Here is a 121,896-nt window from a genome sequence, read left to right as displayed (position 1 = left end):
ATAAACCACCAAAACAGATCCAAACAGCGGAAAAATAATCTCCAAAAAATAGTCCAAGATGCTTCAACCAATAACACCACAAGACAGATCCAAATAGCAGAATAATAATCTCAATCAAATAGATAGATATCCATAAACATAAAGCTCAATCAGCCCAACCGAGAACCAGGAAGCCATTGGAATGAATCTAAGAATATTCTTCCTTTAATATCGAATGCAAACCACTCTTAGAGTGTAAAAGAGCAGCAAAAATCGAGTCCCACAAGCACCAACAGAAACAGAGCATAGAATCAAGTATTATGCTTCAGAAATCAGTCAAAAAGGGAAAGAGAACATCAAACCTGAACAAGATGTCATCAATCCATCATAAAAACAGTCCTTAACCACGCTAAAAATGGGGTGAAAGCACCCCTTGAACCGAGTCGAGAGCCCAAAAGAAGTCGATTCTGCCGCACCTTCTTATTTCGTGGGGATGAAGGAAGCTATGGAGAACCAGGTGAAGAAGCTTAAGCTTGTATCCGATGTCGAACAGCTTTGATACCATGTAAATCAAGTAGCAGAAAATAGAGAAGGAAGAAGAGGAGAAAAGGAGGAGAAGAGATGAGAGTTTGAGAGCCAAGAGCAGCTCACTCGATTAATGAGAGAGGGTTGCAATATCTTTACTAATAGGGTTAGAGATTTACAAGGGTAAAAAGAGGGGAAAAAAAAGCATAAAGCAAAAAGCATAAAGTAAATAGGAGAGAGAATATCTCTCGGTATTAGCGCCAGAATGCTAACGCTAATCCCGAGAGGGATATTCCTCTCTCTTAACATATATATATATATATATATATATATATATATATATATAGGGAAGCACTTTTCTGTACGGGAGTGTGGCCTACGCCAGCACTCCCATGTGTCTATCTCTCTCTTCCTTAAAACAAGGGGGCAAAAGTGTCTTTTCACATGGGGAGGAGAGAGATAGACTCATGGGAGTGCTGGCGTAGGCCACACTCCCGGACAGAGAACTTTTTCCCATATATATATTATAAACTTTAAATGTCACTCATATTTTGTTATATAATATATTATATACGAAGATATTAAGTGATAATATATTTTATTATAGTGTTATTTTATATAAAATTGATAATTTTCTCCCTAACCCAGCCCAACTCAATCCAGTCCATGTATCTCTCCCTTCCCCCACTCCATGATCAGGGCCAATCAGGGTCAGTCCATCCCAACCCTAAGGCCAGGTTAGGGTTAGATTTTCCAGGCCTTGAGTTAGAGTCGGAGTGGGCTTGGGCCCAACTAATGGGACTCAGGGTTGGAAAAAAGTTTTTTCCTATCTTTTTTTTATTTTTCTATGAATAGATAAGAAATTAATAAAAAGAAAGCAATAACTCATAAGCCATAAAAGCTATCCCAGGTGGGAGACCTTTACATAAGAGCCTGAAAAAACAAAAATAAAAATAAAAATAAAAAAAAATAAAAAAACCGGCAAAACCCAAGGAGAGGGGCAAAAGACATCCAACGAAGGGAGATACAACAAAACAACATAGGAGTGGAGAAACAAAGAACAAATACGATACACTAAAACTAAGGGGAGAAATAAGAAGAAGATCCCAGGAAAGGGTAAGATGCCTATTTTTTGCTAGAGTATGAGCATAATGCACGATTGTGTAGGTTTTATTCCTAATCTCAAAAGTAATGGTGTCCTAAATCTACTCAATAGAATGCGAAGAAGATGTCCATCTTCTTTTTTTTTGTTTTTTTCACCGGATATGATGAATTACTACACTATGAATCAATTCACTAAAAATGTCACATGATGATTTGCCGTTAAAAGATTTCAAGATCCACCTCTATACTCTATCTAAAGGAATGATAACTTTAGGAGTAGACCAATATTTCTAAGAATACTTTTCTAGACAGAGTTAGAGAAGGAACAAGAAGAAAACAAATGGTCTACACTTTCAATGGAGTTCCAACACAGGCAATAGTGGGGGATAGCTAGATTTCTTAGGAGATGAAACTTCTGAGTAGAAAAAGAATTAGTCATAGCTCTCCAAACAGTAAAACAATGTCTTGGGATGAAAGAGCTAAATCAAACCATCCTTTACAAGGGAACAGTAGTCAATAGGAGCTCTAGATCTCATCAAACTTCAAAAAGAAAAATAAGAGATATTTTTTAGAAGAATTTACAATCCATTGGACCAAATCTCCCCTACCTCTAGTTCTTAAATGAATACTTGGAAGCCTACTCCAAATACCAATGAGAGCATGAAAATGTCCTAGGAAAATAGAAAATATTCCATCTTTAAAAAGCTTCTTTCCCTAGCATCCTCGATGGAAAATGTTCCATCTTTAGTTGTCAAAACCAAAACCAATATGGCCTATCGGATCATGTTTTGGACTGGGGTAGTGGGACCCCGAAAGCGAACTGAATCACACCAAAAATCGAAATAACCTGACACCAAACTGAAACTGGCTGAAAATCCGGATTAAAACCGAAAATAACTGATATCAACTTATTTAAATAGCTTCGTGTTGTTCCCAATAAGACTTTTGTTCATTGAATTCCTTTGCAAAAATTTACGGATCTTTTCTTTTTTTGATAAAACTAATTCTCTTTTACAATACTTTAATGGGAAAAAGTTCTCTGTCCGGGAGTGTGGCCTATGCCAGCACTCCCATGAGTCTATCTCTCTCCTCCCCATGTGAAAAGACATCTCTGCCCCCTTATTTGAGGAGGAGAGAGATAGACACATGGAAGTGTTGGCGTAGGCCACACTGCCGGACAGAGAACTACTTCCCTACTTTAATGTTAAGTGTTTAGTTGATGATTCACTTTAACAACTATACCTTTAGTAATAAATATTAATAGAGTCCAAGGTGGAAAATCAGAAAATTATGACTACAAAGGAAGTCTTTAGGAAATTTATTGTTGTCATCTTTATTTAAGTAAGTTTCTACTCAACAAATGGATAACCAAGTCGGAACTTCAGACTTGTATTGTGTTAATGTTTGTGACACATAGCTTACTAAGTGTATATTTTTATGACTGGTTACCATAATAAAAATTACCAAGTCTTATATAAAACAGTTTAAATTTGTTATACATGAAATACAAAATAAACCTAAGTTTTCCCCTAATTATATACACAAATGTATGGTAACCTGAACTCAAATCGGATTGAAACCAAAATCAATCCGATAACACACCTATAAGGGAAACAAATAAGAAACCAAAACCAAACCGAAACTGATGTGCCTTATTGGATCATGTTTTGGGTTCACTCATTTTCACACTCTAATCCCATGCTTAATTGCATTTTTTATATATTATGAACCCTTACCCTTCTTTATTAGTTCGATCTTCTCTTCGTAATGTAGATGTAGGGTCAATATGTAAGGATGGATGCATGTGAGAATGGAAAATTAGATGGTTTGAAACACGTTCTGGACTAAGGGGGTGTCCTAGTCCATTGGGTCCAATGTTGATACACAAGCCCAGCCCGTTAAATAATAGGGTTATTAGGCCAAATCCTTTAAAGGAAAAGGGCATCCAAACTTTAATTTACGTTTCCTCCATATGTGTGAAAGGAAAACAGGAACACAGGAGATAGATGTGTTTCCTCACCTGGCACTTATCTTGGTCTCCCTTCTGATATCGGTCGATCTAAATCAAAAACTGTCTCTTACATTATTGATAAGATTAGAGATAAAGTGCAAGATTGGAAACAAAGACTCCTTTCTTATGCGGGAAGAGAGATCCTTCTCAAATCGGTGGTTTCTGCTATTCCTAACCACTTGATGTCTTGTTTCATCTTGCCTAAAGGCATCACAAACGAGATTAACTGCATCTAAATACAGTTTTGGTGGGTCAAGTCAAAGATGAGAAAAAAAATTTGTTGGGTCAGTTGGGACTTCATGAGGGTGGATTAGGCTTTAGAGATCTTCGCCATTTTAGCTTGGCCCTTCTATCCAAGCAAACTTGGAGATTATTGATTAATCCCTTTTCATTGTGGGCCAAATGCATGAAAGCCCGTTACTTTCCCAACTCCTCCTGTTTGCATGCTCAACTTCCAAATAATACATCCTTAGTGTGGACGAGTGTCCTAGCAGGGAGGGATGTTCATGAGACTAGGCTTGTTGCTTGCTTTGATGTTGGATATCCATGATTTAGTGGTGGAATCAGATTGTGTAGATTTAATTAAATATGCCAGACATCTTTCTAATCCACCATGGGAAATTTTACCATTTATGCAAGACATTTGGAGCTTTCTTTCACACTTTCATTCTGTTATTATTACACATGTTGTGTGACCTTCAAACTCTTCAGCACATCTCTTAGTTGCTTTTAGAACTTCATTTTATGATTCATTGCCTTGTAAATGGGTGGATATTCCCCCCTACTTTCTTTGGGATGTACTTGAACTTTGATCGTGGATATATTTCAAATGCATAACTTTTCATTTGACCCAAAAAAAAAAAAAAAAAGTGGGAGGACATTATATATGGTCATAATATTTGTCACATGTTAAAATAGGTGAGTCCCAAATTTTGTGGAGAAGTATGTACAAGGACCCTTCTTACAAATTGAATTCAGACCCAAATGAGTTTCATAAATAGAAAAATAAAATTTTAAAGATTGGTTGAAAAAATATTTGTTTTTGAGAAATGGATGATCAAACTGTAGGCAAAATATCGCTGTCTGATTGCATCTGCAAGCAAGATGTCACTGTCTGATTGCATACCCTTGGATTCAACATTAGAGCCAATGAGAGTATGCACATGGATCAACATTGATGGTATTTTTTATTTCAACATCGGTGGGACAATAATTTCACGCACTCCTGTGTTCAGAACCAAGAGCCACACGATTACAGAGTGTTCTCTTTCCTATAATTTTAATATGAATTTAAATTTACCAAAAGACTAATCCAAATCATACCTCAGTTCTCCAGTTACCAAAACATCAACCTTCCGTATCGCATCAATTGATGGATTGTATAGGAAGCACAATTTGGGATGTACAAATTTTTATTTACTTGTTTTTTTTATTTTTTATTTTTTATGAAGTATTGAATGGACTTTCACCCAGGTTCTCTCTTCACTTATGGGTTCTTATTCTTGGATAAAACTCTTGAAATAATGAAAAGGGCATTTCGAATTTTAATCATTAAAAGTGGGAGTACTGATACAAAAACTTTCCTTCTCATGATAAAATGTAAATTCATGAAGAGAAGACTCCAAGAGAACAACAGGACTCGTTATTTCCTCCAATTGGCTGCCCCATCCAATTCCTCACATGGGGGCAGAAATGACCACCCTACCCCCTGTTCGAAAACACTGCTCAAGGTGGGGTCCACTCCCCCCTATTAGAGGAATTGGAGGTGATAATTATTTGAAGACCAACACCCGAATTTTTATCCGCTGCTGTGCGCATCGTACGGTGCAGCAGCGGCCATGTGTGCATAGCGGGCCCCACTGTGCACACATGGCTATTGCTGCACCGCACGATGCGCACAGCACGGATAAAGGTCCCCAACACCCTGGAAGCAAGGGTGAGAATCGTTATCCCCTCCAATTCGCTACCCCCTCCAATTCCTCACATGGGGCAAAAATGACCACCCTACCCCCTGCCCGAAAACACTGCCCAAGATGGGATCCACTCCACCCTATTAGAGGAATTGGAGGTGATAATTATTCCAAGAGACTCAGGAAAAAGGACTCATGAGCCAGAGAGAGCTAGATTCGAGGGCATTCACAGATTTTCTACCTCGGAGAATTTTTTTTATATATTTTTAGAATCAATTTTGGCTAAAGATTACAGACCATGTCCCCTCTCACAAGGAGTTGGAAAAGTCATAAACCCCCACCTTTATTTAAAACCTTGAAACTCCCACCCTCTCATATACACGGCTTACACAGCCGTGTATAAAAACTGTCCCCTTCAATTCTATATATAAAATAATGAAAGGGAAAAAAGAATGCTAACCGGTCACATGGTTCCAGTCGCATGGTTCTTGTGCCCAGATACATGAGCGCATGAAAAGACCACTCAATCCCTTGTGAAATCGAAACCCCATTCAAACCAATGCTTCTTTGTGTACTCTTATTGACCCCTACGCTGATTCAAGGGCTACACGATCGATTAGCGTTCTCTTATAATAATTAGATCTAGGCAAAACATACATCGACTACCATGGATTTAGTTCACATTATGTGTGATGGTATCAGTTGGGGGTGCAAGTTTGGCCCTGTCGGCCCAAAATCACCCTAGCCTGCCCAGAGTCGACCAGGGCCTGGGTTGACATACCTTGGCTCGGAGGTTAGGTCAGAGTTAGAAATTTCTAGCTCTGAGTCAAGGTTAGGCTAGCTATGTTTAAAGTTATACTAATTAATATATATTTTATTATAGTGTTATTTTATGTAAAATTGATAATTTTCTCCACACTCAACCCATGCATTTCTCCTTTCCCCTACCCATGATTAGGACCAATTAGGATCAGCCCAGCCCGACCCTGAAGGCAGGTCAGGATTTGATTTTCCAAACCCTAAAGTTAGGGGTTTTAAAATGCCCAGCCCAACCCGACCTTGTTGCAGTCCTAGCATCAATCATCAATCTCGATATTAATATTTATTGTCTAGAAGGCTGTAACAATCCGATTCTAGATCAAAACAACAATATTAACCTAGAAAAAATCATATCTACATTGTATCACCGATATGTATCGGTTAGGTATTGATATCAAATTATCAATAAATATGATTCCTAAAACCATGCCGAACCACCCATGCGAAATAACACAGCTAAGAAAATTATTAATTATAAGAAAAGAAAAATAAAATAAAAAGAAATAATACAGCTAAAATTCCATCTGCGCCTTCTCACCTTTCCGCAGTTTTTTCATCTATCTTCACGTTCGCCAACGAGTAAACAACAAGAAGAAGATGAAAGAACAGGTCCACCTTCTTCCCAACCTCTTTCTTCCTTCCTCTTCTAATAATAATAAAAAGACGTTAAAAACCCCTCCCTCCTTTCTCTCCCGTAACCTTAAAAAAAAAAAAAAAAAAAAAAAGAAAAGAAAAGCAAAGCTTATAATCTCTCTCTCTCTCTCTTTCTCAGTTTGGGAGCTCTGGTTGCCGGTGCCTGAGTATCCTAGGATCGAAGGCGGTGATGGCCAACTTCAGGTCGACTTACCGAACTTACGGTGGAGACCGGAAGGTGGAGGTCGTACACGGAAAGACGTTCAGCGCCAACCAGATCTACATCACTAGAACACGCTCACCGGATCCACCACCTCCTCCGCCTCGTAACAGCAGAGCCAAGAAGAGCTCTTCTTCGTCTTCGTCAATCAAATCGTGGAGCTTTAACGATCCCGAGATGAAGAGGAGAAAACGAGTCGCCAGGTACAAAATTTACGCCGTCGAAGGGAAAGTTAAAGAGTCCTTCAGAAAAGGCATTCGTTGGATCAAGAACAAGTGCTCCCAGATCGTTCATGGTTTCTAGAGAGAGAGAGAGAGAGAAACATCAAGAGGAGAAGGGAAGTAGAAGTTAGAAGAGGGATAGAAGGAGAAACCACTTATAATTCGAAGACGACGATGACGATGCTAAGGAGAACCTGATTTCTGATTATTATAAAATATTTTCTTTTTTCTTTTTTCTTTTTTTTTTAATTTCTTCTCCTTAATTTGAATTTGGAATGACGAGATTACCCTCATGTCTCAGATAAATGAAAAGTGTTATCCTACTGTGTGCTAGTGCTACGCTCTAGTCTCAATTCTCATTCTTCCCATCACGAGTGAATTTGTGATTCACATGAGATAGAAACAAATTTAATAAGGATTTGGGAGAATGTTCTCTGTGCCGCAGGTTGGGTCAGGCACATGGGCCTGTCACTCAGGGACAGGGTGGTCATTGAATGTACCTTCATGTACCGCAGGCCTGTCATTTTAAGATCATTTTTTTTTTTTTTTTAAGATTTCAGAGAATATTATATACGAAGGGTTTGAAATGGAGATTTTTAAGATGAATTGGTTAGGGTCATGAGTAAAAAAAAGGGCAAATTTCATGGACACTCCCTCTAAATATTTGAAATATCATGGACTTATCAAACTTGGTCAAAATATCATCAACACCCTCTATTTTATGAATTTATTTCAATTTAATCCACTCCGTTAGGTTTATGCTGCTATTAACTCTTTTATAATGATAAAAATACCCTTATCACAGGATGAATTTTTCATAATACCCTTAAGGGTAAAACCCCAAATTACCCCCTCTCTTCATCGTCTTCGTTGGTCTGAAGGCAGAAGAAACAAGAACAAGGAAGGGGACTGATTTGCAACACCCAGTTCACGGCTTTCACGGCTTCTCCGCTACTCTAACCACCGACCAGGCAGCTGATTTATGAAAAGATTGATTAATCTTCCTCCTGCAATGTCACCCTCTCCCACTTCCAACGACTATTTATGTTCACTTCTGTCTCCGACGATGCAAGATTTCATAACGTCGTTAATATCACCAGTGCCGACAATGCAGGATTTAACAACGCCGGCAAGTTCTCACGTTTGTTTGAATAATTGGTTTTGAGGTGACAGAGAAGCTCTATTTTTTTTTTTTGGAGTTACTTTTGTTTGTTCAGATGGAGAAGAAGCTTCTACGGAAACCAATTCCAACCTTTTCAGAATGCTTTGAGGTCCAAAACTTCTGTTCTGACTTCAACCACTGAAGAAGAAGTTGGTAGGACTCCGGCATTTATAGTATTTGGGATTTTTATTTTATTTTTCCCCCACTTTTTTTTCCAGTTTTGATGAACTGGCCATACTGCATTTTGGGAGACTGAGTTTATGAAAAGATTTGGAATTTGGTGAAATCAGTTTTGGGATTTGGAATTCTCTGGTGGCAGTGATTTTGCTTGATATTTTTTTGATCTGGGTTTTGATCAAGAAGGGTTTTGTCAAATTGCTTTGGAATATTTGGCTGCCATGTTTGAAGTAGGGTAGGATTTTCTGTAAAGTCTTGGTTGATGTTCTTGTAGATTGGGGTTCTACTGCTGATACAAAGTGTGGAAGAATAATTTCTGAATGAAGTTCTAATTTTGTGTGTTTTTTTGGGGGTTCCGGATACATGGACGGTTTTACTCGAAAACGGAAAATTTGGAGATATAGTGGTGAATGAGTGTTAGATTTGGAAAGTTTTGTTAGGGGTTGCAGAGAAATTTGACGAAGATGGCATACCCTTCTTCAAATTCTCCTCCTTCCATTGCCACTCCTCCGTCAGATGCTTCTTCTACTGCAAGTCCACCACCATCGGAGTTGACCACTAATCCACTCTCCTTCTGTCCCTGCTACTCCGGCTTCGATGTCAAGCCCATCTCCTGAATCCTCTCCACCGCCACCATCTCCTACTATTACCCCTCCGCCAGCTATGGCGGCTTCGCCACCGACACCATCGACTAGTTCTCCTCCTCCTCCTCCAGCACCGGTGGCCTCGGCACCTCCACCGCAAGCCATTTCACCTTCACCGCCTCCGCCTGCTGTTGTCTCTCCACCTCCCCCGCCTTCGGCAGACCCACCAAACAATTCTCCTCCCCCACCCAGTCTTGCTCCTCCTCCTCCAAGTTCATCACCAGCTCCACCCCCTGGACAACAAATAGCACCACCACCGCCTCCTGCCACTCATCCTCCAAGTAATTTGTCAGCTGGTGTAAGTCCACCAGTTATGGTGTCACCCTCATACAATGGTAAATCTCCAACCGATTCTTTTTCCGGTTAAAGATCCATTTTCTTTTTCTTCTGGTTCAATTGTTTAGTCCGATTCTCAGTATTGCCATATGATTTCCTTTTGAAATCGGGTAAGAAACTGGTGTCTTTTCAAATTCAAATTGTTCTATGGAATAGAATACAGTAGTAGAATCCTGTCTCTCTGCAACTTCTTAGTTTTAATTTTGAGAGAATATTGCTCAGAAATCTACCGGCCACAAAACTAGCTACTTAAATTCACTGATATAGAGAGTAATATGAGACTTGATGATGACCGACCCCAAATCGGAAATACTTTCCATTCTTGTTAAAGCAAGACAGAATGAGGAAGAAGATGGAAGGAGAGGTTATTATTTTGACACGATGGAGAGGACAAGAACGACGAATACAATGGAGAGGAGAAGCAACAGAGAGGAATTGGCGAAGCTCTAGGGAGAAATACCCGTCGCTACATCACCGGAGAAGAAATCACCGGACTTGATTTTTGACCGAGCTAGAGCTGGAGCTGGCAGAGCTGATGGTCGCCCACGGTGGTTGAGTTCTCCTACGGGAAGAACATGGAAGATCATGAAATCTTAGAAATTTCAGGAAAAATTATTAAGAGGGTAAAATCGACATTTTAACTTTGGATGGTACCCTGCTAACGTCAAGGGGAAAGATACCATTTTGACCAAATTTGATAAATCCGCGACATGTCAAATACTTAGGGGGGGGGGGGGGGTGTCCGTAAAATTTGCCCTAAAAAAATATATATATATTAACACTAACTAGCAACTCTAGCTCCTTTCCCTTCCTTACTAGGTCATCATGCGATTATTTTGGAAGAAAGTTTTGTGTCTTTTCACTAGAGGGGAGAATTCACATTCAATCTGATTTTGGTTGAATCAGATTGCTTTAATCTGATTAACCAACTATTCTCCAAGTCTAATCTAGAGATCGAGACTGATAACATTTGTCAAGTTATTATTCATTTGCATAAATTTTTTAACTCTTGTAGTTTTTCTAATATTCCAAGGTCCTCCAACTTTATGACGGATTCCTTGGCTAGGTTGGCCCTTTTGGTTGAGTCTCCGACGGTTTGGCCTCTCACCTTTTCATGGCTTCTACAACTTTGTAAGGCAGATGCTACTACTTGTAATGACTCTTCTCAATAAATAAATATTAACTAAGTTTTCCTTCATCATACAATAAAAGGTTCAGCCATCATCCTAGCGTCCACAAACCCTTATAGGATTAAAGCAATAAAGCATGTCTCTAAAATACCCTCTTGATATCCTCTTATGCTGAAGGAAAATTCGGTCCAAGAAATATTGTCTAGGTATAGATAGAGATACCACTATTTGAAAACCAATATAAATTGAGTTTTTTTTTTTTTTTCCCCTCAATTGGATAAATATCAAATTCAGTGACTTTTCTCTTAAAAACTAGGTAAGAATTATTTTTGTCTTTAGGATACTTGTAACCAAGGTTCTAAAACTCGGGTTTTGACTAGGTTTCGACTAGCCAAAAACCAAGTTCATCTCGGTTTCGATCATATCTCGATCGAAACCTGGAACTTTCTCCACGCTAACTCGAACCTTGGTTTCAAGGACCAAAAGTTGTTTTTTTTTTTTTTTGTCCTAATTCTTGTTGTGCTGCCTATTTTTGACATTTTAAATCCAATCCATGTATTAGTTTCACATAGAGAACACTAAAAATAATACTTGTGGTTTTGATCCAAGTTTGATACTGTATATTGTTCTTAGACATGGTATCGAATCAGATTTGACCGGAACATAAACACTTCAGTATAAATCAGATTTAAGCAATCTCGGATTTGTTAGAAAGCTTTCTTTGACAGCTTTTCAACAAGTCCAAGATTACTTAAATTTGGTTTATATTGAAGGAGTAATGTACTGGTCAAACTTAATTTGGTGTGCACAAATGCTGTCAAAATCGCTCTGAATGAAAATATTTTTTTGAACATCAAAACAAATGAATATTTTACCTCACTTTTGGGTTTTAGTAGTGTTTACCATATTAAGATTTATGGAATTTTTAGATTTGAGAAAAACCCTAACATTAGAAAGTTGAAAATTGCACCTACCACCAAAAATCTAGTTTTTGTTCTTGAACTGGAGGGTTGATTTTTTTTTATTTTGGAATTTGATTTTTAACTATTTTTATTGGATTCAAATAAGGGATATTTGCTTATTTATGAATAATATCTGAAGTAAATGAAATACAAATACAAAAACATTTACTTAAGATTTTTTAAAAAAAATTCACATCATTGATCATATTTTCCATGCCTATAAGATTTAAAAAAAAAACAATTCCCATCTTCAGCCGTCCTTCTTTTCCTTCTTTTCCTTCTTTTCCTATCTTATTCTTTGTTTCTCCATTTTTTTTCTTCTCCACTCTCACATGATAAATAAACTATTTCTTCTATAAGGAAGTATGGTTTTGTTAATCCATTTTAACATCATTCAACATTTTCAATTTATACTTGAACAAATATAATATATTATTAACCCAAGACATATTTTTGGACTTGGTAAAATGATAGATTACAGAGTTTAAAAACAAAAAGATTATGTGTCCCCCGTACTTGCTCAATATGAACCGAACTCAAACCTACTAACTCATTTCACTAAGGATCCTTCTACTTACTACATAAGAGAATGTTCTGAAAACCTAGGCAAACTTCATCCTTAGTGCCTCCTAATCATTCTCTTCTACTTGGGATTCTGTAGTTCTTTATTAATAGTCAAGCCTATTTTAGAGGATATTCTTGTTTTGCAATCATTGTTTGTCTTATGTAATTTTCTGTTTGCTCGGGAGTTTCAACAACATAGCTGACTCCTTAACTAAGAGGGCCGGTCTGGTGCATGCACGACAATTTGACATAATTCCAATCGATGAATCCAAGAGCATTGTTTGATATCCATGATCAAGTTTTTCATGTTAATCTAAATAAATTTGCATTTGCAAAAAAAAAATAATAATAAAGAAAACTCCGATGTAGGTTTCATGCAAATTAATAAAATTATGGATTAACAACCCTTCTAGAATTTATTAAGAATGCAAGTAGAAATAATATATAGTTTCAGTTGTCATACCCATTGCAAACACTAGTATAGTAGTAGATAGTAGTAGGAGCCTAGACAAGGTTGGTCTCCTGGATGGAACTACACTTAATATGAATAATTATCACCTCCAACTCGCGAGCACCTCCAATTCCTCTAATAGGGGGGAATGGACCCCACCTTGGGCAGTGTTTTCAGGCAGGGGGTAGGGTGATCATTTTTGTCCCCATGTGAGGAATTGGAGGGGGCAGAGAATTGGAGGGGATAACGATTCCACTTAATATGCCCCTATTTCGAACTAAAATGTATAAGACCGAGGTAGATTTCAGAGGCTAAACTCTTATTTGGTGAGAATAAATTGAGATAAACTTATTCACGATCCAGAAAATATAATAAACATAGAAAAGAAATAATCACAACCCTAAAACAAGGATTTATGTGGTTTCCCAAGGTGCCTACATATACAGGAGAGATGAGAACAGTTTTCACTAACAATGGATAAAAGATTACACGCCCTCTCCCTCATGTCTCTTTGTGTTTGCAAAGAATTCCTAGTAACCTTTCGAAGACAAATCATATATGCCCTCTCCCTCATGTCTCTTTGTGTTTGCAAAGAATTCCTAGTAACCTTTCGAAGACAAATCACAACCTAGTTCACAGAATACAAGACATCAACCCTCAATATACAAATACTTGAGTTTAACCATTGATCCATTTTTAATTCAGACCTAGATTTCTTCAATTATTGAAAGACATTTTCAACATCATACAATAGGGAGTGAGTTAATGACAAACCCTAACCCAATATGAAGATTATAGATGGCTTTGGGAATTTTTTCTATGTTTGTTTGATATAAGCACATTGCTTACACAATTGGGTTTGTAAATATTTTAAAAAAGGATAGATCACTCTTTGGTGTGGTTGATAGATTAGCTAAAACAACTAGGATCACGAGGCAGATAGGTCATTTTTATGCATGAAAAGCTATTGAACATAAAAAAAATTTCTTGAATATTCTTAGTTATGTTCTTTCTTTTTTTTTAATAGAAATGTTTCCTAACAAATATAGTAAATTATAGGGGTGCAAGTTTCACCCTGTTAGCCCGAACCGCCCTCAGCTCGAACAAGGCTTGGGCTGAGATACCTGGCCCTGAGGGCGGGTCAGGGCTGGAAATTTTTTGCCCTGAATCAAGGTCGAGTCGGGCTAGGATTGACGCCTTGGGCTGAGCTCGGCCCGGCCCAGTTCGACCTTGTTTTAAATTGTACTATAAAATATGAGAAAAAGATCTCTACTTGGTGTTGTTTCCTACACCCTCTCACAGGGCACCGTGAGATGATGCCTCTGCCCCCTGGGTATCTATGCCCCCTGGGTAGATACCCAAGCGTGCTCACTCATTGACCCAAACGTTTGTGTAGAGACCATGTGACCAAGTAGAGATCTCTTGCCCATAAAATATATATTGATATACTATATATATTATAAACTTTAAATGTTACACATATTTTGTTATAAAATATATTACATATGAAGATAACAAGTGTTAACATATTTTATTATAGTGTTATTTTATGTAACATTGATCATTTTTTCCCCACTCAACCCAACTCAGTCCAGTCCATGCATCTCTCTCTTCCCCCACTCCATGATTAGGGCCAATCAGGGTCGGGCCGAGCTGAACCTCAGGGCAGGTCAAGGTTGGGCCGGACTTGGGCCCTGCTAAGTAGACTCATGGTTGGGCTAGGGTTTTAAAAAGCCCGGCCCAACCCGACCTTGTTGCAGCCCTAGTAAATTATATACTAAGTTTGATACATCAACATAAGCTCAATCAGTAGGTCAGGTTGAGCTAGACCTGGACCATGCTAAGGGGACTCAGGGTTGGGCTGGGGTTTTAAAAAGCCCAGCCTACAGCGCTAGTAAATTATATACTAAGTTTGATATAGCAACATAAGCTCAAATGCTCAATCATCTTTGAGGATGATGCGAGCTATAGGATTAGAACTAGAACCACCTTCATTTCTCAACATTTTGAAGGGGGGAAAAAAAAAAAAAAACTCATAAAAATGGGCTCATGTTCTCTGTGCCGCAACGCAGGCTGCGCCCAAACACATGGGCCTGTCACTCAGGGGGTTAGGGTGGTTATTGCGCCCACCCCCATGTGTCTGGGCGCAGCCAGCACAGAGAACATTCTCCCAATGTTATAGGTAAACACGAATCCAAGAGCTAAGAAGACCTCAGCCTCGTTATGGACGAATCTGCAGTAGAAACCATTATTCTTCTCGTCTAGAAATCCCCCTCTATAAAATACTTGAAGATCATAAAAGTAGAACATATAATACAACAAAATTTATTTCCCAAAAGTTACACCAATCCTCCACCTAACTCACCTCTGAATTAAGAACTTTTTGTTTTTTTCTTGATTTCCCATATCTTATTAGTCTTAGCTACCAAGTCTACCTAAACCCATTTATTATTCAATACGAGAACATCAGATCATGAAGAGAAAAGAATAAGAAGGATAGGAAACACAAACACAGAAGAAGCACAAACCAACACACCATGCACGTAGGTGCAAATAAAATTAATGTGAAAGAGGGAATTAATTGAACCATAAGGTTTTAACGGAGACCCCTTTCAACCATCTCGTTGTAGCATTTCATCGAATGCAAGCGCTGCAGCTTCATCTGCTGATAGAAATGTGCGATAAACTCTTCAGCCTTGGCGTCGATCATATCATCCCCATTCTTAAGAATCTCTTCTTCCACCTCGTCATCGCAGTTTAAACCTGCTTTTCGACCAAGCTCTTGGAGATTCTGAGCCGAAGCATAACGGCTACCGCTGTCGACGGAGCTGTACACTGAAGAAGAGGAAGGAGAGGAGGAAGGCGAGTAGGGTCTCTGCGGCGAAATGGGCGAATAATGCATTTCTTGGAAATTCTGTACAGATAGGGAATTAGGGAGCTTAGCCCATTCCGGTGCCAACGCCGGAGTCGATGTCGGTTCCAGTGCAGCTTGGGGCTGGTTGTCGTGTGGGTGTAAAGGGCGCATCGAACCCACGACCCTCCTCCATAGACCCTTCGAAGCAACCTCTTCCTGAGCAGATTTTGAGGATTTGCCGGATCGGCGCCGGAGCATAAACAATGCAACCCTGAGCATGTGAAGTGCGCCGCGCTTCTTGGTTACATTGCTCTGTAATGCTGGTTTTTTCTCTTCACTTTTGGAGATTTCCTGAGTTGCTTCTTCCTTTATGATAAGGACCCCTTCATTTGTTTTTGTTTCATCGCTCTGAGCCTGAGGTGGTGGTGGTGGGTTTTGTTCTTTCCTTTCCTCGGAGATGGCGGCCTGAACTTCTTCTTCTTCTTCTTTTACGAGAAGGAACCCATCATTTGATTTTGTTTCATCGCTCTGAGCTTGAGGTGGTGGTGGTGGTGGGTTTTGTTTTTTGCTTTCCTCGGAGATAGCCTGAACTTCTTCTTCTTCCTGTATGAGAAGGATCACTTCATTTGTTTCGTTGGTCTGAGCCTGAGATGGTGGTGGTGGTGGTGGTAGGCTTTCTTTTTCACTTTTCTCGGAGATCACCTGAATTGCTGTGTCCTTTCCTTTCATTACTCCTGTCCCTCTCTCTATATCTCTCTGTGGTGGTTCCCTCCCCTGCGTTAAACGCAGGGCGAGCAAATAAAGCCTTGAAGAGAGAGAGAGCAGATGCCATGACTATATAGAGGAGTGTAAGAAAATTACGGAAAATGCCATCCAGCATCATCTGCACAGCTCAAACGACATTTTCAGAATATTCTCCATTTTCCCTATTTGGTGTTATGGTATGTTTAAATGACTTAACTATCCTCGGTGGAAATCCAAATGGGAGAGAAGGAAGAAGGGCATAATGGGAAAAGGTTGGGGTCTAGCTTCCGTTGGAGGATGGCAGTAAGGTAATAAAAATCGAGGAAAGAAGAAGTTATATCAGTTTGAGTTTGGAGGGAACAAAACGTGGGGACCGATGTCTTTGGGCAGAGAAATCGGGAGAGTGAGAAACTGTGGTTGTCGACAGCTGCTGACGCGCAAGTCGCGCAAAACTGAAGTTCCTGGAAGAAACAAGTAAAGAACGGATCCAAGAACGGGTCGCCTTCGTTCTTCCACGTTTCACTTTACCACCCCCTACCTTCTAACAATGAAAGCGCGCGAGAGAAAGAGAGAGGAGTGAGTAGAGAAAGAGAAGAAACGGAAGAAGGTTGTTTTCATTCTCAGGGTATCAATCGGGTTGTTTTTGGTGATTCCTGAATCCTAATGGTAGAGGTGAAACTGGGTCGGGTTGGGTTATGATTTTTTTAGACCCTAACCTAACCTAAGGTCGGGCTGATATATTGCATCCCAGGCCCACTCTTATCGGGCTCAACCAAGTCAAACCCGATTACGATGGACCCTGATTAGGCAAAGCCGTGTTTGCCTTGTTTTAAGGTTGAGCCAGGCCAGGCTAGACTGGGCTCAACCTGAGGCGTCAGCTCAAGCCCAACCTTACCTCGGGCTCGCCAGACCAAACTTGCACCCTTTGTGATGGTTTCTAATCGGTTGTTAGTCGCAATGGGCTTTTGTTTATTAAATGGTTCCATTCCAGTCGATTCCATATTTGTGTTTTAGTTTTAGGAATTGTTGAGAAACCCGTCCTAGAATCATCCGATTTAGTAATTGAATGGGTTGGTTTCTTGTTTTGGTTTCAATTTTGATCCCAAATTGACACCTTTACTTCATTCATTACCAGTTCTTCTATCTTTGTATGTGCTTAGGATGGAGACTTACATAAAGGAACTGTGTAATCTTTGGGGTAGTTTTGATACCAAGGAGGAAGTTGAAGCCAGACAATATCTATACCTTTTGATTATCCTTTGTCCAATTCCAAAAAAGTTATTTAAAAGTTAATGGGTAAAAAAAAGTGCTAAAAATTATTTACAATTGACATAATTGTGTTTGTTTTTGTTGCACACTTTTAGATTACACATAAAATGATAAATTTTACCCTCATTGAAAGGAAAAAAAAAAAGGAAAGGTTTTGTGCTTCAATTGTGCATGATGCACGATCATGCACAGAACCATTAGATGGTAGTGAAGGTCTATGTCCAACCACCCCCCCTTTTCCCTCAATTCCATATGATGGCTGTGCATAATCGTGCACCATGCACAACTATACACACAACCTTTATGCCATCCTTGTGAGGCACTTGGTAGCATGAGGTGTGTGTGTAAGCCCACTACTACCAAGAGGCTCTAGCCTCTTGGTTCACACCTCTCCTCCCCTCCTCCACCCAATGTCAAAGGTCCAAAACACCAAATTATTTAAAGGGGAGCTGTTCTCTGTGCTGTGCCCAAGAAACATGGGATGGGCACAATGACCAGTCTGCCCTCTTGCACAGGCTACCCAATTGCCCATATGCCTGGGCGCAGCCTGCACTGCGCACACAGAACATTCTCCCTTACTTAAAAATGCCAAGAGCATATCTGGAAACAAAGCGCCGCAGCTTGATTCCAGCGCGTAAAACCGTGTCCTTCCAGCTATTCTCTCTCTGTCTGGGGTCTCTCGCTTGCACCGCGTATCCAACTCCAGTACTCCACAGTCCACACTCCACCTGTATGTGTTTGAGTAGATATATAATATGGAATTAACAGCCCCTATCAACAACAACGCCTCGTCCTCCGCAGCAGCATCAAATCAAATTTAGGAAAATTCCAAATTCCAATCTCCTCTGCAACAAATCTTTCATTACCAATTACTATCTTCATTTTTTTCTTCCATTCCTCTACATAACACGACATTTAACAACAACAACTACTAGTAGTAGTAGTAGTAGTTACTGTTGTTGGCACTTGGCACTGCAACTAGTAGCAACAGTTTTGGGTTTCTGAAAGTGAGAAGAGATGGGTAAGAAGAAAATGCCTTTAAGCCGTAGAGTATGGAACCTGCTGCGGTTAGCCCTCCTGTGGGCAAGGAAGGGTGGCGTCTTCAAACGTAGGTTGATGATGGACCTCCGCCACAACCCAACCCAACCCATAGACTTGAATCCATCCATTACAGGGAGCGCGAATTCTCCTTGGACGACACCCCAGTCTTCCACTTCAAGATGAACCGCCCGACCTCCATGAGATTCCTCATCCCCTGTCTCCACACCCCTTCTGTCGATTTTGACTACGACTTCGAAGCCGATCTCCTCTATAACACCAACCCAGATGGTAACAGTCTTGGTAGAAAGAGTTTCTTGACCAGTGGCAACGATAGAGAAGAAGAAAAACATTTCGACGACGGCCGGAGGAGCTCTGCTATAGGCTCATGCCGAGAAGAAGACGAAGAAGGAGGAGGAGGGATTGATCTGAAGGCGGAAGAGTTCATTGCCAAGTTCTACGAGCAAATGAAGCTGCAACGCCAGATTTCCTATATTCAATACCACGACATGCTTAATAGAGGAACAAGTTGAGGTGTGATCGAGATTGCTCGTACACAAAAAGTCAATACAGTACACAAAAAAATGTTTGTTCATTTTTTTAAGGATTTATTCCCTTTTCATCGATTCATTCAATTCATTGTTTTTGTAAAAGAAAGGAGCAGTACAAGCTTTAGGGAGTTATTATAAATACATACTGGAGTTGAGGCTTCCTACTGGGATTTGAGAGTAGAACATTCTATATTCTCTTTAGTGTTTACACTAGTACAATTTCTAGAATAAATACTGCCCACAGAATCACAGTTCACACCATATTCACTCTGTAACTCCAGATGGTATTCAAATTCTAATTTCTCGAGCAGAGTTCGGAAAATGATGAACATCCATCTTGGCTTTAACAGTTTAATGGCTCAAGGGCCACATTCCCCGCCACAGCCTCACTGTTTGGAGAACCCTCAAACATTGCCTGCCTACCCAAACCTTCCTCATCCACCGCTCCATCCCACCCTCCCCGTCTTGTAACCTTTGCTGGATTGGCCAAGAAGACACCACTCACCTCTTCTTTGACTACCCCTTCACCTCCTCCATCTGGAACAAGGCCTTGTCTTCTATCTGGCCTCGGACTAGAAGAGCTAGGAGTTTTGACCGTGAATGGCTTTGGTTGCTCAAGAATTTCCCAGAGAACTCTATTTGTGACACTATTGGGAAGCTTGTTTTTAGCGCTGCAGTTCACCATATCTGGTTGGAGAGAAATATTAGGACATGGACTTCCAAATCTAGATCATTCGATACGATTTGGAAAGCCATCTCCTCCGATGTTTCTTCCAAGCTTAGCTATATCCAGCAGCAACATTGCAAGGACAACTTCAGAAACTGACACATTTTGATTTTTTGGGCCCTTGATATTGCCCTTCTGCGGCCTCCCTCCTGTGCGTAGGCTGGCTGGCCGCCTCCCCCCCCCCCTCCCCCCTCCCCCTCCCCCTCCCTTTTTTCTGCTCTCTACTTCTTTTCTTTTCTTTTCTTGTACATTGGTTCCCCCTTCCTTTCCCCCTCTTGGGGTTCGGTAATACATTCATTTACCAAAAAAAAGATTGATGATCAGCTTGAAGTTGGGTGGATTCCAGAGCTTGCTTTCATAATTCTGGCAGAGGGAATAATTCAAAGTGCATTGTGGTCTTAGGGATTTGAGATAGTCAACTTATCTGAGCAGCGGAAACAATGGTAGATTGGCGAAGATCACACTTGCTCAAAGTTCAGCAATTGAGTTCACAGCCTCACAGGTCAGATGAAGACTTTCGTGGGTTAATTGCTGCAAATACTTGAAGGATTATGACGAAAGCAGAGGACAACATTTGATAGATGGGAGTTCAGTTTCATCACGAGACCCTTGATGAGGAGGGTTAGATAACTTAGATTAGTAATCTCTGGCTATTACCTTTATCAGGAAGAGGAAGATGAGATAGATGGGAGTTAAGCATGTCTGAGAACCAAATAAATTCTGCATTTAGGGGCTTGTGGTTGCAGTGGCATTCTCATTGGTGCTTTTAGTTTCTTGCGATGAAGTTGATCATTATGTAGTTTTGGTCTCTAACTCTAGGAATGGTTTCATGTTCCTCTTCTCTTTTCCTGTTTCCTCCTGGATATAAATCATTGATGGCCTAATAAGTTTTGCTTCTGCATAAAGGTTCTCATATGCAGACAAACCAGATACTCATCCTCAGCATGGATGTGCTTTTGGAATTTTGGGGCTAAAAAACACATTTAACAAACACTCCCCGTACTTCCAAAGAATAGTCAACTTCAAGGGGGGAAATATCAATAAAATATAAGAAAGAAAAAAAGGAGTAAACATACGTAATATATTGTTTGTCAATACAACTCAAAACCCTTCCAACAAGTATTTTTCAACCAAGCCCAAAATTGTTTTTCTCAGACAAGTTCTCTGTCCAAAAAATGGGGATATAAAAAAAAAAAGCACTTCAATCCACGCCAACCCAAAAAATAGAATCACAATAAGGTGGGTTAAAATGACCAGGTGGAGAAGAAAATACGTAACACGCAATGTTCGGCATTTAAACTCCGTAAGTATATAGTTTCCACCTCTTATGATCAAGTTGTATAAGCCTTATTCTGCATATGCTTGACTTAAGGGCTTCTATATGTTATTTCTACACGGAGATAATAAAGCAAGTGTAGATTATTATATTCAAGAGAATTTTCTAGAATTCAATGATAACTGATACCTCTACAAAAGAATGAACCAGCCGTTGTGAGATGCTTAAGTGCCATATTAACTTCCATTTTGATGCTTGTTAAATATATGCTTCCAACTGTCCTGTTGCTGCCAGTACAAGACCTAAAACGAAACCATAATCAATAGGCAAAAACTGATACATTCAGACGTAACACTAGTGCTTGGAACTTAAATCATAGAGAATCCCTGAAATTCATTATAGATTACTAGAATAGAAGACATATACAAAAACTTATGAAAAAGAAATAAACCTCCCAACAAAGAAGATGGATGCAACATGGTAATAGGTTAGAGTAGTTAAGAACTCTGGTAGTGCATAAACACACATATTAAGTGCTTAAATAATTAGAAGTTCCAGATCCTGCAATAATGATACCTAGAAATAGAGCAGAAGGCCACCCAGGCCATGATTTGAATTCTGGATGAAACTGCGCTCCCACATAGAATGGATGACTTGAAAATTCTAGAATCTGCACAAAAATATAACACAAACTTTACATTTCCATGATACCATGGAGTTAACAGAATAAAGTTTCTCCAATTTACCAGATAAGAATACCAACCTCCATTCTTTTTCCACTTTCATCTTTTCCTACAAATTTTAGGCCAGCTCCTTCTAGTTTGTCAACTCAGGGTTTACCTACATCAGAAAGTTCTTTTAATGGCAATGTAAATGAACATCCTAATGTACATCCACATGTCTTTCAAATGTCATTCCACTCAGTCAAACTTAAAGACTAACCTCATATATATGCCAATGACGCTCGTCCACATACTCTGAATTATGGTATCTGAAGATACGCATCAAACAAGAAGGGGAAAGAGAAAAGGAACTCATTTAGGCATAGAATGCAAATTGGAGGATGCTAACGGTTCATGAATTGATGCTTATGCTAACAATTTGCAAGAACCAAAAGTCTATCAACATAATGATACATGTGGCATATGTGAATCGACCTTGGACCATCGATTAGACAAGTTTCATATGAAAGATTTCCAGGATACAGGTTGAGACAATTCAACCCTTGCTATCAGTATAGATGCTATTCTGGACATTCACCATGTGTTTGTTTTAATGGATACTGACTTCAGAGTGCAAGCAGAAAATTCCAGAGAACAGGGAACCACATGAACAATTTGTGAGATTGTACAGTGACCGTGTATCCCACATGCATTGATATGGAAACACTGAACTGAACTAGTATATTTGACTTGAATTAGATGGTACTGGCATTCAAGTTTGCAGTGAGTAGAGTGGTTGCAAGCGTTTATAAACTGAAAAATATAGTGATCAAGTCTGTCTCATACCGCTCAGAAGAAATACAGTCGGGAGTCTGAAAGAATGTTCTTCGAGATCCTAGTCTCATTGTATTTCCCATATGTGTCCCGGAGCCCTGCATGGGATGTTGAAGTCACAAAAAGATACCGATTAGATCAAATTAATTTGTTCACATAAAAAGTCACCCCATAATTGCTAAGTCAACGTAAAAGATGCATGATTTTTATTCATTTCATACCTCTGTCATGAAAATTACAACAGGATCGGGTGTGTTGACATCAAACTCTGCTGTTTGCATTGTTCAAATCCAAAACCTGACCAGGTACAAAACCCAAGGAAGAAGGGAAAAAAGGAAAGAATTACAGACAATGAGAAGGTGTCGCAAATAATGCTAAAACTTGAACAAGGGAAAAGAATACGGTCAGATCTAGCAAGCTCAATGACAGAAATCTGCATTCCCAAGCAAATCCCAAGATAGGGGACATGATTCTCTCTGGCATATTTTGCAGCCAATATCATTCCTTGCACACCTCGATCTCCAAGTCCACCAGGAACCAAGACACATGCTGCATTCTGCAAATTTGCATCCTTTCAATAATAGTTTTATTTAGGATAAACCAGTTTTCTAAAAATATATCACCTAAGGCAATTCGACCAGAAATAAAACATATTAGTATATGGTCCACAACAAATATTTATATTCAGCGGATGGACGATCATGTAAACATATTATACCTCAAAAATTACTTCAATATGGTAAGCATTTCAATGCATAATTCAGCTCATCAAACACTGAAGTCTCAGTTTAAAGTTTTCTACAGACAGTTAAGTTCTACTTCTCTCTCCAAGCAAGTCCGGGCTAAAGGATTATCACTGAAGATCCAATTCCTCACTTGGTCAACATCACTATATCACATCCTTACAATTTTGATCACCTTAAACAAAAAAGGCATACTCACCTCCCAATCCACTACCCTTTCGCTTGTGAATCACCTTTGTGATCCACCGCCTTATTCCTTGTGAGGTAAGGTATAGGACGCTATGGAGTTTGGAAACTTGCAGGCAGTCGAAAGAATCCATAGAAAATTGAGCAATTGAGCAAGGCAGTTGCGGGAAAATTTACAAGCTGCTTTGTGCTGGATAGAAAGGGAAAAAAGGGCACTTTTTCTCATCACAAGACCAAACCAGCAAATGGAGTCGCAAAGAAAAATCAAAGCGCTGCTGTATTTTTGGAGCTCCTGTACTGTATAGCCGCTTTCCGGAATAAACTCATTTAACTTATTAAGGGGACAAAAAAAGTAAATCCCCCAATCGCACACCCCCTGCTCCCAAAAATAAATTAGATGAAGCAAATCCATTGGACCAGCCCATCAAAGTGCACAGCCATAACATTACACTGGATTCCAAGCAAATAAATCCTTTTCTGGATTCTAGGTGAATCCTCATGAAACAACACGCAATTGCCTTGGGTTTGAAACTCTTCTTCAAAAATTCCTTTTGAATACAACCCTGATTTCATTTTTCTCTGTGAGACTAAAATTGTATCCCCGGACATCCAAATTCTCCCCCAACTTCTTACGAAGCTCCATACCATTGGATTTATCAGTGGTTCTGGCCAGGGGTTTTAGAGGAGGCCTCTGGCTTTTGAGCCGATCCCACTCCCAGAGAAAACAAACGATTCTTGGAGATAGGTTTATAGCTTCTTTCATTACTGAACCTATAACTGGTCAAAAGTGGTGCTTAATCTAAGGGAGACCGTGTAGAGTTCAGAGGGGTGAATCGGTTGGATCTCAATAGGAGGAGTAGATGTCGGAGGTGGTTCCGTTGTCTCATTTTCCATAAAATAGAAATTAGAATCTTCGTCCGATTGGGAATCGTCGGACTCAGAGACAAGTTCATACAGAAGTTCAGTTGGTCTGAAACTTCAGAAAAGAAAAGAACCTCGTAATCACATTCGTCAAGATAACGAATCATTTTTCGAGCATTCTTAGTTTTATTAGCAGTTATGCCCCACCAAAAGCATCTCTTCGACTTGCCTTTTGGAAAAATCTGAAGGTTTTTATTCATTTCCTGTCTGTTCCCTTTACCATTATAGGGAACTTTAACGAACTACTATCAAATGTTTATAAATTTGGCGGATCCCCGGTCACACCATCAATTCCCGCAGCTGAATGCCTCTCTTCCCTTATTATTGATTTCTCATTGGAAGAAATTCAGCCCCTGGGTAATTGGTTCACTTGGCACAACAAAAGGAAACCTCCAAATTGTGTCAAAGAACACCTTGACCGATGCTTGGCTATCCCTTTGGTCATAGGTCTCTCTTCAGACTCTCCCTTCTTTTGCACCAAACCATAACCCCTTCCTCCTTGACTCATCACTGCCTCACAATTCCTATCGTAAACTCTTCCAGACCACCCCGATTTCCTACCATTCATCTCAGCTAAATGGCATAGAATTAATGCCGAAAATCTCACAATCAAACTCAGTGACATCTCACTTTTATTGAAAAAAATGGAACAAAGATGTCTTTGGTAGAATTGATATACTCAAGAATCAACTCTTGGATCACTTCCATCTTCTTGAATCCTGTAAACATTCTGACCACACCCTCAACCTCTTGGCTGAAACAGAAAACTCCATTAAAATGATCTTGGATGCAGAAGAGACATTTTGGATGCAAAAATCTCGGCATATGTACATTAATGAGGGCGACAGGAACACCCGTTTCTATCACTCCATTACCAAGCAAAATGCTAGAACCCACCGGATCAATGCCATCAAAGATAATGAAGGAAACCTCATATCTGAACCACCAAGAACAGCACAGCTTTTTGAAAATCATTTCCATGAAGTTTTTTCCACTTCTCAACCTCTTGACCCCTCCTTTGTTGAGCGTCTTTTTGATCCAATTGTCTCTCTCGAATCTAATTCCTCCTTTCTGCTTTTCCTTTTGAGGAAGAAATCAAGAATGCTATTTTCAGCATTGGAGCCTTCAAAGCTCCAGGTTTGGATGGGATCTCAGCCAGTTTTTATCACCAATTCTGGGATATCATTAAACCTGATATCACTGATTTTTTCACCCAATTCTTCACCTCTACCATTCTCCCCTTTGGTGTGAACCATACCCTCATTACATTGATTCCCAAAAAAACAATCCTCTTGCCGTGTGGAGGCTTTTAGGCGCATTAGCCCGTGTGACGTTTCTTATAAAATTTTAACAAAATACTGGCTAATAGGCTTAAACCTCTCCTACCGGACATCATTTCACCTTTTCAATCTGCCTTCATTAAAGGCCGTCAGATCGTTCCGTCCTCCCTTGCCTTGCAACCGTCGTATTCCCTTGAAAAACACAAGCACTTGGGAGGCTACTGACGATCCACGGAGCCCGGCTTCATCAACACTAGACGGATCCAGACTAGTTAGTGATAGAGACTATGAACAGAGCATTTAGTGTATGTAGAAACAGCCAAACTGAGCCAAGACCAAGCTTCAAATCGGTTCAGACAAGCATACCGTGTCCAATACCAAGTAGGCAGCTGGTTCAAGCCCAATCTCCCTTGTTCACGCCCATGAAGGCTGACTCAACATTCCTATTTTTGAGGACCTCAACCGAGTGCTATAAGATCAATAATTTCCTATTTAATCTAGAATATTGGGAGATTTGGGGAGTGCTTTATCTTTCCCTTCCTAAATTTTAGGATTTGGAGAGTTATCCAAGGAGTCGCAGTTTTGGGAGGAATATTCAACGTGATCTCTTCCATTCTTTATTTCCCTTGATATATTATAGGAAGTTGTGGGATTGAGAGAGAGAGAGAGAGAGAGAGAGAGAGAAAGAGAGAGAGGGAGACAGTTTTGAGCTCATTGGGACGAATTATGTATTTTATTTCCTTTTTTATAGGATTTCATGTGCCTTGGACCCCATCCACGAATTGGGTACCTTGGCTAGTTATTTATTTCCTTTTTTCCCTTCATTTTGTGCTTTAATTTGCAATTAATCTTAGTCGTAGGATTTTATAGGCTTAGAGATTAGAATTAGATTTTATTTTGATTTCTTACAAATGTACCCGCGGTACATTTGAATACAACAATTACAAGACTACCCCTCGGGCTATTTCAATCAGTTGTAGCTCTTTGTGCAATAGAATGAGAATAGATAACACTCCATAAAACACACTTGAACAGTTTTCCCTAGATAATTGCCTCTTCTTTCCTTCTCAAGGACAGACTGAAACCATGGAAAATAGATAAATTATCTTGAAAGAATTCATAGATGACTTACATATTGGCTCTGGAAAGTAAAGTAAAATGAAAATCACATGGCATGCATATAAACACCTGATAAATTTTTCCCCTGGTTATGTTGTTGTCTCTTGTCAGGGTCACATCCAAGAAGTGTTCATAATTTCCAAGATCTAAATCAACCTTTTCATATAGCATAGCACATATAAATAGAGACATAATAATAAAATAAAAATGGTATGGTTATAGTAAATTTAATACATTTTCGAAGCTGAAATCTGTGAATCTAGACTCAAACAACACAATGGAATAAACAAAAGTGAGACAGTGATAGCATTTACTAAATGGAACGATGGTCATTTTCAAGAGAAACACTACATTTTCGGCTGAATCTGGGAAAAAAAAGGTCTAATTGAATGCCTGCTCTAGGCATATTGTAGCTCAAGCACACGCAACAAAGACCTAACCATCCAAGAAGATGTTGACCTCAGAATAAATGACAACTAGATCCCTGCCCCCATCCATGAACTCTGATGGAAGATCTTGGCAATCTGGGAATGCTGGAGGGGTGATGATGCATTAAGTATGGAAATATTCTGTTAGTGTACTACTCTAGACCTATAGGCACTGCAGGTCTATCATAATGGAACTCTTATCTGTCATACAACTACAAGAACTGCAACCATTACCACCAATGGAGTGGTCTTCCTTGATCATTCAAGGAGATTCAGGGCTGTTCACAGCATAGAGCCCCATGAAAATACATGCATCTGATCAGAAATGCTACAGCCATATATCAATCTAGAAACACGTCATTCTGGTGGAGGACTTCGTCTGATAAAGTTTTGGCAGATAAACTTTCTTAGGGGCATTGAGACAACTATATACCTTAATGTACCAATGATATGTTTTTCTTCTTACAACAAATATTCTGTAACACAATGGAATTGTATGTTTCATATGTCATACTATAGCTTTGTGGGTTTTTATACTTTCTAAATTTCCCTCCTTCGACAAATTCCAAGGGGAAAAACGTACAAATATAATAATCTAATTGGTTTGAAACTTAAATTATGGCCAATTGACCATCAATCTGACACTCATGATCGTTATACATCTTGAAGAGCTGATTGAGAACTAAACTATTTAACAGACAACCCGAAACTCTGACTTGGTTCTTGCTTCAAGTCTTCAACAGAAACACGGATAGTGAAAGTGCTAAAGAGAGTAACAACTGCTGTCAGATTGAGCAGCCAAGTGCTAAGCCTGGGTGTGGCAGATGATCCTACAGGCAATACACTAATGGATAAGGTGTTGGCATATGGCACCATAACCACTTGCTTATCTTATTATTTGTATTTATTTCTGAAATTTGTTGATGCAGATTCATCACCAAATAGGGCTTGTTTCATTGGGAATAAGTCTAGGGTTGGGTTACATACATGTTGGGCCTTTGATCCCATGGGTTTCTAATGTAATAGACCACTTTGATGGGCCTAAAATATGGGTATATAGGTTGCATACGGGATTAGCCCAATACTTAGTTTATTTTTATGTTTTTTAATTGAACCGGTTCAAATTGGTTGCATCCAATTGGTTCAATTTAAGTGATCATGTGACTTGGTTAAGTGGTCATGTGATGTAAGTTGGGCTGGATTAGGACTCTATAAGTCCAGCTATGTTTTGAGTCTATTTCCTTTAGTATTCTAGTTTCCTAGTTAGTTTAAGTTACCTAATATGTTAGGAATAGGGTTAGGCCATTCTTTTTTAGTGTCTAAGTCTATTTTTGAATCTTCTATATAAGTTTGTAAGGGAGGCCAGCATTACATACGAATTTAATTAATGAAAAAGTTTTTGTTTGCTGCCATAGCTGCTGCTCTGCTCTGTTGAGTGAACCTTGTGAGTAATATCAAGGCTACCTTGTGGGTAATATCAAGGTGAAGGGATTGGTGGACTCCGATCGACTCCTTGCATCTTGTAGATCGGGAGGTCCTTCTTCTTATTCAATCAAGCTTCTTCAAGCTGCTGCTGCTGTTGCCTTTGAAGGAGATCAAACCAGTAAGTAATTTTAGTTTCGTGCATGCATCCTTCCCCTCCATCCATCTCTAAAAATCTGTCCAGCCTTATCCCTCCACTCGATCTCAGTTGCAGCCCAATCTGTCCATCAAAACCCTAAATCCAATTCTGCCCTAAATTGCAGAATTGCAAAACTCATCCAAACCCTAACTTCTTTATACCAAAATAACCCCCTCGACCTGCCCATTAATACCCTATAAACCCCTTTCCCAAAATCCACCCCTAAACCCTAGATCCTGAAAACACTCCATTTTTACAAGGCCTCTAACCTGAAACCCTAGATTTCCAACTTCATCCAAATCAATCCAAACCTACACCAATAGACTCATAAAAACCTGCACATCATTACCAAATAAAACCCTAACTCTAACCCTAATTCTGCCCTAATTAGCCTAAGCTGTCCCAATTGGCCAGCCTTGTTTGGTGATCCTATTACCCTGGTTCCTAGTGGGACTACTCTTACCTAGGACTACATTATTTGTTTAAGGAATATGTAACGCGTTAAGCCACCAGCAAAAGATCCAAGTCTTTGCATGCTAGCTGTTAGCATAGTGATGCACCTGGTCTGAGTAAATCTAGTTGATAGAAGTATACCCTATGCCATTTGTAGGTAACCCAGAGGGAGAACATGATGTACAAGTGGCAAGATCTTTGGGCTTTACTGTTGAAGGCTTCTCCAGAAAGAATGGAGATATGTTGGATTACCAATTCTAAATATTAGGCTTGCAGGAATCATAATCCACTATTTATTACAGTGCACAATGAAATACTTTTAAGGAATATAAATTCTGAGTGAAGATCTTACTATGTGTATTCTGCTCTACTTGGATTATCATTCCCAATTGGTTTTGTGCCTTTGGGCCACACGAGTGTATGGGTTGCCTTAAATTAGTTGAAGATAATAAAAAAATGCAGATAAAAAAAGACACAGGATTTCTACCAACCCCTCTTCCTCAACCACCTCAACCCAAAAAGTAAAAAACATTCAGAAGATGACAAACGAGAAGGAAAGCAAACATTTAAAAAAAAATATTAAAAGCTAGATTGCATTGTTATGGTTAAACAAATTACTCAAACTTCTCGCCAAACATTTCTTACTTAATTTATAATAATAATATTATGCAGAAGAGGAAAGCAAACCTCTCCACCATCGTCGAGTACAAAAACCTCCCCATGTTCAAACGGGACATAGTGCCCGCATCCATATTCAAGTAAGGATCTGCACTTACAGCAGAAACACCAACAACTAAATAAATAAATGAATAATTTCAACTAAATTGAAATTCTACAAACCCAAAAGAACAAAGATCATAAAGAGTGAGTAAAACTCCAGAAATGTAAAGTCGAGCTAAAATCTATTTAAAAAAAAAAAAAACGAAAATGACACTGAAACAATTTGAAACCAGAATGAACACACGCAATAACACAAAAGCAAAAGGGGAAGACACCGGGAGGGGACGGGGACGAACCAATCTTGATGGAGGTGACACGCAGACCACACGCTTTGAGGACGACACCTATACTGCTTGCGGTGACTCCTTTGCCGAGCCCACTGACCACACCTCCGGTCACCAGAACGTATTTCACTCTCTTTCTCTCTCTCTCTCTCTCTCAATTCTCAAACTGAAGCGCTCTCTCTGTCTCCTGATTCTCCTCTCAGTATCTTACTCCCTGCGTTTCTTCCCGGGATTCCCTGGTAATCCCTATTCGCTTAACTTACACGACAAGCCATACACCAACTGCTTGCACTAATGTCCGAGCGGGAAACAGTGAAGCCGCAATCCGCCTCGATAAAGGAAGTCGCTTTCGTAAATATGCCCAATGACCAATGTATATTCCGCAATTTGCACGTATGAGGTTGCACAGTGGTGGATAAGTGGATTGGTGATTCGTTGACCATGATATTCGACTGGTCAAAGATTTTTTTTTTTTTCCTTAGTGAAAGTTGCATTCTTTATCCAGGAGCATGGCCCTGCTCCAGTGTAGAGCCAATGAGAGTGTACGTGCAAGCATCAATAAAAGCAAAATTTCTATCCTTCATGAGGTGGGTATGGTAATTTTGCCCATGCTGTGTCTAGGGAGCCATATTTTTCAGTATAGTTGACCAATGTTGCTGAAAGTTAGATTTTCAGCAAAATCTTTCACATGGAAATGTTAGATTTATTGAATTACTTAACTCCAAAGCTTAATCCATTAACTGGAGAGCGGTAACTTCTATATATTGAGATGTTCAATTTTGTTCTTCTTAACAAGTCTTCTATGTCTTAAAGGGAGGAAAATTTTAAAATAAAAATAAGTCTATATTATTAGGAAATGAATCTCATATTTGTCAATACATTGTTTTATCACTCTTTTTCGTTTGGACTGAAAATTGTCATGATGGTAGGGAATCTTTTGATCTATTTATTAACATAATTACAACTCCTTTCAATCTGTCATGTGTTACATATTGTGTGCAAACCAAGGTTACATAGTCTACATAGACAGGAAAACCTCAAACCCTATAAGTTTACAGTGGACCTTGTTATTAAATATTTTGTGGAACCAGTTTTCTTTTTCCATAGCAATTACCTATAATTAAACAATATGTGATGAAAAATGCCATAAAAATGGGAAAAGGCTCTCTGCACCCTTTCGGGTTGGATACACTAACATCTCTATGTCTATCTCTTTCTTCTTCACATGAAATGATCTTGTTGCCCTCTAATTTACAATAGCATTTTCTCGCACCTTATTGGTGCACGCCTCTATGTTGTTTGCTCAGAGGGTAGCATTCTTTGTGGGAGAGTGCAGGAGCCACGCGTGCGAGGCAACCAATGAGAATGCGCATGCTGGCATCTTGGGGGCGAAATTTTCACCTTTCATAGGAGCGGGCCGGTTGTTTTGCCCCCACTTTGTATGGGTGTGGCCTACGCCCCTCCCTCCCCCCCCCCCCCCACACACACACAAAGAACATTTTCTCAAATATATATATATATATATATATATATATATATATAATAAAAAGATGATAGAATGTTGCTTGGGCCTCTAGAGCCTGCACATGCACGCTGGCCAATGGGAGCGTATGCACAAGCATCAACCTAGGCATGATTTCTGTCTTTCCATGAGGGCAATGCGGTATTGTGTCTAAGTTTAGGAGTCACACTGGCCACATGACTAGGTAGCATTCTTTTTCCCATAATAAAAATCCCCCCTCCCAAACCCCTTTAATATTAGTCATAAGAGATTGGTGATGCTTGTGCCCTTTTCTCAAAAACTATAGTACTGCTTGTTTATTCCTTCTTTTCTCTTTCTTTTGAAGGCAAAAATCACTAGGAGATTGGTGATGTCTGTGCCCTTTTCTCAACAACTTCTAGAGTATTTCAATAAAGTCATTACAAAAAAACAAACACACACACACACAAGTAGTAGAGGCTAGGAGGAGATTGACCTCCTGCACTTACAAGAAAGTTCACCTTTGCATGACAAATGGAGATTGGTAAAGTAAACTTTTGAAGATCCCCTTTGCATGTATTTGTAATGAATTAAACTTTCTGCTTTTCAATGTGAAATATATGTTAGTCCATAGGCATTTTGCTCACAAGCATTGAATTTATAGGAAAGAGAATGTTACCTGGGTACGTGTGCTGCCCTTGCGCCAAGGGCGAGCGGAATGACCTTAGTTCCCCTGAGAAATTATGTGTTATATGGGGTGTGAAGGTCATTTCACATTCCCCTTGGCGAGCGAAATGACCTCAGTGCTCCAGAGAAACTTTGTCTTTATATGGGGTGTGATGGTCATTTTACGTTCCCTTATGTCTAAACGCAGGGCAGCACACCGCACGTGCCCAGTTAGTGTTCTTTCTCTGTGAATTTATTCATATAAATGGATAAAGACCTCTTTCTTTCCATATTTCGTTTTGCCACTCTTGTCCTTTTCTATTTTTTTTTTTCTATTTCTCTATAGTTCTTTTTTTCTTTATTGGTGTTTAATAACACTATTGATCCTAAGGCTCGAAATGGTAGAATTCTATTTTGAATAGATTTTAATATTCCCTATTATGGACTAATATTTAATATCCCAAAATCATGCTAACTATTATTGGTCTAATAAAAGGGGTCATTGAGTTGTATTAGGAGTCCTATGCGGACTGACTTTGGTGTGGGCATTTAGATTCCTACTGGGACTATGATGAGAGAGGCCCCATAAGAATTAATATATAAAGAGAGCTGTTGAGGAATGCATTCTAGAAAGAGAGGGAGATATTCAGTGTTAGGGATGTAAACGGATCGGATTTGCTGTGCACACGGATCGGATAGAAAAGATGTTAATGGATATTTGAAAATTCGAAATAATTCAATTTGCATCCCTATTTGTTTAGATGTATCTCTATCGCCATGGGAAGAAGGTCCAACTTACAAAAGTCAGGGTTATAAAGGGATAGTTGATAAATTGAATTGGATTCAGATCTGTATCCGGTTAAGGATTATCCAGACCCGATCACATCGATCCGTTTAGATCTCTAACTAGATTTTGGGATTTAGAAGGTCAGTTCTAGACTGTTCACAGTGGGTATGGTCATTGAGCTCCTCTCCAGGGAACCCAACACGCCTAGGGAGCATCCAACCGTTGGACTGTGCCGCACACATCCCTAGGTGTGTGCCAAGATGTGTGCGGCACAACTCAATCCTTGGATGCCCCTGGGCGTGCCCTGGGCCCTGAGCTCCCTGGAGAGGAACCGGATCTCTCAAATTGACATCCTCTGCAGATATCAGGGGCAGATTCCGTCTAAAGACAACAGCGTATAGACAAAACTACCCTCAGATACTCTATCTCGCCACTGCATTGGTTGGTTGTGGAAATAGATTCACCGCGGGTTGACTTTCTTTTTGACCTCTCTCATTCTCTTATCGGTGCATGAGTTTGTAATTTGAAATCTGTTCCTCATTCAAGACTTCGAGTCGTTCTCTCGTTCCTCGCCAAAGAGACGTTATAGCCTTTTATGCAATTCAAAATTAATTGGTTAATATTATTTTAACTTTTTGTGGCGAGTGCTGTCTCTCTTACTGTCTACATTTATTGCTCGAACTACTCACCTCTCTATCTCTGTCTCTTCTAAATCTCTGCAACTCTTCCTTCTTCTTCCCCTCCCCCCTCCCCCTTGGAACCATTTTGCTGTTTCTCCTACCTGTACTTCTTTCTTTCCTAAGTTCTAGCCTTATGATTGATTTTAATGATGACTTCACGGCAATACAAGGGGCTTTCTTCATTGATCGGGTGAGACGTTGGAGATCTTTCGGACCATTCATTTGAATTCTTTTTCTTTTTTAATGCCCTGTAAGTTTTCGCTCTCGAAATTAGGGCTTACGATAATGTTCTTCTGTCAGGTGGAGTGAGATGATTCAGGAATAATTTCCCCCCTCATTTTTAGGGATTTCTTCAATGCATAGGCTAGCATTTTGTAATAACAGATCGTTTTGGTTGACTTGGGCTCTCTTAGTTGTTGAGTGACGCTTTTAGAGAAATGCTATATACAAGCTGAGGCTTTCTGTGCATGACCAAATGGGGTTTGATAGACAAAGTTCAAAGAATGGAGGAGGTTATGTTGGTGGCTTCCTCCAACTGTTCGACTGGAATGGCAAGTCGCGTAAGAAACTGTTCTCCAACAAATCTGATTTTCCAGGTACCTTTTGTCTCCACTCTCCACTGTTAAGGTTACAAAGATCCCCTCCCCAAAGAAAAAGGTTAAAATTGTACATAGTTCTTTTTATTTTGGTTTTATTTCTTCATAGCCCCCTTTTTTAGTTGGTTGTTGATTTCCTTCCTTCTGCGTTTTCATGTAGAGGGATCTAAACAAGGGAAGAAAAGGGACGGCAATTTTCCAATGACAAGACTCCGACTGGTGCATATTTGGTTACTGTTATGGATTCTCATTGTATTCATTTGATATGATATGTTGATTACTTATTTGTCTATTTTCCCTTTCTATTATCATATTCCCAGATGGAGGAGGATGAGAATGGAGGGGCTAGTATAAAAGGGAGCAGTGATTACAGCTGTGCTTCATCAGTGACTGATGATGATGGATACGGTACCAGGGTAACCAAGGCTCCCGGGGTGGTAGCCAGGCTTATGGGGTTAGATTCTTTGCCAACTTCCAACACTGCTGAGTCCTATTCTACCCCGTTTTTCGATTCCCGCTCCCTTCGAGATGCAAATTACCACAGTAGAATCTCTGAGCTTCACAATGAACAGCAAATTTTGCATTCTAGCAACCATCTCCCTGAATGTGAGGGCTTCTCTAGAAATCTTGCAGAATGTAGGCCTCATAAGATGCAGAGCCGGCCAATTGAGAGGTTCCAGACTGAAATGTTGCCTCCTAAATCAGCTAAATCTATCCCAATCACCCATCATAAGCTTTTGTCTCCAATCAAGAGCCCTGGATTCTTCCCATCCAAGAATGCAGCTCACATAATGGAGGCAGCTGCAAAGATAATTGAACCAGGACCTCAAACTACAACCAAGGGTAAAATGCCATCAATTGGTTCTACTTCAATTCCCTTGAAAGTTAGGGATTTTAAGGAGAAGATTGAAGCTGCACAGAGACCACCCAGGCTTCCCGAAGCATCTCGAAAGCTAGTTGACTCAAGTTCTGCTAAGTATATTAAGGGACAGTCATTAACCAAAAGCTGGAATGGTTCAGAAGGTACACCTCAGTTAAGGGCGTCTTCAGATTCAGAAGACAGTAGTTCAGTTGGTTCGAAAAATAAGGCTAAATCCATTTCACTTGCAATCCAAGCAAAGGTCAATGTTCAGAGGAGAGAGGGCTTGGACTTGAATAGTAGTGGGAATCTGGTCAGCCAGAAGTCTGATGTTAAGGCAAACCAGCCATTCAAGAACCAGCCAAATGCCCAAAAGAATACACAGAAAAAAGCTTCCATTCAGGGTCCTTCGAGTGTGCTCAGGCAGAATAACCAAAAACAGAATTGTCTAACGAAAAAAGACAAGTTATCCTCGAAGCCTTCAGTTTCTCGCCAACAAGGAAGAAAACCTCTGTCTGGGGATTCATCCATTGGCCGTAATAAAACTTTAAACAAAGCTGCAGGGAACTCCAAAGTTGGATCCAGAAGGACTAGCTTAGAGGCTACAAATGTTGAAAAGATCCCATCATCTTCAACCAATAATGTCCCTCGAAAGAAACGATCAATTGATAGAGATTTTCACTCTGAGAAAAATGGGATAGTTGCTACTGCTTCTGCTGATAAAGATGATAAGCCTATCTTGTCCAATGTTGATCGACTTGGGCAGTCAACATGGGCAGATGATAACAAAAGAAATGGAATGGATGTTGTTTCTTTTACATTCACTTCTCCTATGATAAAAGGTGTTCCTGCATCACAGTCTTCTAGTACGGTGGAGAGAAGTAGTGTATTTTCTGTGGATTCTCGTGGTGATAAAACTCCTGCTGATGTGAAAAATGCAAAACTATCTTCTTTAGGACTAAACATGATAGGAGGTGATGCTTTGAGTGTTCTTTTGGAACAAAAGCTGAGAGAACTCACATATGGAATTGGCTCTTCTTACCATAGCTCGGTCAAAACAGGGACTGCTGCTAGTTCTGCATCAATTCTGGAAGATTTGGTGTCTGCTCTCAATGCAGTAAGCACATCTCCAGGGGGATGTAACAATGGTTCCCAAATTGGGCTGTGCACCGATAAATTTAGCAGCAGTCGTGATACCACCTGCTTTTCAACTGACATTCAGGTGCTCAAAATGAACCATAAGTTGCTGGTATGGCTTATTACACTTTAGATCCTGGTCATTGTTTCCTTTTTGTATTTCCCTTTTTAAACTTGGTTTCCCTGTTCTGAGGTGGTTATTTTAATCAAGTAATGGCTAACTAATCTTATAAGTGTTGTTTACACCTGTAAAACTATCTAACAATTTGATTTGAAAACTTTATAATTCTGTCTGCATTTACATAAATGCAGCCAATTTAGAATAGAACAGGAAATTACTTTAGACACTAGTAATTCCACAAGGTGCTGAAGAAAACATCTATGAAGCTAGATTCTGTTGGCCAAATGCAATTCTCTAGACAATGTGGCCTAGTTGTGGCAATTGCTTTTTCTTGGAGTATTCATGCAGGTGATGAACTCATATTTTTATGTGTAATTTTCCTAACATGTATTTTTTTTTCTTGGTATAGCACTTAGAACCTTCAAAAGTGATTGTTGGGCTGAAACAACAAGAACAATTGCAAGACACACAATCGTGTATGACACACAAAACTGTATACTGCCAGCCGCCCACTGAATTGTGTACGACACACAAAAACATATATGCAGAAACTAGAAGCACAGTAAATAAAATAAGCACATACACAGGAGATTTACGTGGTTTGCAATACTGCCTACGTCCACGGTGTGAGAACCAATCTTCACTAAGGTCAAGAGAAGAAAAACATATTACAATCCTTGCAGTTTGATTTGCAAATACAAGCCCCTTTCTACACCCTTCTCTCTTCTCTTATTCTCTCTACCTTGGCTTCTCACTATTACCCCCTTTGGTAGACACCTCTCTCTTTTTATAGGATTCCTCTTCCACCCTCGGAAGACTCCACTCTCTTGGAGACTCCACCTGCTTAAAGACTTCACCTCTTGGAGGACTCCATCCTCTTCCACTCTCTCAGAAGACTACCTCCTTAAAGACTCCACTCCTTCTATTCTCTTGGAGACTCCACCTCTTGGAAGACTCCAACTCTTGGAGGACTCTACTCCCTTGGGAGACCCCACCTTCTTCCACTCCCTTAGAAGACTACTCTTTTCTACTTTCTTGGAAGCCTCTTCCAATTCCCATTAGAAGACCCATTGACCCAAACCCGTCCAACCTGTCTAGATAAAAGACACAAACCTAACAGTGATCTGATTGCTACAAGGTGAACTGATGTGCATCACAATCTGAAAGGATCTGAACCTGTATGTAATGGGACCAATAGGGTAGGTGGTTATGGGGGAAGCTTGAGGATTTAAGATCTTAGAGTTAGGGATCCTAGGTTTTGGTTTTCAGGTAGGATGATGAATGTTGGGCTCAAGGGCAGAGGCAAATAGAGAGAGAGAGAGTAACAGATCAGGTGATGTATCTCGGCTGTCCAGCAAGAAATACAGCCGCATGTGTAGAGTTAGGGATCCTAGGTTTTGGTTTTCAGGTAGGATGATGAATGTTGGGCTCAAGGGCAGAGGCAAATAGAGAGAGAGAGAGTAACAGATCAGGTGATGTATCTCGGCTGTCCAGCAAGAAACACAGCCTCATGTGTAGGGATTCCCCTACACCAGCATAAATTGTGGGATAGTTTTATTAGACTTTTATTTAGTCTTTTATTTGAGTTGTAATCCTAATTGGAATCCTAGTTACGCTCTAGTTTCTATTTTGTTGAGAATCCTAATTAGACTCTAGTTTCATTTTGTTGGGAATCCTAGTTACGTCTAGTTTCTATTTTTGTTTGGAATCCTAGTTAGAGTCTGGCTTCTATTTTGTTATTTGTCTCAGCTATTAAGCTATTTAAACAATGTAATCAGCTCTTGTGAGCCAACGATTGAACGAAGAGAAAAGTTATTGCTTTTGCAATTGTCATTCCAGAGATTGGAAAGTTGAGAGGCGTAGGGTGAGATTCCCATCCCATTATCATACTTGATCCCCTCTGATGTAACCCTTGTCTAGGTTGCACAGATTCAGAACGGGAGAGAATGATAACTACAATAGTGAAATCTTGATTCTGGGTAGATTCACACTGTTGCAGTAATGGTCATAATTTCCGTTATATAACTCAGTTTAAGGTGATTCCAACTATATATGAAAGCTAACAGATAGGGATAAAATTTCTGTTATTTGAGTTTTCTGAAATTATGAATAAAAAAAAGGGTGATATGGGGTCATGAAGTGGAGGTCATTGCACAGATTTGAATTTGAGAAACTTATAGAATGAGTTCCCAAACTTGGTGTGCAATATAGAAATGAAAAAGGGATGTTATGAGCTCGGATTTGGATTGGAAAGGATGAGATGGATGTAACAAAAATATCATAAAATAAGAGAAAAAGGTAGGGATGATAGTAACTCTAAGAAAGTACTCTTCTAGGTCCTTTGGTGGAGAAAGACTTATCAACTCTTCAAGGTTGATGGGGGCAACACTTCGAGGTCACTGGGGAATCTTCAATTCTTTAAGATTGAAGTTGAAACTCAGTTTGGTTTCAAGGAGAGGAACTCAACTTGGTTCACAAGAGTGTTTGCAACAACAATGGAGAATTTCATTCAAGAATAGGATGCCTTACAAGCAACACAGATAGGCCTTTTATAGGCAAATAAAAAAAAACCTAAAAGCTCCTACGATATCTCAGCCGTTGATTTTCAAGGATTGAAATACATGCTTAATTCCCAAGAAAATGAAAATTATAGAAAACAAATAACTAAAAGTAGATTCCAAGACATAGGGATTGTTCCAATGTGCCTTGATACAATCTTCAAGGTTGAAGTAGGTGTTCCAATAGAAAAGACTTTAGAAGATGTTTGTTGCTTTGTAGTCTTTAAGGAAGACTCTTGGGAGAAATAGTTAAAAGAGCTTGGACAAAGAGAATCTTTGAGAGAAGGGCTGTCACATCATCTTCCACTATGGGAGTTGAAACAATCACCAAGGAAGATGCCACGTCATCTTCCACTATGAAGCTTTCCACATATCAAATCCTAACATCTCCTACGATATCTCAGCTGTCGATTCCAATTGAGCTTCAATGATTGAGATTAAACCTTTACATTGCATAATAAAGACTAAGAAGTATTAGTCATAGGCTTGCTTTGCATTATGGGCCAAGCCTAAGTGCTAGGCCTTGGGCTGGACTTGAGCTTGAAAACGGGCCGATCTTCTAACAATTATTTGGTGGTCCAGGTGGTCTTGGTGCGGGCCTGCATCATTCTCCCCTTCTTCAAAAGAATTCGTCCCTGAATTCTTGTGCCACCAAAGGAGTATTCGAGCTCCACCGGGGTCAAATGGAAGCTGAGGGATCACCTCATGCATGAGACGACCTGCATAAATGGGATTAGAGACATGGAATGAAATTATTATGTTAAGAATGATGACACTCCATTTCAACCCTTGATCTGTTGGTGTGGACTGGTGCAAATTGACAAAGCAGGTGCCCGCTTTGGAGTCTAATAGTTTGGACTAACATTTGAAGAGATGACAATGAAGCATCTCCAAGAACCGATCAACATACATACCAAAGGTATTATTCCAATAGTTTGTGTCGTCGATGCTCCAACAAAGTTGATAATTAGATTGTCATTCCATGTCTCTTCAAAGATGAATCTAGCCAAAGATGGTGGAAGATGGACAAGCCTTGTAAGTTTAAGTGATGATGATGATGGTGGAATGATGTCATCTAAGTGGAGAATTGGCTCCTCTTCAAGTGGGTCTTGAAGAATATCATCACTTACCTCATATTGTGTTGGTTTTTCTAATGATAACTCACGGTTTTCATTTTTTTCATGAGAGAATTCCGATTTGGTTAGCATGATACAAGAATCATGAGGTGCTTCCAAATCAAATTCTGGTTTGAGCAGGTTGAAGTCATCATGTGCATTGAGTTCATCCTCCATGTTTTCATCAAACACCGATAGTACACTTGAGACATAATTATTCAGCTTTAGTGTTGCCGGTGTATCAGAAAATGGACAGATTTTCGAGTACACTTTCGAAGAAAAATTTGATTTGTTATCTTCTTCATCTTGATACTCATCAACTATTGGCCTTGAGCTCCAATCAACTTGTTCATCGGCATTAGCATAACTTGTTCATTGGGGGCTATCATCCATCAATTCGTCACTCTTTGAAGACACATAAGAGGCCTCCTTTGAAGGAGGGTTGTTGTTTAACAATTCACAAATAATATCATTCTCATCTATGACATTTTTCAAAGTCTTCAAAATTGAAGATGAAACATCCTCAAGCAAGGGGGTTCTAAGGAGTTCCTTTGAAGGTGCCAAAATAAGTTTTTTGCCCTTATAAATAAATGAGTATGTATTATTTTTACCATCATGGATTGCCTCTCTTTCTTGCTGCCAAGGGTAGCCAAGAATCAAATAACATGCCTCCGTTGGAAGCACATTACACCACACTTCTTCGAAGTATAGAGAAGCAATAGAGAAAGAAACCAAACACATTTTAGAGATGATTACCTTGACACCTTTTTTTACCAATGTGATTTTGTATGGTGTAGGTTTTTTCATCTCTCATTGCAACTTTCGTGTTACTTCTTCCGAAAGAAAATTTCTATTGCAGCTGGAGTTGATAATGAGCCGATAAATCTTATTCAGAAATAGTGCACACCGAATAAAACATATTGTGTAACCAACGATCTTCTCTTCTCCAAAGCTTTGATACCAAATGGTGCAATCAAGTGATACAGGCCCGCACTAAGACTACCTGGACCACCAAATAATTATTAGAAGATCGGCTCGTATTCAAATTCAAGTCCAGCCCAAGGCCTAGCATTTAGGCTTGGTCCATAATGTAAAGCAAGCCCATGACTAATATTTCTTAGTCTTTATTATGCAATGATTATGTTTAATCTCAGCCATTGAAGCTCAATTGGAATCGACGACTGGGATATCGTAGTAGATGTTAGGGTTTGATATGTGGAAAGCTTCATAGTGGAAGATGATGTGGCATTCTCCTTGGTGATTGTTTCAACTCCCATAGTGGAAGATGATGTGGCAGCCCTTCTCTCCAAGATTCTCTTTGTCCAAGCTCCTTTAACTACTTCTTCCAAGAGTCTTCCTTGAAGACTACAAAGCAACAAACATCTTCTAAGGTCTTTTCTATTGGGACACCCACTTCAACCTTGAAGCTTGTATCAAGGCACATTGGAACACCCCCTATATCTTGGAATCTACTTTTAGTTATTTTGTTTTTTATAATTTTCATTTTCTTGGGAGTTAAGCATGTAATCTCAACCCTTAAAAATCAATGGCTGACATATCATAGGGAGCTTTTAGGGTTTTCTTTATTTGCCTATAAAAGGCCTATCTATGTTGATTGTAAGGCATACTATTCTTGAATGAAATTCTCCATTGTTGCTTTAAGCACTCTTGTGAACCAAGTTGAGTTTCAACTTCAATCTTGAAGAATTGAAGATTCCCTAGTAACCTCAAATTCTTGCCCCTATCAACCTTGAAGAGTTGATAAGTCTTTCTCCACCAAAGGACCTAGAAGAGTACTTTCTTAGAGTTACTATCATCCCTACCTCTCATTTTATGAATTTTTTTTACATCCATCTCATCCTTTCCAATCTAAATCCTAGCTCATAACATCCCCCTTTCATTTCTATATTGCACACCAAGTTTGGGAACTCATTCTATAAGTTTCCCAGATTCGGATCTGTGCAGTGACCTACCACCCCATATCACCCTCTTTTATTCATAATTTCAGAAACTCAAATAACAAAAGTTTTAGCCATATCTGTTAGCTTTCATATACAATTGGAATCACCTTAAACCGAATTATATTAGGAAGCTATGACCATTTTACTGCAACAGTGAATATCTACCCAGAATTGAGATTTCGCTCTTGCAGTTATCATTCTCTCTCGATCCGAGTTTGTGCAACCTAGACAAGGGTTACATCATTTCTAGTTTCATTTTGTTGGGAATCCTAGTTAGAGTCTAGTTTCTATTTTTGTTTGGAATCCTAGTTGAAGTCTAGCTTCTATTTTGTTATTTGTCTCAGCTATTAGGCTATTTAAACAATGTATTCAGCCCTTGTGAGCCAACGACTGAATGAAGAGAAAAGTTATTGCTTTTACAATTGTCATTCCAGAGATTGGTAAGTAGAGAGGCCTAGGGTGAGACTCCCATCCCAGCATCATACTCGATCCCCTCCATCTTCTATTCTTCTAATTCTGCTGCTGGTTCTTCAAGGTTATTAGCTCTGCAAATACAAGGGGTTTTCTACATCAGATCTGGTGATTATTTTCATTCTGTCAAGAAGGACACTCGATTATTAGTAAGATTATAGATCACAGATCTGATTGATATCAGCATTCATTCATTGAAGGCATCGAGTGACTTGATCACCAAGTCTTTACTGTTGCAACTTCAGATTTCCATATCAAGCCATCAGATTTCAATAAATTTTGGAGTACAAGTCCCCTGCCAATAACTTCTCCACTCGATCCAAATCTGGAAGTAATCTGCTGGCTGATTTGGTATTTGTCCACTAAACTTCTAATTCTGACTTTAGTTTCTACTTTGGTGAAGTGTTGACTAAAGACCTTATTGTTGGGGCTGTTTATCCTTTACTATGGTCTGTGGGTGATATCTGGGGTTAGGATTACTTGTAATCTAGCCTTACATTATCAGGTTTATCAATTATGATGAAGGCCATTGCCTGAGGATGTAGCATTGTTTTATTGGAGGGCTTGAGATAAACAAAAATCTGAACTCAATCAAAAAGTGCAAGGGTAGAACCCTTGGTGCAATGGTAAGGTTGCTCCATTGTGACCAAGTGGTCACGGGTTCGAGTCTGGAAACAGCCTTTCCGCGAAAGCAGGGGTAAGGTTGCATACATTATGACCCTCTCCAGACCCCGCAGTGGCGGGAGCCTTGTGCACTGGGTATGCCCTTTTTTTTAATCAAAAAGGTGCAAGGGTAGCTGGGCTTCAATTGGAGCGCTTTGCAACCCTCAGCTAATGTTCCATAGAAAATCTGTGTTTCATTTTTTTAGGAGTTGAAACACACGTAGTTCATATTTTCTTGGATCACAGTTCCTCACATGATGGCTGCTCCCAATAGCCATCACAATGAATTTGGCCCACCGTAATTTTATAGGCTTTAGCGACTGTTGTGCAAAATTCCCAATCCCCTCTCTCTCTTTCTTTCTTTCTCTCTCTCTCTCTCTCTCTCTCTCTCACACACACACACACACACACACACACACATTGTTGTTGAATGCTTGGAGGAGTGATGTCTCACTTTACAACCATATAGTCTCTCTCGATTTCGATATATATATATATGAATTGGGTTGTAACCAAATTAAACAATACATAACAAACAAAACTTAAACCCAAAACAAGTCCTAACAACACAAATGGCATATGCCAGAAATTAAATATGAAACAAACAAAGAGAGTGTCATGGAGGATATTACCAGTTGCTTGATGTGATCTAAGTGCAAGGGAGAGATAGAGAGCAAGAGATAAGCAAGCACACACAACGATTTAAAGTGGTTTGAACCAATTGTACTACTTCCACTACTTTGATCACGGACCAAGGATTTCTCCACTATCCGATTCTTTTCCTAGGCAAGAACCAAACCCTTACACAACTTAATCACTGTCCTCCGATTAGGCACCCGGACCATCCTTGGTCAAGGATTTCCACCCAGGCCACACATGATGTAGATTCTGGCCAGAGGAAGAAGCAAAAGACCCATCGAATTTTTGGGCCAGAACTGGACCAGCTCGATCCAGTCCAGCAGGACCAACTCGAGCCAGCCAATCAGGGACCAAAGATGTCCCACGATTTTGATAAGATCCCCCTTTGACCAGTCTACTAGGATTGGTGCACTTCAGTAGTTGTTATATTTAGTAGTTCTTCTAATTTGTTCTTTGCATGTGGCTGAATTTATAAAGTCTAGTAGTTCTAATTTAGTTACCTTCTATTTTAGTTAGGATTTAGTAGTTTCTATTCTCCTAAGTTTCTATTTAGAAGTTTCTATTTTCTATTGTAAGCTTGCATAAGTTATTAATAGGCATCTCAATGTAATGAAGGTATACAATTTTGAGAATAGAATTTTCTGGCCCAAGCTTGCCATCAAATTATGGGAGATCCTCCTTGTTCAACAGCTGAGACAGCTGTGGGTGAGAGATCCAAGCTGAGAGAGCCATTCCCTTACCCCCTTCTCTTCTCTATCTTCTCCTCTTTTATTACCCTGCTCGATCTCTGTTGAACTGCTGCTGCTACTAGAGAACATCATTTGAAGGCTGATGTGATCCCTCCTTCACTTCTGAGTATTGTTGCTATTGCTGCTGTTGCTGAATTGACAAATCAGAGGCTGTACCATCCTGTGGATTCAAGTTCTGCCTGGGTTTTCTGCTGTTACCTTCAAGGCTGCATAACTCCTTATCCCTCCATCCAAAGTTGCTGAGTTTTGGAGCATAACTCCACCCCATCATCCACTCCACTCGCCCCCACTCCCATTCCATTCCAGTAGCTGGATTAGCCTGCACCATAAGAGCTTCTATTGTCATTCTTCCCTTCCTGTCTCCACTTCTACCCATCAATATTGACCCAAACTTGCAGGTCAAGCTTCAATCATCTAGGCCTACACTTGGCTACTGTTGGTGTCCTAGAACAGCACTGTTTTGCGGGTTTCTCTTAACCTTCTATTTTGGTGTCTTACTGATATCTCCACATCAGGCCATCAAAACTGAACGAAATATGGAGTCAAGCATCCTCTTAATACCCTCTACACTCGATCTAAGTTGGGTGATCATCACTTGGCTGGTTTGGTTTCTATACCTAATCCTTTACTTTCTAATTCGGTGACCTACTGTTTCTGGCCATCCAAATCAGTCCCTGTTTTGAGGGTTTGCTGAGCATTCTCAGCCATGCATTCGGCCCTGTTCACAGTTCCTTTTAAGTGGCTGAAAGTTGTGTTTGACCTGAACCCTAAGTCCTATTTTCGGACCTGGTTTGCGCCCTGCTGTTAGGGTTATTGTTGGTGGACTGCTGTGATTTATTGTGGGTTAATTGGGGCTGGGTTAACCCTAACCTAGCTTTACATTAACACAGGGCAAGGATTTCGTCTCAAAGCCATACATGCTCAACTTACAACAAAAATGGCTTTTTCTTTCAAGCCTGATACTGTAAAGACTTTTAACACAAGATGCTTTTCTTTAGAACTTGCAGCTTCTGTTCTTAGCCCTTCTCAAGTTGATGTAGTACTAAGCACAATCACAACAATTTCTTCTCAAGATGATGTTTACAATGAAGTTCAGCAGTTGTTCTCAAGGTGATGATAGAATGAAGCTTGCACTAGCTGATTGTTGTTCTTCTTAGTTGATTATATTGATACTTGACATCAAATGACTCCACTTATTTATAGGAAAAACGAACTAGCTGTTGAACTAGCCATTAGAGTCAAGCTCAGTTTCTCCTTTGAACATTTGAATTCCTTTTTCATTTCCAAGAGAAACTAGCTGTTGGAGAGCCACTTGTAATTCGAAATGGTTGGAAGTATTAATCCATTTTAGTCTCCAATACTCAACTTATATTTTCCAAGAAAAACTAGTTGTTAGAGCTCCTAAACATTAGTGAAGATGTTAAGAGTTCTGGTCAAGTGGTTAGAGTTCAAGTGGTTAATTAATAGTTTGTCAAGACCTTTCAACTTCATAACCACACAACAATAAATGTTATCACACGAAAGATCGTGCGACAGTTACGGAAGGCTGTGGCTGTAGGGACTAAAGACTGTCACTCTCAAACATAGACAGAAGCTGGTCACGGAAGACCGCGGGATTGTCTGTGTGAGAAGAGTTAGTCTCATCACTCCTAGACATTCACAGAAGATCGCATGGAAGACCGCAATGGTTGTCTACAAACATAGAGCTCTAAACCTCGGTTGTCCATGAGTTATGACTTCAAAATATTTTTGGTTTGCCATTTAAGCTCGGTCGTCCATCTTTGTTCATGGAGTTAGACAACTCTCTAAGTCAAACCACCTAGTTTCTTGGTTTTTCTATTTAGGCCCTCTTTCGATGTCACTATCTTAGGCTTTTTACATCTTGTTGATCAAGTACATTAGTATTACAAATATATGTCAATAATAATCAAATCCTTATTTTATCCTTGAAAGATTCCTTCAACTTGATGTTGCTTTCAACTCCTTGATCTTTCAAGTCACGGAAGGTCGTTCCCTGTACGCAGAAGACCGTCTTCACTAGTTCTTCATTCAATCAACATGCCTTGTTCTTTCTTCATCTTTACCTCTTCAGTAGTTTGGGTATCAACAATCTCTTAGCACATTTGTACACATGTTAGTACACCCAAACACACATCACACAATGGTTTTCATATCCAAAACATAGTTGTCACGGCGTCACGGCGATCCAAGTCGGTGGAGGGGTGTCACGTCGATATATCGACATGTCGCCCGAGCATGTCGACCATGTTTTATTTTTTATTTTTTATATTTTTAATGTTTTAATAGATGTATACTCAAGCCATGTTTTATTTTTTCTCTATTGTTTCTCAAGTTTTAAGAAGAAAATTCAGAAATCGAAGAAGAAATCGAAGAGGGAAAGAAGAAATCGAAAGAAATCGAAGAGGGAAAGAAGAAATCGAAGAGGGAAGAATAAATCAAAGACAGGAAGAAGAAATCGAAGACAGGAAGAAGAAATCAAAGAGGGATGCCATGGCGTAGGTCGCCATGCAACCTTCTCCAGCGCTAGGACGCCATGACAACTATGATCCAAAACACACAAAATATAAATGGAACCTTCTAGGTCCAACAATATGTGTGTGTCTCGCTCTCTTCTCTAAATTTGAATTTATTCTAGGTCCAGTGCAGTGGTGGGAGCCTCGTGCACTGGGTACATCCCTTTTTCTTTACATATTATTCCCTTTCATTTTGATGCCTTTTATCCCCATTGTACATATATATATATATATATATATGTGTGTGTGTGTGTGTGTACAATGGGAAATTACATATATTTTTTTAAACACATCTGTTTAAAATGATATTAGTTTCTACATCTATGTTTAGTGTCCATCAATATATCTTTTCAAATGAAAACTTTTAGAGTCATATTCTTCAATCAGCAGAGTGTGCTTGGCTAACTCACCCTGAATTATTACTTAACAGTAAGCCAATCCTTATCAGTCCCAGCTTATTTAATAACAGCCTTCAGAGCTCAGTTTTGATGGTTACATGGGCCCCATCTAGCTACACAACTATGAGAAGATCAGTGGAAAATAGACTTTCATTGACTACTCCTGGATAATGTGAGTAGCCAGGATCATGAGGATAATTCTGCTGTTTGCTTCCCCCCAAATGCACCATGGACCAACTTGCAAGACATTACAGTTGCCAACCAAGGAGCAGAGTAATATATAAGATTAAGGATACGAAGGTAAACCCAAGTGAAGAGGTCAAACGAATGGATTTAGATGCCAACCAAGGACCTCTGTATCGTCTCACAAGTATTCACCTTTTCTTTGCTGATTTTTAAACCAAGGAAAAAGAAAGAGTGGGAGGTGGGGCTGAACCAACTTATATGTTGACGAAGATCCACACCATAGATTCCAGGAGCCAAGCTCTAGATCTTTCTTTCATTTGATAGCATGGTGGTGGAATATCAAATCTAATGGCCAATGAGCTCAATGGTATTATGTTGTAATTTCAACCAGCTGAGCTCAATGCTTACATGTTTATTATGTTGTAATTTATTCCCCCTCCTCCCCAAAACAAAAAAGTTGTATACATAAGCAAAAGCTTAACGTGATGCATTTTGGTCAAATTCTTACCATTTTCAGGAAGGGGAAGCCATGAGCAAGTGGAGCAGTGGCAACAGTGAACCTGGGACAGAAAGTGATTGTCGACATCCCAGTCCAGCTTCTGTTCTTGATCCGTCTTTCTCAAATGAAAGTTGCAGTTATTCAGATAGCGTGGACAGTGAGAGTAGCACTGGTAAGAACTGCAATTCTATTCTAGAAATTGATTTCAGAATGCACATGGTTAAGTCTGAACAAGCTGTCTAAGAGCCATGTAAAATGAGTCTTATGGTATACTGGTGTGAATCCACATGGAATTGTATCTGAATGTTTTCAACTCATTGACGCATGTGCTAATTTCTGGATCACTCCCCATCCGTTATTGTTACTACTATTATTAATTTGGGTTTCCTGCCTACATGCAACTCAATTTTATTATCCTAGTAACATAACCCTCTTTCTTCCTTTTCCAGGCAGCAAGCGGTGTTCTGTTCAAGCTCATGAAGTGATTGGTTTGAGTCATCCGGGAAAAATTCAACCAATGGAAGTTGAGGCAGAGTTATCTGATTCAGCCTGCTCCACTTCTACTGGGAAGAGAGGTGTAAAACTTAAAACCTCATTCAGTGTTTCAGGCAGTGCCCAATCAGAGAAATGGGAATTGGAATATGTGAGGGAGATATTATGCAATGTAGAATTAATGTTCAGCGATTACACGTTGGGGCGGGTTCGTGAGATCATAAACCCCCATCTCTTTTACCAATTGGAGAATGAGAAACCTGGGTTGAGAAGTGAGGGAGAGAGAGGTTGTGCACCGAGGCGGAAGATGGTATTTGATTGTGTTAGTGAAAGTTTAGATTTAAGATGTAGGCGGTATGCGGGTGGGGGCTACAGAACATGGGCAAATGGGGTGGCAATGGTGCGGAGGAAGGGTTGGTTAGCAGAGGAAGTTTGCAACGAGATCTCAGGGTGGACAAGTATGGGAGATTGGATGGTGGATGAACTTGTAGACAAGGACATGAGCAGTCAGTATGGAAGATGGCTTGATTTTGAAATTGAGGCATTTGAAGTGGGAGTAGAGCTGGAGAGGGAGTTATTAAGTTCATTGGTTGATGAAGTTGTTACAGACCTAATATTTGGATAACTATTCAAAGGGTGGGTTATCGTTCAACTCCAATGTAAGTGTATTCTTCATGTATCTCCCAGTTGGGGACCTTGTTTTGATTCTTTAATCACAGTTTTCTGTGTTACTGTGTAATGCTCTGGATTCGCTGCAGAGGATCTTGGTCCGTCTTTAAATGGGCTTATTTTAAATCAAGATCCAGAAAGCTTCGGTATGGTGGGCTTTTGCTCTGTTACTCTTTCCAAACTCCTTATGGTAACTGGTAAATTTGTTTTCAAATTTTAATGTCCCCAATAAGGCAAATTGTCCTGACGTGGGAGATTTCTTCCCACGCCGGCAGCCTGTAAATCCTGACCATGAGGCGATAATGTTCCTTGTCAACGGATATTGGAAAATCCATCTGCATTCGTATCCGTCCGAATCCATTCGAAAACTAATCAGGTATGAATGTGATAGTATCCGTATCATCATTATCTGATTCGTTTAGCAATCCCACAGTAATAAAATGTCTGAAATATATCTTTGTGTTTGTCTATCCGATTAAGTTACTTTATTCAATTTTGTAAGGTAAGATAATGTGATTCTTTTCTAGATCCCAAAAATTACAAGTGCAAAACTGCACACAGTGTTGTAAGAGTTCACCTATCCATGAGGAATTTTTTTCCTATGCGGTTCCTTAGTTCCTCTCACAAGAGGAGGGTGGACCCCACCTGGGTAGAGTGTTTGGTCAGTTGCCCGGGTGGGTCCCACCCCCCTCTTGTGAGAGGAACTAGGGAACCACACCGGTCAGGAAACCATAGACGATAATGACTCATCCATGAGATATCGTAGGGCCCATGATTGTACTAAATAACTTCTAAGAGGATTATAATTAGGCTTGTAAATGGATTGGATACTAATCGGATGTGATTGGATCCAGATATTCCCTGGTCGAATACGAATACCTCTAAACGGATTCAGATGCGGATTGAATTCGGATTTTCGACTATCCGCCTACATAAGTAGAGTAACCTGGACCTTCTTTCCCCTAGCAGATACAATTCACTTTCAATCCATATCTCTTAGATCGTGATTCTCTTCTCCTCATACTCTAGAACCTATTGAATCCTCAAAAACCCTCAAGATCATTATTTACTTAATTTTTATTAAAGTATTGGATTTTTTTTTTCCCGAATATCTCTAAACCAATACCGATGTAAATCGAATTCAAATTTTCGATTATCCATTTATGGTCCTAATTATAATACGGTTACCTTATCATATTCTAATAAAAGTTTTGTGACGGTGCCAGTCGTCACGCTGCAACGTGCAACCATGTAAGTAAGAAAAACACAATCACGGTCGGATACCCCTCCTGTCTCCAAAAAAAAAAAAAAAAAAAAACACAATCACGACGTGCAGCTGGGCTGGGCTGGGCCGCTGTTGGGTTGGTGGGAAGTAGACGCTGAATTGGTTGTTATGCTTACCTACACCATTTCAAATTTGGTTTTTTTGGTTAACTGAATTTCTCTACCGTCAGATTTCCAAAATCCAGATATAACAACATTAAACGACGTGGGTCCCCCATACCAAAAGAAGTAACACCTAGTAATTCCTTCGCGGATTAGGATCGTCTCCAGGGAGCCTAGTGCATCGAGATGTGTGCAACACAGCTCAATTGTTGGATGCCCCCTGGGCGTGCTGGGCTCCCTAGAGACGCGCTAAATTGTTCCTTCGCATGTAAAAATCCATTTGAGTAGGTATATTTCTTCTTGGTGAACATGCATATGAAGTTCACCACGATTCACCAACTGCACTAGGCACATGTTGGTAATACCCTTAGACTTTCTTGATTATGTTACAAATCATGGAATTGGCACCGTTAGATATTGTGCTTGCCAGGTGTTGAGCTCTCAATCCTGAATTTTGCACATCACTACATTTTTATTACGGAATTGGAGAGGATTTTTCATCTTATTAATAGTTTAATGGGAAGCAGTTTTCTGTCGGGAGTGTGGCCTACGCCAGCACTCCCATGTGTCTATCGCTCTCCTCCTTAAAATAAAGGGGCAGAGATGTCTTTTCACATGAGGAAGAAAGAGATAAACTCATGGGAGTGCTGGCGCAGGCCACACTCCCGGACTGAGATCTTTTTTCCTAATTTAATAGTACGTTATTAAGGAAGAAGGAGGGTATTTTGAGCCACACCGCCAGAAGATTACTACTTTGCTTTTATTAATCAAGTACTTAGTAGTTGAACTCGGGATGGAGAGACACGTGCCACCACGTCTTCATCCCACCACAAAAGTCCAAATCATTAGTTGTTGTTGTTACATATATTATCGGAGAAGTGACATCATCTTTTCTCAAATGTCTGAAAGTCTCGAAAGTCTTTTCTCGTCTCGTCTGCCAAAACTCCTGTTGAATGATTTGAATCCTATTCGATCACCCCCATTTTTCCCGCTCTTACCCATCCCTAGACATTCTCTCTTCCATTCATAATTTCATATCTCATAGACAAAAGCAAAGCTCTGAATTACCCAAAATAACTTCACTTAAGTTTTGGTTTCCCTTTTTCATTTTTAGAAAAATCTTGTCTAATTAAAGTTGGTGAAAAAAATTTGTAATTTTACCTTTTTGCTTTTTTTGGAATAATATAGTTTTTTTTTTTGGTGATAAATAAGACAATAAAAACATAATGATAAGTCATTTTCAATTTATATTGAATTACCCTTATAAACCTTGCCTTAAAATAACTTTGGGAAACAAAACTGACCAATCAAAAGAAGTTACAACTTCTGAATTCACCACTTTGGTGATAAACAGTTGTACCATTAACTCATTTACGTGTAGACATACTAGTGAACAAACGCATCATTTATAAACTTTTTTTCAAATTTTTTTATGGGAAAAAGAACGTTAACCGATCGCACTCTAGATGTGGCTCCCTGGCCTAGACACATTATCGTCTAACCACCTTGGAAGTGAACATCTTGTCCCATGGGATTTTCACCTTTTCATGGGTACAAGCGATTAGGCACTTACTGTGTCTAGGTGTTGGAGTCACGCCTAGAATGCGATCATTTAACAATCTAAAACCCATGTTTTTTTATTTTCATAGACCTTTGGATTGGGACCACAAACAACTAACAACCATATAATATTTTATTTTAGGGTTTGAGTTCTCTGTCTGGTTGCATAGCATACACTAACGTCTCCTTATGTCTATCTCTTTCCTCCCACAATAGAGTTAAGCTATGTCATTTCATAAGACGAGAAGAGAGAGACAGACACAACCAAGCGTTGACATACGCAACATTTTATTCAAAAAAAAAAAAACTCCAATAGCTATTTATTATATGGGCAAGATATCTCTACTTGGTCACATGGTCTCTACACAAGCGTTTGGACCAATGGGGGAGCACGCCTGGGTATCTACCTAGGGTGCAAAGATGTCATTTCATGGTGCTCTATGAGAGGGTGTAGGAAACACCACCAAGTAGAGATTTTTTTCAATTCCCTTATTTTATTTATCATTGGAGGATGTATTCAAATATAAAGATCACCTATCTTACATGCCAAGGGCCCAATGGTAGTGAATCAATTCATATTTCAACTTCTACACCAATTTATATTAGATATTGTAATGAAAAACTTTTTGTTGGAGGGTACATCTCACAAAAGCTTTAATGGATGACTTTCAAAGGGTTAGAACGTACGAGAAAGGGTGTGAGCCGCCCAAATGGCATCCACCATGCTTGTGTGGTCCCACCGAACGTACGAGAATGGGATCTTGCCTCACTATCAAAGAATGGCTTGTATCACATGGAAGAGTGTTCTTAGTAATTTTATCCGTTAGACATTAAGGAGTGTTTGATTTGTCATACACTCAAATTTGAGGCTAAAATTCAATAAATTTTTTTTTATGTATTCATATTTTCAATGGTAAAATTTAGTCATTTAATTTTAATAAATATTTTTAAAGAAAGAGAGTTAGGTATGCTACCAACATTCGATAAACTAACGAATACACCAATCACAAGGCTGAACATAGGAGGAGAGAGAGGAACTGACGGAGACACATGATCGGCACTTTGGCTGGGTGACTAATCTTTTCCCATTTTTAAATTGCAATGTTTTTCTAAAGCTTATTATTCCACTAGACCAATTATATTTTTGTTGAAACTTCAAATTTGTTGATATATATTAGAGTTTACAATAGAATGGTTAGTTGGCCACTAAACTAGATGTACTTGAGCCATTTTGAATCATTAGACCTTAAAGTTTGAAAGTGTCAAATGTTAAGAAATTTTACCCAAAAAATAAAAATAAAAATTGTTAAAATATAAGATTAAGGATAGTTTGGTCAATATGCAGTGAAACAGATAAAGGGTATTACGATCACTCTTCGGAATGAATTCCATGTTTTTCTTTGGCACAATGGAATGAATTCCGTGTAAAAACAAAAGGAAACAAACAACTTATCGAGACTTCTTACCAAATATATATATATTAGGGAAAATTACATGATTAGCTATTTTTGGGTTTTCATTTATAAAACTATCCACTGTATGTTTGAGTTAACAAAAATAGATAAAAACAAGTTAAGATTTATAAAACTGGATAAAATAATGTCTTTCCCTCCCTCACTTACTTTTTTAGACATTTTACCCCAGTCATTGCCTTCTCGAATGTACAGTTTTATAAATGAAAACCCAAAAGTAGCTAATCATGTAATTTTTCTAAAATATTATCGAGACATGAGTTAAGGAAAACGTTAGTGGCATTGACGAAATATATAGAATTATGCAAGGGCATTTTATAGTAATCTCCTCCTGTTCTATCCTTCCAGGCTTCCCTAGCTACGCAGTTATCATCGTTCAGAGCCAGAGAGAGAGAGAGAGAAAGATGGTGGTCGGAAACTCTGGCAGTGGCGAGCAAAGGCACGCCTCCGAACCAGACTTTGGAAGCCCTAACGGTGGCGATACTTTCGATTCCGACCAAACTCACCACCGCCTCAGTGAAGAGATCGACAGCACTTGTTCTACTCCTTATATGAGTGCTCCTTCTAGTCCAGGTCGCGTTCCCGACGGCTACTTTTTCAGCGCTCCCGCGAGTCCTCTGCACTTCGTTCTCTCTACATCGCCTTCTTCTTCTTCTACGTCTGCTTCCGCATTCACCTTTTCTTCCAACGATCCCTCTGTTTCTGGTTCCTTTGAGTTTGAATTTTCCGCAAGGTTTCCTTCCAACACTTCGAGTTCTGCTGCTTCCATGATTTCTGCCGATGAATTGTTTCTTAATGGTCAGATCCGCCCGATGAAACTTTCGTCTCATTTGCAGAGGCCTCAAATCTTAGCTCCCTTGTTGGATCTGGAAGGTGACGAAGATTACGAGGATTGCAAAGATGCGGCAGAGCTGGAGTTCGAGAAACGCGAGGAGTTGATGATGCGAGGGAGAGATGCGAGGCTACGCAACAGATCTCTACATAGGAGGACAAGATCTCTCTCTCCCCTGAGAAATCCCCTGTTTGGGTGGCACGAGGATGAAGAAGAGCAAGAGACCAGTGGGTGTGATCTAGATTCGGAAGATCCTGACCGTAAACAGGACGAAACGCCATCGACGGGAACGACGCCTTCCGTGTCTGCTTCATCTTCAGGGAGGAACTCCAAGAGATGGATCTTCTTGAAGGATTTGCTCTACCGAAGCAAAAGCGAAGGCAGAGGGAACGGTAAGGAGAAGTTCTGGTATTCCCTCTCCTTTTCTCCCGCCGTCAAAGACAAGAAACCTCCGTCGGTCCCAATGACGGAAACTCAGAAACCAAAACGAACTCCCCAGGTTCCCGCTAAGAAAACGGTCGCAGCAGGAAAACCCGCCAACGGTGTTGGTAAGCGCAGAATCCCTCCGTCAGCTCACGAGCTGCATTACACGACAAACAGAGCCCAGGCGGAGGAGATGAAGAAGAAAACATTCTTGCCATACAGGCAAGGACTGCTGGGATGTCTGGGATTTAGTTCAAAGAGTTATGGTGCCATGAACGGTTTTGCTCGAACCCTGAACCCAGTCTCTTCCAGATGATTTTTTCCAGGGTTCCCCAAATGGATTTATACTTTTTTGTAATTCTTGGCAAAGTTCTCACCTCTCTGTCAACAAATTAGGTATTGGATTTTCAGAACTCCATTACCATCTCCCCAATGTAGTGGGAAAAAACATGTAAAACATTGATCCAGCTTTCTTCTTCTACCGGTAGCATGCCATGGTTCGTAGTTAAGATAGGGTCAGACCATGGGGGAATTTGGAAAGAAGTTAGGCCCATAGCAAACCTCAAATTTCATGTAATGGCACTCTAAGGGAAGTATGATATGCAATATGATGCGCAAACAATTTAATAACAAGTACCCAATCCCAAACATGGATTAGTAAGTTTAGGCGCTAAGTTGATTGAGTTATAAGTTGACCTATACATTGAGGAGTCCATTCTCCTTATAGAGATTCTACTTCTACCCCCTTCATTTGGAGTATCTCCATTAATCTCCTTTTTAATCACTGTAAAATTTGTTGAACATTCATTTTGTGATTTCAATATTAGTTATCATTCTTATTATTTGTTAATAGGATAATGAGGATACTGCATTGGTCCTACTAAAATCCGATACGGTATCAATATTGGTATCGGCAACTAGTAAAACCCGAAACCTCAAACCATGGCTCCGGTGTCTATTGTTTTTTTTTTTTCAACGTTTAATTTAACACAATATACCCTCTTGGCTTTTGTGGGGTTAGGGATGTCTTGGTATTATTGCTAGGAATTTATGAATTGGTATCGGGTACGTATAGGCCAATATGGATTCGGATTGACCTGTATAGAACTGATTTTCTCTTGAGTTTATTAAAAAATGATTTTTTTATACTATTTTACCTTTGATCTGTATCAAATATTCAAATATCGATCATTGACTCGGGATCGGTCCCTGTTTATCCTGATACGAATCAACTGATTCAATATCAATTCTTCAAATCATGATTGTAGCAGTTAATTATCTGGTGAATGGATTTCATAGTATCGATCGCAGTTGATGTCAATATCGATACCAATATACATGAACCGTGTTGGGAGTTGGGACATATTGATATATCTATTTCAGATTAGAATAGTATTTTTCAAAAAAAGAAATAGAAAAAAGAAGCCCGCATATGTATAGTATCGGCCGATCCATATCAGTCAAGTATCAATATTGGTCATAGCTGTCGTTGATACAAATTGGTCGATATAAGCAATCCGATACCAATTTCTAAAACGGTGATTCCTTGTAGGGTTGGATGGTTGTGGGATTATGTTGGCATGCCCTTATCTTTCTGATCCATGGTTTATTGGATTTATGTATCCTTCAGCCATGAGCTTTCACATTGTCTAAATAAAGTGCTTTTACGAAAAAAAAAAAGAACAAAAACAAGAACTTTACCATCTGTCCTTAGTGGTCTCCGGAATCTGGATCATGGATATAGATAATGGTATTGGCATCAGTATCGGTGGTGGCAATGCCGACATTGTACAAAGTATCACTCATATTGGTATACAGAATGTTTTGCCCTAAAAAATCGATGTTAGATTTTTTTAATATATTTTTATTCATCATCAGTACCGTTTCAGGGATGGGTATTAGTACCAGCCAATGTCGATACAACCGATACCAAATTTATACCTAAAACCATGAATACCGATACTGATACGACTATATCGGATCGATACCAGACCAAAACATCATTTTTTTTTTCAAAAAAATAAAAAAAGAGATTTCCTTACCATAATGGTCGATCCGTATTGATCTGTGGGAAATTAGGTCATGGGCCTCTCTTCCATTATTTTTTCTGCACACCCTTCTCATGTGAGGGGATGATATGTCATTAACCAACATGGCAAGAGAACCTTTTCGCTGGAGGTTGCAGATCATCAACCAACGTGGCAAGAGCCATGATAGATTCATTGATTTTAGGGTTCATCGTCCACAAATCGTTTAGGGTTTGAAACTGACCCTAAACGATTTGGGGAAGATGAGGGCAATTTGGTCACTTTACTCTTTTTAATTTTTGTGATTTTTGTCACAAGGGCATTTTGGTCATTAAATTCCCTGAAAGTCTAAAACTAACGTCTAATGTCCCAGACTAACGGACTGGACTAAAGTATTACAATGTTTTGAAAGTAAAGGACATGTGTAAATTGTAAAATTGTAAGGATGTATTTGGACAAATGGGCATTTTGAGGGGGACATTTAACAAAACTCAAAAACAATGACCAAGAGCAAAAAGAATACCATGTGACAAGAGACAAGGCCCAAATTGAGTGAAGCTTAAGCCAAACTATTAACTGATCTCAACTTCAACTAAAATAAGACATTCCTTGAAGAGCTATATAGTTCATCTGGCATTTTTATTAAATTATCTCAAGGGTCCTCCATTTGAGCACTTCAAATGGGGGTGCTGTTGAAAATTTAATCTCTTTGTTCCTCACAATTAATTGTTAAGAGTTACGAGGGTTATTAGGGTTACGGGGAACTCTTTGTAAACACAGAAAGACGTGAGAAAGAAATCTTATAACCCTTTTCTCCATTGCTAGTAAAATTGCTCTCATCTCTCCGTTAACGTAGGCACCTTACCGAACCATGTATATCCTTATGTTGTATGGTAGTATTTCTTTCTATTTATTTATTTATTTTTTTGCATTTAGATGAGGTAAAAAAAAGTCTTTTAAACAATAGCCAAAAGCACTATAATATGGATGTGCCTCCGATCACATTTGATAGTAGAGTTTTACTTTGGGAGTGTGGAGCCTTGGAGCTCTGGAGGAGGATAAGAAGCCTTTCTTTTTTGATAATCTTTTTTCTTTTCAATAACTGATGACAAGTCCTTTCTGGAGTTTAGCATTACATTAAGCTTTGACCTCATAGACTTGTGGACTATGCTTGCTCTACAACATCTAATGACAACCATTCAAGGAGGTGATTGAGAAATTCCAACTTTAGTAGTCTCAACTCTTAATCTTAAATTTACTCTCCGATCCATTTTGGTAGTTTATTTCAATACTTGAAAATATATACGACGTGTATTTTTCCTTCGACCATAGAATAGGAAGAATTCCTTCTCCATAGGACCGAGTGAGGGATTAGATCGACTCTTGGATCATGATTACACTTCCACCACTATTTACGAGGTCAAAACTATTCTCTCAATGCTATCGATCCCATGGTGAAAGAGTGAAGGAAAACTCAACCTTTATTTCAATAAATGAAAAAAAAAAAATAAGAGAACGAGCTTATTAAAGTACAATATGGCCTCTAGGATAAGGTGTTAAAGAAAGAGGATCGAGAAGATTTAAGGTAAAAAATTGTTGCATCATATACCTGTTTCCAAGTTGAGTTATGTAATATGAGGTATGACTAAACTACCCTCCATCATGAATGGCATCATTATGATGGATATGTCATGTAATGGATCGATTAAATTGCAAATGTTCATTTAGTTCATCAGTACATGTCAATGAGATGTATCTCCCACCCAAATGTGGAGACTTCAAGACCCAAATCACCCCCAATAATGTAATTTACAAAAACAAAGAGTAAAAGTAGAGAGAGATGGAGTGAGGTGAGAACACAGAAGAACAGAGCAGAGCAGGGAATCAAGCAAGAAGATGTGTGGAACTCCACCATGCACCCAGAATTGGTCTCTCTCCTTTGACGCTCACAATCACAGAGAAGCTTGAATTTCCTCTTCCATCACCTTATCGCCTTTTTTCCACCACTGATTCCTTTCAATGATGACAAGTAACCCGTCTGCATTTCGGATGGGGAGAGGATCCTTCTTTAGCCTTGGACAGTTACTCACCATCACATCTTGTATAAGGGGACACTGCAAGATGTGGTTGTTGCACACGTCATGTAGTGCTGGTAGGTCTATTAGCTCTAGCCTCTTCAGTCTTGGGAAGGGTGAGATCATGACTCCACCACCACCACCACCACCATTAATATTACTACTATTCCCTTCCAACTCCTCTCCAAGTACTTCTTCCTGATCTGCTTCAATTATCACTTCCATTCTCTCACAATCCAGAACTCTAATCTCCTCCAAGTTGTTGAACACGCCTGGCATTCCCTTCGTGAAGATCATCTTCAAGCTATTGCATTGCTCAATTGTTATCCACGATAGTTGATCAAAGCAATTTAGTGGTGTGAGATTAACACTACATATCCTTTCCAATTTTGGCAAACTTCCTAGGAATAAACTCTTAAAGGAATCTTGGTGGTGGTGGTGGTGGTGGTAGACCTCCTCCTCCTCCTCCTCCGCCGCTCCATCAAATACCACTTCAAAATCCTCACAATTCTCTATTACAACAGGACCTACAACTTCAACACCAGTGGGTACACATGTCACCCCCGGGCAATCCTCAATCCTTAAGAATCGTAAATTTTGGAATTGTTTGAGAGCTTGTAGAGTGTCTTGTTTTACGATTGTGCAACGAAACAACCACAACCGCAGTCTCTTCATCTTCTTGGCCAAAGGCTTGAACCAAAGATCATCAGAAATAATGATATCTTGGAAGGAAATGGAAAGAGATGTTAAATTGGTCAAGTGTGATAACTCCCTCACATCAATGATGCGGTCATCACTGGTAGGCCCACTTCTCTTCTCTTCCTCCTCATCTTCATCCCTGCTGCTTTGTCTGTTACAATCAACAACAGACCTACTCCCATCCCATTTTTCATCTCCACCACCACCACCACCACTTACCCTCCATTTTATTTTATCCGCTCTAAACAAACTCAACTCCTCTACTTTGTGCAAACGAGAAATTACCCCCACTGGAAAAGAAACTTTGGTCCATTCCACATTCAAGTATCTTAAATTACTTACACCTTCCACAAATTCAACTCCAAATATTTGCTGGTCTAACATTTCACAATTAGACAAATCTAAAAGTTGGAGCTGTCGGAGCATTCCTAGTGCAGGCATTGCTTTTAAACTTGAACACCCCTGTAACCTAAGCACCCGAAGATTCACCAAACATGACAAGGAATCTGGGAGATATTCCAATCCCATTGTTTTAGAAAGATCAAGTACGCTAAGATGATCCATGTGTTGCAAAAAATTTGTTGGGAGAATAACAGTGCGAATCTTCTCCTCCTTGGTTGGGTAACTATTGGCCCAGAATAGAAAACTGTTTAGTTTTGGGCACATCTCTCCCCACTCCGGCAACTCTTCTATTTGGGTATCACATAGTGAAATCCTTGTTGCATCTACCCACTCATGAATCTGTGGTGCCTCTTTAACTGATTTACCAGACCTTATCAAGAATTTGGGGATACCACTACTAGAGTACTCTGAAGAAGTAACCCAAATTGCAAGCTCTCTCATCATATCATGCATCTTTACAGTGTCTTCATACTCCCCATCTTCCAACATGCAAGCAATTTTCAAGCTCTCAATCAGATCCACACCTTTATCCCTAGCAGCATTTAAACTTCCTAATCTATCTACTAATCCCTCACCAACGCAATAATCTAATATTTCATATCTTATATTTATGTTATAGTCTTCGGGGAAGCAAGCACAATAAAGGAATAGACTCCTAAGCATATCATTCTCCAATTTATCAAAACTGAATTTTAAAGGAATAAATACTTCTTCCTTCATACCTCGGATCTCTGTGGCTGAGAGCTCCATTTCCCTTGAGGCGTTCTTCCATGACCCGACTTCATGTCGATTTGCCATTGCACGAGCAACAGTTACAATTGCAAGGGGAAGACCATCACACCTTCCAACAATTTTTTCAGCAAAGCTCTTTATGTCAGTGGCAGTAACATGTTCACCAGCTACTTTAACAAAGAGCTCCCACGACTCGGCTTCTGATAATGGCCTCACTTTTATGGTTTTACTAGCACCCATATCAGTGCAAGTATCTTGATTTCGACTCGTCACAAGAATCTTGCTACCTCTGTTGTTTAAAGGGTCTGGGATTCTGATACGATCATAGGCTGATGTGGCAAACCTTGTATCTAGTATAACAGAAAATAGTTAGAACCTATGGTATTTGGTTAGTTTGTGGGGGTAGATGGGTCAATATGCTAGATGGATAAGCAAGTTGGGGTAGATGGTTAAATAGGGGCGAGTACCCCATGTAAGAGGGCATGAATAGTGAATTCTCAATCTCCACCCAATTCTCTGTCTCTCCTTCGTCTACTTTCTAATTCTCTGATACAGAGATGTATCATTGATCCGACCTGCTCTCGGCTCTTCCAGCATGGCAGAGGGTACCCGTTTGCGCCAACTTGACGAGTCTGTCAAAGCTCTGCAGGAGCGATCTACCGCTCACGGTGCCATTCTCCAGGAATTGCGTGCGACAATCGTTGGCCAGCAGGCTACGATTTCTGATATCTCCGCGCAACTCGCTGCTATCACCGGCCAGTTAGACCAGGTCTTACGCCTACCTCCAGCGTCGCCGGATCGGCGTTCTGGCATTCTACCCACTCCAGGATCATCCACCGCCCGTGATCTTACCATTGCTCCGCCAATTCAGGCCCGCACCGTGCTTCTCGAGTTTCCTCGCTTCGCCGGCCCCGATCCAGTTGGTTGGATATTCAAAGCCGAAAGGTTTTTTGATTTTCATCGTACTTCCGACGATCTGCGTCTCTTTGTATCTTCCGTTCACATGGATGGACCAGCTCGCCAATGGTTCCGACAGGTTCATCGTTCCACACCGTTCACCACCTGGTCCACCTTCACTGAAGCTCTCACAACTAGTTTCCATCATTCTCCTACTGCCCTGCACCAAACCTCACTGGTTTCAGCTCTTGTAGCATCAGATCCGGATTCCAGCGTTGTGATTGATGACCACCTTCATACCGATTGCATCGACCAGACGCAGCCGGCGACACAACCAACGCCAGAACCGATCGCTACAGTAATCGTTGCATCACAGCTCCCTTCCTTCGTCGGTCAAAATCCAACCGGAACGGAGCTCATTCCAGCCGTCGTATCTTTCCGAATGCCCAAAGTCGATCTGGAGAACACCGGCGCAGTGCTAGCTCTTCGTTTCACGATGATGGCAGAGCACATCCAATGCATTCATCTCACTCCCTCCCCTGTTCTGCTTTGGAGGGAAATGAAGAAACAAGAAATAGAGGATGTGATTATTCGGCCGCCACCGGAGCCTCCACCACCTCTGCACATATCCAGCTGCCGGCGTCTCAGCTGTTGGACCAGCGAAGGTCCGGCCTATATGGACACCAAGGATTCCATTTTCTGTTTCTTCCTATTTCTTCTTTCTCAATTTCTATTCTCCATAAACCCACCTTACAAACCCGACAGCCACTTTCACTCTATCTTCTTCCTACATCAGATCACCGACCTTCTTAGTTTTACATCTCTAACCCGTTTTCTCCATTTTTCTCATCCACATCCATCGCTCCCATATTTTCCATTTGTTTTTCTTCATTTCCCATTTTTATTCTTCTCTCTTAAAGAAAACTCCCTAAATGAGTCGAGCAGCGACGTGCGGCCAACGACGAAGCCGCCATGGAAATCTCACATTGATGACCTTGAGCAGGGAATCCTTGGATTTACTGGGCTCATGCCGATGGATGTCAAGGAAGGTAGCAGAAGCCCTTCGTTTCGAGCTAAAGATATCATTGGGAATCTTGAGAGTTACTGGGCCATTTTGGAGTATGCTGAGAGTGAAAACCCTGCACCAGCCATTCAATTGTACCGGCCATTTTTGCAGATTTCCTCCGTTACACCTGACACCAGCACCTACCCTTTTATTCTCAAGGCCTGCACAAAGCTACTTACCACCATAGAGGGTGAGAAGATACAGTGCACTGCCATAAGAAATGGATGTGAGGCATTGGTCTTTGTTCAAAACACTTTAGTTCACATGTATGCTGCCTGTGGGTTTTCTGAGCGCGCACACAAGTTGTTTGGGTTAATGCCTGAAGGGACCCTCATGACATGGAACTCTGTGATTCTTGCTTTAAATGGGAATGCCCTTGTAGACCTCTATGCAAAATGTGGGAGCATTAAAGAGGCGCATAGAGTAATTTTTGAGATGGAGAGAAGGAATGTTGTCTCTTGGACTTATTTGATTTTTGGTTTGGCCGTTAATGGGTTTGACAAGGACGCAATTGAGCTCAATGCTGTTGTTTGGAGGACTCTGCTTGGGGCTTGTGCTTGTCATGGTAACCTTGAATTGATGAAGCGAGTAAAGGAGCAGATCTCTATGCTTGATCCTAATTATAATGGAGATTATGTGCTTCTGTCAAATGTCTATGGTGGTTTTGGTCGATGGGCAAAGAAGGCAGGGAAAAGGAATTTCATGAAAGTGCAAATGATTGAAAGGTACACTTGCTGTGGAGTGATTGAGGTAGGTCAAATGCTTTATAAATTTACACAGGAAACACCGTGTTCTGAAATCCCCTTCCAGCATTTCGGTTTCACTATTGACGCAGAAACGAAGATCTCCGTGGACAAGGACAATGATCTCTCCTGTGAAGGTGTAAACACTTAGCTACCGATTAGAATACTTTTGGTGTTCAATCGTGGGAAGCTATACTTGCGGCATTGTATGCAACTGAACCTTGAGGACAAGGTTCTCCGAAGGGGTTGGCAATGATACGATCATAGGCTGATGTGGCAAACCTTGTATCTAGTATAACAGAAAATAGTTAGAACCTATGGTATTTGGTTAGTTTGTGGGGGTAGATGGGTCAATATGCTAGATGGATAAGCAAGTTGGGGTAGATGGTTAAATAGGGGCGAGTACCCCATGTAAGAGGGCATGAATAGTGAATTCTCAATCTCCACCCAATTCTCTGTCTCTTCTTCGTCTTCTTCTTCTTCTTCTTCTATCTCTTTCCTTCTTCTCCTTCGTCCTCTCTCTCCTTCGTCTACTTTCTAATTCTCTGATACAGAGATGTATCAGATTCCAACAACCTCGAGGTTTAATTTGCGCCATACGTCATCCAAAATTAGAAGAAATTTCTTCTTTCTTAAGGCATTCAACAACTTCTCTCGTGCATCAGCCTCACTATCTTTATCATTTGATTTATCGAATCCGAGGCGCTTACCGATATTGATTTGGATACTTCGTATGTTTGGAGTTGCACACACTGTGACCATTATCACTGTCTCAAAACAAGAATCATTTTCAAAGTGATTGTTTACTTCTTTGGCGAGAGTTGTTTTACCCACTCCACCCATACCATATGCTCCAATGATACCAAAACGTGGATCAGGATCACCTATGCAATCAAGCATCTGCTGAAGTATGCGTCGAGTTGATGGCTGTTTTGCGATTATTGGCTCGGTTGACATCTCTATCACAGGCTTTGGAGAAGGCGACCTTGTCCGATCAAATTGTTCGTTTAGCCTATGATCAGCAACTAGCTTGAGGGTTGCAGACCTCTTGCTCAATTTGTAGCGTGACCAGCAGTTCACACACCAACCACCTGCACACGTCCCTGATTGATTATACTTCTTTTCTATGACATCGGCTTCAATTTCGATTTCATGGATGGCCTTGAACCAATTGTTGGCTACCTCAGTCTCCACTCCTCCATCGTTTTCTTCTGCTTTTAGTTTGCTTTGCTCATCGTTCCTCTTTGCCTTCAGATCTTGAACTACAGTTTGCAAGTCATTTACATTATCTTGGGAGCTTCTTAAGTACTTTATCCTTCGAGAAATGGGAGAAATCAGATAAGTGTCAATAACAGTTACAAATGGCCCAACGATATCCATGAGAAGATGGAAAAGTGGGAACAGATAAAACAGAGCAAATGACAAAGAAGATCTGACTGAAATTCTTGGAGAGGATAGGAAGAGATTACGACGATGGAAAAGAGCCAAAGATGATAAAAGTGAAGACTTGAGAGAGAGGACCAATAACTAGCTACGACTTGTTGACATATCCAAATTTTCTTTTATGAGAACCTAATTTTGCCATGTGGCAAGTCAGATGACGTTTAAATCTTGTGGACTTGCTCGTACAAAAATATCTTCTTGCCTCAATTATTGGACTCCTACGTGATTCTTACGGTCACTAATTTCAAAGTAAATAAATGAATAACTTAAAAGTGCGAGCGGGAGCAGCGCTCCATCAATTCGCACCGTTAAATTGTTATAATCTAATCTGAAACATTTAATTCATTAAATCATCTTATCTATTGTTTATTCACCTAATTGATGAACCCTATTATTATTAATCGAACATTTTCAAGAGAATCCACGTTATCCTCTTTAAACTTTGAAAGTTGTGATTGTGAACAGCTAGGTGATGAAATGGGACCTGAGAAACAAAGTCATTTTAGACTTCACCAAACGGGTCAATCGAACATTCGTATTTACTATCCGATATCCGTATCCGATATACAACATCATTCAGTTAAATCCCAAATGAATTTTTGTTCTAAATGATCTCTCTCTCTCTTTCTCCAATTCGTTAGCAAGTACCAATATCGATTCCTAGTCAAACCCATATTGGTGGGTTGGTACAGACAATGGTCAAAATGTGAAAAAAAAAATTCTAAGTTTTTAACAAAAAAAAAAAAGAGTTATTTCTAATTGATAGATCGATTTAGATCGATATCGGCTGAGTCCAAAATCGATTTCTGGTCGATCTTGTATCAGAGGGTCAGTATAGACAAGGGTAAAAATATATTTAAAAAAAATATTTAATTTTTTGAAGAATATAGAACAACCTAATCGATCCAATCCAATAAATACCGTCTTGGATCGGTATCGGTGGAGATGGAGATCGATATGTATTAGATTGCATCCGTTAGGTTACCCTATTTTCTTAAAAAAAAATACTTTTTTTAATATATATATATATACCCTTGTTGGTAGTGGTCTCAGCGATACCGATATGAATCGATCTGTTGATTAGGTTTACACTTTTTTGTTCAAAAATTAGATTTATTTTTTGTACATTTCTACCCTTGTCCGTATCGACCCACTGATACGGGATCAACCAGGATATCCGGGGAAAAAATATGAATAATCTGAAGAAAAAAACAATTCAACCGATAATATAGTGATAATAAAAAATTAATCATTGACCGCGATCATTAGGGTTTTTGATGATTCAACCAGTTCTAAGGTTCGATGAAATGAGATTTATGAGGCGATCACATCCGATTCGTATCCGATCTAAGGAATGGTGAAATGAGCATTATGAGACTTCGATCCACTAAGAGACATGGATTGACAGTAAATCGTATTTGTCGAGTGGAGGCAGGTCTTGGTTACACAAATCAGGAATGTAACTCAAAATATTCGAAAAATCATTATATTCGTTTCTCATCCGTATCCGTTTAGGGATACCCATATTCGATCGTGGAATATCCGGATCCGATCATATCCGATCTGTTTATATCTCTATATGGTATAACAACCGTCGTAAGTAGATATTTAAAGATTCGCATCCGTCATCGTTTAGGGATATCTCTATCTATTTAAGAATATCTGGGGAAAAATATGAATAATCCAAAAAAAAAAAAACAAAAAAAAACAAAAAAATTCAACCGATAATATAGTGATAATAAAAAATTAATCATTGACCGCGATCATTAAGGTTTTTGATGATTCAACTAGTTCTAAGGTTCGATGAAATGAGATTTATGAAGCGATCACATCCGATTCGTATCCGATCTAAGGAATGGTGAAATGAGCATTATGAGACTTCGATCCACTAAGAGACATGGATTGATAGTAAATCGTATTTGTCGAGTGGAGGCAGGTTTTGGTTACACAAATCAGGGATGTAAGTCAAAATATTCAAAAAATCACTATATTGGTTTCTCATCCGTATCCGTTTAGGGATACCCATATTCGATCGTGGAATATTCGGATCTGATCATATTCGATCCGTTTATATCTCTATATGGTATAGCAACCGTCGTAAGTAGATATTTAAAGATTCACATCCGTCATCGTTTAGGGATATCTCTATCTATTTAAGAATATCTGGAAAAAAATATGAATAATCCGAAGAAAAAAAAGAAAAAAGAAAAAAATTCAACCAATAATATAGTGATAATAAAAAATTAATCATTGACCGCGATCATTAGGGTTTTTGATGATTCAACTAGTTCTAAGGTTCGATGAAATGAGATTTATGAGGCGATCACACCCGATTCGTATCCGATCTAAGGAATGGTGAAATGAGCATTATGAGACTTCAATCCACTAAGAAACATGGATTGACAGTAAATCGTATTTGTCGAGTGGAGGCAGGTCTTGATTACACAAATCAGGGATGTAAGTCAAAATATTCGGAAAATCACTACATTAGTTTATCATCCGTATCCGTTTAGGGATACTCATATTCGATCGTGGAATATCCGGATACAATCATATCTGATCTAAGGAATAGTGAAATGAGAATTATGAGACTTCGATCCACTGAGAGACATGGATTGAGAGTAAATTGTATTTGTCGGGTGCAGGCAAGTCTTGGTTACACAAATCAGGGATGTAAATCAAAATATTCAAAAATCACTACATTGGTTTTGATCCGTATTCGTTTAGGGATACCCATATTCGATCGTGGAATATCCGGATCCGATTATATCTCTATAGGGTATAGCAACCGACATAAGGAGATATTTGAAGATTCGCATCCGTTATAGTTTAGGGGTATCCCTATTTAAGGATATTTGGAGAAAAAAACTATAAATAATTCTCCCCCCAAAAAAAAAAAACTCAACCGATAATAATAAATAATAAAGTGATAATAAAAAATTGGGAAATTATTAATGTAACAAAGGTCTGTTATTTATCCAAACATAACAAGACACCTAGTGCCCTCTTCATACTACAGTTTAGGACCCAGTTGGAAATAATTTTGTAAGGATAGTTGAGTAAAATCACATTCATTGCTTGAAAATAGGAAAAACCTACAAATTTTAACTTAATTTTTTAAAAATGGTTAAAACGTAATTGTGCACCCTTCATACCCTTATTGTAAAGAACTTAATTATTGAGATTTTTTTTTTTTTTTTGGGGTACAAATTAGATTTTGGGGATCATGTTTGAAAGAGACGGAGCACTGCTATTATTAATGTGGTTCACCGGCTAGGTGGGTAAACAATAGATAAGGTGATTTAATAAATTAAACGTTTCAGATTAGATTATAACAATTTAACAGTTCGGATTGATGGAATGCTGCTATTATTAATTTATAATAGCAGTGCTCGAACGCTGCCACCTTTTGGCCATAACTTAATTCTCTAATTGTGAGAGGATGGGAGTTTCAAGGCATTAATTAATGGGTGGGGATTTATGACTTTTCCAACATTTTGTAAGAGACCCTTTCATATACACGGTTTGCAGGACCGTGTATGAAAACTTTTCCCTTGTTATTTAGGGAAAGTTTTCATACATGTGTAAACCGTGTATGTGAGAGGGTGGGAGTTTCAAGGCATTAATTAATGGATGGGGATTTATAACTTTTCCAACCTTTTGTGAGAGACTCTTTCACATACACGGTTTACACGATCATGTATGAAAAATTTTTTCTTGTTATTTTCTTATTTTATTAATTTAAAAAAATTAGGCAAAAATTTTCATGCATGATCGTATATGTACACGACCAGCATTAAATGCAGTCAAATTGGCATTTATGCCCATTTGAAATGTCATAAAAACCCTTAGATCCCCTATTTGATGGACTTGATGGGAGAATCTCCCGTGTATGAATACCTTCCCCAAAAAATTATAAAACTTCTACAATTTCATCAAAGCACTACACTACAAGACATGCTATTTCCATCTTAAGTTTGCAATTTAAAATGTTACCAAAAAAAAAAAGTTGAATTTAAATAATTTATTATTTTCTTAAGGGAGAGAGAACGCTAACCGGCCGCATGTCTAGCATGACTCCCATGCCTAGACACAGAAACCACCTAGGCGCCTGAAAATGTTTGCCTTGCGCACATGAAATGGCAGAATTCCCATTGGGGCAAGGGCCACAAAGCAGTCATTTCCAGACGTTTAGAGCGTTTCTACGTCTAGGCGTGGGAACCACACTAGGTGCACGATCGGTTAGCACAATGGAAACCTCCGCCAAAGAGTTGGGTGAAAGTGAACTCTGATGTTTCTTCGAGCTTCTTTTGCAAACACCGGATTCTTGATGTTTCTTCCCTTTACGCTGTTTGGCTTGCACTTGTGCCCCTTCCAACTCAGCTGCTTAAGTAGCCTTATCAACCTCCAACACTTCAAGAGCGTGCACTACCATCGTACCGTCTCTAAAGGAGGTCGGAGCAATGGAATCTACTACATGATATTCTCCAACATCAAGAATGGAATCCGATTCCCCCTCATTCGCACCCTGATTGGACCCAGCTGCTACCACTGCATTATCCACATTTTCCCCTTTTTCATGCGCTACGTGCATTATTGTTGGGGATCTTGATTAAAAATTAAAAATAGAAACTGAGATCTCCAGGCCAATCAGGGTCCACATTCATTTTTCGAAAAAAATATAATCTATACATTTGCTTTCCCAATAAAGACACTCGGATGGAGAAACCAATTCACCATTTGGACTATCAATAAAAAAAAAGTACATTTGTTTATAAATAAGGAAACTGATCAATCACTGCCACTCCAGAGAAATTCCGACTTTAATAGTGTTTCATCTCAATCTTAAACTTACTCTCCATTTTAGTAGTTTATTTCAATACTTGAAAATACAAGGTACTTTTTCTTTGATCATAGAAAAGGAAGAATTCCTTCTCTATAGGTCAAAATTACTATGCGAGGGATTAGACTCTTGGATCTTGATTATACTCCCACCACTATTGACGAGGTGAAAACTATTCTTCCAACGCTATCAATCCCATGGTGAAAGATTGAAGGAAAACTCTCTCCTTATTTCAATACATGAAAAATACAAGAGAACTAGTTTATTAGAGAACAATAGAGCCTCTAGGAGCTGTCAACTTTACAACAAGAGGAGAGAGAGAGAGAGAGACCCTCGCACCTTCCAACAATTTTTCCAGCAAAGTGCTTTATGTCATTGGCAGCAACATGTTCACCAGCTACTTTTAACGAAGAGCTCCCATGACTCAGCTTCAGATAATGGCTGCACTTTTATGGTTTTACTAGCACCCATATCAGTGTAGGTATCTTGATTTCGACTCGTCACAAGAATCTTGCTACATTTTTTGTTTAAAGCATCTGGGATTCCAACAACCTCGAGCTTTAATTTGAGCCATACATCATCCAAAATTAAAAGAAATTTCTTCTTTCTTAGGGCATCAAACAACTTCTTTAGATCTCTTGCATCAGCTTCACTATCTTTCTCATTTGATATATCTAATCCGAGGCGCTTACCGATACTGGTTTGGATACTTCGTATGTTTGGAGTTGCAGACACTGTGACCATTATCACTATCTCAAAACAAGAATCATTTTCAAAGTGATTGTTTACTTGTTTGGCAAGAATGGTTTTACCCGCTCCACCCATACCATATACTCCAATGATGCCAAAACGTGGATCAGGATCACCTATGTAATCAAGCATCTGTTGCAGCATGCGTTGTGTTGATGGCTGGTTCTCGATTGGCTCGGATGGATTCTCCATCACATGCTTTGGAGAAGGCGGCCTTGTCAGATCAAATTGTTCCTTTAGCCTGCGATCAACCTCTAGCTTGTGGCTGACAGATCTCTTGCTCAATTTGAAGCGTGACCAGCAGCAATTCACACACCAACCCCCTGCACACGTCCCTGATTGATTATACTCAATTTCTATGACATCGGCTACAATTTCGATTTCATGGACTGCCTTGAACCAATTGCTTGCTACGTCAGTCTTCACTCCTCCAACATTTTCTTCTGCTTTTAGTTTTGCTTTGCCCATCATTCTTCTTTGCCTTCAGATCTTAAACTACACTTTGCAAGCCATTTTCATTGTCTTGGGAGCTTCTCAAGTAGTTTATCCGTCGAACAAGGGGAGAAATCAGATCAGTGTCAATAACACTTTACAAATGGTCCAACAAAATCCATGAGGGGATGGAAAAGTGGAAAAAAATAAAATGGAGCAAATGAGAAAGAAGATCTAAGACTGAACTTTTTTTGAGATGCTATAAATTTGAGTGATGTATCTTTGTATGAAAAGGAAAATGGTAAATGATTCAAAATGCAAACACAAAGAGGCTTATTCTATTGTAAAAACACCAGGACGGACAACTTATGAAGATGGGAGATTTGGAGGAGAAGGGATCCAGTGAAAAGGCAACAAGAGAATAATTGAAAGAACAAAAGATGATGAAAGTGAAGACTAGAGAGAGGACATTCCCTATAGCTAGCTAGGACTTGGTGAGCTATCTAATTTATTTATGAGAATTAGGGATGTAAACGGATCAGATTTGGCTCGGATAGTGTTATATTCGCATCCACATCCGATTAGCTTTTGGACGATTCCGGATAGTGCTAAACGGATACGGATATGAATACGGATCGAATATTTTATCCGTTTACATGCATATATAGCTTTTCGGATAGCTATAGCCTATTCGTATTTGCATCCATTTAGCTTTCGGACGGATTCGGATAGTGCTAAATGGATATGGACACAGATACTGAAACGGATTTCGGCTATTCGTTTACACCCCTAATGAGAGTCTTGCGGATTTACTTGTACAAAAAATTTTCTATCCTCGGTTATTCTATTCCTAGGTGGTGACTTTGCAGTCACTAATTCCAAAATAAATATCTAGATCCTTGTTATTTTCTTATTTTATTAAAAAAAAATATGGGGCTGATGTTCACTGTGCCGCGGTGCAAGCTGCACGTAGACATGAGGTGGGGTATTTCTGCCATTCAGGGGACAGGGTGGTTATTTTGTCCACTCCCCATGTGTCTGGACTTTGGATGCAGCCAGCACCTTCAGCACAGAGAGCATTTGGCAAAAAATATGATACAACTTCTACAATTTCATCAAAGCACTACAAGAAATGCGATTTCCATCTCAAGTTTGCTTTTCAAAATTTTACCAAAAAATAAAGTTTAGAATTTATATAATTTAATATTTTCTTAAAAAAAACGTTATATATTAGTGTCATGAGTCTCATGACAACAACAAAAACCAATCTAATTAGAAAGAAATCCTCTCCAGCATGCCAACTCCTCTTATGTGCATCGGATGGTTAGAGGCACTCAGGGTGCATGCCCAGGTGCTCTCAACCGTTGGATGCACACTAGAGGGGCTGGTGTTTTGAAAACAATCGCAGTCCGTCTAATAACACACATGAAAATAATTTGGGGTGTTAAAAAACTCGATCAACTCAAGTCCGGCCTGAGCTGCGGTGCAGTGCTGATCCCTATCAGAGTTGGTTGTTCTCATCTCGCTGTCTTATCTCTCCATCGTCTATAATTCGATATCCCTCTATAGTTCTAGTCATATAATGTACTATACTTCTATATAGATATCCTCCCACTGCATCGAGGTTCTTGAGGTATTGATGTTCAATGAGTACATTGCCTGATCTCACTTCAGGGAGTGATGTTTCTGATTTATCTACTCCCCCCTTTCCCAAATAAGAGAGAGAGAGAATGGCCACCTAACTATCTCCACTAACAAAATGTTATTCGAATGATGATAGCTATGTAATCGTAAACAATTATAAAAAATAAAAAAGGCAACAAAGCAAAGTGGCATAAGAAAAATTACTCAATTATCTATCACTTATTTTTAATTTTTTTTTTCCGATAGCACATGACCTTGGAGCAACCTTCATTTTCAATATCAAAGACAAAATAGAATAGAAACAAAGAGCAGGACATCCCACTTGTCTCAATTCTCATCTGGCCCTCTTTTCTACGCAATTTGTATGCTATACCTTGAGTCATGCCATGTTACGGTTGGTAAAAATTTTAAAAGTACTACTGTGAAGTGTGAACAAGAGGTTTTAACCTTGAGAAATAAAAGAAGAACAAGAGGTATAACTAAAAATATAACTCAAAACTCCACCCCACCTTGCACAATTACTGTCAATAAGAAAATTACTAATATTTTCCCCAAAACTGTTCTCTTTTCGACATCTCAGGGGAGCTAGTCTTTAAAATCCAGGCTTCATGCAGCAAAGAGCTTGTGAACATCAGAACATCGTCTCCCAAGCTTAAGAACCCGGGAGACCACCCCGAGAAACGGAGAACACTGCAACAAGGTGAGGTTCACGGGCCACCATGGAGCTCAACTAAATAAATGTAGACAAGATGTTCTTCTTAAGTGTGAATTCGTCTGCCTTGGCTGGGCTGATTGACTGCACACCCAAAAATGATCATTATAAGTCACCAAAATTCTGAAGGTACTGCAACAGCCAAATAATTGCCTTTGTACCATCTTAATAAGTACGCAACTACGGTTGCAACAGATCAGGTTCAATTCTCTCTATATAAAACTGGGCTGCAGAACACACAAAATAAACTATGTGCCTGCCCCAAACTATAAGCCCCAGAGAAATGAAAAGATTTCTGGGATAATGAGGATTGCATGACAGTGCAGAGCAGGGGTTGTTGGCAATACCAAAACCACCCCAAATAAGTTAAGTCAATACCAAACCCCAACCGTCAAAAGAAGGGCTGGGTGGCCCAAGTTTACCCAGCCCCATATCAATTCCTACTTTTAAGTTAGACTTCCAAACATTCCAAACCAAACCCCCCCCCCCCCCCCAACCCTGCGCAGGGAAATATGATGACATGAGCAACTTCACCTTTTCAAGCATACGATGTAGCCGATCTATTTCATTCTTCGCATAACCAGAGCCTTTTTCCATACAGTTCTTGGCAGCTTTCAAGTAAATCTTTCCATACCTGTGAAATCACAGCTGATTAGTAATGTTCAAATTCATACTTCACAAACCTGACAGAAAATTGTAATTCTTTTTAGCACCAATAAAGCTTTGTCCATCAATTATACCCAGTTTTCAACATAAGACCTGTCGATATATAAAGCAAGGAAGATTCGCATACTCCTAAAATTGTATTACCTTGCAGTTGAACCCTTGAGCTGCTCAACCTCTTCTTCTATCTTAGAGAAGAGTGCTTTCTTCTCATCATTGCCGGCACTCAAGAATTCCTTCACCAAGGCATCAAGATTTGTGATAATACCAGCCTAGAAAACAAAGAAGGTATCAAACCTTTAGAAAAAAAAAAAGAATCACTGCTAACATTTGTCAGCTTCTAAACCCACAAGTTACTAACTTTGGAAGTAAGCTGTCCTTTCCCATCTCGGCTAGTGCCAGACTTCTCATTGATGAATGTCACAAAGTCGTCTAAATCTCGCCCACCATCATAATCCTCACCAGCTTTGTTGCTCTTTGGGAAGAATTTCAATGTAGGATAGCCACTAACACCATACCTGAATGAGGATAGTAAGTGTACATCAATATCTCATCATGTTTGAAGGTCTAAGAAAAATTTGAGAACATAACTTAGCATGCACCTGCATTATACCAACCGAGATAATCATCCAATGACAAAGAATACAAATATATATAGAAGGGGAAATCAACTGTACTCAGAATCCTGTGAGATTTTTCCAATTTTACATACACCATTCAAAATATAAAAGGACCTCTGATGGGAGTATGGGACCTTGACATATGAACAACTCCATTTATTCAGTCATCATTATGTCATTATAAGTCATAGCAAACAACATTTTCCCCAAACTACCTCTCCATAAAGAGGAGGAACCTTGTTGAAATAAGTGAGGATACTGGTATTGGAGTACAGGCACAACTTAACAACAAAGGAAATAAAATGCAAGGACACTTCCAAATCCATACAGAATGGCCTTGCATATCACTGGATTATCAAAACTACAATAGACAATCTAAATAAACAACAATTTTGCATGTTTTTGTATCTATAACAGATGTATATAAACTAAAGAAGCTTTTTCCTTCCTTTTTTTTAAAAATTGGGGGGAAGACCATAAATAAATGGAGACATCAAATAAATGTATGTTATGTAACTCAAAACGTATCTGCTTACAGTCACAATGACAAAGGGCCATTACCCAGTGCTGGTCCTGCCGTTGCAGGGTCCTGGGAGGGGAGAGTTTGGAGTTGGTCTAAACATTTAGCATTTCTGCGCAAAGTGGCGCCCTCAAGACTCGAACCCAAGCATTCTCCCTGGCAGCCCAAATCATTTACCATTGCTCTAAGCATTGACCTTACAGTCACTAATATTGACTTATTAAATAGATAAGGAAATAAGATGTACTCCATATATTCCATTAATCCATATTATCATATAGGGTTCTTCTATTCGTCACTATGAAGAGTGAAGCGGTTTATTTCACTATCATTTTACTTACCCTCTTAAATTGTTTTATTGAATTAAAATGGAGGGGTAAATTTTGTAAATTCACATTTAATGGAATCTTGTAGGGAGAACTCTGCATCTTCTCCCTCTTCCGATCCTCTCCGACTCCGATACCGGCTCCCCTCCCCACCTTCGTTGCTAATCCTGCAGTACGCCCTCTCTGCTCTCCCCTAAACCTTACAGCACCCCCTGCCCCAGCCCACTTCTGCCCTCGGCCCCCCACCTCCGCCCTTCCCTCTTCTGTGAGCATCCAGACATGGCACAGGTGGCGACATGGGAAGCTGAATCAAAGTCCAGCCTACAAAGTGAAAAAACAAGCAACTAAAATAGGGGCACTTTTTAGAATGATTCCATGGGATACACACGAGCCTCTAAAAATGAACTGCTTTGGAATAGGGTTGCCAATCCCCTAATGTAATACAGTGAAATTGTACTTGTTGCGTCTTTCAATAAATTTTCCCTTGGAGATGATAAAGTTATTTTTAATTTTTTCATTTGTTATTACCACATTACTATTGTCATTACAAGGGGTTGTTCGAATGGAAAACAAGTGGAATCAAAAGGTGAGAAACACGTAAAGAGTTGCAGGGAGCTGGGTGAAGGAAACATGAGAGAAAGAGAGTGAGAGAGGAATTGCAGAACGAACAATGACAAGAAAGACTCCTTTACAATTCGGAAACCCTGGAGAGCTGAAGGGAAGAGAGAGTGAGAGCGGGGAAGTGGAGGTGATGGTAGGGGTGGGATAGGGTCAGGGAGGTGGTGTTGCGGGGTTTGTGGTGGAGAGAGAGAGTGGGGAGGACTATCAGAGTCACGTGGAAGGAAGGAGAGAGAGAGCACAAGACAAGTGGAGGAAGAGATTTCACTGCCGTTGACCACAGAGTGCCAAAGCCAAAGCGAAGCTAGGGCCGGAACCTAGTCAGAGAGGGAGGGGAACAGTAGAGATTAGGTACAGTTTTTTTTGTTAGTGAAATTCCTATCTGCCCTCCACGAATTGAACAACACTAACTGAAATGGGTGGGAAAAAAGTGATAGCGAAAGAAACCATTTCAATTCCTATCGTGCTGCAGAAGATAACCCTTTTATATAATAAAAAATTTATGTAGTGAATTTAGTTGTTTTTTTCTTTGTAGTTTCTTAGTTTTCTCTGAAGTTTATTTTTTTCTCACTTGAATCCATGCTCATGAAGTCTTTCCACTCAGAAAAGAGATCCTAAATATTGGTGGACTCACTTTTCAGCAAGATCCTTGGATTTGTCAGCATCCAAATTTGCAATTACTACGTCGTCCTCCGAATTAAATGCTGTGGCCACCTTTTCATATACCTACAAATCATTTTCCAGAAAATAATCAGAACCCCAAAAATGTTAGTATACTCATTTTTTCAGGTTTGAAGGGAGGGGAAGAGATTTGTAATTAACACTCTGGTTAAGGCACAACAGCTTCTAGAGAATATTCAAAGAACTGTTACTGTTCTGGACTTACAGGAGCAAGATTTTTGCAGTGGCCACACCTGCAAAATGCAAAAGAATAGTACATTACAGCACAGCATACAAAGATCATTCATTCTAGCTCCAGGATATGGTAATTGAAAAGAAGTTTTACCTGAAAATCACAGTCCATGAAAATAAAAATAGAGACATAATTGAACATGAATTCTTACCATGGAGCATAAAACTCAACCAGAACATCCTTGTTTTCATCCAAAACAACCTCATCAAAATTATCTGCAGTTAGCACCACCACATTTGATGGGATTGCAGCTATCTTCACATTGGTCCCTGCAGAAAAATGCAAGCTATATCAACGATTTTGCACTATTTCAATCCGCATACTGGCAAGGATTTGGCCCCCAGTTCAATCTATGCTAGCCAAAGGCAGGAGATAGTGCATACTCTGAGAAGAAAACTGTATGATGAGATACAGATTACAAGAAAAGGTTCATGAGTGGACACAAAAATAGGGATGACTGGTGACTTGTTGGCAAAATACTCACAAAAGAATATGTTGACTAGAAAATCTATTCTTTTGTAAGGCTCCAAGCCTCCAACTAATGAATACGCAGTAACAGAACAACAGAGACATGCATATTAAGTACAAAAAAGAGAACTGAAGGATAATTTTACATCCCAAAAACCATGTTGCAAGGTGTAGGTTCAACCACTAGCACTAGGAAAAATACACTAAATGGAAAAGGTAACATTGTTAATAGCTAACATTGTCATCCTAGACAAGTACAACATTTGATATAAACATTCCGATTAAGGTATTAGCTTATGCTTCAGCATTAGTTTATGTCTATTCAAAATTAAAACTGAATATTAAAAAAGTTTGTAATTTCATCATCAAAACAATGGAGATTCTATATGGGGCCTGTGTGAAATCGATCAAAATATTAGCAAGGTGAAAATTTCAAATTTGAATTGAATTATGTTCGAATTCGTCTGTCAAAATCCTGATTCCATCCAAAATTACCATTGCATCCTAAACCCAAAAAAGGGGGGCATTTGTGGGGATGCTTGGCAAAAAACTAGCAACCACAAAATCATGCCTCGATAATTCAGATGATCCTCTACTTCAGGCATACAAGGTGAGAATTCAAGGTTGATATATTACCTCCCTCATTATTCACGAACTCAGCAAGAGATTCAGAAGTACGTGGTCCTTCATACCTACTCAAGTCACACATTCAACTATCATGTATCCAACGGCATAACTAGTCTCAGGTTTAAATAGTAAGGAAATAAATGCCAAGAATATTTTCTTTACTTTTTTGGCTCCAAGGACCCTTTGGGAAACCATTGAATTGTAGGGTATCCAGTAACCCCATATTTGCTGCAAATACTCTTATGCTCATCACAGTCTACCTGCACCAAGAGTAAATCAACTTTTTAAACAATTGAATAGATTTCTCCGGTAAAAGAATGCAAGCATTATCAAAACTAGATGGTAGTAATAAGTGGATACTAGTTCTCTCGCAGAACTTTGCGATTACAACATGTTGGTTGGAAAATTCAAACATTAAAACATGTTCTAATGCTGACCTTTCCAATCAGAACAGTTTTGGCCTTCTTAAAGCTTGCACCTAGTTTCTCATACTCTGGAGCAAGCTTTTTACAGTGTCCACACCTGTCAGGATAAAAGGATATCAATGCCAACGAATAAACCAGAAAAATAAGCTGATAGCAGAAAATAGGTTTCAATCTACTTTTTTTAGTACAATCTTCTGATCAGAAAGAGATGGCATTAAAACAGAAAAACACATTCAACATCCCTCATGCATTAAAAACTGTAAGTTCTAGAGAGTTCTAGAGAGAGGGCCCATCATTGAACTGAATCAACATAGAGAGGTTTTTTAGAGTTAAAAAAAAACACACTGGCGAATTTCCAGAAAGATAGGCTGATACAGACAAAGAGATTTAAGCCTCAGCACACCTCAGCACAATAAGTGTCTGTACATCAAAGCAAGGTATTAAAAAAAAGAAAAGAATAGGAAAAGAAAATTCCAATGCAAGAGGTTGATATGATCGGCAGGGGAATAATTGATGAAAATCCGATTCAAAACCTGAAACGTACTTGAGAGATCCAAACACAAAAAATAGAGGTAGAAGAAGAAATTATAAAGAAGGGAGGTGGTGGGGTTGGGGCGGGGGGGAGGGGGAAGGGGAGGGGAGGGGAGGGGAATGATTCTACATACCATACAATACTTCAAACTCTTCAGAACTAAATGTTTCCCATCAAAGGACTCACTGAGCTTTTCAGTTGTAAAACAAGATCAGCCAGGAATTGCTCGAAACATATAGTTCGATCAAAATTTACTAATCCAATCCTAGATCAATAGACGGACAATCATGATCAACATAATAGCACAAAGCCCTAACAATTACAGATCTGGAATGTACGTGATCGAAATCCATTGCTTCCACAAATCAAATCAACAACCCGTAACTAAATAATTATACAATTATATCACAGCACAAACCAGACAATCAAAGAAACAAAACTAAAATCTATTGAGTGAGCTCAGGAACTAAAATTCATACCACGGCGCGTAGAATTCGACAAGAGCGCCTCGATCCTGTCCGACCTCCTTCTCGAAGTTCTCTTCAGTCAGAACGACTACATCGTCTGCAATAGCTGATACTAAGAGAAAAGCAAGTGTTCCGACAGCAAACCAGATCTGAGAGATCGCCATTTTTCTTCTTCTTTTGTGATTTTCCTCCACGGGCAGAAGCATAAGAAAAAAACCGTGTCTTTGACGAACTGCTGGGAATTTATTGGGTTTTGGGATGGAAGACGCGTTCATACTTCTACATGATTCGTCGGGACTCCATCAACTCGTCACGTTTTTGTTTTTCCCCTTTTTTTTTTTTTTTTTTTCTCCTTTACCAAAAAACATTTTTTTCTGAATTTTCTAACAAAAAACCGAACTTCCACGTCTCTTCCTTCCTTATACTTTAGAGAGCGATACAACGCTGTCTCGGCTCCTAAAGCCTGCACCTGCACTGCACACCGGCCAATGGGAATATGCGCGCAAGCATCGATGGACGAGATTTTTGCCACTCTATGGGGTAAGGTCGTACTTCCATGGGGTTTGACCCGTACTATGTCTAGGCGCAAGAGCCGGAAAATCATTGCCCCAGTACTGGGGGCGGTGCTGTTCGCATCGTGCGGTGCAGCACCGTCCATGAGTGCACAGTGGACCCACCATGCACACGTGGACGATGCTGCGCCGCACGATGCACACAACACCCCCCAGTATTGGGGGCGATAACGATCTTATAAGAGCCACGCGACTAGGTAACGTTCTCTGTTGAGGGAAGCAAATGATATTTTCTCTCTCATTTGGGTCGGTTTAATTTAGGAAAAATGTTTCTTGTGGGTGGGAGTAAGGCTATCAAAATCAGATCGAAATCGAACAGAGCCGTTTACATTGAATCGTGGAACCGTTTAATAAGTAGTTTGATTTTAGTTTATAAAATTGGGACCATTTAGTTATTTAAACCGAACAAAACCGTTTAAGCCGAAACAAATATTAATAATATGTAATGGCAAAAGTTAACCATTAGTGCCTTCATACAATAAGGTTGCTGCTACATTTGAAAACAATGAGAATCATACATGAATGGGTAGAAGTGTACATGTGAAATTTGTAATAAAATAATTGAGTTGAATTCATTCAAATACATTAATATAATAATATTAAATGTTTCTATGAATATTTTAGTTTTCCTATAAATTAGAATCAATGTGGCTTGTTGAGTACATTCAACAAGCATTAAATTCGGTGTAAAGCAGGTTAACCATTTAGGAACCAAGTTTCTAAAATCGTGACCGAAACCATTTATGGTTGATAAACTGACAACGTTTAAAAAATGAGAAACTGAAACCGTTTAATAAATGATTTTTGTTTTAATAAGTGAAATCGTTTAATAAACGGTTCGGTTCTAGTTTCACCTAAAAATCTTTGCACCGAACCGTTTAACACCCTTACGTGAGAGTGTACCGCCCACACCCAATAATGAGAGGCAAAATAATCCCCCACCTCACATGAAAGGTAGAAATGACCGTCTTCCTGATGTTGTCGTATGTGTTCTCATTGATCCTCATGCGTGCGGAGGCCACATTCCCCCATAGGAAACACTTCTAACATGGGATGCTAGTAGCATGATTTGATGAATTTGTCTCGGATCGGCCTATCGGGCACAAGCCAATCTTAGTACTTGGCCGATCTCGTATCGGTGGAATGGTATGAATCAAGAGTACAACTATAAAAAATAAAACAATTTTTTAAGAAAAACCAGCGCCATCTGTATTCAATATTATATCAGTTTTGATGGTGACCTACGATCCGATACTATGCACATAAAACATGGGTACAGAAAAAAAAAATCCTCTATAGTGCCCTAATCTTGCGGTGCGGGCCTAAGAGCTTGACACGTGGAAGATTCGACATCCAACAGTGCCGAGCTCAAGAAGAAAGAAAAAAAATACTTCTTGCATTGAGCTCGCAACATTGGATGAAGGTTCTTCCACATGTCAAGCTTTCATGCTCACACTGTAGTGCACCGCAAGATGCCCACATTGTATAGGATTTTATGTTAGATATTTTTTAATGTCGATATGTGAGTTTGATTAATTATCAGGTCAATCATTGATGAGAATCTAAATACATGGGTTGACGTGGCTTGCTGCTTGTTATTCTTGAGATGGGCCAGATCGGTCTATTGTATTCAATACGATACAAGTATAGGAAAATGATACCGTACTGAGTATGGTATGGTATTGCTATGGAGGTTGATACCAAAGGTACATACTAATACCGTATCGAATTACCAAATATCGACATTGTACCATATTATCAACATATATACTTATATACTAATTTATATATATATAATAAATTATATATAAATATATATGTATTAAATATATATATATATATATATATATATATTAATTTATATATATATATATATATATATATATTAATATATATATAATATAAGAAATCGTATAACAAATTCCATATATTGTACTGAATAACACCATATACCAAACCAGTACCATACAATACGATATCGATATGGGAAAATGATACCGTACTCAGTATGGTACAGTGTCCAAATCCTCTTTTCAGATGTGGAAAGTAGTTATATTTTCTTACATACAATTTCTTGCTTCCATGTATCCTACCTAATAATATTGGATTTTTACTTGTAATTAATTTTTGAGAAACAGAATGCTATTTGACCATGTTCCCTGCACCCATACACAAGGAGGGGTGAAATGACTGCCCCACCCCTCCTATTGGATGTCTTAGCGTGCCTCCTCATTGGCCCCATGCTGATGCGTGAGCCACCTGACCAGGAAGCAAACCCTTCCTCTCTTTTTTTTTTTTTTTTTCCCTCTAGTTTGTCCTTCTCTACTGTTAACTCCATGGCATTCTTTTTGAAGGTTTTTTGTGCCTTTGTTTTCTTTCTTTATGTTTTGTTTAGTATTTTTTTGAGCAAATTTCATGGACACCCCTATAAGTTAGTCAAATGGCACAGACGTATCAAATCTGGTCAAAATACCATTTTCCTATAAGCACAGTTAGCACCCACAGTTGAAATGTCCATTTTAACCTCTTAGTTATTTATATAAAGACGATTTCTTCCATCTTCAGTCTTCACAACTACGGATTTTTCTCCTAGGGTAATAACAGTCGCCTCGCCTCCCCTGCTAAAGTAGTTCATTAAGTCTTACTAGAAAACCTTTTGAGCATTGATCATGTCGATCAAAATATTTAGAAAAAAATGAAAGGATTTGGGTTTTCTGGAACGAAAACCCAAGTCTTGATCGAGTTGGATACTGTTTTCACAGCTTAATACTATTTTTTTCTTTTAATAAATTTAAGGGAGATTTCATGAATTTCTCAGTGGTCACCATGCACAAATTTTGCAAACAGAAGAGAGAGAAGATCAAATCAAGCTTGAAAATATGAGAATCACCTTCGTTTTCCTTTAATTAATCAGGAGATGTTGTTCGACAGAGGAACATGGTGTTGAAGAAGGGTGATTTCAAGAATAAATTTTTTCTTTCTTCTTCTTCTCCAGAGAACACCACTGTCAAAGGAAAACGAAGGTGATAGTGGGCTTTTGGCCAAATACAAGAACCGAACCCCACAATCTGAAACTAAAAGTAAAACAAAATCAGCTCAATCGAAGAACAGGTGGGTAGAACCAGGGAAGTTCTTCCGTGAATCGATGCTGAAACAGGGGACTGTAATGCCGATGCCCGACATCAAAGACAAGATGCCGAAGAGATCGTTCTTGCCTCGTTCCACCGCATCGAAACTGCCATTCTCGACTTCCCAAATTTCGGAGCTGAAACAGATCTTCCAAGCGGCAGAGAACTCGAGCATGGAGAAGATCCTTCAGAACACTGTTCAGGAGTGCGAGAGGGCACCAAGCAGCGGCATGACCAAGAGCTGCGTGAGCTCTGTCGAGGACATCATCGACTTCGCCGTTCGGTGTTGGGTTGGTGGTGTTCTCCGGAAAAGAAGAAAGAAAGAGAAACCAAGTAAACCAATAAATTTGACTGTAATTTCCACTAATCACGGACATCCAATTAAGAAGATTAAAGAAAGAGAAAAGGAAATGGTTTTCTCTTTTCTCTTTTAACTTTAATTAATCTGTTCGTTTTCCCTATTTATTTATGGAATAGAGAATGACTGGGTGAGAAGAAGAGTTTTGGAATGTAAGGGTATTATGGGGGAGTTTATTCTGTGATAAGGGTAATTATGCTATTTAAAAAGAGTTAACAGTGACTTAAGACCTAAGGAATAGACTAAGTTGAAATAAAATCATAAAATAAAGAGTGTCTGTCAAATTTTTTTAAAGTTTGGTATGTCCGTGAAATTTTTCCTTTTTTATGAATGGAAAATAAATTAAGGTAAAAAGTAGAGTACAATACTACCTTAAAAAATAGAGTACAATAACAAAGCCCATACGCAAGACAAAAGGGGAACCCTTAAGAAAACTACAAACAACTAATAAAATGATGAAATATAAAAAATAAAAAAAAAACTACGAGATAAAAAAATACAATTAATAAAAGCATAATGGGGAATTATTAGTGTAACAAAGTCTGTTATTTATCCAAACATAACAAGACATCAACTGTCCTCTTAAAACAACAGTTAGGGACATGATTGAACATAAATTTATAAGGATAATTATGTAAATTCATATAAAATACTAGAAATTAAAAAAAAAATTAAAGAAAACCAAGAAGTTTTAACTAGATTTAAAAAAAAAGAGTTAAAATGTAATTCAACACAACCCATCTTCCCATCTTCCCCAAAATCTCTCTCTATCTCCGACCATGATCCAACACAACCTCTTTCTCTTGTTTTCGGCAGAGCTTCAAGTTACCGGTGAATTCTGCAAAAAACACCACAACAACATTCTAGGTCATTCACCGGCAAATCATCTCTTTCCTTGATACTTAAAACTTAGGGACTGAGTCACTGAGCGAGTAGAAAGAGAGAGACCGGGACTGAAAGAGAGACGGAGAAGCAAAGGGACCAGATGAGGTTTTTTCTGTCACCATTTCCGTCCACGAGCCATCAATGGTTGCTGCTCGCAGGTTATCTCTACCTATTTTCCCTTCTCTTTGCCACTAGTTCTCGATTTTTCATTTTCCCTCTATACTTTTTTTTTTTAATTTTATTTTATTTAATCTCAAACTCCCTAAATTTGTTTTTGCTGTCTTCTGATCTGAATTTTGGCTATGACTGTTCATGCCTATTATGCAAATAGGAGGGCTTTTCTTTAGTTAGATGTATGGATATTTGATGGTATGCTATATATATTTGAATGGATAATCTCCAAGCTTCTCGGCTGAGAATGTCAAAAAATTGAGAGTTGCTTTAATCCTAAATAAATAAACGGATTTGCTTATTTTTTTATTTTCTGTTTAAGCATCTGCTGAGAGAGTGTATAGGTTCTCCATATTAATGTAGTTTATTAATGTAGTTCTAATGCTAGTTCAGAAAGTGAAAATTCTCTACTAGCATTGATGCAGTACTACTTAAAAGCTTGTCATTTCCTTTAATATGGATTTATGGAGATAAGCTATCTGATCAAGTACTTATACTAATTATAGTTTTGTAATAGGGATAGTACACATGTAACCATGACATGTTATAGAGGGACACCAGGGTATGCTGCACCTGAGCTATGGTTGCCATTCCCAGTGACTTATAAATATGATGTTTATAATTTTGGTATGCTTTCATTCGAGATTGTGGGTAGGAGAAGAAACTTCAATGATGAGTCTCAGGAATGGCTTCCAAGATGGACTTGGGAAAAGTATGATAAAGGGGAGCTAATGGAACTGATGGAACTTTTTGGGATTGAAGAAGAAGAAGATAAAAGAAAAGCAGAGGAATTTGTTTGATAGCCTTGTGGTGTGTTCAGCACTCACCTATGGACAGACCTCTTATGAGCACCTGTGGACAGACCTCATATATATATATATATATCTCCAATTTGGATATGGTGGAAGAAGGATTCATCAAAGCAAAAGGTTCATGGTGGATTCAAATCCTCCAAAAAATGGGTCTTTGGGCTTCAAACCAAATTAATTTAGACTTTCAAGAAGAAAGTAGGTGGGGATTCTCAATTCTCCTCAAAGTTAATGTTCAACAACAAGATCCCAGAGACTATTACTAGGTTGTTGATCATAAATGGTAGGTTAGGTTTCTAAAAAGTGAGGCAAACCCCACGAATTGTATTAATAGATTAAACACCAATCACTTTTCTTGACCCCATCTGTTATTTATACTTTAAACACCAATCACTTTTCTTGAGCCCATTTGTTCCTACAGTACTGTGATTAGGTTTTGCTCCAAAAATTAGAAACCCAAAATCTCAAATAGCCCCAAAACTCCATTAACATTTGCAACTCACTTCAACAGCTCCCTTCTTTTTAAAGTCTAGCCTTAAAGCAAACAATGGAAACCTGAGCATGTTCTCTCAGCCCACATCCACAAGAAAGCATATCTAACCTGCAAGTCCTTCATGAAATCCCAATTCAACCCAGCCCTGCCCTTGGTTTAGCCCATTCTCATATTATATTGGTGCCAAGAGGTCAATACCACCTTCAACCTTAGATTATCATATTCAAACTCTGCTATCCATTTGTTTTCCTAACATGCAAAAAATGTTATACCAGTTCTTCTAGACTAAAAACCATGGTCTTTCACTTGGTTCTTCTCAAGCTTGTAGATTGGCTTTTATACTAGTTCTTGGCCACTCCATGTTAACTAGCAGCCACTAAGATCAGAAAGTATTATGGGTTTTTTTATAGAAACCCATCTGTCAAATCATCACAACAAGCTTCTCCATTCTCTAGTGTGACCAAATGCAATTTGGAATGTAGGGCTTCTCAAACCTTAGTTTGTGACATTCATGGTACCTTATTAAGGTCTCAGTCTTTCTTTCCTTATTTCATGTTGGTTGCCTTTGAGGGTGGTAGCATTTTTAGAGCCTTCTTGTTGCTTCTTTCTTGTCCTATTTTGTTGTTTTTGGAAGAGCTGTCTTGCCCAAGTTTTTCTATGAGAATTTACACCTTCAGGCTTATGAGGTTTTGGCTTCAACAGGGAGGAGGGTTATTTTTACTACTGTCCCTAGAGTTATGGTTGAGTAGTTGCTTAAGGATTATTTGGGGGTAAGTGATGTTGTGGGAACTGAACTTCACAGTGTTGGGAACTACTTCACAGGTTTCATTTCTGAGTCACGTTTGCCTGTGAAGCACAACACTCTCAAGGAATTTAAGCTGTCTTGTGGGAACTGAAGTTTTATTGAATGATATCTCTTTCTTGTTGTGCTTCACTGTTTTATTCTATGTATCTTCTCACTCATTTCTATATTTTGGCATCATATATTCCAGATGATCTTGACCTCCATCCTATCTAGGACTCAAACTTTTTTTGCGTTTTTCTCCAAATTTCTAAATGTTGTGTCTTGGGAACTAATTTAACTTTTAACTTGTAAAGTTTTTTATACTTGCTGTTTAGGCCATTCTGAAATATGAACTTGATTGGATATCTATTTTCCCATACAAATTATACTTCATATTTTCAAATAAGTTACGAAAGGATATACTTTCAGTGGTTTTTAATAGTCTATTGACAGCAGAGAATTTTTTTATTCAAATGTGGATGTTCTTGTGTCTAAACTTTTGATTTGCTTCCTGTCACATTTTTAGATCAGCTTGACACTTGACAACCCCTATGGAGGGCTTGGTTATTGTCTTGGAAAGCCAAATTTTGCATTGGACACTGCCAAGCCCCAATATAAAATTTTGAAATAATTGGTTCTTTCTAGGGCCCATTATTTGTGGGTACCACAGTTTCTTGTTCTTATCTCTTCATTTAAAATTTTTTTTTTTTTTGGAGGTGGGGAGGGGTTGGTTTGATTTCATTTTAGTTTTCTTCAAGAGTTGATTGTGCGGGTTCAAAGCCTGCTGACCCAAAGTTTGAGATTTCCACATAGCATAGTAAGGCTCCTAGGTTTTCATTAATATCCTTGCAAGCCACATGATATGTTCACTTGGTGAGGACCTAAGAGATATAAACTCGAATGACATCCATGCAGAAATTTCGTAATGGACTTTACCACATATTTAAATGACTTCACCACATGTTTTGGAAGTATGATACAGCCAACTGATCTTCTACAATGTTCACATGCTTTCCAAGATAAACACATAAGCCATCCAAAGTGGTAGGTCATGAAAGATTTCAAATTGTGAACGAATTCCAGATTGGAACAAATATAACGGTTCTCATGTTCTTTTTTTGTCCTTTAACTTTCTTTTTTTTTTCTTCCTAGTTTAATCGTTGTATTGGTAATGGAAACTATTGTCTTGCAGCTGCATTGGAGAAAGAGCTGTGGTCCACAAAAACTATCAATGTGGAAGTCCTGAGAACTATAAATGTGATATTCAGCAACTTTGGTGATCAAGGATGCGATCTCATCCATTTCAGTCTAACCTTCACCTCTGTTCTTCATCCATTTCAGTATCACCTTCACCAGTCCCCGCCTTTGTAGGTGAGTCTCTAGCTCAAAATGGAAGAGCAACTGGGGTTACACCCAGTGGATAGTGGTTTGAACCCACCGGGACTCCTATTGAGTTCTAGTTTTAGTTCATGTTTCCAAAAGCTAAATCGATTTTCAGAAATCCTACTTATAGTCACAGCGGAAATTGAGGAGAGTGTATCCCATTAATGGCATTTTTTACCCATGGGGGGTTCCAGTTTCACAACTGATTCTTGGCTTGCAATAATAACGTTTCCATTCCCTTAAGAAAGTGATTGCAGCAGTCAAATGTTCCATCTCACACACACCCAAAGTTTCTTCACCCATCTCTCCACAAAGCTGAAAAATCCCCTTTTTACCCTTCTCCATTTTACATTAAGAGCTTTCAACTTATACCATGTCATTTCTCCATACTCATGCTGTCATTTTGTGTATTGATCATTTAGAAGGATGTCAGAGTTTAGAGGGTTCTTGCAAGAATTGTTCTTCCTCTATCCCTAAAGGCATAAGGATGAGTTGAGTTCAGTTTTTTAAGTATTGGAAGAAATGCGTTCATGAATACTCTGTCGGATTCACAAAGATGATCTTAGTGAGTGGAGAATGACTGAAAATGCTATGAACTCAGCAAAATAAAGGCAGCTTTTGGACATACACAAAAATGAAGTTGGTTGTGTGTTTCATTTTCAGATTTTTTGTCTACAGAACTCGCTGCTAGCATCTTCTGGCCCTATAGCACTTATAAATGCTTGACAGTATATCCTTCTAGTGGGAAAGGTCAGATGCTTTGGAGTGTACCATCTTCTGCACTATACTGTATGGTCTTGCAGGTGGAGAATAGTAGGACTTTAGTGACTAAATGTTCCTGTAGCACTAGATAATAGAAGAAACCCAAGAATTTTAACTAAATTTTTTATGAAAGGGTTGAAACCCCATTCCCACCCGTAACCCCACCTTCACCTCCATTTCTGCTTCCGACCTTGACCCCAACCACCACCATCTCATCTCCTGCAACCCTGCCCTACCCTACCCTGTAATCCCAACCCACCCTTCTGCTACCCCAACTCCTAGTTGGCACATCATCACTCATGACACGTGGTAAAACCCTACACTCTAATCAAATGGACCCATCAAGGTCGAATTTTCAGATCGATAACCCTTATACTCTGGGGTTATAAGGGTATAGGGTATAGGTCTATAGGATTTTCAGCTGTGTTTTCTTTCAAGTAAACCCTATTCCTAGTTATGATGTATGTATGTTTTCACGGTTTCATTTTTAATGGTTCGATCTGGTTTCGGTAAACGGTTTTTGTTTGATTTCGACACATTTATGTACATCTAAGAGTGTTAAACAATCCAATTCGATTTAAATCGTTTAATTAAACGGTCTCAATTTTGAATCCATAATCTAACCGTTTATTAAATGTTTTCACGGCTTCGATTTTAATGGTTCGATTTGGTTTCAGTAAACAGTTTTTGTTTGATTTCGACACATTTATGTACATCTTAGAGTGTTAAACAGTCCGGTTCAGTTTAAACCATTTAATTAAACGGTCCCAATGTTGAAACAATAATCAAACCGTTTATTAAATGTTTTCACGGTTTTGATTTTAATGGTTCGGTTTGGTTTCGGTAAACGATTTTTGTTTGATTTCGACGCATTATGTACATCTAAGAGTGTTAAACGGTCCGGTTCGATTTAAGTCGTTTAATTAAATGGTCTCAATTTTGAAACCATAATCGAACCTTTTATTAAATGTATTCACGGTTTAGATTTTAATGGCTCGGTTTGGTTTCGGTAAACGGTTTTTGTTTGATTTCGACACAATTATGTACATCTAAGAGTGTTAAACAATCCGGTTCGATTTAAATCGTTTAATTAAACAGTCTCAATTTTGAACCCGTATCGAACCATTTATTAAATATTTTCACGGCTTCGATTTTAATGGTTTAGTTTGGTTTCGGTAAACGGTTTTTGTTTGATTTTTTGACACATTTATGTACATCTAAGAGTGTTAAACAGTTCGTTTCAGTTTAAACCATTTAATTAAATGGCCTCAATGTTGAAACAATAATCGAACCGTTTATTAAATGTTTTCACAGTTTCGATTTTAATGGTCCGGTTTGGTTTCGGTAAACAGTTTTTGTTTGATTTTTACACATTTATGTACATCTAAGAGTGTTAAACAGTCCGGTTCAATTTAAACCATTTAATTAAACGGTCTCAATGTTGAAACAATAATCGAACCATTTATTAAATGTTTTCATGGTTTCGATATTAATGGTTCGGTTTGGTTTCGATAAACGGTTTTTGTTTGATTTCGACACATTATGTATATCTAAGAGTGTTAAACGGTCCGGTTCGATTTAAGTCGTTTAATTAAATGGTCTCAATTTTGAAACCATAATCGAACCGTTTATTAAATGTTTTCACGGTTTCAATTTTAATGGTTCGGTTTGGTTTCGGTAAACGGTTTTTGTTTGATTTTGACACATTATGTACATCTAAGAGTGTTAAATGGTCCAAATTGTTTCATTAAATGGTCTCAATTTTGAAACCATAATTGAACCGTTTATTAAATGTTTTCACGGTTTCATTTTTAATGGTTCGATTTGATTTCGGTAAATGGTTTTTGTTTGATTTCGACACATTTATGTACATCTAAGAGTGTTAAACGGTCCGGTTCAATTTAAATCGTTTAATTAAACGGTCTCAATGTTGAAACAATAATCGAACCATTTATTAAACAGTTTCGTGGCTTCGGTTTAAACAGGTTTTGTTTGATTTTGGCACATTCATATGTGTACAAGAGTGTTAAACGGTCTGGTTCGATTTAAATAGTTTAATTAAATGGACTCAATGTTGAAACCATAACTGGTTCATTTATCAAACGGAACGGTTCGGTTCGGTATTGGTTAACTTGGAAATTAATATGGTATTTGATCGGTATGTACAAGGATCGGCCATATTGGACAAATTTGCCCTTGATCTTCCTTTAAAAATAGATTTTTTGATAGGTTTACTCCTTGTCCATATCGTGTCACTGGTACGATATCGGGATATTGTATCGGCAAAGTGCAAAACCAGTACGATACTTTGAACCATGGTTTTTTTCTCACTTTGGCTTCAATTTATATGAGATAAGAATGACACGAGAAAGAGAAAGAGAGAGAAAGATTATTTATTTAATGGATTTAGATTGAGATTATTTAATCGGATTTAGATTGAGATTTTAACAGATATAGATTGAGATTATTTAATCGGATTTAGCTTGAGAGTGGGATGAGTTGAGAGAGAGGGAAAGAGGAGAGAGAGAGAGAGTGGATGTTAGGGAAAAGTGAAAAAAAATTTCACTTAAAAAATGACTGTTGGATGGAAGTACGAAATGTGTCAATCATCTAGTGTTTGTTATTAAAGGACAGAAATGCCATTTAATATATCATTTTACAATATAAGTATTAGTTTTTAATGAAGAAAATGAAATGTCCAAATTGTTCTATCCAATTGATACTTAAATGTTTTGTTCTTTATTATTTATCAGTTTTTTCACCTTTTTGTTACATTTGGAAAAGCATCCCACCCTTGTTACGCTAATAATAACCCAAGGATGATACATTAAAAGCTAAGGGAAGGAAAAACTTAAGTTACATCAAATAACCGGAGTTGAGGGAGAAATAAGAGAACGATCCCAACTTCCAGCTAATAGTAAGATGCCTATTTCTTTGTGTCTAGGCTTGCAGAATGAATAGAAAGAAGCCTATTTTTTTATCTCAAAAGAAATAGTTTTTCCGATCTATTCTATGGTATGCGACATGGAGGTTCATCATTTGTTATTCATTTTCAATCAAATATGATGAATCATAGTGTTGAACAGTGATGGTCACTGAGAGGGGGGTGAATCAGTGAACTATAAAAATCTTTCCCTCCAACAGGTTCACTCCCAATTCACCTGTTGAGATCTTTAACACTCACCACAACCACCCACACAGCCTTCTCAAAAGGCAAACAGGTACGCAACCACACTCTAACTAGCAATCCTGACACAGTCACATACAACCACAATCACTGATACTGCTGCCAAGAGCTACTAAACAAAGTGCTGCCAAGAGCTGCTATGTCAACTGTTGGAGATCCATCACTCAAGCACACTAACTCAATCACAACTGGAGGATCTGAATACAAACCACAAAGTCGTATACACACCCCAGCCAGACTCAAAGGCTCTACCAGGTGTGTACACCCATCCTGCAGAAATGCACTTCTAACCAAGGCAAGCAAGCATCCACAACACAGAGAAATACGTGCTTCGACAAATTGCCTACGTGCACGGAGTAATGGCCACTTGGACCTCAGCATCTACTCATCACTAATTTTCTTAGCATAAAACTGAGAGGCCGCACCCACGGCAGATGATGTTTTAGTCACACCTATGACTCAGGACATCTGACCTGCTTCTATCCCTAAATATAGAGATAAGGGTTTTACCCCCAATGGTTTCTCCAGCACCCACTGGTAACCAACACTGTGTCCAGATGCAACTGGACAACTCAATAAAAACAATTGGGCTTATACAAATGCTCTACAATGAAATCCACATAGCATAGGTCTATGACAATATAATCTAGTTAGCATATGCAATGAAAATACAGTATATCAAACACAACAGGCAATAAAGTGTAGAAAATCTCACAACCATGCACTGTCTCTGATCACTGATATCCGGTGATGGAGTCTGGCAACTCTGGTGGCTCACTGGAATCTTCAATTACTCCCAATTTGATGGAGAACTGAAATCTTCAAGTGTGCTCTGTCACTGGAGTCCTGGAATGATTCCTGGTAGTGTGGGAAACCACTGTCTTCTTCCTTTTCTTTCTTTTCCTTCTATTTCCTTCCCTTTCTTTTCTTTTCTCTTCTTTTCCTTTCCTTTTCTTTTTCTTTCTTCCTTCCTTCTTCTTTCTTCTTCCTTTTCTCTTTTCCCTCTTCCTTCTTGGCTACAACCACCTAAAGAAGTTCTGGTTCTATGATTTCAGAATATCAATGGCATCAAAGAAGGGCTGGAGACATGAGATAGAGGAGGAGACTCAAATTATAGATGCATACAACACCTCTTGGGGCTTAGGGCTGCAACCCCTTTTTTCTTCTTCCTTCCTTCTCTTTTCCTCGCCTTTTTCTTCTCCCTATTTCTTCTATAGTTCTCTCCACGATTCTGTAGCTTCTTTTTCACTTGGAGAAGAAGAAGAACCATTTATCTCTTCTTTCTACAAAAGATCAAGTAAAAGACTAAATAGCCCTTTTTAGATGGGTCAATGGAATTTACATAAAAAGAATCTTCAATCAAGTATTGATTAAAGTACTTCTCTTAAGGTAGAGAGAGAATGACACAGTTTCCAAAGTGCTTTTTGAAGAACCAATCAAAAGCTTTTAAATGGAATCAAAGACTTTTTGAAAAGCTTTTTAACTCATCCATTCACAACATTCACAACATTCACGTGGGAGAGTAATGATTTCCTTTTTTTTGAAAATCCCTTTAACTTTGATAATTTCAAAAAGAACCCCTCTAACCTCACTTATTTATGTCATCATAGACATTAATTAAATTTATTTATATTTAAACCCCTGAGACCAAAAAGTGATCCTAAGCTGTTGGCCGAGAGCAAAATTTGAAATTCAACTTTTCAGATTTGCTTCTAATTTGCGCATCCAAATGGAAAAAATCATAACTCCTTCATTTGGCGTCGGATTGACGAACCGTTTGAACCGATGGAAAGAGGACTCGACGAACTAAAATATTTATGTAGAATACTCCACTCAGTTCTATAAATATATCCTCCAAAAATACCGATGAACACACTGCTAGTGCGAAAACCTATAAAATCAATATTCTTAATGCACCTAGCCTTCACCCAAGGCTGTATAGGGCATCCAAACACTGCAATGAACAATCTCATGCTGCCACATAATCCTCGGATGCTCCAGTATCATTGTCAATATGCCATGATACTGTCAAATGACCAAAATGCCCCTGGATGACTCCCAAACACTATGAGACCTCTGTATACACTGTCATACCCCTGTAATGATATCATTGCCATAGTGAACACTGTAAGAACTACAGGGGATGGTGAGGACACAATCCAGTCACTGCCTGCACTGCCATAAGCATGTCTACTCAACTAGAATGCTGCTTGACTGGCCTGAGCGTTATAACTGCACCAAGATGCATTGTGTTGATCACAACAACACACATGCACTGTGTTGACAATAATGACAATCAACACACAGTCACTGCCATCTGCACTGTGTATTCAACACATAGTGCTAAAAGAAAGCTTACCAATGATCTAAGAAGGATTTACCAAGAAAGTTTTTTAAAATCTACCTCCATTCTCCCTAAAAAGAAATAATATTTCTTTGATGAGACCAATATCAAATGTATCTTAAAAAACGGATGGGAAAATAAAAGATGTTCGATATTCTCTTGAAATTTTAATAAAGACAACAATTAAGTATGAAAAGATTTCACTTGAGAAGAAATTCATGGATAGAAAGAGACTGAGTCAAAGTACGTCAAGCAATAAAACCAAACTGATCTAATCGATTAGGTATGCAATTCATTTTTTCGGTAAACATTCGGTATGCAATTCACACTGGTAGTTTCTCTTCTTTTTATTTTATTTTATTTTATTTTATTTTAATTTTAAAGGTAAAAATCCTTTGAGGAGATCTGTTTTTGGAACCTTGGAAGTGGATACGTAAAGGTTGATAGAGACAAAAGTAATGAGTTGCATTATTGAAGGCATTGGGCCGGCCCCCCCCAAGTCTCCGGAGGACAAACTTCAAAAGTGCAAAAGGTTTAGGCTTGGGCTTGGACTTCATTTTGTGCGGCATCAGTGGAATTGTTGAATTGAATTACTACCACTATCAGTCTGGAATTCTTAGTTAGTAAAGTCGCGTATCATACGCGTATTATACGCGTTCTCGTATTTTTAAACGTATAATACTCCCGTCCCCGTATTTTCCCGTATTTTTATAAAAAAAACGCGTTTTTTAAGCAAGCACGTATTATACTCGAATAATACACGTATTATACATTTTTTTTATAAAAAAAAAATTATCCAAAAGATTAGAATTTAGGGAAACGATTTCACTTTCCCTTTCGTCCCTTTCGATTTGCGTTGAACATCCAACCGTAGCAGGCAAAAGTAGCCGCCCTCCATCTCCAATCATCCTCGCCATCTCCGTTCAACAAAGCGGCACTTAAGTCTTGTACTCTCCTCTTGTTTCTCTGGTCTTTCAACTTGCTCATGTCATTTTCAGACAATCTACATTCATTTCTTGTAGATTATTGATATTTTGGTATGTTAAATGATAATCTTAGAGATGTTATATAGCATATTATATTATTGTGTTTATTTTAGTTAATAAAATCATGATATTATTTTGTTTATTAGGTGGTGAATGCATGTTATATAATGAATATATGTCCGTTTTTTTTAAAGTATTATTGCCGTCTATGCCGTATTATATCCGTATTAAACGCGTACCGTATTATTACCGTATGCATTTTATGAAGCCGGATTTTTGAAAAGTATTATTACCGTCTAATCCGTTTAACTGCCGTACGTATCCGTTCCCGTTCAATTGCCGTTCCCGAACTTACTAACTAAGGTCTGGATTGGATCAATCTACTAAAAATCTTCCCTTTTTTTTTTCTAAATTTCAGCAAAAGATATTTTAATATGAAAAAAAAATGTTCAAAGATAGTGTTTAGGCATACCTAGACCAAATACAATACAAAAAAGACATTGATCTAAGGGACCATCTTTGGCATAGCCATCAACACCCATCTCAAATCCCAATTGACTTTAGTCCTCACCATCGGCATTGCCATCAATAGAGGAAAGCAAATTTGTTATTTCCAAGTAAGGGTGTTAAACGGTGCGGCTTCGGTTAAACGGTTCAGTCCAGTTCAGTTTTGAGTGCTTGAAGATAGAAATCGTAATCAGACCATTTAACTAAACGGTCGCATATCCAAAACCGTAACCATTTAGTAAACGGTTTCGGTTATACAGTTTTAAAATGGTTTTGGTTAAATGGTTATTACGCGGTTTTACATGGTTTCGATTCCATGATTATTATGCGGTTTTACACGGTTGCCGATTATAAATAACATTCCTGATTTACTAAATAACTTATAGCTTTCAAACCAAACCTCGTGCATATTTAGAAGAAGAAGAAGAAGAAAATAATATGATTGAGAGAAGAACTGTGTTGCACACTTGCACCAGTGATATTTGCATCTCACAAACACATGAACACAAGGAGAATATTCACCAAAAAAAAAAAACAGAAGTAGAACAGCACGGCTTTACTGGTTTGGAGTTTAGAGACTCTCAAATCTGAATTTCAGAAGTATTGAGAATGAAAATCATAGCCTTAAAAAAATAGAAAACTAGAAAAAGACAGACATACCTTTCTGGTGGCAAGTTGGCAATGGAGCAGTAGATTGTAGAAGTATAGAGTCAAGATTCAAGAGTATAGTGTATGATACATCCAATATTCACAGGGCCAATCAACGACCGCCACGTGTCATAGACACCCGCCCCATAGCCAAGGGGAACGAACCGGAGTCCCAGCACCATTCGGGGGCGGCCACTACTCGGGCGCGGCCACACATCCGGGGCGCGGCCTCCTCACCAGGGCGCGGCCTCCTCACAGCCTCACCCAGGCGCGGCCTCACCCAGGCGCGGCCTCCTCACGGCCTCACCTAGGCGCGGCCTCACCCAGGTGCGGCCTCCTCACCAGGGTGCGGCCTCACCCAGGCGCAGCATCATGGGCACCTGAGGTGGGGGCCACCCATCTACGACCCCGATCGTATCGCTAAGACTCATGTCACTACCAGGACTCTAGACCCTTAGAGGTCACGTCATCCAGACGGATTCAAGCACCAAGGACGTTATCACCACACGCGGATATCTATCCACCAAGGATCCTGATGCCACCAGGACACTCCCTCCCGCGGGGAGATGGCCAATCAGGATAGAGCCCCGTTACCCAGGGCCTCTATCCACTCAACGGCACAATCGTCAATCAAACGGGGACTCTCCACACCGCCATATGCTACTATAAAAGGCAAAGGTACACAACCCCATAAAGGACATCTAAACTCATACTGAATAATCACTATTCATCTATTTGTGCCAGGAGATCTAACTTTGGCATCGGAGAGCCCTAGGCCGGGACCACGCCGGTTCTCTCTGATTGACCCCTTTGGTCCACTTGCAGGTGACGGCACTCGCAGGACCGCTCGACGATTTCTTGACGCAACAGATTGGCGCCGTCTGTGGGAACGACGCTAGCCATTACAGCTACTAGCTCGCTTCCATACTCATTCAATGGCACGAAGGAAGACTACCACCACCAACAACGGAGCAAGGAATGGATCACACCACCCCTGCAGTGCTCTCGCCGCAGCCAACGACCAGACCATGTCCCTCTGGAGGAGGAGATCCCCCTTAATGACCAGTTCGTGATCGCGAGCCCAACAATGACGAGGCCAACGATGTGGTGGTGGAGGTGACACCGACCCCAATGCTCCAGCCATCGTGGGTCGATCAATGACTCCGCAACGATGATCCTCGATGAACAACGACTCTTTCGAGAATACCGACGCAGCGTGCGACATCTCACCGTCTGAGGACTTCACCAAGCAGAAGGGTGGAGTCCATACCTCAACAAGAGCCAAACCCTAGGAGATCATCTCCCGGGGCGCGAGATCAGAGAGACTTGCGCGACAGGCAACCCCCACTCCGCAGCGGGGGGAGCCTTCCCAGCATCCCAGGAGAACAAGAGACCTCTCGCCACGGTCAGAACGTGGGAGGACGCCAACACCCAAGCCGAGGGTGTCTAGCCCGCAGAGATCGGTCCGTAGGTCCGTGTTTGACGGACGACTGGAAGAAAGTCACATACCACGATGAAGCCGGACCTACAGAGAAGAAAGCCCCTCACCTTCACGACAGGGTTCATCACGGCATGACCATTCACCATCCCGCCAACACTCAAGGCGGGAGGGGACATCCAGGAGAGAGCGTGAACGGGGCGCAGCGAACGTCCGGCTAGGCGTGGGGGCGACAAGGGACGAGGAGCTCGATCAAAGACTCCGCGACCGGATGAGAAGTCGGAAGGGTTGAAGAAGCAGACCAAAGGCGAGACACATTCCATACCCGGACAACACCCCTTCTCGGCAGAGATCATGTCACCACACTATCTTCCGTTTCGACTACCCACCTTTGAACTCTACAATGGTACCACCGACCCTAATGACCACATCAACTACTTTAATGGCATGATGACACTTGTATGGGGGTCGGACGTGGTATCCTGTCGGGCATTCCCCGTCCCTCAAGGGAGCAGCCACATCATGGTTCTCCAGGCTACGACCGAGATATATAGGCTCGTTCGCGAGCTATGCGAGCGATTCGTCACCCGCTTCCAAAGCAGCGTCAAGCGAAGAAGACCACCGTCAATCTACTAAACGTGGTACGTAACCCCGGGGAATCTCTCGGGAATACGTTACAGTTCACCAAGGAGTCCCGGAGGTTCGAGACTTGGATGACCGGACACGCATGCAGCCCTAGCAGGAGGTATTAGGGACCTGGACTTGATCAAGGACTGGCACGTCATGAGACCAGGACTATGAAAGAGCTCCTGGAGCGGTGCAACGAGTTTGCAAATATGGCCGAGGTACTACAAGCTAGAACAAAAATAATCGAGGCCAAGCCACAGGACAACAAGAGGTCGCACTGATGACCGCAACGAGGGTAAGAGGTCGAGGACAGAGCGCCGACAAGAGAAGAGTGACCGCCCATCTAGGAGGACAGACCGCGCCCGAGAGAAGCGAGAGGGCAAGCACCCCCGAGTTCACACCATCAACACCACCAGTCCCGTATACTCATGCAGATCCAGACCGTGACCTACTCCATTGGCCACGACCCATGCTACAGCGCCGAGAAGCGAAACCCTAACAAATATTGTCTCTTCCACAAAGAGAATGGGCACGACACAGAGGAGTGCTATCAATTGAAGAGAGAGATAGAACAACTGGTAAAAGCAGGAAGCTTGAACAAGTATGTGAAGGGGAGACGTGACAACCGCTCAGGCCAAGGAGATAGAGGTCGCGACGGAGACAGAGTGGAGCCGAGACGAGAAGAAAGAAGAACAGATCGAGAGAGAGACCGCCCAGAAGAGCGGAGAGATGCCACAGAACCTAGTGGCACCAAGGGACCTCCTATCCTCACCATACTTGGAGGACCAGGGCAAGAGTCCACCAGAAAAGCTAAAGCTCATGCCAGGTTCGTGGGAGTGGCAGAGAAGCCCAGCAAGATAGCCAAGACTGAGGCGGTGATCTCCTTCTCGGATGAAGACCTGGAAGGACTAAACTTCCCGCATGAAGATGCCTTGGTAGTACAGGTGGAGGTAGCCAATCGACCTGTACACAGGGTACTGATAGACACAGGGGCGTCTGTTGACGTACTCTCCTTGGACGCCTATCGACAGTTCGGGTTCGGGGACGACTAGCTCAAACCAGAGCCCACTGATCTCCACGGATTCTCAGGTGCCACCGCCTCCATCAGAGGTACCATAGAGCTACCCGTCACCTTCGGGGTATACCCTCAACAAGTAACCATCATGGTAAATTTCATGGTAGTCAAGTCCGTGGTGTCCTTCAACGGCCTCTTAGGGCGACCATCACCATGACAGCCTTAGAGGAGTCATATCACCACTTCACCTGAAGATGAAGTTCCCCACCGAGAACGGGGTAGGCGAAGTCCGAGGAGATCAGAAGAAAGCAAGGGAGTGCTACGCCACCTTCATGAAAAAGAATAATGGCAACACACGTGGAATGACACTCTGCCTAGAGAGCATGATCAGTGACCAGGAGAGATGAACTGACAGAGAGAAGGGGAAGGCCAGTCGAAGACCTCATCCCATGGCCCCTCAGCCAGGATGACCCCTCCAAGGTGGTTCAGGTCGGCTCGCTGCTAAGCAAGGAACAGAAAGAAGGGCTTGGACACCTCCTCCAAGCGAACATGGATGTCTTCGCATGGTCGACCTCCGACATGCCAGGAATACCACGTTCCATAGTGGAACACCGACTACATGTCGACCCAACCAGGAACCCCGTTCAGCAGAAGCGGCGTAACTTCACCCTCGACCGACAAGCAGCAATCAAGGAGGAGGTCGAGAAGTTAAGCCGATCAGGGTTCATCAGAAAGGAGAAGTTCCCAACCTGGCTCGCCAACGTGGTCATGGTACCAAAGCCAAGTGGGAAGTGGAGGATGTGTGTCGACTACACCGACTTGAACAAGGCATGCCCAAAAGATGAGTATCCACTGCCCCGGATCGACCTACTGATGGACGCCACCGCCGGCCATGAGATGCTGAGTTTCATGGACGCCTACTCCGGATACAACCAGATCCTCATGTATGAGGAGGATGAGTCTTACACCGCATTCCGGACGGACAAAGAGAACTACTGCTACAACGTCATGCCGTTCGGGTTAAAGAATGCAGGGGCCACCTACCAGAGAATGGTCAACAAGATGTTCGAGGAGCAGATCGGGCGCAACATGGAGGTATATGTGGATGACATGCTCGTAAAAAGCGTCCACACCAACCAACACCTGACCGACCTAGAGGAAGCATTCACAGTACTGAGGAGGAACCAGATGAAGCTAAACCCTGCAAAGTGCGCCTTCGGGGTAACATCAGGAAAATTCCTGGGGTTCATGGTCTCAGTCCGTGGAATAGAAGCTAACCCATCCAAGATCAAGGCCATTCAAGAGATGGCACCTCCTCGAACGGTCAGGGAAGTGCAGAGGTTGAATGGAAGGGTCACCGCCCTTTCCAGGTTAGTGTCACGATCAGGTGATAAGTGCTTACCATTCTTCAAAACATTGAAGAACCTCCGAAGCCCTAAGGACTTCACATGGACGGAAGAGTGCCAAAAGGCGTTCGGAGAATTGAAGGAGTACCTAGAGAGCCCACCCCTGCTTGGGCGACCGGAACCTAACATAGAGTTGCAGCTCTACCTAGCCGCCACCCCTGTCGCGGTCAGCGCAGTACTGCTGAAGGAAGAAGACAAAGTCCAGAGGCCCATCTACTACGTCAGCCATGTCCTGATCGATGCAGAGACCAGGTACACTAGGATCGAGAAGGTAGCCTATGCATTGGTAATGGCAGCCAGGAAGCTACGACCATACTTCCAAGCCCATACCATCACAGTCCTCACAGACCTACCCTTGAAGAAGATATTGCACAAGCCGGACGTCTCCGGACGATTGATAGCATGGGCGGTGGAGTTAAGTGAGCATGACATCAAGTTCCAACCAAGGACAGCCATCAAAGGCCAGGCTCTTGCAGATTTCATTGCAGAATGTACCCAGTCTGAGATCGAGTCACAAACAGGGGAGCCCGAAGAGAAGGATCACGGATCGTGGGACATGTTCGTGGACGGGTCGAGCAATGCGGCAGGAAGCGGCGCTGGGCTCATATTAACCAGCCCCGAGGGATTTCGTATCCAATATGCTCTTCGGTTCACCTTCCAAGCATCCAATAATGAAGCAGAGTACGAGGCATTACTAGCTGGACTCCGGGTGGCCAAAGCCATCCAAGTCACACACCTATCCACCCGGAGCGACTCCCAGCTCGTGGTGAATCAGGTGAATGGAGAGTATGAGGCAAAAGATGAGAGGATGGCATCATACCTAGCACGCGCTCAAGCATTAATCGAGGGTTTCGAGAAGTTTGAGATGGTTCGAGTTCCCAGGGAGGAGAACGCCGCCGCTGATGCCCTATCCAGGCTAGCCAATGAGGAACTCCGAAATTTGGCTAGCGCAGTCTATGTGGAGATCCTGCATGAGCCAACGTATAAGGAAAAGTAGGTTAACGAGATCACGGAGGGACCTAGCTGGATGGACCCTCTACTCAACTACCTCCAGAACGATGTCTTACCGTAAGACAAGGCCGAAGCAAGGAAGATCGGGATGAGAGCTGCAAAGTACACCATCCTAGACGGGTATCGACAAGCGGGGGCAACAAGACCACTACTCCTGCCTAGGACCCAAGGGGGCGAGTACGCCCTAGCCGAAGTCCATGAGGGGATATGTGGAAGCCACATGGGGGACGAGCCCTAGCCTACAAAATCCTCCGCTGGTGGACTATATCGGCCACGAATGCAAGAGGAGGCCATCCAATATGCCAAGAAGTGCGAGCAATGTCGCTTGTTCGCCCCAGCACCCATCTACCCGCCACCAAGTCGACATCAATCCTCAACCCCATACCTTTTGCCATGTGGGGACTAGACATCTTAGGCAACTTCACCGCAGCACCAGGAAACAGAAAGTACCTGGTCGTCACGATCGACTACTTCACCAAGTGGGTTGAAGCTAAACCCTTGGCCAAGATAACAGAGATAGAGATGGAGAAGTTCGTCCGCGACGACGTCATCTACAGGTTCGGGGTACCACGGATCCTCGTCTCAGACAATGGAAAACAATTCAACAACCCTAAATTCCAAGCATTCTGTCACCGCTACAACATCGACTATCGGCCTGTGTCGGTAGCATACCCACAGGCCAATGGTCAGGTGGAGGTCACCAACAGAACGCTACTGGAAGGAGTCAAGAAAAGGCTAGAAGGAGCCAAAGGCAAGTGGGTAGAAGAGCTACCAAGCGTCCTGTGGGCATACCGAACTACAGTGCGGACGCCCACAGGAGAGAGCCCATTCCGCCTAGCATATGGCACTGAAGCATTGGCGCCGGTAGAGGTCTGCGCTATGTCCCATAGGGTTCTGCACTTCAATGAACGCACTTATGTCGACGGACTGCGGGCGAACCTAGACTTTATAGATGAGGTCCGCGAAAGAGCACTACTAAGGAACGTCGCCTACCAAGAACGCATCGCCAGGTACTATAACGCCAGGGTCAAGGAAAGGGTATTCCACCAGGGAGATTTAGTACTACGGAGGGCAAGTGCATCGCAGCCACAGAAGGCGGGGAAGATGTCACCCAACTGGGAAGGACCCTACATAGTCTCCAAGCAGATACGCCCAGGGACTTACCGCTTGAAGACTCCAGGGGGCAAGAAGGTAGACCGTACCTGGAACTCAGAACATCTGAAGAAGTACTACCAGTAGAAGCATAGCAGTAGTGGTAGTGATAACAGAAGCAGTAGCAGTAGGAGTAGCAGTAGACGACATCAAAGACAATGTGAATTTCAGTCAAAATAAAGAAATGTTGCAAGAATACTTGTCTTCTCCTACCACTCAATCGAATCACGGCCACTACATTAAGGCAACATGCCAACATCGAGGCTTCAGGCCTAAGGCGAGACGCCAACACTGAGGCTTCGTGCCTAAGGCGATATGCCAACACTGAGGCTTCGTGCCTAAGGCAACATGCCAACACTGAGGCTTCGTGCCTAAGGCGATATGCCAACATCGAGGCTTCGTGCCTAAGGCAACATGCCAACACTGAGGCTTCGTGCCTAAGGCGATATGCCAACATCGAGGCTTCGTGCCTAAGGCGATATGCCAACATCGAGGCTTCGTGCCTAAGGCGATATGCCAACACTGAGGCTTCGTGCCTAAGGCAACATGCCTACACTGAGGCTTCGTGCCTAAGGCAACATGCCAACATTGAGGCTTCATGCCTAAGGCGACATACCAACATCGAGGCTTCGTGCCTAAGGCGATATGCCAACACTGAGGCTTCGTGCCTAAGGCAACATGCCAACACTGAGGCTTCGTGCCTAAGGCAACATGCCAACATTGAGGCTTCATGCCTAAGGTGACATGCCAACACCGAGGCTTCAAGCCTAAGGCAACATGCCAACACTGAGGCTTCATGCCTAAGGCGCCATGCCACCATTGAGGCTCTACGCCTAAGGCGTTAACTATAAAGGGTCAGAGAGCATCAACGCGCAAATAATCACCAAGCGACAAGGCAATCAAAGAAAAGCAAAAGCGATCACATAGAAAAGTCATAGTAGTTACAATTCAAGTTCAAAAAAGGAAAAAGGTGGAGACGTCTACAGGATCGGGACGACCGTAAGGTCAATGGATCACAGAGTGGTGGGTCACCTCCGACCCAGCTGGAGACATCATGTCCGCCTCAGGAGGACGTGCAGCAGCACCCCCCTCAGGCAGGGCAGCCTCCACCTCTGACACCGGAGTGCTCTCCACCCCAGCTGCACCCGGAAGCGCCGCAGAAAACTCAGAGAACCCCGAGACAGAGAAGTCATAGTCAGGGGTCACCTCCAGGACACAAGCGGCTACCCCGGACCCCTCCCTCATAGGCGGGCTGAAGTGCGCTGATACAATGTCGAGAACGCAGAGGATGCCCGGAACTCACCACGCCTCGCTCACTGCAGATGCCACTCCACCTCATGCCTTCCCCTCAATGAATGAAGCTCCTCCTCCAAAGCAAGAACCCTAGCCGAGCTCTCGGCCGCACCAGCAGAAGTCACACGCAGCTCCTCAGACACCTCTAGGAGCTTCCTGGATGCCACAGCGAGCTCCCCCGACACCCTCTGCGCGTCAGCCTCGGCCCTCTCACGGGCATCGACCTGACCCTGGAGCTCCCTTTCCACGTCACGCAGGGTGCGCTGTATCTGCACCTCACGAGAAGCGTGACCCTCCAGTCGAAGCACCGCCTCAGCAATACGGTGATGGACCTACAATCAACATGGCAAGAGATAAAATAGTGTAAAAATAAATGGAGCAATGGACATGAGGAGACAGAAAAGGAATAACTCACCGAAGCCATGTCATGGTAGAGGGTCTGGGCCAGACAAGCATCGCTAAGCCTCTGCAAGGCCATCCTCGCGGTAGGGAGCCTGCCCCTATCCACCCACTCCCGCGATACGCCGGCCTCAGCCAAGGTCGAGCCCTCCGGCACGCCCAAGGTGATCACCAGGGACTCACCCAGCGTGGGAAGATCAGTGGCAGGACCGCCCGAAGAACTCACACCCTTCCCCTTGGAAAGGGGCAATACAAAAGAATCAGAAGGAACAACAGAGGGAGGCAGAGGCACAGAGCCTGGAACGCCACCGTCACCAGGAGAAGTACAGGGAAGGAGGACCCGCACGCCAGAGCTCGTCACGCGGGCATGTCCTGGTCCACCCTTCCGCTTCGCTCCAACAACCACAGGCGCAGAAGCACCACTAACATCGGTCACTCCAGTAGATGGACCACCCTGAGAAGCGGCCTTCCTCCGCAGATTGCCGCGAAGCAAACTGAAGTCCGGACGCGTATCCACTGCATAGATCGGCCAACCAATCAGATGACACATACATTCAAATACCAACATGCCAATCAAGTACAAAAGACAATGCTCTTACCAGGACTCAGCTTCCAGAGAGACAGGAAGGCCTCCGAGTCCAACTCCTGGACGAGGAACGGATCGCGACCTAGGCACAGCTTGAGGGAGTCACCCTCAAAATCACTCAGCTCAAGCCCCTGATTGACCCTCTTGAGGTCAATAACTTCCCTAACGGTCCGTAGTGGGCATCGGGGGATCGTGGCAAAAAAGAAGCGATCCCTCCAATACTTCACGTTGCTAGTGATCCCCGTGAGAAGCTCCACAGAGGCATAGGGCCCCTTGAGCACGCGGCGAGCAAAGTGATAACATCCATGGTTCCCCTTCTTCAACAGATAAAAGTGGGAGAACAGGGGAACAGTGGTGGCACGCCCCAGGCGGGCGAAGAAGACATAGAAACCCAAGATCACCCTCCAAGAGTTGGGCAACACCTGCCCAGGGGTGAGGTGCCAATGCTCTAACACCAACTCGACAAAGCGAGGGATAGGAAGGCGAAGGCCCTGGAGGAAAAATGAACGGTAGAGGCAGATCTCCCCCGCACGATGAGAGAAGGCATACTCGCTAGGCCCAGGAGCACGCAACATGACCTCGGCGGGAATATGAAACTCCTCACGGAGGGAAACCAAGTCAGAGGGTGACAAGATGCTAGCAACAGGGCCTAACCTATCAGCAGGACCGGCAGCTGAGGATGCCGCCCCAGAGGGCTGACGATCCCTACGGGGACCGGAGACACTAGAAGGTCCCACTCGTCCATCAGTATCACTAGGGGAGGGTATAGAGGGCGGAGTACCCACAGAAGAAGGCGATCCGGGGGAACGCTCCTCTGAAGATCCAACCCCGACTGAAGCAGGGCCAAGGTCACCCGGGAACGACATGAAGGACAAGAGGGGAACGAACTACTTACTCGAGAAAGCAATCTCCTTGAAGCTGGCAAGAAAAAGGAAAGGAAGGTCACCTGCAAAATATAAACAGCAGATCAATCACATACAAGAGGAGGAATAGGGAAGAAGAGCGAGGGTCCATCACGCCCACGCCACGGCCACCATAGGCGCGGCATCACCGGCAAGGCGTGGACCACACCCAGGCATGGCCACCCAGCGCCGCCAGGCGGCCACACCCGCAGGCGGGGCCTCACCTCGGCCGCACCAGCAGGCGCGGCCTCACCGCGGGCGCGGCCTCACCATGGCCGCACCAGCAGGCGCGGCCTCACTGCGGCCACAGCCCGCAAGCGCGGCCTCGAGGAGACACCCCACACAAAAAAAAAAAGAAAAAAGGAGGGCTAGAATCGATGTACCTCAGAAAAAAGGTGATCGCGCCGGAAGGACAAGCACACGCGATGACGTAGCCACACCACTAGGCACAACCAAGGAATAGAGGTCACAAGAGGCAAGGCACTCAAGCCAAGCACCACTCAAGCTTTCCAAGCAAACCAAGGCACCAAGAGAACACAACCCAAGCACAAGGACCCCAAAATCAAGCAAAGTGGATACTAGTGGAGGTGACCCAAAAACAAACACATGGTGGGCACCAAAAAGAGGACAAAAGACAAAAAGGGAGAATTAAAGGAGAGCAAAAGGGAAGACAAAAAGTAAGAAAGAGAAATGAGAAGTGAAAGAAGAAGGGAGAGGAAGGAACATATACCCACAAAAATACAAAAAGAAAAAGTGTAGGAGGTAAGGTTTGAACCCCCAACCTCTCCTACCTCATTAGTGGATTTACGGGCAAACCCCACAGGAAAGTTTATTCGCAGCGGACCCCTCACTATGCAAAGACACCTACTCTCTTGGACATCCTATCCCAAGAGAGTGGGGGGCAAATGATACATCCAATATTCACAGGGCCAATCAACGACCGCCACGTGTCATAGACACCCGCCCCATAGCCAAGGGGAACGAACCGGAGTCCCAAAGACCATTCGGGGGCGGCCACTACTCGAGCGTGGCCACACATCCGGGGCGCGGCCTCACCCAGGCGCGGCCTCCTCACCAGGGCGCGGCCTCCTCACAGCCTCACCCAGGCGCGGCCTCACCCAGGCGCGGCCTCAGGCGCGGCCTCCTCACCAGGGCGCGGCCTCACCCAGGCGCAGCATCATGGGCACCTGAGGTGGGGGCCACCCATCTACGACCCCGATCGTATCGCTAAGACTCATGTCACTACCAGGACTCTAGACCCTTAGAGGTCACGTCATCCAGACGGATTCAAGCACCAAGGACGTTATCACCACACGCGGATATCTATCCACCAAGGATCCTGATGCCACCAGGACACTCCCTCCCGCGGGGAGATGGCCAATCAGGATAGAGCCCCATTACCCAGGGCCTCTATCCACTCAACGGCACAATCGTCAATCAAACGGGGACTCTCCACACCGCCATATGCTACAATAAAAGGCAAAGGTACACAACCCCATAAAGGACATCTAAACTCATATTGAATAATCACTATTCATCTGTTTGCGCCAGGAGATCTAACTTTGGCATCGGAGAGCCCTAGGCCGGGACCACACCGGTTCTCTCTGATTGACCCCTTTGGTCCACTTGTAGGTGACGGCACTCGCAGGACCGGTCGACGATTTCTTGACGCAACAGTGTAGAGTGTAGATGACAAACGGCGACGACGCAAGGCAAGGAATGGATGAAGAACACTGTTCCCTGTTGTTGTTGGGTAAGTTAGGCCGTTCAGGACTTTAAGGTGTACCCAGTTTTTTCTTTTTCTTTTTTTGATAGAAAACTGTTTACCTTCCATTTACTAATTACTAATTAGTTATTAGTTTTTTTTTATTAAAGGAAAACGTTTATTGAAGAAGTGGAGACGTAGAGTTAGTGGTTAGTATTAAGTTTTAAAATGGTATGATTATAATCGGTTGTAATTGGATTAATCGGTTAAAATCGAACCGAACCGTTTAGCTAAACGGTGGTATTTTAGAAACCATAACCGGATCATTTATTTTAACGGTCTGTCGGTTCCGGTTTAAACGGTTTGGTTCGATTTTAATAAACGGTTTCAATTTTGTTTTGACACCCTTATTTCCAAGCTGACACTAAGAAGGGGTGAATCAGTGTATTTTAAAATTCTTCTTAGATTGCAGCACTAACTATCCACTCTATTATCAACTGATGTCACTGTCACTCAAACACCCCCAACACTGTCTCACACATACATAAGATTGATACTATTCTTCTCACTATCACTCAAACACTCCCAGCACTGTCTCACACATACATAAGATTGATACTATTCTTCTCACTGCATCCTCACACATGCACAGTCTCATTCTGGCACCAACTATACTGATTCAGGCAAAATTGCAATGTCTCAAGCACAATCCTTGACTGGCTGGGGCAATCCCCAAGTTTACCAATCACCTGTACATAAGGGTGTTAAACGGTTCGGTTCAAACCATTTACTTAAACGATTTCAATTTTGAAACCATAACCGTACCGAACCAGTTCTTAAACGGTTTTGGTTTTAAACAGTTCGGTTCGGTTCGGTAAACGATTTTTGTTTGATTTTGGCACATTTATGTACATTTAAGAGTGTTAAACGGTTTATTCGGTTCAGTTCGGCTCGGTTCAAACTGTTTAACTAAACAGCCTCAATTTTGAAACCACAATCGAATCATTTATTAAATGGTTTCATGTTTTGGTTTAAATGGTTCGATTCAGTTTTGGTAAACGGTTTCGGTTTGATTTTGAACCCTTACCTGGACACATAGTCACACTCACATACATAATAGTGTGACACACGGTGCCTCTAAACCACATGCTTAAACATCAACTACCTTTATGGCAAGGTCTACCCGGTGTGTACACCCATCCTACAGCATACGTACATACTCCAATATCCACAATAATAAATAGTCACATACACAGGACACTGGATATACGTGGTTCGATAATATGCCTACATCCATGAGGTAATACCCTACCCAAAGTTTCTTATTATACTCAATACGCAACTCACAGTTTTGACCATTGCAACTGCCCATGTACTTCTACACCTGCTTCAACTCTCATAGTACAAGAGTAAGGGCTTCAACCCCAAGGTTTTCACTGCCTCAACAATGAAGCCACTACAACGTCTGTGTATCCAGATGCAATTGAAAATCTCAAATACAATAAAAGTGGGCTTATACCAATGCCCTACAAAATAGCACAATTGCACATGCAAATTCTCTTAATTAATTACAGTACAAACAATCAAATGGGCAGTGTTACAGACACCTAACCCACATATAAAATACAACTAAATAGGAAAATGCAAAGTTGGATTATCGTTACCGGAGTAATCCCACAATCTCCAGAATTGTCCATAATGGATGTCTACAACATTAACTTGTAATTCCCCTCTTCTCCTTCTCTTCTTGCTCTTCGTTGTCTTTTCTTCCACAAAATTGCACAATCAATCCTCACACTCCCAATTCACAATTTCAACATTTACATGGTCTTGAGAGCTTCAAGAATAATAAAATAAAAGATCTTAATCAACCTCAAGCATCCATCATCAGCTTTGGTTCTCTTCCCTGCAAAAACCCTCTTTTCTTGGCAAGAATCACTTGTAGAGTCATCAATAGGCAACATCAACCTTCTTAGGACATCAATATATATGGCTTCAATGCATCTAAAAGAAGTTGTTGGAGTGATTCAATACATATGTAATATCTATCCTCTCCTTTGGGTAAAACCTCCCAATAATATCAGAACAACAGCATAGGGACGTTCTACTCATTAAATGGAAAAGATAGCAAAAAACCACACTTGAATCGAACTTAGAACGAGCAAGTTATTCCCATTTGAAGTTTCAGAGCATTTCGATCATTTAAGGGGGTTATTCGTGACATTCAGAACTGTAATGAGCTACCTAGATCCGAGGTTAAACCGGTGGTTGGAACCAGAACATTGTGATCAGAATCTTTTCCGCTGCGATGCTACAGACAAGAAGCAGGTGAGCTATGGCCCTATCAAACGGAATCTGTGGACTATGTATGGTGTACCAGGGCAACATCGTAGAAGGGGACTACAAGGTCTACTGGTCAGCACAAATACAGATCATTGGATCTGAAATCCAAAAGGTGTGTCATCTCTCGGTTGTTCGATTGTGTCGAGTCCGTCAGCGACTTATGAGGATGACTTTGGCCAACCAAATGGCATCTGAGTGCCTATGTAAGCACCACACACTATGAAACACTAAAGCGTGGACTTTTGGAGGCTCAAATATTCAATGTCCGTCTAGAATCCAATATGGTGGGGTTGATCGCATTCATCGGATCAGGATCGATTATCATCGAAAGGTGGAGTGAACATCGTCCAAGGAAATGGAATCTCAAGGGTGTGTGTCGTATAAACATCAGACACAGAACAAATGAGATTTCAATAAACCGAATCTCTTATGATTCCATCCTTCGCTTGGCGATACACCGAAGTGAGCCACAATTTGGTATAGTGTCGTCGTACAAATTCTTCTCTGACTAACGAACCAGAAGCCATGCGTGGGAATATATTTTGTCTCTATATCATGCCTCAATGTGCATTACTGACAGCCTTGGATTTGGAATCCTAAAAGTGGCAGAATCCAAACTGCACAATATGTAATTCGGTGTATATTAGAGCACCCCTTTTAGTGCACCAATCCACTTAGAACACCTGAAAGGGTATCTAGGCCATAACTTTCTCAATATATTGAATTTCTTTGCACGGTTTGCACGGTTTGCACTACCATGCTCGTGAAGAGGAGGGCCTTAACTCGCCATATACAATCTCAAGAAAAACTCACATAATGCTCCGTAAGAACCAGAAAACTCTTCCATTTAACTTCTTTTCTGCACGACGATACGAGAATTGCCATAACTCCTTCATCTGATATTGAAATGATGCACTTCCAGTTGCGTTGGAAAGGTGACTCAATGGATTAAATTTCTAATGTAGATAGCTCTGCTCAATTCTGCAACTAAGATTTCTAGAAATAGATTCAAACCTAATGCCATTACATGAACCTATGAAATCTTCATTTCGAGAGCATGTGCCCTCCACCCGAAGCTGACGAAGGCTACCAAATACTAAATAACCTTGCAATGAAGTTCCCATGCTGCCATATAGGCCTGGAAACCTCTGTATCATTGCCAAACTATTGCTTGACCATTCCAGTTCTCCCAACGTATTGTCTGACCTCTCCAATCATTACCAAGACCCATGTAACCTCTATATAGCCTAAAAAATCATTGCCAAACATTGTCTGACATTTGTGTACACTGCCATATCACTTATGCACCATTCCAACACTATCTTCTCTACCACATCATTAATAACGTTGCCCATTCACAGCCTGCTGGTAAATCACTGCTCTATCATCTCACTTACACTATCAGTAATGCCAAATCACTCTGTACACCCATGTACACATCACTACCACTGCATTGACACCTACGCACTGCTACCTGTACTGATCAACATTGTACTATCAATTTGTGAGTCTGTTGATCCTGATATTTTTGACAACACCACTGCCTTATCTCCAACACAATTTTTTAATAAACCTGAAAGGTGGTCTTCTTTGAATATCCTAAAGAGTTTCAATCATAATTAAATCAGGAACTTCCTCCCAAGAGTTTATCAAACTCTCAAACACTGTTTTCTTTGCCAAGATATTTGTCAAACAATTAGCTTCCCTAAAGGTGTGTGTAATGGACCAAGCAATGGATTCCTAGAGACCCTTTAATGATCTCCATTGTAGCGCAAAAGCCACCGGAATAGTAAATTATCGAATACAGTGAATTATTGCTATTAAATCACATTCAATCCAAAGGAACTCAATGTGTTTACTTGTTTCCAGCTATAAGCCAATGCAAAAGGCCGAAAATTCAGCAAAAAAAAAAAAAATGTTTTATTATGTCCCAAAAAGTGAGAAAAGCTTCCTCGATGGGTACCGATGAGTACCAAAAGAGTCTCGAAATATGCGACCCCCTCCTGCCAAGACCAGATTTCCTAACGCACATCCATCCCATAATAAGCACTACCCACCGCACTTCAAAAATGACTATTGATATAATACGGTCAATACGATATTAATAACTAAAGGGCGAGTGGTAGCAACGCTTAAGCGTTGCCATTCTAAAATAGTGATGGTAGAGTTTCAGTCAATATGAATCATTGATCTAATAGTACGTAATCTAAATCGTCGATAAATTTAATTTTTCATTCAACTATTATTGGTTGTTACAGAAATAGTCGGTTATTTTTCCCATGATTCCTAGCCTCGCAATCCCCCATCGCACAACACCTCTGCAACCCCACCACCGCCTCCGCCCAGCTCCACCCTCTTGTCCCTGTGACGACCCCCTGTTCCGCTCTACCCTACACCTTACCTGCGGCGCCTTATCCCGCAACCCCATCCCACCATCCTCCCCCTTTCTTCCCTCACTTGCAAACCTATCCCAACGGATCACCAATCGCGAGCCATCTCGCATTACATGTCGCACCCCCTGTACCCTTCCCCGCCTGGTGGTTCAGTTGATGTTGTTCGGACCGTCTAATCCTTAAACTTGGTCTGAGTCACCTGACCAAAATCATTGGTGAGTATCAATTTCTTAAACCTTTGCAGAAGTGTTCAATCTTAGGATTGATAAACCTGAGTTTAGAGGTTCGAAATTCAAATTGCAGCAGTTGATTTGAAACCCTAACTTCTTGATCTTTGAAGGCATCACTAAAAGAGAGAAAGAAACACTACCCATCTAATTGTAAGACCGACAACAATATCAAAATAAACCAGGGAAGGAACATTACAGCATCACCATAATGGAATGATTCTTAAACTAATTAAAAAGGGGGAAAATAATAAAATTAGATTTGATTTTAGTTAATTTTTTAAAGAAGTATTAGGCACTAGAGAGCCTTTTGGTTTGGGTATCACCGTATGTGGGGCTACAGAGATGTTGCGCGTTGGTTCCGCTGCAACCGGCAGAAGAGGAGGAGAAGGAGACGAATAGCAAAAGAGTAACATTGCCATGATGATGAGAAGTGGCGATGATAAGGCTCGGTTTAGATTCCCTTTCGAGAGCGACAGACTAATCTCTGCAATTCTACTTCAATGGTGACGGGCCATGGCTGAGGCGGTGACTGAGACAATAAAGACGGTGCAGGCCAGTGGTAGGTTGCAGCGGCTACTGCGAGTGGTGGGTATCTAGCCAAAATCCTGACTAGGAAAGGGAAAGAACGGCAAGTGCGATGTTGGAGCAACGATTTGTCCTCTGACGGAGAAAGACAAGAGTAGGAGGTCACAGCTAAGGTTCATCCAAATAGACGGTGGGAGGGTATTATCGAAACATCAAGTAGTCGGTTGCAACCAATGAACGACTCTGATTAACTATTACCAGATCAATAGCTCATATAAGCCTTGAAGTAGATCAATGGTTGGTATTAAATGTTGCGCTGCTAGCACTATTTTAGAATGGCAGTGCTTGAGCGCTGCAACCTTTTGGCCATAACTAAATCCATGACTAATAATGTATCGTAACTCAGTCATAATTCACTTCACATCTCAGGATAGATATCTGTCGAGATGACAAAACCACACTAAAACCCAATGTACCAAGACAAGTTGTAGGTTACAGAGGAAAAGATCAATTTAGTTATTTAGGGCAAGGGATCTCTGAACCTACAACATAGGCTATGTCCAGACGCATTCATTATTTAATTTATTTCTCTCTTAAAATAAAATAAGTAAAAAAATTCAAATGTCTCTGAACATAGAGTACACTGTAGTCTCAGAGAAACTTTTTTCAATTATTTATTGAAGATTAATCTTGGTGTTACCATGCTTGCTTATGAATTGTCATCTACATGGCATAGAATATGCAAAATATCACTTGCATGAGATGATTTAAATAAGCATAACATCTCGATTATCCAAAATATCCTGTATTTTCTATTGCATGAAGTCCAATTAATCTGTCATGCTGTTTTGTCGGTGACAAGCATGAGTCACTTGTTAGTGGATTTTTTCTTTAACAAATCCTGTCAAGATAGAAGCCAAGCAGCAAAAGCTTGCTGTTGCTGCTCACACTCCTCCACACTAGTAGTCCCCACCATCATAATCCTCCTAGAGCCAAGACAGTAGCTCCTCTCCCTCTTCTGCCCGCATTCCAGTACTTGTGGCATCAAAAGCAGTAATAGTAGTAGTGTTCCTGCTGTGAATATCAATATCCTCTGCTCCAACAACACCGCCAACAATTGCAGCAGTCCAGTCCCAGTCAGCCCAGTCCTGATCGTCGAAACAACAGCTCATATTATTGGAAGACGAAGAGTACCAGTCCTCACTCTCCCCATTTGAGTTCGCAACCCCACTCTCTATCTCGTCGCTCGCAGTGGTGGTGGTGGTGGTGACAATTGGGGTAAAACCCAGGGCCAATGCCTCAGTCCAACCCTCTCTCCCCTGTTCAACAGCATCCATCACCTCACCAAAGGTGATCAAAATGTCATCTGTCTCCGGTACCTTAATCTCGCCCATTGTGCCCCCATTATTGCTTAGTACCGCAGTCTCTAGCCCTTGACCACCGCCACTTGATGCATATGATGGGTGGTTCATACCCATGCTTTGCTGTTGATATGTATTGGATGCAAGAAGCATTCCAATGTTACTTTCACAGTCAGTAACTGAATTCCCAGCTCCCTTCACTACCGAAGTCATTGCTGCTGCGTTGTAGGAATTGGCGATAATGGTATTGGTAGTTTTCTTGTTTATGGCGGCTCTGGCTGTTCGACCCCCTCTTCGCTTGCTTCCGCTACCCAGATTGGTTAAGTCTACGAGGATCGGTGGTAGGCTTTCATTGCCGGGTCTCCTGAAGCAATGGATTCTCCTACTCAAGTGAGAATTCCAGTAGTTCTTTATCTCGTTGTCTGTTCTTCCTGGCAAGTGCCCAGCGATCAACGACCACCTGTTTGACAAAATTCCCAATATAATGAGATTCCCTCTATGTACAACACCTTCTATAAAAAAGGATGTATCTTAGAAACACCTCTTAATTGTGTTTCGTTTTATTCTTTAAAGTTCTTTAAGTTGGGAGTATAATAGGATTGTGATTTATCATTATATCATTATCAAAATATGTCATTATCTAGTAAATATTTCAGATATATAGTGAAATTATATTATTACCCTCATTGAAAAAATTAGTGCATAATACCTTTTTTTGTATTGATAGAAAAGTGTAAAATCCTAAAAAGATAACAAAAATAAGGTTACAAATCGTTTTAACACTTTAAGGGGGTGTCAATAAGAAAAAAACCCTTAAAAAAAAAGTGTGTGATATTATAAGACAAAAATATAGGGTTACAAATTGTATCATCTTAAGTGGTGTCAAATAAGAAATTCCCTTTAACGGGAAAAAGATCGTTGTGACAAGAAGTGGGTATCCCCATCCTCTCACATAATGAACTATGAGGCTTAAACTAACAGTCTCTCTCCTTAGACAAAATGTGGGCCCATACTAAATGAATCTGTCTCACATCCTCTCATTGGTGTGGTTTCCCATTCTAGCATCTTCGAAAACTTGTGCCCATTAAATAATGGGAAAAAGAAAGCTGTCAGGTCATGTGGCTCTACTCTAGCATGGGGACCACTGGGAGTGTATACATACGAACAGGCATCCAACAAGGGTGGGCTCATGGGGGTGGACTGGTCATTTCACTCTCCTTGTGTCTAGGCACAAGGTCCACATGACCTGGTAGTGATCCCCTGCCCTTAATTAATTAATGATTTTTTCCATTGTTTGTATTATTAATTTAACTGATTAATTAATGATAATACAATTATGATGTTAATGCACCGTTGAACGCTCTCAGTGTCTTAGTCTTAATAATAGAAGGTGATACGTACACTCATGTCCACCAGTGCCAAATCTTTTCGTTGATCATTTTAGGGTTTTCCTGTCCACCACCCAAATCTTTTCATCAATCTTGGCTATATTTGGATGCCAAGAAAAAAATGAGACAAAATCATGATGATGCAATGATTGATTTATGTGTCTATATCTCTTTTCAAATTCAAATTTTTTTGCAAATTTTATTTTCTTGGCATCCAAACAATGTTAATTAAGAGTTATTCCTACATATCGTCCTCTAATTTCTTGCGATAGACCTATTGATCCCTATGGTTTCAAAATATAAATCCAGACCTAATTTTCAAAACAAACTTCTAGATTCACCCTTAAAGAATGAATGTATAATAATATCACGATTGAATTTTGAGGGTGAGATTAATTTTTTGTAAGATAAAATCAATTTTTTTGCAAGATAAAACCATACTTACAATTACTGAAACTAATAGTATTTTGGTGCATCTATCACTATTATGGATTCACCAATTTTTTCATGTGACAATAAATCATCACCTGGTAAATAGGTTTATCAACATCAACTCAAGTGGCAATTAGATAAATTTATATTGTTATTATTTATATATATTTATATCATTATTTTCTAAATAATTTCATTTTGTTGAAACATAAAAGGATCTCCGATGGCACACTTGTGACATGGGATATGTAATTGTAAATATCATCATAGGCAATTAATTCATTTAAAACATTTAACTCATAAAATGGTAATTTAAAAAATTCCTTGGTCATGTAATATGCATAGTAGAAGGATGAATTCAAGGTTAGTTTTTGGAAAGTAGGGATGGATCTCTACTTCTTTAATCCACAAGAACCCAAATTCCATGACGAGGTATATTGAAGAAGAGAAAGTGTTTCTTGACCCACCACCGGAAAGAGATTCTTCAAGAATATCTTTTTTTTTTGGGGGACAGAACATATCGAGGGTCCATGGGCTACTAGGGGTTGGCATCCCAACTCAAGTAAGGGTGATCAAGGCATGGTTTGAGATATCTATATCGTATCATCCGTATGGGGCGATAAGTATAGATTTTGCAAGTGACCGATCTCTATACTATGCCGATATTGTATCGGTGACACGGTATGAACAAAGGAGTAAAATGGTTAAAAAAAAATCCATTTTAAAGGAAAATCAGTGGTAAATTTGTCCAATACTGCCAATCCATGCTGATACTGATCCGATGCTATATCAGTTACCAGATTGACTGATACCTGTTCCGATACCGTGCACTAAAACCATGGTTATACATCCAATGGGGGGAGAGTTGAAAAAACGAGACCTCTCCTTAGACTTATGCCAACGCTCTCTACTACACTAGCAACCACCACTATGCCAAGATTCACTTTCCCAGATTCTTCAAGGAAGGAATAATTGGATGTTATATAACTGATTGAGGGGGGGGGGGGGGAGTTGAAAAAGCAACCTCTACTTGGACTTATGCCAATGGTTTACTACACTAGCAGCCACCACCACACCAAGAGTCACTTCTCCTGATTCTTCGAGGAATAATTGGATGTTAGGAAGAAAAAAAACTTTGTATGGGAATATAGCCTGTGCTAGCAATCCCATGAGTCAGTCTATCTGTTATACCCGTACCCCGGGATATAATTAAATATCATTTCTTCTCGTGACGTGTAGATACCGCTGCCATGTATGCTGGTGACCTGTTCTCCATGATGGTCAAACCTAGCTACAAAATCGTTGACCACAGCACGGGTTTGCCTGTGGAGGAAAGATTCCTCAACCGCCAGTGGGGAAAGTTCATTGACGGCGACTTCGTCGACTACCCTCCAAGTACCAGCCCGGGAAGCGAGGAGTTCAGGAGAGAGCATCCTGGACCGTCACCTCAGTTGGATAATTTGTTCGGTGATGAGCTTAGCATTGCCGTGGCGAAGTTGTTCGGGGTCATGAGTAATAAACCATGACAGGGGAAAAGTAAGTTCTAGCCTCAAGACTTATTAATTATTCTTCCCTTGGTAACCTCGAAGTGCGGGTCCGGGCTTGAACCGCTCGAGCTATTTCATGAGAGAAGGGAATAATTTAAGTTCGGGTCCCGCGTACCTTTAGGAAGTACATTGGGGACTTATACCCATCTCTTATGAACCCATCTAAGAATGGGCTTTTCCCTAATTAAGGTTGTGGGCAGGCCCATTTAACCTATTGACCCAATGATGGGTTATTCCATCCACTTACCCACATAGGACTAATGGGTTGACCCATTAGGCCTCATGACCCATTTGTCTAGAGGTACCCAAATACCCATTTATTATAAATGAGTCCATGAGGGAGAGAGAGAACATTACTTCTCCTTCATCATTCTCTTCTACCCTAAATCGTGGAGGAGAGAAAGAGGAAGAGGAAGGTGAAGAGGCTTGGAGGAAGGTGGAGACCCCATCTCTTGGGCCATAAATCGTGGAGCTCTCTCATCTTGGGGGTAGGTAAGCTATTGAAGCTTCTTCCTTCTTCTATTTTGGATTTTAAAAGGGGTTGGGTAATGGGAGAGATTGACCTAGATCTCTCTTGGAACCTAGGGAGTCGATGGAGCATTAAAGCCCAAGCTATGGTGGAGTTATTTCACTCCATTATGAGCTCTAATGTAAGGGTTCTCATTGCCATTTGAGAGATTTAAGGTTGGACCCTAATGAGCTTAGGATGGAGTTTCCTAGAAGTTCTTGTGCTTTAAAACCACTTGAAAATGGGATCCTTGGAGGGAAATCCTTCGGATTTTGGACCTGAAGGTGTGAGGGTTTACATGTGGTTTCAGACCTGCAAGAAACCACCCTGAAATTACCTTCCCGAGAAGGCCCCTGTGAAGGTCGGATTTACACTCGGTTTCGCTTTAACCACATCCGCATCCGACCTTGACTAAAATTGTCCTGAGCCCCTGTGAAGGTCGGATTTACACTCGGTTTCAGTTTTCTGAAACCACATCTGCATCCGACCTTGACTAAAATTGTCCCGAGCCCCTGTGAAGCTCGGATTTACACTCGGTTTCGCTTTTCCAAACCACATCCGCATCCGACCTTGACTAAAATTGTCCTGAGCCCCTGTGAAGCTCGGATTTACACTCGGTTTCAGTTTTCTGAAACCACATCTGCATCCGACCTTGACTAAAAATGTCCCGAACCCCCGATTTCCTAGGATTTACATGTGGTTGCAGAATTTGGGCATGAAACCACTCCTGCAACCACTTTGTGAAACCTTATACTAAGTGATTATGGGAGACCTTTTGGGAATCCTTTCCCTTTGCTCGTTTAACCTTATTTCACTCTTTGTATAGGTTAATATATTCATTTTGTGGCTTATTGCTTGATCGAGGCGACAACTGATAATCGTGGTGCTTGGCGTATACGTTGTGAGTGGGTTTGGTTGTTTGGGCTTGTTATTATTATTGCACTATATATTATGTACTCATTATAATTAATAAGCATGTTTGCGCATATTGCATAATTTTATATCTATTTGTTATAATGATGATTGGTAATGTTGTACCTTGATGGGTCTCGGTGCCGGTGGGTACCGGTGCCGGAACCCCGAACACTATATACATTTATGAAGAAATTATGTTGAATGTCATGTTGAATCAGATGCGCCGTCGTGCTAGTAACCGGGCACTAAACCGGATGAAAAGTTGATGCGCCCGGATTACCTCTCGGGACGATAGGACTTGCATGTAGTATATTGTGGCTAGGATTTCACACCCTTATGCTACGACCCTTACCAACAGGGGTTTAGGTGTTGGGTAATCAGTACACCGGATTCTGTGGAGGTGGGAGAGGCCAGTCATGGTAGTATTGGTTATCAGGGGTCTGCCACTGAGTGGTCTTGGAGGCTTCGATCGGCGTAGGTCCCACGTGACAATTGAGGTTTCATTGTGGCGATAAGTTAAGTGACCCACAGTATCTCCCGAGTTGTCACAGTAGCATATGCCATTGACTTAGTTGTTTGTTAGGTGGAAAAATGGACTTAACATGTGCATGCATCATTGGACTATGTGAATTGCGTGTTTGTGCATCCCCATCCCCTCACTGGCTCAGTGGAGCTAACCCCCTCGTGCGCACACTTTTTAGATTATGATGCAGGTGACGGATATCTCGCGGGACTTGGAGTGCAGCCCTCGGGGTACGATGAGATTGGTGAGGAGGAACCGGTGGCCGTGTTTGAGGAACATGGCGACGGGTGTCCTTGCGATGATTGTGCCTACGGGCCGTGAGGATATTCGGGACTCGATCCCTTTTGATTTACTTTTGAGGCTAAGGCCTATGTTGAAATACTTACTGTTATACCATTTTGATAGTTATTAGATGGTCATTGGAAATGTAACTAATTACTGTATTTATCATCTAGCCTTTGAACATCTTGTAACTATTCGATTTATACGCTTCCGCAATACTACTGATCCTTGGAATGTAATATTCCTCTTTTCTGCATTCTAATATTATATTGTGTTAATATTGGCTATGACTGTGCGTTGGGACACTGTGTCTGTGATCCGGGCGGTTTAGTAGGATGACACGCGTCGTCCTAGTCACCCTTTATATGATATTATATTCCTTGTCTGGAATAGGGGCGTGACACTATCTCTCTCCTCCCCATAAGAAAAGACATCTTTGCCCCCTTGTTTTGAGGAGGAGAGAGATAGACACATGGGAGTGCTAGCATAAGCCACACTCCCAGTCAAAAAACTACTTCCATACCAGTCACCACCACGCCAAGAGTTGCTTCTCGAGATTCTTCAAGAATTGATGGTTATAATCACTCCCATTGGCAAAACCTGCCCAAGAATCCCATCCAACCACCATAAAGATGGTGAGTGAAGAGATTCTTGGTGGGAAAAAAAAATGGTCGAATTGAAAAAGGTGAAAGTTTCTCTACACCTATTGTATAGAGAATCGAGGATCATAATTATCCTCTATTAGAGATTTAGAGGAAGCTGT

General features: G+C 40.6%; 7 protein-coding genes, 1 long non-coding RNA gene and 1 pseudogene across 9 annotated transcripts in view; 4 read left to right on the top strand and 5 right to left on the bottom strand.

Annotated features, from left to right (window-relative positions):
- Positions 1-7,171: 7,171 nt before the first annotated feature.
- LOC122659579 lies at positions 7,172-7,504 on the top strand. The gene has a single exon (XM_043854680.1). It carries the CDS (start codon positions 7,172-7,174, stop codon positions 7,502-7,504), a length of 333 nt encoding a protein of 110 aa, XP_043710615.1.
- Positions 7,505-18,525: 11,021 nt separating this feature from the next.
- On the top strand, positions 18,526-20,731 carry LOC122657696 (annotated as a pseudogene).
- A 787-nt stretch (positions 20,732-21,518) lies between these two features.
- On the bottom strand, positions 21,519-31,001 carry LOC122659578 (CTP synthase-like). The gene is given in 13 exon segments (XM_043854679.1): positions 21,519-21,577; positions 21,579-21,609; positions 21,884-21,977; positions 22,071-22,135; positions 23,206-23,359; positions 25,485-25,590; positions 26,055-26,218; positions 26,961-27,011; positions 27,122-27,208; positions 30,242-30,288; positions 30,291-30,320; positions 30,571-30,711; positions 30,842-31,001. Coding segments are annotated over 13 exon segments (1,164 nt in total). The 3' UTR covers positions 21,519-21,543.
- Positions 22,253-23,067, bottom strand: LOC122657697. Its single transcript, XR_006332341.1, has 3 exons — positions 23,025-23,067; positions 22,816-22,901; positions 22,253-22,298 (listed from the first exon to the last, which is right to left on the bottom strand). It is a non-coding gene; the product is annotated as an uncharacterized LOC122657697 (long non-coding RNA).
- A 3,611-nt stretch (positions 31,002-34,612) lies between the features above and the next one.
- Positions 34,613-49,995, top strand: LOC122660059. The gene is made up of 5 exons (XM_043855232.1): positions 34,613-34,767; positions 34,928-34,986; positions 35,088-36,875; positions 48,676-48,833; positions 49,111-49,995. The coding sequence occupies exons 1-5, from the start codon at positions 34,647-34,649 to the stop codon at positions 49,772-49,774; spliced, it is 2,790 nt and encodes a 929-aa protein (XP_043711167.1). The 5' UTR covers positions 34,613-34,646; the 3' UTR covers positions 49,775-49,995.
- Positions 49,996-54,635: 4,640 nt separating this feature from the next.
- LOC122658549 lies at positions 54,636-55,831 on the top strand. Of its 2 annotated transcripts, XM_043853559.1 has the most exons (2): positions 54,636-55,560; positions 55,600-55,831. In XM_043853559.1, exons 1-2 carry the CDS (start codon positions 54,641-54,643, stop codon positions 55,805-55,807), a joined length of 1,128 nt encoding a protein of 375 aa, XP_043709494.1. In that variant the 5' UTR covers positions 54,636-54,640; the 3' UTR covers positions 55,808-55,831. The 2 variants fall into 2 exon arrangements, with proteins under 2 accessions (XP_043709494.1, XP_043709493.1); XM_043853558.1 differs by having other exon boundaries at positions 54,636-55,831.
- Positions 55,832-59,470: 3,639 nt separating this feature from the next.
- Positions 59,471-71,933, bottom strand: LOC122659577 (disease resistance protein RPS2-like). Its single transcript, XM_043854678.1, has 5 exons — positions 71,861-71,933; positions 71,091-71,098; positions 64,699-65,600; positions 60,083-61,776; positions 59,471-60,040 (listed from the first exon to the last, which is right to left on the bottom strand). Exons 3-5 carry the CDS (start codon positions 65,510-65,512, stop codon positions 59,471-59,473), a joined length of 3,078 nt encoding a protein of 1,025 aa, XP_043710613.1. The 5' UTR covers positions 65,513-65,600; positions 71,091-71,098; positions 71,861-71,933.
- A 1,775-nt stretch (positions 71,934-73,708) lies between these two features.
- LOC122658548 (protein disulfide-isomerase like 2-1-like) lies at positions 73,709-80,402 on the bottom strand. Its single transcript, XM_043853556.1, has 11 exons — positions 80,148-80,402; positions 79,149-79,233; positions 78,874-78,971; positions 78,721-78,776; positions 77,768-77,885; positions 77,590-77,617; positions 77,338-77,429; positions 74,981-75,137; positions 74,767-74,891; positions 74,491-74,590; positions 73,709-74,040 (listed from the first exon to the last, which is right to left on the bottom strand). The coding sequence occupies exons 1-11, from the start codon at positions 80,339-80,341 to the stop codon at positions 73,975-73,977; spliced, it is 1,119 nt and encodes a 372-aa protein (XP_043709491.1). The 5' UTR covers positions 80,342-80,402; the 3' UTR covers positions 73,709-73,974.
- Positions 80,403-115,163: 34,761 nt separating this feature from the next.
- The window catches only part of LOC122659576 (transcription factor MYB11-like), a 7,866-nt gene continuing 1,133 nt past the window's right edge, over positions 115,164-121,896 (bottom strand). The window contains exon 3 of the mRNA XM_043854676.1: positions 115,164-115,998. Coding sequence (XP_043710611.1) covers positions 115,164-115,998 — 835 coding nt within the window. The remainder of the gene's footprint in view (positions 115,999-121,896) is intronic.

This window comes from Telopea speciosissima, chromosome 4, assembly GCF_018873765.1.
Source record: "Telopea speciosissima isolate NSW1024214 ecotype Mountain lineage chromosome 4, Tspe_v1, whole genome shotgun sequence".
In the NCBI taxonomy this organism is placed as follows: domain Eukaryota; kingdom Viridiplantae; phylum Streptophyta; class Magnoliopsida; order Proteales; family Proteaceae; genus Telopea; species Telopea speciosissima.
The sequence above is the reverse complement of the archived record's forward strand: the minus strand, read 5'-3'. Positions and strand labels throughout refer to the sequence as shown.

What these genes read in the sequence shown, in the direction of transcription:
- LOC122659579 (XM_043854680.1), top strand. Translation starts at nt 7,172, where the DNA reads ATGGCCAACTTCAGGTCGACTTACCGAACTTACGGTGGAGACCGGAAG.
- LOC122658548 (XM_043853556.1), bottom strand. Translation starts at nt 80,341, where the DNA reads ATGCTTCTGCCCGTGGAGGAAAATCACAAAAGAAGAAGAAAAATGGCG. An exon ending in GTTGAGTTTTATGCTCCATG is followed by an intron (nt 77,618 to 77,767) that starts GTAAGAATTCAT and finishes TGCATTTTGCAG; the next exon opens with GTGTGGCCACTGCAAAAATC. An exon ending in ACTGCAAAAATCTTGCTCCT is followed by an intron (nt 77,430 to 77,589) that starts GTAAGTCCAGAA and finishes AATGATTTGTAG; the next exon opens with GTATATGAAAAGGTGGCCAC.
- LOC122659577 (XM_043854678.1), bottom strand. Translation starts at nt 65,512, where the DNA reads ATGGATATCGTTGGGCCATTTGTAACTGTTATTGACACTTATCTGATT. An exon ending in AAACCTCGAGGTTGTTGGAA is followed by an intron (nt 61,777 to 64,698) that starts TCTGATACATCT and finishes CTGTTATACTAG; the next exon opens with ATACAAGGTTTGCCACATCA. An exon ending in ATTGTGAGGATTTTGAAGTG is followed by an intron (nt 60,041 to 60,082) that starts GTATTTGATGGA and finishes GAGGAGGTCTAC; the next exon opens with CACCACCACCACCACCACCA.
- LOC122660059 (XM_043855232.1), top strand. Translation starts at nt 34,647, where the DNA reads ATGGGGTTTGATAGACAAAGTTCAAAGAATGGAGGAGGTTATGTTGGT. An exon ending in CAATGACAAGACTCCGACTG is followed by an intron (nt 34,987 to 35,087) that starts GTGCATATTTGG and finishes TCATATTCCCAG; the next exon opens with ATGGAGGAGGATGAGAATGG. An exon ending in AAATGAACCATAAGTTGCTG is followed by an intron (nt 36,876 to 48,675) that starts GTATGGCTTATT and finishes TACCATTTTCAG; the next exon opens with GAAGGGGAAGCCATGAGCAA.
- LOC122658549 (XM_043853558.1), top strand. Translation starts at nt 54,641, where the DNA reads ATGGTGGTCGGAAACTCTGGCAGTGGCGAGCAAAGGCACGCCTCCGAA.